The 105,649-nt window shown below is 31.6% G+C and overlaps 8 protein-coding genes across 14 annotated transcripts; 3 read left to right on the top strand and 5 right to left on the bottom strand.

The window, feature by feature from the left end:
* Positions 1-6,360: 6,360 nt before the first annotated feature.
* LOC113517225 (uncharacterized) lies at positions 6,361-13,921 on the top strand. The gene is made up of 5 exons (XM_026901827.3): positions 6,361-6,622; positions 10,525-10,729; positions 11,473-11,734; positions 12,069-12,363; positions 12,695-13,921. Exons 2-5 carry the CDS (start codon positions 10,555-10,557, stop codon positions 13,889-13,891), a joined length of 1,929 nt encoding a protein of 642 aa, XP_026757628.2. The 5' UTR covers positions 6,361-6,622; positions 10,525-10,554; the 3' UTR covers positions 13,892-13,921.
* A 725-nt stretch (positions 13,922-14,646) lies between these two features.
* LOC113517562 (sugar transporter SWEET1) lies at positions 14,647-20,246 on the bottom strand. The gene is made up of 5 exons (XM_026902267.3): positions 19,961-20,246; positions 18,673-18,750; positions 18,338-18,564; positions 17,288-17,463; positions 14,647-16,887 (listed from the first exon to the last, which is right to left on the bottom strand). The coding sequence occupies exons 1-5, from the start codon at positions 20,035-20,037 to the stop codon at positions 16,780-16,782; spliced, it is 666 nt and encodes a 221-aa protein (XP_026758068.1). The 5' UTR covers positions 20,038-20,246; the 3' UTR covers positions 14,647-16,779.
* A 1,809-nt stretch (positions 20,247-22,055) lies between these two features.
* LOC113517414 (GATOR complex protein Iml1) lies at positions 22,056-50,520 on the top strand. 6 transcript variants are annotated; one of them, XM_052894594.1, is made up of 27 exons: positions 22,056-22,401; positions 22,836-22,973; positions 23,809-23,978; positions 24,647-24,913; positions 25,100-25,242; positions 25,796-25,983; positions 26,324-26,801; positions 26,879-27,021; positions 27,958-28,158; positions 28,740-28,886; positions 29,627-29,782; positions 31,399-31,413; positions 32,828-33,045; positions 33,928-34,139; positions 35,002-35,176; positions 35,703-35,900; positions 37,858-37,941; positions 41,209-41,252; positions 42,768-42,839; positions 43,174-43,372; positions 43,930-44,035; positions 44,512-44,739; positions 45,481-45,641; positions 46,250-46,418; positions 47,470-47,704; positions 48,019-48,127; positions 50,269-50,520. In XM_052894594.1, exons 1-27 carry the CDS (start codon positions 22,359-22,361, stop codon positions 50,470-50,472), a joined length of 4,503 nt encoding a protein of 1,500 aa, XP_052750554.1. In that variant the 5' UTR covers positions 22,056-22,358; the 3' UTR covers positions 50,473-50,520. The 6 variants fall into 6 exon arrangements, with proteins under 6 accessions (XP_052750554.1, XP_052750552.1, XP_052750551.1 ...); XM_052894592.1 differs by lacking the exon at positions 41,209-41,252 and adding an exon at positions 40,195-40,280 and having other exon boundaries at positions 44,515-44,739; XM_052894591.1 differs by lacking the exon at positions 41,209-41,252 and adding an exon at positions 40,195-40,280.
* A 2,886-nt stretch (positions 50,521-53,406) lies between these two features.
* Positions 53,407-56,993, bottom strand: LOC113517591 (caspase-1). Its single transcript, XM_026902308.3, has one exon. It carries the CDS (start codon positions 56,781-56,783, stop codon positions 55,902-55,904), a length of 882 nt encoding a protein of 293 aa, XP_026758109.2. The 5' UTR covers positions 56,784-56,993; the 3' UTR covers positions 53,407-55,901.
* A 924-nt stretch (positions 56,994-57,917) lies between these two features.
* On the top strand, positions 57,918-65,850 carry LOC113517590 (protein PTHB1). 2 transcript variants are annotated; one of them, XM_052894622.1, is made up of 11 exons: positions 57,918-58,396; positions 58,858-58,946; positions 59,781-60,045; positions 60,738-60,849; positions 61,302-61,464; positions 61,894-62,214; positions 62,495-62,977; positions 63,299-63,615; positions 64,412-64,587; positions 64,672-64,801; positions 65,475-65,850. In XM_052894622.1, the coding sequence occupies exons 1-11, from the start codon at positions 58,140-58,142 to the stop codon at positions 65,733-65,735; spliced, it is 2,574 nt and encodes an 857-aa protein (XP_052750582.1). In that variant the 5' UTR covers positions 57,918-58,139; the 3' UTR covers positions 65,736-65,850. The 2 variants fall into 2 exon arrangements, with proteins under 2 accessions (XP_052750582.1, XP_026758108.2); XM_026902307.3 differs by having other exon boundaries at positions 57,930-58,396; positions 61,323-61,464.
* A 688-nt stretch (positions 65,851-66,538) lies between these two features.
* Positions 66,539-81,643, bottom strand: LOC113517589 (obg-like ATPase 1). The gene is made up of 11 exons (XM_052894623.1): positions 81,477-81,643; positions 79,943-80,128; positions 71,521-71,577; positions 70,860-70,987; positions 70,331-70,506; positions 69,650-69,727; positions 69,465-69,562; positions 68,883-69,023; positions 68,190-68,286; positions 67,326-67,473; positions 66,539-66,835 (listed from the first exon to the last, which is right to left on the bottom strand). The coding sequence occupies exons 2-11, from the start codon at positions 80,125-80,127 to the stop codon at positions 66,750-66,752; spliced, it is 1,194 nt and encodes a 397-aa protein (XP_052750583.1). The 5' UTR covers position 80,128; positions 81,477-81,643; the 3' UTR covers positions 66,539-66,749.
* On the bottom strand, positions 71,590-79,933 carry LOC116413419 (adenylate kinase 9-like). The gene has a single exon (XM_031912601.2). The coding sequence runs from the start codon at positions 77,911-77,913 to the stop codon at positions 72,064-72,066; it is 5,850 nt and encodes a 1,949-aa protein (XP_031768461.2). The 5' UTR covers positions 77,914-79,933; the 3' UTR covers positions 71,590-72,063.
* A 3,261-nt stretch (positions 81,644-84,904) lies between the features above and the next one.
* On the bottom strand, positions 84,905-86,850 carry LOC113517504 (protein Asterix). Its single transcript, XM_026902189.3, has 4 exons — positions 86,625-86,850; positions 86,265-86,376; positions 85,282-85,397; positions 84,905-85,078 (listed from the first exon to the last, which is right to left on the bottom strand). Exons 2-4 carry the CDS (start codon positions 86,374-86,376, stop codon positions 84,980-84,982), a joined length of 327 nt encoding a protein of 108 aa, XP_026757990.1. The 5' UTR covers positions 86,625-86,850; the 3' UTR covers positions 84,905-84,979.
* Positions 86,851-105,649: the final 18,799 nt, after the last annotated feature.

Here is a 105,649-nt window from a genome sequence, read left to right as displayed (position 1 = left end):
TAGTAGTCATCAATGTCAAATATTTTTTTTAAAGAAGCGTGATAATTTTTAAAAACACTACTAGACACGGCCACTTATCTCAAGGATGCCAGACATAACATCTGCTAACACGGTCTTCAGCCTCTCGCGAAACAGCTGCACTTGTTAGTCCCGTAACGGCGGTTACTTGGTCCGACCATTGACTAGGTGATCGTCCGCGTGGTCCCGTGCGTTTTCCCTTCTATCTTGCCTACAACCATTAGCTTGCCCAGATTATCGGACTGTTGACGACCAATATGATCGAACTAACCAAGAATACTCCGATAGCAGACTGTCGATTGCCTATATTTTATTCGGAGTTGCACCAGGATGAATATGTTCGTGCGCGTTGCTCTCCAGAGAATTTGCAACATCCTTCGCAAGCACGACATCTCGAGAGCGTCAATCTTTTTCCGATCTATTGCTCTTATTGTCCATGACTCGACTCCATACAAAAATATCGACAAAATCTTATATTATTTTATCTGAAATGTATTACATTAATAAAATCTGTTTATTTGCATCTTATTGTTTTTAGCCGTTAAACGATGAAGTTCAACAGCAAAAACCGACTTAGATTCTAACAATACAAAGATACTATAAAATTCAAATATGTTAATTTACAATACAATTTACTACTATATAGATTTTTTTATTTATTTATTATTATTTGACTTTTACTATACATTAATTTTGAATTGTTCTTCTACTACCCCGACACATAAACTTAAATTTTTGCCAAAGTTAGAATCTAACCGACGTCAAACACTGTGTCATTACTGCATATTATTATTGCTATAACGAACGTAATACTCAACATGAGTATTACAACTAGAATCGAAAAATGCGTCTGACTACCCCATTAAAGATCGATTGTAATCTTTTATATCTTTAATGGGGAAGAAAAGAACTTTATTCATTTCATTTTAATCATATAATGTATCTACTCTTATATATACTGCTTAAATAACATTCAATTGTCTTCTTAACATTTTTAGATACTATAAATACCTTATAAATTTGCCTGGATACAAAATACCATTTATAGACGGAAATTAAGATCAGTCTTGTGGTAAACGGCTGATATACATAGAAAAAATATAAAAAAATCCGCTGTTATGAATACATATAGAGATCGGATATATATAGCAAAAAAGACAAAGTAGTAAAGTAAGATGAATAAAATCTTTTATCTCTGTATCTAATCTTTTATTTCAGTAATTCACTTAAACTGTATGTTCAAGTAAATTTAAATAATTAAGATTGTGTTGTGGCAATAATGTGACATATCTTAACTTACAAAAGAAATAATAATTACAAAAGAAATAATTTTGGATTTTTTGGATCAACTCTTACAGTCGCGACTCGAAGCAATGCACTAAAGAATTTTGACAATACACTAAAAGAATTTCTAAAAAAAATAAAAAAAAAAAAAAAGTTTATGAAAAATACGTTTATAATTTTATTTACCGATCACGGAATTAGATTTGGTTCTATTCAAATCTATATGGAGTCGCATTATGAAGAACGATTGCCTATATTATTCATAATCTATAACCTTGAAAAAAACCAACACCGCTTAGTATCGCCTTATGATTTACACTTAACGTTACGGTATATATTGAATAACAATAAACATTCTCCTCATATTCCACTACCAGAGAAATGTCCACGTTGTAAAAGCCTATTCAAACTAATACCTGAAAATAAAACTTGTGAATACTCCAGTATAGCTGATAAGTGGTGTAGTTGCCACACAATGAATCGCTGTATGATTACGGAACGAGATATAGTTTGATTTGTGCAGCTATGCATGTATACAATTTAAGCTTAGAAATTCCAACATTACCATGTACTTATTGGAAAATATTAAAAAACTTATAAGAATACATTCATATACTGACAATGGCTACCAGTACTACGTAATAGCATTTGTAATATCGCCAGGAGACATTGGGTTTGAAGTCACTGTGCGAAAAGATATGAATAATAAATATGAAATTTTACCACCAACTAATACAATAAGCTGGGGGAAAGGGATTGTTAGTAATGGAGACTGAGAATCCCATTGCTAGCAATATACCCAACCAGGTCGACCTCCTCGCGGTTCCCCCTGGAAACTATCATGGTTAATTCCTGATGAATTTACCATGATGGGCTAACTGGCCTGCTTACATTCTCATCTATCACCCTTCACTGGTGCTCCGCCAGCGTATCGCGTTAGCGCAGGCGGGGTTACCATTCCATTTTCACCCATCAATAAAAAAAAATACAATACAGCTATTACAAAAGTAAAGCCTGGTGCACTCAACTTCACAGTGATCGCGGATTTTGTAGATATAAAAAGATCATTGCTATTGCTATGGATCTGGAATAAAGAAACTTAAAAATATATCAAGAACACATCGACTCAAATCTGTGTTCAAAACGGATTTAAACTTTGAAAAAACATCATAGCAGTTATTGAATTTAATACAAATCTATTAGATAATTATTACGTTATAAGTCTCATAAATACTTATTTAAGACCTTCATTTACTGTAAGTCAATACCATAATATAGTTGGTACCTATACTTTGATTGATTTATGTTTTTTATTAATGGAAAAAATAAGTATTGTGTGTAATAAAAATTCGATGCCGTAAACCTACAAAAAATGAGTAGTTATGCATAGAGGTAAACCATTTTACGGAAGCTTCAACACCATACGAATACCACACTGATACTATGTAACATATACTATTTATGTAATACATCCATTGCTCCATTAAATATTTAATTACCCACTTTGTATAAAGATATTTTTCTTTGACGATTCTAAAACAATCATCAATAAAGTTTACTTCCGTGAAATAGAACCCTTATTGATCTCATACTATTATTTTTTTTTTAATACATTCTTATTTCTATTAATATTTATTTTGTTATTTGAGCAAAAACACAATTATAAATTGTACTATAATATAACATCCTTTTCTCTCCTCTTTTTTCCAGTTCTTAACTCACTGTCTAACCAACTCTGTTCTCTCTATCATCTATACGCAAACATTTTGCAAATGTACACTCAGGATTGCATAGGTAAGTTAAATGATGCTATTTCTTTAACAAAACCAAGACTTACAACTTATTAGCTTATGGACTGAAAGTAATTCCTTTAAAAACTCAAGTCTTACTAGCAGATAGTTTTAAACTTATCCAAAAGGTAGAGCAATCAACGTTACCACCAATAAAATTTTTAATGGTGTAGTTATTCCTTTCAGTATATCAGTGAAAGACCTGGGTGTGATCATTGACAATTTTCTAACTTGGCGACCACAAACTGAAACGAACGTTCATTTTCTTAATCTGAAATCGTCTGGGAGCCTCCAGCTTGAAAACACCAGTACATTTTGGAAATTTTTATGATAAATCGTTTACTGTGCAAGCTGTTCGATTATAGAATAGTCTACCAACTTTTATACAGAGTATACAGTACCTACCAAGTTTTCATACAAAAATTAAAAACTTTTATCTGAGCAAATTGTGATATTCGTAATTTGTGTTTTACTAGCATACTTAAATTATTTTTATTTTTGTAATTACATGTATGTATATATATTTATATATTTGTATATATGTATACATTTCTATGTATATGTTTTTATATATTTATATGTATATATAGATCTATTTAAGTATATATTAGTAACTTAAAATATACATTTATATATTCACATTATTACACGTATGCATATCTCTATATGTATTTCAAAATCGAACAGAGTCTTGTGCCTCCAGTCAGACTGTTTATAATTACTCTTATCCATCTAAAGGTTGCCAGGAAGAGATCGCACTTAGCGATAAAGTCGCCCATTGATTTCTTAGTGTAATATTTTCTTGTAATTGTTTGTATTTATAATAAGTTTACTATTGTAATATTATGATGGAAACAATAAATATCTATCTATAATATACTAAAATAAAATCTGTGATTAATATATAATATTTTTATCTTAAAAGTATATATAAATTAATCTTTTGCACGCAATAACTATGTGCATAGGGGAAAACTTAACGTCTGATACCATTTTCCTAGAGTTTTATCTCAATATAATAAAGTAATTGAGATTTAGCTTCACAAAAAAAAATTCAGCGGCTGGAATCGTAACAAAATACAAGTAACATATGATCAATACGAGTATAAACCTTGTCATTGATTGAAAAAATAGCTATTAAAATTGATTCAAAAATTGACACAAACAAATAGAAAAGCTTTCTTTTTGAAATGTTATAACAAAAATAATATTATACGCCTAGATTCTAGACTACTACATATATTAAATTACGTTTTGCTATGGTATATATATATATATATATATATATATATATATATATATATATATATATATATTTATAAATTAAAAAATTAAAATCTTTTAATGATAACAATTTGTCTAATCTGTTACTATTAATGCACCATAAATACTTAACCTGAATTTATGATAAGCACACTCGTAGACAACATTATAATTATTCACTTTAGGTTGGTTAAATTTTAGATTAATAATTTTACATTCATCTATAGTACACTTAATTTATTCTATGACTTTATGTTTTTCTACGATATTTTTTATTCTACTGTGTCCTAAAAATACAATGTAATAATGTACATTGTATCAAATAAAAGAATTAAAGATATTTAAATTATTTCATTGAATCAATTTATTTTGAAATGTAAGCAGAGAGTTTAATAGATAGGTATAGATGAAGAGCCCTTACTCCTAACATTCAGTTTCTGTTTTTAGTGTTACTAATCTCTAAGAACACTAACTGAAAAAAATGAGGGATTTTTAATAATATCATATGGGCAACTATATACTCGTAAAATATGCGCTTCTAGGAATTCTACCGACATCAAAAAGTAGAGATTACCTGTACCACAAAACAGTTAAATTTACAATAAATACAACATATTACAAATTACAAAAATACATTACAAAATATTATCTAAAAGATATTTAAAGTAAAATTTACTATAATAAGACTTTGAAACACAAAAATTACAAATGTTATTATTTCACTAGCTACACAATGTAGTATAATCAATCACTCACAGCCCTTGGTGTCTGCTAAGCAAAGGCCTCCTCAACTGCTTTCATTTCCAACTGCTGCCTACCAATCTTTGTGAAACCGGTCGAGATCGTCTTTCCAACACATAAGAGGTTTTATGCGATATTTTTTTTTTTTGTTTTTTAAAGAGCTAAAATGTTAAGCCCTACTCCAGAATTGCCGCTTTTTATGCTGCGTCAGCAATTTTTATACGAAAATGCAGTACGGTATTTCGAACCTTGTCGACTGATTTTATATCTAACATACTCCTCATACGCTCCTTTATCCTTTAGCAACTTTGAGAGTTTTGTTAAACATCTTCTAGGTAGACAATGTTTAAAATTATATTTTTGTAGTAAAAGTGTACGTATTTATAACGTAAGTAAAATCTGAATACACTAAAAATAAAAATATTTCAATAATACACTAAAAATAAAATATTTCGAATGTTATCGAATGTATTATAACTAACAGCCATTAACTGTCTACTACTAAACATAATGATAACGATGTATTTTAATTTTATACAAAAAAGGGATTTCCAATTTTTTAATTATGTCGTATTAAGTTTCCCATGATTTATTTTATCATTGTGCACTTGTTATCACCAATATACAAATATACCAAAAGGATTAAGTACATTTTAAAATTATATAGGTATATGACTATATTACATTATTAATTACTGGCAAAACAGGAGGAAAAAATATATAAAAAGTTTATTTTATATAAACATTCACAATTACAATTAACAATCTCTTTCCCCCCGCTATATTAGTCTGTTAGCAATGGAGTTTGACAGCCTAATTGCTAGTAATATGCCGTATTAGATCTGTTCACGTGGTTCCCCCTGGAAACCATCGTCACGATGAATGAAAAATGAATTTGTCACGATGGGCTAACTGACCTGCTTCATCCTCACTGCTAAAAATTACAATATTAGCAGTTTAGTTTACATTTTTGCTCCGTAAAAACAGCTAGGTATTTCAATTAAACACGTAAAGAAATATGATAAAAAATATGGAATCAAATCGGGAATAAACACTATCGCTTGGAAAAAGAATCGAATCTGTATCAATGGAAATTGAGGCAGTGTGTTATAGTGCTACACCATAGGATTCATTATCTACTAGGTACGAAAATTTTAAACTGCACACAAATTAGATTAACAGACAAGTACATACGATTCTGCGTTATGGTGTATAAAAATATACTTAGTTTATATAACACGTGTCTGTTAGTAAATTCGTTGTAGTTTTACATCCGTTACCTCAAACAACGCACATAATATCATATTGTATGTAGTGACTGCATAACTATCGCAAGTGCCGGACGGTTCCATCAGTGTTTATATAATTTGAAAAATGATTTCAAAATAGTTATGTAAAACTATTAACAATATACGTAAATAGTATTGGGAAAATATATTGTAAAGTGTATATTTGTTATGTATTTATACTCAGATATTTCATACAGAACAGAGATTTAGTAAATAAAAGTGAAATGTTATAATTTGGTAAGTATTATTGCATTTATTAATGTATTTATTTGAACTTTAATGCACAACGTAAATCCATCCGGTGTTAAAACCATCAAATTATGTATATTTGGCGAATTTAATACCGGATGGTGTTCTCTACCAGTGAACCATCGGGCAAACAGACAAACAGGTACACAATGCATTCATGAATTGAAGAAACATAAATAATACTGAATATTAATCATATATTATAAATATATACTAAATACATACATAAAACGTTACTATATACCATATTAAATAATTAACTGTAGAAATAGAAAAGGAGGCAAAAAAAAATTGTAGTATCAAACTAAAATACTTTCACATTATATTTTTATTCCACAAAGGTGGCAAACAAAATTATGGCCCGTCTGATGGCATAATGTCACTGTAGTTTATGGACACCTGTAACAATTTATAATAATAACTAGGATAAATATTGTACTAGGATTTACTTTTATAATTGAAATAATAATAAAAATTAATCGCACCCATAATAAAATTTAAGGTAAACATACATTCCATATAGACAATTTCGCGATCTTCTTTTTTCTGGTTATTTTAACAATGTATAAAATAAATAGATAAAAACTGTAAATACACTAAACTTACAATGTTGTTAAGCTTTCTGTATTTACCTACACTAAGAGCCACATGGGTAATCATCAATAATACTGTACTATCATAACCACGCCTGTTTATATTTTTATTACATAGGTTCGTATTGATCGGTTAATCCCTTATTAATCCGTTAGTTAACACGTTGCTATATTTAGAATTTAAGGTGTTGGTTATGTTTATATATAAACAAGTCTTTACCCGTGACATTGTCTACATGACCAGAATAATTGACCATAATGAAACATAGCATTTTTTATCCCAAAAATTATGTAAAGGTATGTATAATATATCAAACTTTATGACGATTAATCTATTATGATCTCAGATAACAGAAAAACACATTTATAATCTTAATAAGAATAATTAAGAATTTAAAAGTTGAAAATTTGTAAATTTTTCATTGTCACCACTTTCCACCAGGTAGGCCGTCAGCTTGTTTTCCATTCTAAGTTGTATAAAAAAAAAGTTGCAACCCAATGTACATACATATAAATGTAGTATATAATAATGGAATCGTAACCCAGCCTAAACTATCGGTATATGACGGCGAAGCACCAGTGAGAGATGATAGGTGAAGATAAAAGCAGATCAGTAAGCCCATCATAAAAACTTCCACGAGAATTAACCACTAATGTTTCCAGGAGGAACCGCGTGGAGATCGACTTGATGGGATACATTGCTAGAAATGAGGCTGCTAGACTCCATTATTAACAATCCCTTTTCCTCCAAAAAATAATGTACAATTGAAAGGTTAGATAGATAATATGTAATATGTAACTATAACACGCATAATCATATCAATGAAACTACAGTTAGGAATTTTAATCCTCAGGAGTGGTAAAACGTGCGATTTGGAATATTATGTATATCACTATATATTCGACGATCCTTATTTATAAAAGTTGGCCATCTTTATTCCCGTACTCGTATAGCATAGATAGGAAAACGTAAAATATAAAATAACTTTATATATAGACACAGGTAACACTAAAGGAATCTTAATTGAATTGTCGCAATTACCCCGCACGGAAGACAATGTTATAAAAACATTATTATAAATTGATATTGATGATGTTGCTATCATTTAACAAGACCAATATCGGCATCAACGGGAAAGAACAATCCAGGAAAAGCGGCCGCCAAAATGTGCAAATACAAATAAACATTATATTATTTATAAATAGTACTAAGGCCAGTTTAATTCACACTTATAAATAGTCCTGCCCACTTATGTCCAAAAATAAATAAAAACGTAATACTTACATAGTCCTATTTTTATGAGACTTAGAATGACAAACAAGCTTACTACTCACATAATTGTTATTAAAACGGACGAATTGTTAGTTAATACGGACAACCTGTCCCATTGCTAGCAATCCCGTCAGGTCGACTTACACGTGGTCCCCCTGAAAACCATCGTGGTGGATTCCAGGTATATTCATCACGATGGGTTAACTGACCTGCCTTTTCAGTCTCATCTATCATCCTTCACTAATGCCCCACCAGGGTATACTTACTGTATACGCTGGCACTGGCGGGGTTACCATTCCATTATCATCCATAAAAAAGTGGTAAACGTTACCTATAGACACGAACAGCACCATCGACAATAGAATACACTATGACAACCAAGGCATAATGTGTCATTTGTTACTATTCGAGAGGACCAATTTGTTTACACTTTGTAACTCCATTATCATATTGTTATCACCCTTCATACCGAACCGCAGCTACAGTTATTTTGTTTAGTATAATAAAAGATAAAATAAGTCATTATTTAAATTAGAACTTGAGTAAAGGGAAGATTCATTTCGATTAGGTTTCTCATATCAATATTATATATTGCATAGCCAGTATTTATTATAATCATTATTAGGGCAACAGACGGATGTTATAACTACAATATGTAACCAAAAAGCCACTCCCAATAACGATTAATGAGAATATTAAATCCTCAGCTTTATCATAATTAATAAGCCTTAAACGGTTTTGAATAAACTTTTTTATTTGGTAATTAGGGGTATCTTTTTAGTGTAATCATTAAAAACATTATACAATACTGATGCTGCATATCTAATCTTCTCGAAAAAGTTCTTTTTAGCAATGAAATGAGATATTTTCTGTTTGCACATTTTTGATCACGCAATATTGTTATTGTTGAGGTAATCATACGGTGATATTTTCTTATACACTGGTTCATGAATAATATTAGTATAAACAAATAATATTATTATACTCGTAGGTCACGATGGGTATCCCTATACCAATTGTTGTTAGATTTGTATGTGTGTCAAAGGATGTTTCGTCAATTCTAATATTTATATCTGTTATTTCCTTTTTTGATAACATACCTATTAAATGACAAATTTGATAGGTACATAACAAGTATGACAAAGTGATCTATTAAAGTGCCAAAATTTATTATTAAATTAGTTATTATTGTTAGCTTACCTCCCTCTCCTTCCCCCTCCCCATCCCTTCCCTTCTACGTATCTACGTAGGGAGGAAAGATATATTACCTTAATATATTTATAATAGAGTATATTAAAGTAAAGTCGTTTGCTTGGGTACCTCTGTCACGAATGGGACCCGTAAAGCAGTTGTGTTTGCATGGCTGTTTCGGTTTAAAGGGTACAGAGGAATAACACCTGAGTCCTCAAGAATGGCAACGCATGGGGGGTATCATGGGCGAAACAATATACTTTGTTATGTCCATGGTACTGCTCATGTCTACCACTTTCCATCAGGTGGGCCGTCAGCTTGTTTGCTATTCTAAGTTGTATAAAAAAAAAATATTAAATATACAATTTTGTACAAAGATATATATTACACTCAAAAATATTAAAGAACAAATTAATATTTATAATTTACTCTCATTGAGTAATAATTTTCTCAATAACACAATAAAACCTTTTTTAAATTGGCTCAAATACATAAGAGGTCACTACGGATGAAATACAGTGATACTGCTTGGATACTGTACATCCATAAAATTATAAAAAATAGGAATATTGAGTGTGTATACACATATTATTATATACTAATGCATGAGAAATTCACACAGATATAGGCATGCATTAAGTATAGTACCTTCTATTTCTATGGATAGAGTAACTAAAATTGCAATTTTTCAATTGGCTCAGCCATTCGACATATGTTTTTATTTTGGTCACTTTTTATTTTGGTCAAGCAACATATCCTGAACATGCACACAAATTCACGGGTAAAGATTAGTTGACCTATATATAAAGTTTGTTTTTTTTTTTTTATTTCAGAATCAATACGGTTACAAATGGCTCTACAAAATGCGTTTGTCCAAAACTACTACGACTGCACTCCTTGCATCATGGATAATACTTTCCATTTATTATTACAATATCTTCAACTTAATACCATTCAGTTATAAGTTTAAAACTAAGTTTTATGATGTGCAATTAATTAATAATGTATCTAGTCATCAGTATACAAATTTTGATAACAGTGAGTATAATTGAAATTAATTATTTCTTATAATCATAAATAAATTTATCTTCTCTTCACAGTGCAATACAATGAAACATGCTTATATTAATCAATTTATAAATATAATAGTGAGAGACTGGTGCCTGGGATAGGTATAAGAATACCTGTATTACAGGTCACCAAGGCACCCCGCCGATATCCCGCCAGTATACACTATTAGCGCAGGATAACCAATCTATCATCATCCATTAAAAAAATGGCACAGCTAACAGCAATAGTAATAGCATAAATACTTGTTGTCTTCATATAATTTATTTATATAGATGGGAAAGAAATGTTGGACCATTACTAACAATGTCAGATTCACCTCCACACAGTTCCCTCTGGAAACCGTCATGATCAATGTCCAATTTATTTAATGCGATAGGCTAATTGAACTAACTTCATCCTCATAGATCACTCCTCATTGATACTGCGTATACCAAAATCATAGGCGGGATTACCATCCCATTTTCATATACATTAAAAAAATATTTATTTTTACTTATCAGGGTGAAAACAAAATCATCAAAGTTCTTTTAAAGAAAACTTTTACCAGGAAATCGGGTGACAATGAGTGGATAGAATTCAACAGAACCTGTTAGATACTTTAATATGTTAGGCTCAAAATATTTTATCGTCAACTTTTATCGTCTATCAATTCATATTTCTTTAGTAAAAATATTTACTTTCCAGGACTTTTATTATCATTTTTTCTACAGGCACTGAAGATGTGTTGCTAAATACACCAGGATGTTATATACCCAACTATGAAAGTAAACTAGTTTTTAAAGAAGCAATCAATTATAAAGGCAATTGTGGTCCCAGAGCCGTGTTCATAGAGAAGGTATCTGATGACAAGATTGTATTCCTAATAAATAAAGCCAAACTAGAATCTTACAGGAAGAATAAACAAAACTTCTCTTGTTGTTATCAATTTGTCAGTAGATCTACGGTTCCCACATTTAGAGATGTGAGAATTACGTAAGTATACCTTAATAATTATCTCTAAAGCTAAAATTCATAGTGTAACAATTGTATTACGCTACCAACTACCAAGAACTAAATTTAAAATAAATAGTTATGTAAGTTTAGCTCATATCGAAGTGAAATTTAGAGATAAAAAAATGGCACTTCGATAACGATTCTAAATCTCTAATAAAAATAGAAAATACAAATATACGACTAGTAAATATAAATTTAATTACGCATCAATCTCTCCCTATTCCTATGCCTGTAAACTTACCAAAACTAAAATTTATGTACCTAATTTACTCATACCAAATCAAGTAAGTCGAGTAATTTAAAAATGTTTCAGATATTCACCATGTATTTTATTCTCCGATGGTACAATAACAACATTAAAGGAGGAGGTCATTACAGTGACTTGTGGCTTAAAACCTGACAAAAAGGTCAAAAATATTTATGAAGACGCTTATATGATGATCAAGAAAAAAAAGAACACTAATGAGGGAAACAGTAATGAAAACGCTTGGAATGTACTCTTATTAGGCATGGATACAATGTCACGAGCAAGAGCATACTACAATATGCCTTTCACTATGCGATATTTCCAAAAACTAGGCTGGTTAGACTATAGAGGATATAATAAGGTGCGTAAATAAATATGATGTTTTCCAGTTGTTAGGGTGGCCAGATGCGAATTTTTATTTTTACCCAAACATCAAATATTTTTTTCTCCAAATCGATACGATTTTCAGGGATTTTACCCTATCATAAAGTACATTTTTTTTACTATGTTTTGCCTTGTGCTACAAAATAAATGACGAAAAATAGGTCATTCCTTGTGTTCCTAACTTATCTTAAAGTCTCATGTATTGGAGCTAAGAAATTTAACTTTAAAATTTAGTTTAAGCTACTGTCATGTAGCATTTCCATGAGTAGCCGAAAAAAATCAATACAACGCCAATTTTTTTTTTTCAGGTAGGCTTCAACACATTCCCAAATGTTATGTCTATATTAACTGGGAAAAAATTAGAAAAATTGTACGGTTTGTGTTCACCAAACATGAATCATTGTGAAGATCATATTATTTGGAAAAAATATAAAAATGCTGGTTTCAGGACAGCGTTTGGTGAAGATAATTTATCTCTTCCTGACACATTTTACAATTATGGCGGTTTCGAAATCATACCAACAGACCATTACATGCGTCCTTTATTTTTAACCGGAGAAAAGGCCAGGGGTAATATTATATGCACCAAAAAAATACCTTCTGCTAAACATATTCTACAATACGCGTCTCAGTTTTTGGATACGTATAATGACGAAAATTTCTTCGGATTCTTTTGGATAAATTCTTATAGTCATAACTTAATACACAAACCCAGTCTGTTAGATAAAGATTTAGTCAATTTCTTTGAAAACTTGCCACTGTCGAACAATACATTCATTATCTTCGTAAGTGATCACGGTATAAGGTACGGTAAAATGAGGTACCTAATGGAGTCGTATTACGAAGAACGATTACCTATGTTTTTTATATGGGTGCCATACGATTTTAGAGAACGCTACAAGGAGAAATATAAAAATCTTCAGCTTAATCAGCATCGGCTAACAACGCCGTACGATTTACATGCAACTTTATGGGAAATATTAAAGATATCAAACGACTCTATTGATATTACTGTGCCGGAGGCATGTCCTCACTGCACTAGTCTGTTTAAAGAAAAATCACCGTACCGAACTTGTGCGGACGCAGCAATCGACAAAAAATGGTGCGGCTGCCACAAATTAGTTCCGGTGGACACAAAAGACACGGATGTTTTTAACAGCTTACAATTAACAATTTCACACATACAAAATAAATCACAACATGTAGAAACTAAAAACTGTATGAAATGTAGTGAATTCAAACTAAAAACAGTATTAAGAAGTCATTCATATGTTGATAGTGCTAATAACAAAACCTATTATGTAATAGCGTTTCTACTGTCGCCTGGTGACGTAGGCTACGAAGCTACCGTAGAGAAAGACGGCAATACGCTTAAAGAACTGCAACCTACAACTACAATAACCAAATACAACACCAAGGGAAACTGTGTAGTAAAAACTTTTGACCGGTCGTATTGTGTATGTGAAAGGGTTCCAAAATGTTTTAAAAAACACAAAACAAAATAATTTAATAATAATATTTAATCATAAAGAAAACGCTTTTGTCATTTCGAATCCTGCTTACTTTATACATATCTACTATCACAATAATTAACTATAATATTCATAACAATTCGAGTTGGATATTTAAAATATTTTTATACATAATCATAAATCGACATAAATATAATACATATATAAATACATAAATAAATATAATTACAAGTCAGTAATTACAATATTTTCAGTAAAATGGTAAGTAATAGTTTTGTATAGCATAAGTAAACGTGCAAATTAGTGATAACGTTTTGCTAATGCCCTAGTCAGATTTATTCGACAGAGAACAAGTGTTGTATATATTCTCTTTCTATTTAATCACTGCCTACCGTATTAAACAGTAATAAAATAAAAATAGAATGTAGAACAAAAATTTACCGTTTTAAAATTATTTCGTCAGAAATATTTAAAATAAAACCAAGTACAGTATAAGTAGGTACTTGGTTTTGAATTGCCAAATTGAATTGGACACTAGAATCACGACAACCACTACAAAGCCAAGCGTACCGAGAGTTAAAATATGCTCTTCATTTGTACGTGTACTCTTGGTCAATCTTAGATCTAAGTACTTAATACGTCTATAAATTTGTTTAAAAATGTGAGTTTCCAAAATCATTCGCCAGAGAGTTGTACTAAAAATATAAATGGACTACTATTGCATTATGGGCCTAAACGCTAACACAGTTGCACGTAAATCTATATAAATATAATATCAAACAAAAGACTCAGAACGACACCTTATTTATTCTTATGACGATACAACTATAAATACATATAACACAATTCTGTAAAGTAGTTCTCTAACTTTAGTGCACGTAGACAATATCCGCTTTACAAGCAATTTAAGTATAAAAAGCACCACAAATTCACAGACAGGTAGATCTTAATATAATCATGTTTTTTATTTTTTAATTTAATAATTGAAATCACCGCGCGATACATTGAAAATTAAATTTTACGTATACACAGAAGTCACGTATTTTTTTTTTTATTATATCTATATTTTTTTATTTCATGAATAATATTTTTTCTACTTTACAGTTTATTTAGTCTATTTCGGCTTGCCTGACTTATAAAGAGGAAAGTATTATGTTTGAAATATATGTATTACTATCAAGTCTAATATAGGGTCATAACAACTTTAATTTATGAATTCAGATATTGTTAATGAAATCATGATACAATATCATAAAATCACTTTTCGTTTATAGCTTATACTCAACTTTAAGACATCTATTATAATTAATATTATTATAATTTAAATTAAAATTAAAAATAAATAATAATAATAATATTTTTTTAAATTATAATTTAATTGATAATATAATAATTGAGGCGTAATGCCGAACATAGTATAACCGTTGGGTAGGAAGAAAGAATTGTTAGTAATGGGGACAAGAAACTTCCCAAGCAAATACCCTGCAGATCGACCTCTGCACAATCACACTTAGTAATTATCGTAGTTAATTCCTGATGAATTAATTATGATAGGCCAACTGATCAGCTTTCATCCTCACTCATTATCTGTCTACAGTGTACCGCTGCGTATATCGATAGCGCAGGAAAGTTTACCGGAAAATCTGACCGAACTGACGGTAAATAATAATCTAAGGACCGTAGTTTCTCTGGATCCAAATTTCCATTAGCTAAGCGTTCAGACATTTGTCTAAAGATCTTCATACACTGTCACATTAACAGGTATTGCTAGCTAATAAATATTATTAAAGAATTAGAACGAAAAAATAAAATATATTTAATATCAAATTAATCATAGACAATATTCGTCTAAATATATTAGTTATGACTTATTTTAAATAAGCGTAACCATTTTATAATATACTTAAAGATTAAATTAACAATACTTTTTAAAATACTTATACAACAATTGACTTCAAATAATACATAACATTGCAAAAATAGTATTATTAACAATTCAAGATTTTGATACACCTAAATACTGACATTAGAATTTGTACATAGCTAACTTATAATATGATTTTGTACAATCAATTCCATTTTTACAAATAGATAATTATAAAAACGTGAGATGCCATAAATATAGTGTTTGGGACATTTTATTTGCAAAAGTACTTCTTTAGGTAAACTACTGACAGATCCCAAAATGTCACATAAAACTTTATTAAAAAATATATTATCTATCATCGCGCCAAACCCTTTCATGTGAAGATTTTATTCACTTTAACAATGATAAGCTCAAAATATAAATACCATACCCTGCTTGACTCATCTAGAGAAAACTCAGTAATATTCGATTCGATTTAAACACAAATAAATTTAATTGGTCATAATTAAATTGTCATATTCGATAAAATTATATTACAACCTTATACTAGGTACAAACTAAGTCACATGAAAAACACTTGTACTACAATAATATCATATAATTAAAAAAATCAATAAGTTTATTTCATTTCTCGCGCAAATTAGCTACGAAAGTTAAAACTTTTATGTGTGTCTTTTTGTTACTTCATCGCGAAAGAATTACAGAATACGTTAAAAAAATCATGAACATGTAAGTACTTTATTGTACCAAATTAAAAACTCTGTATACATTTTGATGATTCTTGCAATCGACACGTTTTTTTCAAACCCCAATTGCATTATTATAAAAAAACTAGTATTTTTTAATTAATGTTTCCATGGTAATATTGAGTAACTAATAATTATAAAAATTAAAGTAGTAAAATGTTTAGATAACTATTACATGTAACTGTACCTATTCACATTTAAAATATGTTAAATAAATTAACTAAAATAATGACAAGAGTGAAATGCAACAATTTCTATCAATAGGAACTAAGTTCTTATAAGTACCCTATCATATAAAATATCACACTTTATGCTAGAATACTCTTAGTCAAACTTGGAGACTGCGGCATGCGGGGATACATCAGAAACAGTGACAATTGACAGGCAGCCAACATTGCACCGATAAAATTTGGCAACTATAAAAAGAAATAAACTTGTTTTACTATAATAAATAATTAGTGATATCTCTTTTATTTGCCAAATTGTTTTTATTATTTAGTGATATAACATCCCGATTTATAGACAGAGTCGTAAATATTTTACTAAACTCTTGGTATTATCGTAGATATAATTGCAAATGTCAATATCACTGATTATTTTATAATAATTATTTTGTTTAATAATTAATGTGCCGTAAACATAATGGGTTTCATTAAAACTGAATAAAAATTTTAACAAACAACTAACTGACCCGACCATGGACCAGTCTGATCACCAAAGCAATATAAATTAAAAATAGATTAAATAATTAATTTTTTGGTTTGTTGCTAATTTCATTTCCATAATTTCTAAAGTAATTAGAATACTATTACTTACGATTAAATAGGTATCCTCCTCTATCAGTCCATATAAAAACCATAAAGCAGACACGAAAAACGACATCACAATCATTGGAAATGGTAGACATTCAGTATTCTTCATCTTTATTACATATACAAGCTTACTCATTGGTGCAGCAATGGTAATTAAAGTAAGAGAGCATGCTATCAGACCTGAAATAACACAATTACACAATTACAACCTAATTTCTCATTTTTAATTTTTTTTTTTTTGTTACATGTAGTAGATAGTGTGTGCCTTTGAATGCTATTTCATATTATTATATATATCAGCTACATCAGACTAACAGAGTATTTAATTTATGCATAATATTTAAAAATATAGATGGCTAGTTTTTACTTTCCACTTCATTAATTCTATTCATAACATTTATTTAATAAATATTTATAGATTTGTAAATTAGTTTTTAGTGAAAGTACTAACCTACTGATTTCTATAACATTGTACAACATTCTATAACAATCTTAAACCATACCAAATAATTCAATTTATTAATCGAGGAAAACCACAAAAGTCATATAATTATTTTATTGTTGGTCTTAAGAGCATAATAAAAGTCAGTATAATTTATATTATACAGACTTTTATTTATAACTTCATTCACTTGCAATCAAGGCAGTCCCTTATCTGTTATTTTCATCAAAATCAGTCCAGCAGTTTGAAAACAGTTGATGGCAATGGTGGCAAGTGGTTTAAAAGTCTATTGCACATTTCAAACATGTAATATTACATGTAATATTTACTTTGTATTCATGAGTTATTATTTTTATCTGTCTAGGTTTTTCTATAATTAGCATGTATTTTAAAAGAATATTTAAATAGTTACATCTATCACCTGCCTAGTATCCAAGGTGCAGGATCTGTTTAGTTTAAAACTAGATGATGTTATATATATATATATATATATATATATATATATATATATATATATATATATATATATATATATATATATATATATATATAATAATAAAATATTTTAATTGATTAATTTTTTAAAGATCAAAATTAACAAAATTGACTTACCTAAACGACCTAAAAGCAGTTCATTGTCTTCCTCAATAGACACATAACCAATAAAGAAAATTATTAATGACACTGTCACAAATATTTGTTTAAGTAGAGAGGACTTTTTAAAGGTATATATATAAAACACAACTGTGTATGATACCATCAATGAAACACCAATAGTATTAACTAATACTATTTTGTCATCATGTTTTGTCAAGCCATAAAGTAGCCACAATGCAGATCTAAAAATAAAATTGTTTTTATTTTTAAATATCAATATTATTATTCAGTTTGAAGTTCATTATTCAATTCATAATTTTTGTTGCAAGTTATGTATAATTTTTACTTACGACAATGCACCACACAGAAATGGCAGTGGTGATGATTCAGCTGTTGTTTGATTTTTTACATATTGTTTACAAACAAGCCTGTAAATTGTAAATAATATTTAAAAAAGTGAATGATGTAAACAATGCACATATATAATTATAAAACTAACTTCTTGGAGATCATTCAGAGGCTCTTCATTATCATTCAAAGTTCATTTTACATAAATGCAAATATTTAACCACTGAAAACAGCTAAACAGGCTGAGTGTTTCCAAAATTATAAACCATATATGGCAGTAGTACAAATCATATGAGAAGTAACATTTTTTTACATAATAGATTATTATACAGTAATATGTCAAGTCCATAGGAAGATACATTAAGATAGTTTAATACTATCATGGCATTTTTTTTAAATCTAACATTAAAGGCTTGAAAAGGAATGTAATTTGTATAGGATAACAATGTATAGTAACAATTAAAGTAACACACACTACGTGAACTGGGACAATTTTTGTTATCCAATTTTATATCTTATATATAAAATTCTCGTGTCACGGTGTTTGTTACCAAACTCCTCTGAAACGGCTTTACCGATTTTTATGAAATTTTGTATGCATATTGGGTAGGTCTGAGAATCGGCCAACATCTATTTTTCATACCCCTCAATGATAAGGGTGACCCTCCCCAAAAAAATTTTTTTTATTTTTTTGACAAATTTTTCCATTTTTATTTTATTATGATTTAGCATTAAAAAATACATACAACCTCAAATTTTCACCGTTTTACGGTCAACTCCTGTTTTTTAATCGCGATTTTTATATGCTACAAAGGGGTTGCAAGATGGCAATCCAATATAATAATTGTAGTAGGATAAATTTTCATGTATAGTTCTAAAAATAATGTATATGGTAAAACAATGTTTGCTGAGTCAGCTAGTTTTTTTTATAAAACTCAACAATTCTTAAGGCAATCTACTAACTAATATTTCTATTATAAAAACCTCGGTTAGCCAAACACAATTTTTTTTCTGTGCTAACAGTATACACTGGTGGAGCATCAATGAGTGATGATACGTGAGAATGAAAAGACAGGTCAGTTAGCCAATCGTGATGAATATAAATGGAATTCAGCACGATGGTTTCACGTGGAGGTCTACCAGGTTGGGTATACGGGTAAACACTACTTATACAGATTGTGTTGTAGTTTAAAAATGTGACAAATAGTACAAACATTAAAATATAATCTACGCAAACAAAACAAAATTGGCTTTTCATAATTAATTCCGTAGAAACTATTAAGTACTTACGTGCCAGACAAAAATTGTAATATTGTGGTTGTAACAGCCAAACCGCTAACTAAATTCCTAACATCAGATAAATGCATTTTTTAGGATCTAATTTTTTAAATATAATATTACATCCCTTCCTATACTCTGAATTATTTGAAAAAAAATATGAAATTTTCGCGTTATAAATAAGAAAAACATTTCAAAACAAGATCACAAATTAAATAGACTAAACAAGATTACAGCTGATCACAGATTACAGACTCAATGAGTCTGTAATGAGTTTTCCTTCAACCAAGGAAAACCTACATCTACAGCTAATTGACAAACAGTGTTGCCTGATAAAATGGACCGGAGTTTCCCATAATTAAACCTAAAGTAGCTTAAATTTGCCTAAATTTTTTTATTGTAATATAGACTTAAATTGCCCAAATATACCCCTCCTCCTCTTGCCCTGTAACATGCCTGTAAATATTATAAGTTTGTGCTCAACAAAGCAATCGGTTTATAATAATAAAACCAGTCAAGTGTATGTTAAACTTACACTTGGGGGAAGGGATTGTTACCAATGGAGTTTGACAGCCCCATTGCTAACAATATGCTTTATTAGGTCGACCTCCACGTGGTTTCCCCTGGAAACCATCGTGAACAATTCTTGTTGAATTCGTCACTATGAGCTAACTGACCTACTTCATCCTCACCTGTCATCCTTCACTGGTGCCCCGCCGATATATACCGATAGCGCGGGTGGGGTTACCATTCGAGAAAGTTTTATAAATACTTGGCAATGCATCGCGAGTCGTCCGGACTGATTGCTTAATAATATACATTTCTACTATACATGGTATAAAAATAATGAAAAGATAATGATGGAGTTAGTACCCCAGTTGAACTAGCAGAATTATTTAGAAATTGGAGTACCCCTTTTGGAATCCAATAGTCTAAAAATTTAAAATCATGCCATTTCATATGAATTTAATAAATTTTAATATTGAGAGGTAAGAATAAGGATAATTTGTTTGTCATTATATATGCAGATACTACAGCAAATACTTTTCACAATATCCTATTTTTTCTGATTAGGTTTTCTTAAAGCCACAATAATTAAAAAAAAAATTAAGATAGCGTAAATGACTATTGATCGCCAGACTTAAAAGCCCGACCAACATTCTTCGAGATAGCCCAAAAGACGAAGGACCGTGTAATCTAGCAACACTGAAAAACACACAACAAAAGTTGGCATCGGCTCTATCTATCTATAGAACTTTACAATTAATTTATATGTTACCTTTTTGAAGTAACAACACATTGAATATTGTATAGGATGGGCCACTCCTTCCTTTTCCGTGGGTGTCGTAAGAGGGGACTAAAGAAACTTAATGGTCGAGGGATGGGTTTTAGGGTTTTTTTGTGGGTGAAAATGGCTTGGTAACCGATAGCGCAGTTATCGGTATATACTAGCGGGGTACCAGTGAGAGGTGACATGTGAGAATAAAAAGACAGGCCAGTTAGTTCATTGTGACAAATTCAATGATATATTAGTCACGATAGTTTCCTGAGGAAACCGTATGGAGGTCAACCCGACAAGGTATATTGATGGCAATGGGGACTAACCTCTTCATTACTAATAATCCTTTCCCCTCGATGGTTATATGTAATCGAAGTAATGTTATAATTACAAAAAGAGCTATTCTCTTATATATATAATATAGTACATATATATTTTTTACAAAAGAATACATGTTGTTTTCAGGTGCTGTTTGGCTCGGCTTAATACTTTCAACTATTGTTCAATACGCCAAAGAGAATGTGAATTACTCACTTATTAAAAAAAAGAAATAAAATTGTAGTAGAACAAAATAAAACAACTAAACACGGGTGCTTATTGTCCATGTTTCTCGTACAATTAGAAAATTTATATTGTAAAATAGATTCTTAAAGCAACTATCGATATCGATACTATGGATGGAAGCATGTGATAATATTAAGAATATTCTTTTTTTTTTAATAAATTTCGTTGTGGTGTTACTTTAAAATGGTAACATGCATTACTATTTCCAGGTGCTGTAGATATAAGGTCAGTCCAACTCTTATAACGTAGTGGTTACTTTGTCGCTTTGTGGTGATTACTTGCTCTGTGATGGTCTTTCTAGTCTGTAAAGGATTTAGACATAGTCTCTTTAATCTATGAAAGGATTTCTTGATTTGTTTTGGTCTTTTTAACTAATTACCTAAATTCCTATTTTGATTCATTTTATGGGATACTGTTTTTTAATTGTAAACTATTGAAGTAATATTAACTGTTTATCTTGAAATAAGCCACATAGAATACATAATTATAGTAATCTGATAAAAAATTGTGTAAATTACTAATTAAATTGTGCTAAGATTGTTTAAAATACAATATGACTACTGTAACATGAAGGCCTTCAAGCTTATTGTTCATCAATCTAGTTTCAGTCGTAAGTATTAAAATACTAATACAGTTTTTAAAAATAATTTGGTGTTCATTATTTTGTAATGCTCTTTTGGCTATTTGCAATCAGTGCAGTATGCAGTAATTTGCAATGTAAATTACTGCATAATCTTTATATTTCGTTTCCTACTAGACAAGTCTTTTAAGGAAAGAAATATACTATGATTATACATAGTGCCATCACTATGTAATTTTATTAATTTATTATCAAATGAACATTGATAAACCACATAGGAAAGCCCTATAGAATTGAAAATGTAAATTGGTCAGCATATTGGTTTCCATAACCTGTCATTTGGGCTTTTGTAGAGTTATGAATAACTTAACCAGCCATGTTTCACCTAGAAGTACATGTTCTTTATGATATTTTTGCTATAGAAATTGGATGCAAATGATATTATATATTTTATTCATTTTCAGCTGAGGATTTAATAATAAACCTCAAGGATTACCCAGGACTGAAAGAAAAGGATATTGTGGAAATCTATCATCCTGAAAATGATTATCCAAGGTTGCTGTTACAAGTTACTAAGGTGGATGCACCGGGCCGTGGCAGAGGTAGTTTAAAAATATTTACAGCTATATATGAAATTTTAATATATTATACTGTTAATACTGCTTGATCATTTATCTATATTGACCATCTGTTAAAAAGCAGCCTCTACATATCACAGCAATATCAGAGACGTTACTGAACATTATTAATGCTTATAAGATGATCTAGAGCATAAATACCCAGTATATTATTTTATTAATAACACTACCAATTAAATATTTACTGTATACAGTTGACCTATGTTCAGCAGTGGACAGATAATGGCTGAGATGATAATGTTATACAGTTTATTTTCAATTGATGGAACTGTTCACACAAATAAAAATAACAATATTTTTCACTCAAAATATGCTTTATAAATTAATATATTAACAATCTATTGTCTAATGTGCATCAATTGTTATGATATCTTAGTATATCATAAATGTGATAATTTGTAGACATTTGTATGTTTATTACTTAATTACACTTAAATAGCGAATGAAATTTGGTACAAGGATATATTGTATCTTAACACAAGGAAAATCTTATATACTAAGTTACATGGGCAATGCTGTAGGAAACAACTAGTGTAATATAAAATATGATTGTTTTCTGTACAAATTCTTTAAGATTAGCAATGTATTACATTATTAATGAGTAAAACAATTTGGTCAGACCCTTTGGGGTATTATAGGCCAAAGACTTAGAAAATCTTGATGAATTTTTTGATGACACAGTAACCCCACTTTTATGCACCCATTGGATAGAGTTCTTCTAAACTCTAGAGGATCACTTTAGGTTATGTTATATTTTTCCAGTGTCGCTTGATTGATGATGATTATGATTTTTCTACAGATACGATCAGTGTGGAGCACAGTATAGCAACAACATTCCAGTTAAGAACATTTGCCGATGTCTATGTCAATATTGTCAATGTAGCCGATGTAGCTCTAGACTCTGTTGAACTCACATTTAAGGACTTATACATGGGAAGATCTGAAATGTGGAGGTTGAAGAATCATTTGGTAATATTATCCTTTATTTATGTCACGTGATATTAAATACAATAATGTGCTCTGCATTTTCTAATATTTATATCTAGTATATTCTACTTTCTTATGAAACTTAGAATGTTAAACAAACTGATTGCCCTGTAAACACTCACAGTACCGTGGACATTAATTAAAATTGTGACACTGATGGTATCACTCATATATTATCATTCCTGAGTACTAAGCTATTATGCACCTACTTCCTGTAATTTCATCCCATCTTCAAACTACAGTCATGAAAACATAGCTGATAATCAATAGAAACTGGTTTAAATAGTATATATATTTACTAAGCCATGTAGTAGTAGTCTTGCCATGTGGTCCCAGCATAGAATAGACCAGACTTTCCTTTTTCGTGGGTGTTGTAAGAGGCAACTAAGAGAACTTAATAGTCGATGGATGTGCAGCAGTGTCTTTTATAAAACATCACCAAGGTTTAAATGTGGCTGCCAACCTGCTTGCCAAACATGACAACTACTGGCAAAACCCCCCAATAGGGGGAGGCCTATGTTCAGCAGTGGACAATTAATGGCAAATATGATATATTTACTTAGTACTTGTGTATCTATGATATAATAAAATCATTAAAAAAATATATATATCTTTACAAAATTGACAATTTTGTTTCCATTTTGTCACAGGTAAACACTTGTGTTTATTTAAATAAAAAGATTGAATACTGTGGTGGAGCAATTAGATGCCAAGTATATGAAATGTGGTCCCAAGGAGACAGAGTGGCGTGTGGAGTAATAACAGAAGACACAAAGATTGTGTTTAGATCATCAACTTCTATGGTCTACTTATTTATACAAATGTCATCTGAGATGTGGGACTTTGATATCCATGGGGATTTGTATTTTGAAAAGGCTGTTAATGGGTTCCTTGCTGATCTTTTTGCTAAGTGGAAGGTAATATAAAAGGAAAATAATTCTAATTAATTAATAACAATAAATAATTTCTGTTTGGTATGCTTTATATTGCTCTTGCGCTGCTTTGGATTTAAATGTACATTAGATTAATATCCCAGTAAATCCTTGTTAGAAAACCATACAATATGATTGGTTTAAAGCCTCATATTTTAATTATATTTTCAGAAAAATGGAAGTAATCATGAAGTGACTATAGTTTTATTTTCAAGAACATTTTATAAAGCTAAAACATTAGAAGAATTTCCTCAACACATGAAAGAGTGTTTACAGCAAGATTATAGAGGACGTTTTTATGAAGATTTTTATAGGTAAAGAAAACCTTGCAGTGGAATCCAGTTCCAAATGTTGCTTACTACAATAATTTAATATTTATGAAATATACCTATTAAATACTAGTAATTGAACCCGGTTTCGCACGGGTAGAAAATAGAATTTTTGAAAATAATACGTAGTTATATTACTTGCTGAAAATGTAGCTTTCAGCAAGTAACATAATTACAAATATGTATGTAATAGATAAACGCAAAAACTACTTAATTTTTTTTTTAAATTGGTAAAGTAGTTTTTGAGTTTATCTGTTACAAACAAACAATCAAATATTTCCTCACTATAATATAATATTATAATTATTCTTACTAATATTATAAAAGTGAGAATGAGTTTGTTTATTACCCTTTAGTGCCTTAACGGCTTAATCAATCAGTATTATATTTGGCAAATATGTAGGTATATATAGATTGGAGAAGGACATAGATCACTTTTTATCCCAATATATATAACATATATAGATTACGCGGAAGAAATCGCGGGTATAAGCTAGTTTAGTACTAGCTTGAATATAATTAAATATTATGTTTATAGAGTGGCTGTCCAAAACGAGAGATATGAAGACTGGTCTAATGTACTCCTTCAATTGAGAAGACTGTTTACAGATTACCAAAAGATTGTATTACAATACCATGAGCGACCTAATATGGAGATACCAACCGCCATAAACTCAACTGCAGCCCAAGGCAACTTTCTGGAAGTACTGAATATGAGTTTAAATGGTAACATTTGTTATCTGTTAAAGTATTAGTTACTAAGTGTTTTTTAAATTATCATATAATATATATAAATTGTAGAGACCATTGTGAATATTTTTTGGATTATCAGTTAACACATAATGCCATAAGTACATAGGACAATAAATTATTTTGTTAGTCCCTTTGCATCTTTATATATACTTTTTGTTGGTATAATGATATAAATTATCATTACAAAAAATATACAATTGGACATTGAATACATTTAAGTATTTGCAAGATTGTAAGAGACAGTCCTCCCTCTCCATATATTTTCTTTTATTTTAAAATATTCCTTATTGATACTAAAAATGTTGTGTTGCAGTTTTTGAGAAACATTATTTGGATAGATGTTTTGATAGAACTGGACAATTGAGTGTAGTCATAACCCCTGGAGTGGGCGTATTTGAAGTAGATAGAGAACTGACTAATGTTACCAAACAAAGAATTATAGATAATGGAGTCGGAAGTGACTTGGTCTGTGTTGGTGAGCAACCTTTGCACGCGGTGCCACTATTGAAGTTCCACAATAAAGACAACAATTTGAATTCTATAGATGATTACTCTATGCCACATTGGATAAATTTATCCTTTTATTCCACCAATAAAAAAGTAGCATATTCCAATTTTATACCAAGAATTAAACTGCCACCAAGAAAGAGCCAAGAGCCTCTCAAGAAAATGTATGAAGACGAAAAGAATGGAAAACTCTTGAAAGAGGATGAATATATGCATAACTCAATATTTGATTATGATGCATACGATGCTCAAGTGTTTCAGTTGCCTCCTGCTCATAGTACATGGTTAGTCTTAATCTATTTTTTTGTTAACAATAAATGTTATTTTTACTCAAATTTACTATGTACCATTTTTATTTCAGTGTGCAAAGGGTAGCTCGTACGAAAAAGACGTCTGTAGCAGGATTAGAAGGCATAAATAGGAGAAGTCCCCCTGCTATGCATCATAGAAAAATGTCAGACCCAGATATACATCACAGTTTGGGTGACATATTAAGTGTAGGAAGTATGTATAATATGTATATTACTTTTATGCAGTTCGTATGTTTAACTGACCATGTATTGTAGGTAATACAATATTAATTTAGATAACTAAACTAAGTATTGACTAGGAGTATATTAAACTTATTGAATGAGATTTTTGTTGAAGAGCCATATCAACATCAATTTGTGAGTTCCGATAGTCATCGGCATATGTTGGATTGTAAATTGATCTATAAGTATTAAAGTCCTCATAAATAAGTGTGGTTATTTTATATTAAGCGCTTTATCATATTGTAGTGTTGAGAACAAAAAAATTAAATTGTCCAACAATTTCCATTATTGTTGTATAATCGCTGGTTTGTTATTTTTTTGAGATCTACAAAAGTCTATTGATTTTTAGGGTTCTGTACTTCCAAAGGAAAAAAACGGAATAGGATCACTTTGTTGTCCATCTGTCCGTCCGTCCGTCTGTCAAGATCCTTTTTCTTAGAAATGCGTGGAGGTATCAAGAAGAAATTAATATCATATACTCAGGTCTGCAATCTCTTAAAACAATAAAAAAAAAATCAAGCTTCTGAATCGACGGAATCAAAAGATACTGCTGTTTATGTTCTATTTATAGCGCTTATCTTGGCATTCGCAAAGGGAATCAAAACCTATAGGGTACTTCTCGTTGACCCAGAATCATAAAATTTGGCAAGAAGCGATGTCACGTAGCACAAATAAAAGAAAAAAAATTAAATTTGGAGTATTTCGCAAAAAAATTAAACTTGATGATTTTGTACGGAACCCTCGTTGAACAAGTTCGATTCGCACTTGACCGGCTTGTTAACAATAATAAACTCCAATGAAATGGAGAAAAAAAAACAACAATAAAGTCAGTTTATTTTTATCTAAAGCCAGTTGGGAATATCAAGCGTATATTAGACAATGTGCTAATCAACATTACTTTTTTCAGACAAAACGAACGCATTCGATTCGAACAGCGACGCAACGGATAGCCCCATGTCCAATAAGCGATTATCACCCCGCAGTTCGATCTCTTCTCACAAGCCCGTAATTAGGACTGGCCGCGCCCTCATAAATCCATTTGACCCTTCACATGTCACCGTCAAACTTACCAGTAATAGGCGGAGATGGACGCATATATTTCCAAAAGGTAAGGAAACCATAAAATTTCATATCGAAATCTCTTAACGTTTGCAATATCTATCTACTTATAGTAATGCTAAATTATTTTCTGAATTTTCATAATTTACATTTGTACAACTTGTTTATCATTACTGAAAAATAAACAGTTTATATATTTTTACTGTGTTATAAACCAATATAAAATTATATTCTTATTGCACTTCAGTCTTCAAATTCTTCTCATACTTAATAAATGAAGAATGTACAGTGCCATCTCGTGATGAGTATTAACTTATCGTCATAATCGTAGAATACTGACGGATCTTTATATGTAATCTTTATCAGATCCGTCAGTATTCTACGACTATGACGACATGTATATATATTAAAGTATTAGTATTTTGTATTATTGTCGAATTTTCCGTTAATTTCATTACGATAGGACAACTGAACTGAGTACATACTCACTTATCACATCTCAATGGTACCCCGCCAACGTATACCGTTACCGGGGTGGTTACCGTTCTACTTTTTTTCTTTTTAAATCGCACTGGAAATATCAGACAATGATAGGCGTTCAAAATGATTACAATTCTTATTTAACTTTAGGTCCAACTGGTGTGTTAATACAGCAGCACCACTATCAAGCGCGGCCGGCTGGCGAAGCGACTTCTCGTAGTGACACACAGGACAACAATAAAGAAAATGGTTCCGCCTCTGTAATAAATAATAACCATTCTATATATCAAGTTGATGGTAAGTGTTTTGGTTTTTGTAATATTATGATTACAAGCTTAGTCTAGGTTAATTTTGCAAACTGAATTAGAAACAGTTATTCCTGACCATATTTGCTGAAATTTTAAATATATATTTAGTTCTGCTGATTATACAATACTCAATATATGGGGTGTAAGGGACAAGTTAACCAAAACAAAAACAGCTGATTCAGATCAATGGTCTGAATCAGGTGGTAGATTATTTTTCCATCGAAAATGCATCCTGTATTGTAGTATTTCCAAAATGGCCGCCACCACATGGAGGATGGATTCTATTTGTTCACAAATATATTAACTATCCTGCCAGAGGGAAACAAAGCTGTCTACATATCTACCTTAATTGTATTTCTACCGCCAAACACATGTGGTAACTAGCTGTTACAATAAAGTATGAGATACGGCAGTGAAATCATTGGGCATGAAGACAACACCATTGTTTTCTGAAATGGCATATGGAAGATATATATTGTTGTATATTATTTTTATTTTTAAATGATTCATTGGTTAAATAAATTTCTAAAATATTTACTAAATGTGATATGTATAAAATAAAGGTTATCTTGAGAATCATTACACCAAATTGTTCGAGTATGAGTCTTCTTGTATTTAGGATGTTAAGTATTTATAGTTTTTTTTTTTTTTTTTTTTTTCTAATAATGTAATAACTTTTTTACTGATTGTTCATGTGCGTTGTTACTTATTTTATATTTATAACTTTAGGGAACGTAATGGGTCGTAAGCGTATGATTAGTACGTCAGGTGCTATGGCCATTTTGGGAGCAACCTTAGGTCCCCTGTCCGCCACCAATAATGCTTCCTTGGCGTTGCTGTGGGGCGCCACTGGAGAACAGGAATGGACACCAGCCCTTACAACAGGTTTGGATATATTTTTTACATTTTAATTACAGTGTGCGTGTGACAGTCATTTGGTAGGCTTTCGTCAGTTTGAATAAAGTATATCTATCTCGCTTTACTTTGCCCATTCTATTTCTCTCTGGATCATAACTAAAAAAAAAAAAAAAACACAAAAATACTTTATTCAAATAGTATTTTTCTTTGAGCATTTACAATAGAAGGCGTCATTAGCGTATTTTATTTTTTGTCAAAATACTAAGAGCATGTTCCTACGACTACGAAGTATAAAAATTACTTCATAATATCTGCATAGAGCACATTTACAAATAGGTTAAAATAACATGCAAATACGGGGGGGTTAGCAATATTTTATATATGACTGTATTACACTTCATCTGTGATCCATTCATAAAGTGAAGTTATATCAGTTTATGTGTAGAATCAATCGAGTATTAAGTATATTTATAAATGAGTTTATGTGATGTATTATTAATGAAATATTTTTGATTTGTTATTTTTTGTAGTATTTTTAATGTAGAATTATCATTGTACAAAATATGTATAACTTATATATCTACAGGTTAAACTGTAATAGGAAGCGCCATCGCTTCCTATTGTAAATGCTAATCGATATAAAATATCTGTGACAAAAAGATCTCGTCATTGGTAAAGTCTATTCATAAATCTTCAATTGCTTTAACATTGGGAACGATTCTAAGTCATTTATCTAAACCTATTTCTTAATAAGTAAGCTTAAAAGTTATGTAAATTTACTGTTTAATGGACCATTATATACTAAATTTATAATAATTTTGTCTTATATTTATTAGAAATTAAGTTCATATTGGTACTTAAAATAAAGATTTTGCTGTGATATTAAATTAAAATTTTAAAATTAGAGATAGGTTTGGAAGTACCTCAATAACGATTATGGATTGTCAAAGATAGGTATACCCTTATAAGATGCTTACCTTTCACGATAAGTGACTTGGTGATTTCTTATAAAGATAGTTTCGCGAACTCAAATTTATCAATAAATAAATCATTCTTGTTTTGACACAGATGTACATTATTTATTAAACTAAGTTCCTAAGCTTATATACATAGGCTTGCAGCACAAGGTATCTAGTTTAATAAAGAAAATAAACATGACAAGTTTATTTAATGTATCATTAATTTAATAAAAATGTCATTCGAATATATCATTCTAACTATATCATCATTTCAAGGGGGCCCACATCAAGGATTGATTATGTTCAATATTCATAAGGGTATTCGCAGATAAGTTGTAAACTGTATTAATGTTATCTAGACAGGCCGAAAACAATAAGAAATTAATGACCATATAAAAAGGAACTCGTATACTCATAGGGGTGGTGGTATTAAAAGTTTTACTTGCGAGTTCTCGAATTTCGAACCGAAGTCTTTTAAAACAATAATGAATATAGAATAGACGATTTGTAACTTTGTTTTATTTGAGTTTTTTTTTGTTAAAAAAAAACTAGTGCATTTGAATCTCCGAATTTTAATATTATTAAAAACAATTCTGCGAATGCCCTTGTCTACAGTTGAATTTTTAATGTTTCATGATGCCTATCGTCGCATTGAAAACGCGTTGGGATGATCACCGCGCAAAGCGAACCGAGCAATAGGTTTGATATCATTATTGGATTTACATCGAGTAGTTAATGCCTTAAAGTGATTAATTGCCACGCTGAAGGGGATTTTATTATACTAAAACGAGCAAGAATGCTTCTTAGTATTTCATTATTAGCGCAAATCCAGTACCTCTTATCACAGTATGAAACACATTTATTCGTTATTAATGAAAATGCTACCTGTGCATTTTTGTCAATAATTTGACATAAGCTCGGCTTTACTATTTCACCTTTGCATGCATCACCCTATAACTCGCATGTTTCATTCTTAATCTTTTCTGCACTGACTGCCTTTATTAGTTTTAATTATTATCACTTTAAATAGTGTCATTATGTTATCATTTATATTTGTATCCTGTTTCACGATTGTAATAAGCGTTATACAAATATTTTGTATTTTGAAACAATGCCGTTTTATCGCATGACCCCAAACTTTTTTGTCATGCCGTAGGCACTACGACTACTAGCCTTAGTTAGCTGAATTACTATGATACCATACACAGTAATAAAACGTAGATAGCTATTTAATATATTCAAATATTTATTATTTATTAATTGTTATTGCGTAATTAAAATAATCAAATCAATTGACTATCATTATATATTTGTCACATTGGATGCATTTTGTGATTCGGTAAAAGCGAGAGCAGCGTATATTGTAGCATGTATGATTTGCCTTGAATGGTTGAGCAGTCTGGGCAATACGAATAGTGCAAGCAGCTACTATCTTGCATTTTATTACTTGTAACATTGGTGATCTGTTCAACTGCTCGCAGTTTTTTCACATTCCTTCTTCTCGTATGCCCGAATTGTAACCGTAGTGGCGGCGCAACAAATCGAAAAAGAACGCAAATTGCACTCAATGCATGTGACAAATGCATTAAATGCAGTAGTTGTCTTAAATACATGTAATAATACATAATTTATTGCATAGAATGTAACTAATATATTTGACTAGTTTCTTGAGCGCTACTTCGTACGCGTAGATTTCAGAATTAGGATAAATTAAATAGACTACTTCTAGATGGGGTATCAATATAAAGTAGATATATGTTATTATTTAAGTTAGACCCTCAGGAATACAACTGTGTAAATCCCATCTAATTTGGTGCAGTAGCGTGATGCCGTAACAAACATACAGACAGACAAAATTGCAAAAATAATTATTTTTTCCATATATTGGTCTTATTAAGACATTTTGTGTTTTTTTTTATCTTAATTCATGTACAGACATCATCCAGATACAATTTTATTATATTAGTAAGATTACAAGTGCATAGTGACATGTAAATTATATATATATATATATATATTTAATACAATTGTATGATAATTAAAAAAGGCCTTAATAGTTTAATAATTATAGCTAAAAGTTCAGGCACAATAACAGGACTTAACGTTTATACAGGTGTGGATTGGAAATCACTAACGATCCCTGCGTGTCTGCCAATAACCACAGACTATTTTCCCGATAAGCGATCTCTTCAAAACGACTATCTGGTGTCGGATTACAACTTGCTACCAGACGATGTGAACGCAGACTTTGCACAGAATCGTGCTATTTATAAAGAACCGTTAACGACCATGGAGGTGTTTAAAGAATTGGTATCACAGAGATTAGCGCAGGTTAGTAGTTATATTCAGTCAATTATGGTAAATAAGTACTTACGACATATTGTTATATTAAGTGGCAGATGACAAGCCTACCACTGTTTCACTGAATAATTATGTTTCTTGGTTATTCATCAAACTCACCTGCTACATGATATGGCAATTTATGTTTCATCATCACTAACGACAAACCATGAATTGACACGGTGAAGTATGTTCTTTACTGCATATTAATATATAGTTGAATAAAAAATTGTAAGTGAACCATTATAACATTAGTTGCTTTATCTCAAAAGTTACATTTTTATGCAATTTATACTGGTAAACAAGTTGACGGCCCACCTGATGGAAAGTGGTAACCGTCACCTATAGATATGAACAGTACCAAGGGCATAGTATACGTGCCGCTCATGATGCCCTTCAGGGATTGCCATTCCTGAGGACTAGGGTGTTATGCCTCTGGCCCTGTAATGTCCTTGTCATATCCTACCTTTCAAACCTAAACACAGGCACTAAAGACTTGAGAGATGAAATTTTGCAGGTAAATTCCTTTAGGATGTAAACATCCCCTAAGAAAAGATTTTTAAGAAGTATATTTTGCTCCAAAGTAAACACCCGGTTGCAAGTATATATATCAAAATCATAAACAACAAAAACATAGTCACAAAAATAAAGACGAATTGATTTCTAAACATGTTTGATCTTTTTTTTAGAAGTCATTTAAATATATCCAGAATATTGGGAATTGCAGGCGTTGCCTGGTGTTGCAGGTGTCTGTAGGCTACAATGACTGTTTATCATAAAACGAGTTGTATGCACGTTTGCCACCATTGTGGTATAAAAAAAGATCGAGAAAACTGCGGCAAATAGCGAATTAAGTTATAAATAATGTTTTAGGGATTCCAATTAATAGTGGGTGTGAACGAGAACGACATGATCGAGGCGCACTGTCCGTCCACGCCGGCGCCGCCACCTTCTAAGGTCGCACCGCAGTGCAGCAAGCCTGCCAACGCCGCGCCTACCAAACGCTATCTACTCTCCATTGGTAGAATATTCCACAAGTTGACGCTAGTTGGTTCCACTATTACTGTTACTAGATACAGACCCAGGTGAGTATTGGCAATGATTTTTTTTTATTAATTTCTACGGCCCTTTGGCCTACTGTAGATTATAAAAAAATATTGTATAATTATTTATAATACACGTTTACGAGTACATTGTCAAGCTCTAATTTCAAACTTTATAGTTCATCTCATTTACGAATCTAACACCCGACCAATTTTATATTTTAGTAACGATTTGAAATAGCTATAAATTACGCAACGGTTATTACTACCACGTTACGCGAAGGCGATTAGAGACCAATTAAATCTTTGGTGCTCTCTGCAAATCAATTTAAGAACTAAAAATTCATTTATGACTATTGTATGAAGTTAAGCCGAAAACAGCCATTTTGATGAAATATCTATAAGAAATGGTTATTTTCTGCATATGTAAGCTCCATGTGTTAGTTTTATCTATTGCTATTCGATCAGTATGATGACCTATGGAACAGCAATAGCTTCAAATTACTCAGCTATGGAGAGAGCCCTCTCCATTCTCATAGCTCGAAGTTTCTTTGCGTAACAAAATCCGAAATGAGGATATCCTTAAAAGAACCAAAATCGCCGACTCAACTCAAAGGATAAGCAAGTTGAACTGGCAATGGGCTAGTCACACGGCTCGAAGAGCTGACAACCGATGGGAAAGAAAAGTTTTTGAGTGGCGGCCCCGTACAGACAAACGCAGTGTAGGACGACCTCATTCCTTATGGCAGGACCATTCCTTATGGCAGTCTATGGTGGAGGCCTATAGAGGAGTTCAGCAGTGAACAGATAACGGCTGTTATGATGACTCGATCAGTAGTGACTCTATTTGTATTTAGTCATTCAGCAATTAGAGCCCATAATAAAACCTATTTAATGATTCCAGGCATCCATATCCACCATTCAATATACACTACCGTTATCGATTCCACGCACCCAATCACGATACATACGAAGTTTCTTGGGTGTCTTTTACTACGGAAAAGTTAGAAACATACAACTGGAATTACATGGACCACTACATATGCACCAGGGGCGATACGGACTTCGCCCTTGTGGAGGTAGGGAGACTAAATATTATATTGTTTTCTTGATGGATGAAAATGGAATGGTAACCCCGCCTGCGCTAACGGGATACGCTGGCGGAGCACCAGTGAAGGTGATAGATGAGAATGAAAACAGACCAGTTAGCCCATCATGATGAATTCATTAGGAATTAACCGTGATAGTTTCTATGGGGAACCACGAGGAGGTCGACCTGGTTGGGTATATTGCTAGCAATGCGATTTTTAGTCTCCATTACTAACAATCCCTTCCCCCCCTCCATTATATTGTTGAAATAAATCTTACTACCCTTTCCACTGTGTGTCTTAAGAGGGGACTAATGGAACATAATGGTCGTGGAATGGGCAGCAGCGTCCCTTTTAAAATATCATCAAAGCCTAACTGTGGTTACCAACCCGCCTGCCAAGTGCGACAACTACAGGCATTTAATAGTTGTAGCCCAAAGTTTTACTCTTTGAGACGGGAGATAAGCTATGTAATATATAAAGTACCCTTTTTTAAAAAATAATTTCTTATTAAAAGGCCCTAAAATACTGGCGGTTCCGTACGTTACTCCTGCCGCTTCCGTGTCCCGCCACCAAACAAATACTAGAGGATGAGACCACTCATTGTGATATCTACCCAACGTCGACCCGCCAAGACCTCGATCAGCTCACCGATGGATTTTTAAAAATGACTGAACTATACTTCAATAAGGTCAAAAGACCCAATAAACAGAGGGTTAGTATACACATTCTAAAAGATGAGATATTATTTAAAAGTATGGATTTCATTTATATTGTACTACATTGGCGTCTCATGTTCTATGGGTATAGTAGTAGTAGCATTTTGAAGTACTTAGCCAATCGTAAAATGCTAGTCTATCCATAGCGAAGTCATTGTTTCTTACGAGGCGATTATTAGTAGAGTCAAATTATAAAATTTTATTAAAAGCTGATGTTTTCGCCTCCATTTTTTATTATATTTCATCGTGTTATTTTTCATGGATAGACTATCTTTATTATTTTTTTGGGAATCAGGCATTTGGTTTTAGTATCTAACATTTATAGTATCATTATTATTATTTTATAAAAAATATAGTTAATGCTGTTTAAGAACAAAATCCTGATTAACTAATATAACGGTTATGTTTGAGATAATCATTGCACTGAATGTTTAAATTATACTCGTATTCATCCAAACAAGAAAATTCTCGGTAGTTTTTTTTTTGTTTTTAATTTTCAGAAACGGTCTTAAATCTGTAAATTTCCGGCTTGTTTTATGAATGCCTAGTCGATTCATTTTAAATATATAATAATACCATTTTATAGGTACACCTCACTCAGACATCTCATTTTTATTTTCTAAACATTTGTAGACGTCTATCACCTATAATTTGTCAGATTTTAAAAGGCAAATTTGCATTGAGTCAGTTACAGAAGTACCTACAGTTTTTAAGTATTTTTGAATAAATTATTAAGATTTTTTTCTATCTACTGTTAAATAATAAATGAAATATTAAATACTACAGAAAAAAAAACACAGCCTCATTACTGTTTATTTCCTACAGTCCAAGGAAGTGACTAATTTAACAATTTTAGTTTTTAAACAAGTCAGTGCTAGTATATATGCGGAGGAATTTACTGCTAAAATATTCAACCTGTTCAGACAAGTCTGTTCTAACGTAACAGCGTTGTACATACTTGAAATAAATTTACAGTATGAAGAATACTGACTAAGAAGTTAACACTGACCCGTGGCAGAAACTGATGTAATGTAAATTTGCACTTACATTTTTTTTATTTCTAAACTCTTCTATTTTCTTTATAAATGAAATCCAGACTTTATTTGATACATTTAATCAAATTACCTTATTTATAAGGTAATTTTAATTTCTCAAAACACAACTGCAATATTTCCTGTTACTATTGATAATGATTCTGTACATATTTGTTATAAATATTATTATAATATTAACTATTACCTAATATATAATGAGCATGATATTTATAGATTGCACTTAGAATGTTGGACACGTAGTTGCTGTAACACTGCATGATCTCTGTAAAGCACTACTTTATTAAAATTTCTATCTAATACATAACTGTATAACCTAATATACAGGTTGCAACCCAAATTGCTTGCAAAACTTGAACAAATTTACTAAATTTACGCTCAAACATGAAATTCGATTCCTTTAATGTTAAGAGCATGATTTTATGAATATCACCATACCAAATCCTGCAACCGAGTTAATGAAGAATAAAATAAAAAAATATTTAAATCCACATAGCACATGTATATTTGTGTAATGCGCATGTACGTCGTACAATTATGAATTTTACTTTTATGTTGCATTATTTGTTATACGTAATTTCCTGTTTGGGTCCAAACGCATGAGAATAACTCAGTAATAATTTATCTCAAAGGTAGAAAACCCCAAGTAGGTTTACCTTTTTCGCCACTAGGCGAGACTCGCTGTCGTGACGAATAAAGTTATGTAAGTTCGGCTATTAAATGCCTCAAAAGATTGCGAACGCTCAGTATTGTTATTGAGCGGCTAATCTAAAAGAGGCGACATGACCGGGTACGATCGAGTGCGACTGAATGCGAACTCGCGCGACCGGGCGCGTTCTCACGCGACCGGATGCGAACTCACACGACCGGATGCGACCGGCTGTACGTTCGCGTGCTGCAGATGGCGGTGGGCGTGGGCGGTGCTGCCGACTCGGCGCTTACGCGGCGGCGCCACTCTACCTCCATCCTCACTAGGAGCGCCCAGGTATTACCTGTCTGCTGAATAATAACTGCACGCCTCTACTATCAGCAACTGTCGATGATTACCTATTCTATCTATCTGTTGATTTCATTTCAGAAATGAGAACTGCCATTTATAATGAAGTTGCAATAGTACGCGAGCGTGTCACGTAACCTTGATACAGTATTTGATTTATAAAATTGTAGTAGGATATTGTTCAAGTCTGCCTTTCAATTTCATATAGATATTAAGAATCCATTTCAAAATGGTACCTTCAGGCTGTGACTTCGTTGTCAAAGCTGTTTTTCTCATTGACTACAAACGCTACTATTTGTAATTTGGTAAAAAAACTGTCAGAATGGATAACTTGACATGACGTGATGCAAAAGGCAGTCTTAGTGCTAAGTAATCTCTTCCAGGCTACCTTTGGGTAGAGAACATTCAGAAAAGAAGACAAATATTAATAAACAAATATATATATAGGATGGAAAGGGCAGGTTGGCCAAAAATAAATAAATATATACCAATTGAAATACACACAAACATACATATATTAAAAACACACATACAAAAGTAGACAATGAAGAAAGAGACAATACAGGGAAACAGTACTTAAAAGGAGAGATAGCAGGACTTAACATTATAATAACTTTAAAGTAACAATTCTATGAAATTATGATTTTTGACATTATTATACGATAGCATATAAATCACCTTATTGTGTCAAGGTTTACGTAGTTATTATTTAGTGTCATAAGACCGCGACCACTCCCCGCCTCCACATTCTTTCCCAACCAATAAAGCACCAATCCAATTGGACACTACCGATTAGGTATTAGCCATATGTTTGGATGATTGAATTTATTGGTTTTACGTAATATCACATACATGACATGATATGGAGTGAAATGTAAAAAATGAGTTCAGTACCATATGTCGATATTCCTCACAAAATATTATCATAAAAAGCATGGCAAGTGGTGCATGGTTGTCCACGCCATTAAGTCTTATATTTATTATGTGGCATCACGTAAGTCAAAATGTTTGTCTAGTCCCAACGAAACCGTTTCATATATTGACAAAATATAATTGCAGTATAGAATATGTTCCAACACACACTTCACTGTAAGTATTACATTTATCTTAAGCCGTATATAAATTCATTGAATAGCAAATGACATAAAATTTTTCTATTTCCATATATTTGGAGATACGGAAACAAATATTAATATATTCATTAGGTACTTAAAATAATTGGAAGGACATCAGTGGGGTTAGTAAAACTACACAACTAAAATTGGAGTGGCGTTCAGCAGTTTAATCTTTAAACCTCAATACAGAGGTCTAATGCCAATAAGTAACAATTTAGATAATTACAGTACTAATACACTATTTACCTATACCTTCAGCCGTAATTTTATACATAACAGTGCATATGCTGGGTTTTTGCGAGGTGGTTGAGCCTTCTTTGCAAATAGTAGCACTGTTTCATTTGCAACTATTTGTTTATTACACCACAGAATGCCTAATAGTATACGACGTTCACTTTATTTGGATAAAATTGTTTCTCATTTATTTGCAATTTGCAATAATCTATATTAATTGGCATATTATTTAATAAATTCATTATCAATCATATTTATTCTTTACCTCTGTATATTTTATCATAGTATTATTTTAATAAAACGTCGAGGACGTAAATTCAGGTCCTTACATGATGTTGTGAATAGAATCATTCACAGTGTACATGTGAAATGCATATTTATCTGCACTGCTTATTATAAAATTATGCAAATATAATGCACGGAATGCACTGATACTGTGAGTTATATTGTTTGCTGGCTTTTTTTTATTTATATTATAGTTTTAATTAATAAAGGTCAGTTTGATTGCTTGAACAGGTACAAAAATGAACTTTATTATTTACTTAATTTATTTAAATTAATTACCCGGCCATATTGTGATGAGCACCACTATCCAGCATTAAATCGTACCAGAAAGTTACGTGACACAAAATATATTTCCGTATCACAGTTATATTAAAGAATTCTCTAACCTCAATATTATATCTTCCATTAGTTTGTATATCATAATATTAAAAATATTAGTCATTATTAACAATATAGATTATTTTATCAAATATAAATATTCGATTTAATGCGCGGTATTACCATTTATATCTTACGAAGTAAGTACAATACCTAAATGCAGTATGTCCAATATGGCCGGAGCATAGACAGGTATTCCCGTGAGCTAACATAACACGTGTGTGGTCAGGGTGGGGGCGTGTCAAACTCTCCCTTCAGGGAGCGTGTGGGCAGCACCCGCTTGCCAGACCGCCCGCGGCTCCGGATCGAAGCTGTGTCAGTACCACGTGATTACACAATTACACCATATTCTTCTTTAAATCGCTTTCCTAAATACTCAGATCTTTCCTTGATAGACTTCATCTAATAAACCACTCTAAGTCTGACCCTTATTTATATTAATGTGGATTAATATGGGCACAGATAATATAATACTATGGTACTGGTCTACATATGGTTAGTTTGTGATATACACATATGTACATCCTTAACATAGTGTCCTGTAAATAATTTTCACAAACACATTTTAATACTTCGACTAGCTCTTGGATTAGATACAGACGTCATATCTACTTTTGGAAAATGTGAACACCTTGACATCCTCATTATATTTTTTAGAGTAGAGTAGAATTTATAGTATATATATATATAATATAATTAGATTATAATATCCATATCATACACATTACAAAACATATACATTTACTCATGGATTGGTGTTTATGTTTAGCACATAAGCTACGCTTAAGCTTACATCATTGTTATTTAGTTATATCATATATGTATACGTTATATATATTTTCTACGAATTAATTTTTATGTTAGTATGAAAAACTTTATAAGTAGTTGTTTGCTTTTAGAACATTTTACATCAGTTTTGAAATATAAATATAAAAATACAGCATGATGAAAGCAATTAGAAAATAAATGTATGTGTGAGAATGGCAATAATTAAAAATGTATTTACATATACATATTATTATTATTATAGTAGTACTTAAGCTGCTATACATTTGCTGACTTAGAATTATGTTTATGCATATAATTATAATTTTGGTTTATCCTATCTTATTTACTTGATACTAAATTTTTCTATTTTTTTTTTCCAGAACCTTTTAATATTATCGCTATTTCAATGTTATTCTCGTCTTTGGAATGTCTTTTTGCTTGCTATTCTTATCCTTATGTGAATGTTTCATTGCAGCAAATATCACCTACTAAGTCACTAAACACTATCCAATTAAACAAGTAAGTCGCTTTCATCATCCATTCTATATTATATACTCTTTCTGTTAATGAATTAAATTTTATTTATAAAATAATATATTTCTCAATAAAGCTATATTAACTGAGGAATATATATCCGATTATAATGTATAAACTTCAAGGCTGTTAGCTCAAGGCTCTAGGTTTCGGTCTGACTAAACATAAAAAAATATATTAAACTAAATAAACATTTTTTAAATACACAATCGGGATTAAACGCTACGACTAAAGGACTCCTGGGGATCTCCATGAAATGAAATTCCAAATTTTCGGACTCAATTTCATATTTTAACATTTCGTTTGTCATAAATCCTAGCATAACAGTCCAAAGGAACGATATTTTAACATTTTTAAACATTATGTAATTTTAAAATCAAATTTGTGTTTCATTTGGCCCCGAACTTTCGGAAAATAATTCATGGTAGGCCCTCTGTTCTGTCCTGTCGATCCTGCAATCCACATTGAAATGCCGGCAATAAAGAAGCAGATATTATCTACATACTATTTACCTGTTAAAGCTTTTACATTGTGTCAAGTCCCGATTGTTTAATTAAAATATGTGTAAACAACGCGAAAGTTTAAAATTAACTAAATAAACATTTCACCGACTAAACAATGCTTAATAACTTTTTTGCTAACCACTATTTATTAGTACCTAAGACCACAAGAGTTTAACTCTCCTATTTGAACAAGCTCTAGTTAAATTGTTTGTTATTCGCAATATTTATATTCGTGTCTATTGAATTTGGTTTGAAATTATCATCATTGAGTTCTTTTTGTTCCATTATTTAATATCAGTGTAATAAATAGAAATGTCCCTGTATTTTCCTTACACACTCATTCAAAAACGGAATCTATGTATTAATTTGTTAAATCCAATATTCATATATCTATCCATTCCGTGAACGATACATGACGTGATGATATATATTACTATGATTACCACAACCTCAAGATTTAGCATCAGGAAAATTTTGTCGAAAAATATTTGGTTCTCCCATAGTTTTGCTTCCCATGATCCATCCTTTATATTACAACTGCAATTTATGAGTACATGGTAGAAAAACGTTCACTATCATTGATATAAACCCAGGGCCGTGCCTGGGTATATGGCCGCCTGCGTGCCAGTCTGTATGGCCGCCCCCAGGATAACATTAAAAAAAACTACTTTAATTTTTAATGTTTATTATTATACACAGGGCATCAAACCGGGAAAAAAAATCAGTTTTTGGTTAACCGAAATAGGCCCAGTAAACAACTTGTAACATTGATATAAATGAACGCATGTATAAACCATCACATTATGCACAAGTCCTCACTTGCGACTAGTTGGAACTTATAGTTTATATAACATACATTAATTTAGTGTGAATATATGTTTAGAACGCTTAACAGCTTTGGCAATTGCTTTGTTTTCGCAATTATTGTGATTCAGTGTATCGTAATATTATATATATATATTTTTAAGAACGCTAATAATTATATAAAAAATTTCAGGGCCGCTGCGAAAACGGTACTTGAAAGAACGCACTCACAATCTGGCGAATGTGAAGACACTTATGACGACGGGTATAATTTTATTATATATTTGTTTTTTATTTAGTACTAGTTCCCCGCTCGATTCCGTACGGGTATACAAAATTATTCACTTTTCCGTACGATTTTTTTGAACATACCAGAAGGAGGCTTTGTACAAAAGTTGTTTGCTTGGGTACTTCTATCCCATTCGTGTTTCAACTGTGAAGTTCTGTTGTGTCCATGGTACTGCTCATGTCTATAGGCGACGGTTACCACTTTCCATCAGGTGGGCCGTCAGTTTATTTGTTATTCTATGTTGCATAAAAAGAAAAAAATATTTCTTTTCTATACTATCGAATACTAATTGTCTTTCCGCCGTTTTCAGAGTAATAGAACCAAAATTAAAATCGAACGCATCCCTCTCCGAGATCATCGATCGCATGCGCCACCCGACACTCGGCGTGGGCTTTCTACAGCAGACTGTTAGCTTGCCTTCGCACACCTTCGTCTCCATATATGCGATACATTGGTTGCAAGCTAATATGGATGGTATGACGTATGAAAAGGCTACTGCGATTATGGAGGTAAGGGGTGTAATGAAAAGAATGATTGAAACCACCGTTCACTGTTAACGACACTTCAGTTTAACGCAAATAGATGGAGTGACGACCTGAAATGCATTGCAGGGAGTCAGTGGATGCAGGTGGCTCAGGACAATTCTTTATGGCAGTTTATGGGGGAGGCTTATGTCCAGCAGTGGACGGATAATGGCTGAAATGATGATAAACATGATAAACATAGCGTTCGAGCCATGTAAAATATAAATCATTTTTCATTATACCTATGTTTATGAAAATAAATTATTGATTTCCACTTTAGACTAAAGAATTGCCAATGTTTGTGATTTTTGCCATTTAATTTATAAGAGTAACATAAATAGGTAAAGGTATACTAAGGGTATACTAAGACTTTCTAACATTTGTGTTGTAAATAATGTACGCCTTTACATTTTTTTTTTTTTTTACAAATCCAAAATGGAGTTTCTAATATCTCAAAGCAAAATGATAGTTAGTTCTTACAAAAAATATATACAAATTTGTATACTTCTGTGCTTATGTTATGCTAATATTTTTTATTACAGAAGTTACTTCAAGAGAAAATGATATGTCATGCGTCAGGCGATACGACGAAACGATTTGTTGTCGGCTACTACATGTACCACATTCTTCCTCAGAAGAAAGAAAAAGGTGAGAACTTTTATTAATTTACAATAGGGATGCATTAAAGTGAAGGGAAGCTTGTAGCCATGAAATAATCTTATTAACATACATTATAAAATTGTAACAAATCGATGTTTGTATATTTGAGATATTTAAGAAAAAAAATTTATAAGAGGTCATAATAAGAGCAATAGAAGCCAAAACAAATATAAAAATAAAATTGTCTGTCTGTATGTTTGACAATTTTATTTGATATCTATCTTAATGTTTATCAGCATTACGCAAAAAGTACTGCTCGAAATTGGATGCAATTTTTATAGTTGTTTTCCTAAGGTGTTACTCAAAATCTGGTATATGTTTTATTAACATATACCATTTAGAAATTTCATTGATTTTTCTACTTGTCAAATCCACGCGTACAAAAAAGCGAATAAAATGTAGTCTCTTATAATAATCAGCTGTAATTTTTATTTAATATCCACTGTGTGATTTGTTACATGAAGAAGCGACGGACTACGTGAAACCCCTTGGCGACTTGCAAAGCTTTGAGAACGAGTGGATGGAGGTGCAAGTCCTGGGCCCGCGGTCCCCTCTGCTGCCAGTTGACACCGCCAGCGGCGCTATAGACATCGCCGGCTCGTCCCCACTCACCAACGAGGTCGGCGTGCCCGCCTTCCTTTGCGACAACATAGACCCCAATTATATGCAATTGGAAAGCGATGGCGATTGTAGTATGTATACCTATTTTATTGTTATTACAACCCTACAAATCAACTTACTATTGACAGTTGCTTGGGAACGTATTTTTTAGATTTTATGAGACTGCGTAGTAAAAGAACTCATGTAGACTGCTTACCTAATCGACATAATCCTATCCAAAATCGTCAAATATTAATGTTTTCTTTCAATCAGTCCATCTGACTCTTTTAGATTTTCCTTTTCTACCTTCAAACTCATAATTCTTTTAGTAATATGATCCCCATTCTTTATAAAACATATCCATATTAAGTTAACTTTCATTTCATCTAATCTTATTGGTACTACTAGTATGCTTTCTTGTAAGTGTTCATTCTATAATATCTCTACTCTCCTTGCCTTATACCATATTGAGACTGTACAAAAGTCATCTGCTTGGATACCTCTGTCTCATTAGTATTTCTGCCGTGAAGCGGTTGTTTTCACATGGCTGTATTTCGGATATTGCAATGAAATTACAGGGTACAGCATACAGTGTAACAATTTAAAAAATGGCAACACAGTATAGTCTGTTTATTTATAGTACTGTTCATGTCTTTAGGTTACCACTTTCCATCTGGTGGGCTGTCAGCTTATCTACATAAAAAATCCATCTTATCATTCTTAGTTCTGCTGGATGCACACGTTTTTCATCCTCCACTGTTTCTGCTCAGCAAATAATGGATTTTTGAATGTATCCTTATTAGTACCTACTTATTTAAAGTTTTTCGTCACAGTACCGCTATACAAAAATACTCATCTGGACATCGACGTGAACAACAAAAGCGACCGGATCGAATGGGGTCACGCGCGCTACCAGGCCACCTTCCGACCCGACCAGGCCTACGAGATGTGCATACAGTGGACCATCGCCAGTGGGAATATTGTAGCCGAACTGGTCAGTTATTTTTTTATTACGGGCATGATTTTGTCGATGAGGTATGCCTTAGGGAAATTTTGTACAAAAGTCGTTTACTTGAGCACCTCTGTCCCATTCGTGTTTCTACCGTGAAGCAGTTGTGTTTGTATGGCTGTGTTTCGGTTTGAAGGGTGGGATATGACAGTGAATTTACAGGCTACAGAGGAATAACACCTAACTCCATAGGAATGGCAACACATGCAGGGTATCATGGGATAAACAGTATTCTCTGTTATGTCCATGGTACTACTCATGTCTATAGGCGACGGTTACCACTTTCTATCAGATGGACCGTCAGCTTATTTGCCATTCTAAGTTGCTTAAAAGAAAACATTAAAATACTTTTTCGGGGTATCAGTAAGGGATGATAAGTGACGATAGAATGGTCAATTGATCTATTACGAGTTTACAAGAATTTAATCACGAATGTTTCGTATATTGATAGCAATGCGTCTGTCTACTAGTTACAATGATTTCCTCCTCACTGCTCATCAAAGTAGAATACTCAAAACGACTCCTGAACTAAAGTGACATGTCTTATTAAATCTATTACGAAATTATAATAAGGGCATTTATTTATTATTTAGATATTTGGTTGGGCAAGAAAAGCTCAGAATTGTCGACTCCAAATGGTGCCAATTCCTGCGGATCCACTAGCGTTGCCGTTTACATTGAAGTCGGATCCACTACGGGGGCCCATATATATACCCCTCAATGAGGAACCGTTACTACGCCACAGGAGCGGCTTGTTTGAAGGTAAATATACAGTACAATGTACCACTATTACTAATCATATTATGCTAGTGCCCTCTGCTATCAAATTTCTCGGCTGTTTACATTGTTCCCCAAGAATAATAAGATAGGTACAGAGGAATCTGCTCTAAAATCCAAGTGGTTTCTTATCTTGTTTTATCTTATTTTTCGCATATGGGGTCAGCTAAGCCGATGCACGTCGACCCATACGGATCGTTTGTGCTTTCCCCTGCCTTATACCATCATTTCATAGATCCTATATGTTACCCTAACGATATCCCGCGGTTTAAGATATCTGTAGCCCCTGACTCTGGATAAGCCGTTCCCAGTAAACACATACGCAAAAAAAAATCCAAATGATAGTGAGTATATTAATAAAATTGAACAATTTCTAATCTTTAGTTATTAATTTGGAATAAAACATTAATAAATTAAAGTGTATACATAGTTCTTTAAAAGGAGTTGTTACAGTTTCTTGAATATGCTAAGTAAGCAAAAGGAATCCATGAGGACAGTCACTTATTATATTTGAAAGTGGAAGAATTCGTCAGCTCCACCGCATGTTTTTTTTTATCTGAAGTTATGAGAAATCAAACTATGAACATCTGCAAGCACAATCTAATACACTTAGATAATTAGAAAAATACATCGCTGCAACTGATGTCGAACCCGATCTCATTTAAATAATGTACCTTTTATTGCGCCATAGAGAAACAAACTTGTTCGCCCAAGTAATAACGATTAATAGCAACTTGGTTACTTATATATCAAGTACCCTGTCAAGTTGACTTGTAACGCCACTGGATACCATCAGGATTAATTCCTGACAATTTCGTCACGATGTACCAAATGACCTGACTTGGTCGTTATTTAATATCCCCCACTAGGACTATGCCTGTATATACTGATAGTGTAGGCAGATTACCATTCCATTTTTATTCTATTAAAAAACTTTACTTAGTTCTCATTTATCATTTCCCACTCACATCCTCGCTAATGTATAGCAATAATGCAAGCGAAGTTAGCATTCCATTTTCTACTAATAAATTTACAGGCTTTCCGGAAGACACTTGGCTCGAACGCTTGTTCCTGTTCCAAGAAGCGATAGTTGGCCGTTTCGGGTTCATCAAATGTACAGTAGAGAGTACGTCGCACGAGGCCGGCGTGGGTGATCACCTGTACGTGCATGTCACCGGAAATATGTTTATATTAATACCCACTACTGTCAAGTCAGAACAGAGGTCATTGCCCGTGAAACCGGCGGCTAAACAGGTCAATAGTGATAACAGGTGAGTGGAACTGGAAACAAAAAAAAATCAAATTACCTATTTATGTAATTACAAGATTTAAAATTAGACATTTTCATTGGTAAGCACAAAACTAATTTTTGTTTCTTTGTATGACCAAGAAATGAAAGAAAGGATTTAGGATTGAGCCCGCAGAATCAAGACCGAGAACGATAAAATTAAATCCACCTCTATATTAAACTAGTCAGCGAGAATTCATTATTAAAACAATAGTTTCTCTTACTACTTCTGCTAGGTATATAAAATCTTATAAAACAATAGTTGTCAAATAAAGAAAATGTGTTATACATTTATAGGTATCCAATTCATATGGATGCAGTGCCGAGTCCTCACGAAGGTTATATAACTCGGCATGTTGTCCCACAGAGTGGTAAAAATAAGGATGACTACGATATCAGCCGACGAGTAAGTAACGTCATAATAAATTATTGTATTACAAATATAATATAATACTATTACACTCATATAAACGCATTGAGAGTTATGGAATAGAGAAGTTTATTATATGTTGTAAATATAGTCCAAAATAGCAACCCTGCTAACATGGCTATGTAAGTGAAAAATTTTGTTCCTATAAATGGAGATACAGAAAGTGATTTGGACATCACAGTGTATTCTATGATTCCCATCTGAACCGGTGTTCGTGTTTAAAGGTAATAGCTACCATTTCACCAAGTTGCTGTCTGTTTGTATGTCATTTTAATTTGTATAAAAATCAATGTTTATAATTAATAATCTTGATATTTTACATACATATTATACATTTTATATACAATATACTGTTATGCCCATGGTACTCTTCATATGTATAGGCGACGGTTACCAATTTACATCAGGTGGGGCATCAGCTTGTTTGCCATTCTAAGTTGCATAAAAAAAATTATCATATGAATAGTACTTTTTTACTAAGTATACTTGTTAACAAAATATATTTCAAAATTAAGATTTATGGCTCCCTCCACTGTTCAGTAGAAAATAGATAGATAATTTATTTACATTACTTACAGCACACAAATTATAATACAAACATACACATAATACACAGTAAAAGAGATAAAAGAATGATAAACAAAAAAGCAACAAAAAAAAAAACAAAATGCAAAATATATAAAACAACAATTTTCTTTTTTTTCATGCGTGTGCCATAGTATAATACAAAATGTCCAAACTCAGTTTATTCCTTTGCCCTCAAAAAAGTAAAACATTAATATTCTGTTGTGACCAAGAGTGAGTCGCGAAATTCCTTATTAAAAATAATAATAAAAAGAAATATGAATAAAATGCATTGTGTGTGTCCATTACATTTGCCTCCATTTGATATTATATTCTAAATAAATACATAACAGATACCATTAGATAAGGGGTAGTCAGAGGTCATTTTCTCTCACATATACAACATATCACAAATAAAAGAAATTATCATATATAGTCTTATCATTTCAATTACGCATATATAATAAAATTATTAGAACGCAATTTATCGTTGCTATTATCAACAGTGACCCAATTTTGTTGAACGGAAATATTTTTGTACCTACTGAAATAAAAAAAGTAAAGCATACTTAGTAGTCACATCTATGAATATTGTGACTTTTAGAAAAAATACAAAGTTATCTGTACATATCAGATTTAGCAAAATCAGTAAAAATTGTTTAATCTTATCATTCAACTTATAATAATTTAGACGAATTGTGACGCGGTCGTGATGAACAAAAGCAATTTCATAAACAAAAGATATAGGTACTATAGTTAGGTCTACTACATTGTATTCTCTATTGTATTTTGACTTCTAGTAAGAACAAATATGACAAAGTTTATGCGCAATTCAAATCAGATAATACCAATAGAAAATAGCCTAATCTTATTCATCTCTTACATAGATAATTGTGACGCGATCGTCTTAAAATGGAATAGTTTTAAAAACAACGATATACAACAACGGTATAGGTACCTAATTAGATTTTTATACGACTTTGGGAATTAGTAACCTTTGCTTATGTAGTCATGAACATCACAGAGTACATTATAATGTACGTGATACGCTCTTGTATTCCTACTTCTGATAACGGAGCATTTTGAGACACTGATTAGCATAAAATAGGGAGAGGAATCCAGAAAGATCTCTATTTTAATTTGATAATTTCACCACATTATTATTTGATGATACATACTTATTTTAAAGATTCGCTCTGATATCAAATCGAAGTTTTAATTTCAATTTAATATAAATTTGTAATTATCAATTTTAATTTTAGAGAAATGGCTCTTCAGAATCAGCCTCAGTGCAACTTATGCGTTTAGTGGAACTAAGTACAAACAAAAAAAAACTACTACAGGACAAATTTTGGTAAAATCGATAAAAAATCGTAATGGAAATAATCTTTGTATCTGCAAACTTGTGACAAACAGACAAACATTATAATTGATATTAGGTAGGAATAACAAAGTACCCAATTTCATCACGGGCTATTACGTTATTTCGGCTTCAGGCAAGACTCATCTGCCGCGACACTGTATCTGTTCTAACTAATCTATTTATATTTCAGATGGGCTTCCTTTGGTCTTGGAATCACATGATATCTAAGAAATGGAAGTCATCTCAGTTCCCTGCCACGGGTGATGATACCTTCCAAACCAGAATGTTAAGAGATTTCAAACACTTTTGTGCAAATCAAGAACAGAGATTAAGCCAGTTTTGGGATCAATGCTGGGAGCTTAAAGAATCTGCGCGTGGATTGGAGTCTTGTTAAATTATTTAAAGAAATGTTGACTATTGTTAATAAATAAATTTTATAGAAGTTTTTTATTCTTACTTCCATCATAAGAAAACTGCTTTCAGGCAAAAATGTTTTTACATGCAATATGCTAAATTTGTTTTTGATCGAGATTCTGTCGTTGAAACCAAATTAACTTAGTCGCACAGTAAATTACGTAGTCATTTTGTGCATGTAAATTGCATATGCATTTCCTCCTTACAAATATAATATGGGGCATTTCAAACAACGTACCTACAAACAAAGGTGTGTGTGTGTGTGTGTGTGCCTTTTTTAGGGTTGGCAACGCTTGCGTAATAGCAGGGCTATTGCAGGCGTTTATAGTCGACGGCAACTGCTTACCATCAGGTGGATTGTATCCTTGTATACCACCTCAGTGGTATAAAATATTCAAAAAGACGGCAACACACAAGCAACTCCTCTCTTGTTGCAAGTATTCATGGACGACGGTAGCCGCTTCCCATCATTTATTATATTATATATATTTTTTTTTTTGCGAATTAAATTATTATCGAACTTTCTAACTATAATATAAAATCTAAAATTTATATTCGATTAAACTCAAAGCTCGAGCTTTTGCGACTCGATTCGACCAAATCAGTAAGTCAGTTTAATTAATTTCGTTAAGTAGAGTGTCCATTCCAGTCGCAATTTTGTATTAATATGTGGCTAAATTTGATTAGTCTATTCAAGTTTGACCAAGTTTAGCCCAATTTGGCTAAGTTTGGCCAAATAGAGGTAAAGATCTAGCCGGTTAATTATACGAAAACTGCACTGGCGTCTGATGAAGGGTTCTAACCTTGTTTGTATTGTTCTTTATCTAAAATAGCCTAATCTCACACCCCTAACCCTTACAGTAAGTGAATAACCGGAGTGACAACCCTTAACGAAAAAAGTGTGTATTCGAAACTTTTGCAAAATACTTAACAAAAGTTTTATTAACACAATGTTCTTTTGTCTTAATCTACGTGATCTGCCAGTTATGTTTTGACTTGCTAGTAAATTTTTTTATAACTTGTCAAAACTTGCATGAAAATGGAAGAGTTGGGGGAACCGGTCACTACATGCTTATTATAGCGCATTATAAGATAATATTGTACCGAATCCGGCACTTTAAAATCGACCATTCTACAATCGATAGGGTTGAGATCCAGCGATTGAGGGGGCTAACTTAGAAGCTCTACACCATTTTTTTCAAACCAACTCAGTGGTTTTGGACTTGTCATGGGACACTGTCCTGTTGGAAATAGACGTCATCTGGGGAGAAAGGGATTGTTAACAATGGAGTTTGACAGCCCCATTGCTAGCAATATGCCTTATTAGATCGACCTCCACGTGGTTTCCCCTGGAAACCATCGTAAACAATTCTTGTTGAATTCGTCACGATGGGCCAACTGACCTGCTTCATCCTCACCTATCATCCTTCAATGGTACCCCGCCAGCGTATCCCGATAGCGCAGGCGGGGTTACCATTCCATTATCACCCATTAAAAAAAAATAGACGTCATCTAGGTTCGTATCACCAAACATCATAACCAATGTGGGTTTCAGCGCTGTTTTTAGCGACTCGATATATTTTTTCGAATCAATTAGGCCTACACACGATTATTTTCCCAGTTTCTGAGGCAGAAATGCAGCCCCAGACCATAACACTGCCTCCGCCGTGTTGTACAGGTGGAACCACACACTCCAGTATGAATTCTTCACCAATTCTACGTCTCACATGGATGGCATCTGCGGTACCAAATACCTGAAATTTTGGTAAAATAATAAGTTTTTTGAAAATACGTCTGTTATTAAACCATTAACTTCAATATATCTCAAACGTCTTTAATTAATGTTTAATCGTTTTAATTGAAATAACTCAAAATTGGATTCATCTGATCAAACGATCAAACTTTTTGCCTTGCAACCTTTAAGCCCAGCATTCTAGAGCCTTCTAGCAGTTCTAACAGAAATCTTTCGGCAGCCGATTCAGATATTTTTTCACGATTTTTCAAAGTTCAAATTAACTGTGTTAATTAATAATTAATATTGGCAATTTTACTTCCTTACGCCTTCTTCAGACGACAACTGGATTTTTAATCGTTCCTCGATACTTAATTCGCGGCGCTTAGACATTTTTCTAGTTTTTTTAAGAACTGCCTCACGCAAAACAACCAATTTACAATAATTTATTAACAGTTCTTTAAACATTTCCCTAAAATTTGGCAAACCTGGAAATGAGTGTTGTGTTTATAGTTTTATGAGATGGTGTGTTGTTATGCGACAATAGACCCAGTACCTACAGGTCAATAGATAAGAAATTTCTAAGAATTTTATGGAGGACAAATACTTTTGATAAAGGCTGTATATACACTATTCATACAATGCAATATAAAAAAAAGATAAACAAAATTCGATGACCAAAAATGTCTAAAATAATAAATTAGTAAATAATAAAATTCAAAAGTATTAGTGCATGCGTTTTTATAATAAATGATAATGGAATAGTGTGCCCCGCCTGTGCTATCGGTATAAACTAGCGGAGCACCGTAGATAGATGATAAATGAGGATAAAAGGTCAGTTGGCCCATAGTGACAAATTTATAAAGAATTAACCAACATGGTTTCCAGGGGAAACTGCGAGTTAGATCTGTTTTTTTTATGGGTGAAAATGGAATGGGAACCCCGCCTGCGCTAACGGGATACACTGACAGAGCACCAGTAAAGGGTAATCGATAAGAATGAAACAGGCCAGTTAGCTCATCATGATCATCAGGAATTAACCATGATAGTTTACAGGGGGAACCACGAGGAGGTCAACCTTGTTGGGTATATTGCTAACAATAGGAATCTTAGTCTCCATTACTGACAATCTCTTTCCCCCTGAGTTAAAAACATAAACATAAACGAATAAAAAGGCAATAATATACAATGGAATTTTATTGCTCAATTAAGCATTAAAGTAGATTTAAAAAGAGAAGTTTTTAAAAAAATATTTCACTCTTTCAAATATCCATGAGATTTGATTTTAAACATGTAGTTGTTTTAAATTTTATTGTTAAATGTCAATCAAGGCACTATTTTTGACAAGCCAAATACAGATATTTTTGTGGTGGTTGTTAGTCAACAGTCTATAGAACTAAATGTACTAAATATAACTTCATACACTTTCTCATGGATATTTTAAATCACTATCATATCCTAATAAAAATCAGTCCACATCATTATCACATTCATCTAAATATTTTCTATTTTAGCCAGATTAAATATAAAATGCATTATCCAAGAAAACCTAAAATATAAAGCAGGTATTTAGTACACCTAACTTGCGAAAAAAATTTTGTTTTGTATAGTTGTAAATTCACATCAACATAATTTATGCCTGTGTAGGCACTGAAAAGAAAAAGGGCACTTAATGAAATAACATAAACAGTATCTGAAATAATGACAGCATTTTGTTGTGATATGATGATTAATCCATTTTTTCTTAATTTACTTATTGCATTATAAAAAGTGACAATTAAAGCTAAAATAATACATTGTCCAAGTAGATCTTCACTAAATTTTATAGCAAACTAAACCTGATTTAAACAAAAATTTAGAAAAGTTTTTGTGTACTTATTATTATACAATAATAATAATGTAATGTAAATAAAAAGTATATAATAATAAAATAGATATAAAAGTTGAGTATTTTAATATCATTCTATATTTGTGACAACTATTTTATCTACCATGATACTTTTAGTTATGCAACTATAGCATACCTATTTCTTCTTAAGTAGGTAATTATCAGGAAGCATGGCAGTGTGCCTGCTGAGTCTATATAAAGTATTTTATATAGTAATCAGCATATATAAATACAAGGTAAAAAGAGATTAAGGTATGTGGATACATCACAAATCCTAAGAGAATTTAATAATATAAATTTAATTATTTGTGTATGTACCACTAATTAAAATTATTTTGCCTAACCATGACAAGTATGCATCATTTTACAAATAATTAAAAAAAGTATGTTTCCAGCACATATCTAAATACATTCATGATATGTACTATGTTTTTTTGATAAATATGACATGAAATTGAATTACATATACTACAATGATATATATTAGTATCTTATAGAAATAATGGTAGAAATATCTAATATTTAAGTACAATCAGAAAATGCATACAATTGATATCAATAATCCTTAACACAGAATGATATCTATGCGACAATGTCTGGCAATAATTATTGCACAATCTTTACCTTTAATTATAATTGTCAATAACACTAGGACAATAACTATGCTTACATACCTATGAAATTACAAATACAAAATGTAGAAAATTATTTTAAAAATATAAAATTTTTATATTTGGGAATGAACAGTATGTAAAGCTTTCTAAAATTTTGTGCTTCACTTAATCTTACTAACATAATGAATGGCACGGCCAATTGCTAGTCTTTTTTGTTTTTTTAATTATAACAGTGCAAATTATGCTCTTAATTTATGTAATTGAGCTTACATATTCTATAAAATTACAATTTATTTTGTGCATTATTATCTTATTTCTTGTTTTTCATACATTTTTGAATTATTATATAGTGGTATTGTTATTCTTTTTATTTCATTGTGTAATTATTTTAAAGCATCAAAAAAATAATAATTTAGTAAACTTATACAATAAATACATTTCTGAATTATAAAATACAGGTTTAGTGTATATAGTTTAGTATATATAGTTTAAAGTATCTTTATTTTTTTATAACAGGGTAACTATTTTACTATTGTTTAATGTAATAGTAATGAATTAATAGTTTTTTTTTTCAGCTTGTATACAACTTTCAGCACACTGGATCATAGTTATACAATTGGCTTATGACTTAGGTATAATGCTAAAACGTAACAATAAAAAAGATCTTAAATGCTTTGACATATCTTTGTGAAAAAAATCTAACATTTTCTTATTCAACAATGGCAATCCAATTACTTTTATTTTATGCAGAATATTGTTCTATTACTACTATGTTATTACATAGTAGTAGTATTTTGTTATTACAGAAGATTAATTAGTAGAGTAGTGATAAAGTGGCTAATATAAAAGCTATTTAAAATAGTGGGTACACCTTTTTGTCATACTTGAGCATTTCTAAAATTATGCAAAGTTCTACTTTTTTCTCATACATCTACAGAGTATATACCATTTACAATTACAAAGTAAAATTTTTAGACAAATAGCATACAACAATAGAAATTGCATATAATACTTTCTTGTTTTTATTTTACAAGGCAAGGAAGGTTTAACACAAATTGTTGAATTTAGGAACAATTTCCTTGTGTATGGCAATCTAACAAAATGTACTTACTGATTAATATAAACCAAACTAATAAATTGATAACTAGAACTAATAATGAGCAATAAAGTAACACCTATTTCTTCCCAAATATAAGGAGACGTGTCAACATGCTAGTAATACATGGAACTTGTTTTTGTTGATGCATCGATGGCACATCAGGTGTGTTTGATTCATAATCAAGAGCTACTTTTTGATTTACAAATGTCAAAAGTTGTAAGATATCTCTCTCAGTTCCATAAAAACGTAGCTCTTCACAAAGAGCTTGCATGAACCAGGATCCACGTGTGGTGTTTCTCCAAGAAAAATAACCAGGAACTGTAGAAAAGGCAATCAAGAAATCCGCATGGACTGGAATTCGATATTGTGTGCTTGAAGATCCATCTGTCTCTGTTGTAGTTAATGTAATACCTCCATCAAGCCTATCACCTTGACAAGCTTGTATAAAGAAGAGTTTTGGTTTCCCTGCTAATGTTGGACATCTATCTGCAGTGAAGTGATACCAAAGGTTTTCAGCTTTGTAATGAGTGTCTCTAGCATAAAGAATTCCCATTTCGCCATGAGTTAGCACCGCCATCAATAAACAGTCGTCGTCGGAGTAGTCCATTTCGGCAATTTCTTGTACACGAGCATTGAGTTCATGGAATCTCAGATTGTTGAATATAGTAACACGAAAGCCCAAATTTTTTAGAACTCTAGCTAAATTGTCACTATCTACATTTGTTCCAGTGCGTGGTTTTAAACTGTGAACATCAAAAAACTCGTGATTGAATATAACAGCAACTCCGCGTCGTTTGTGGTCCATTTTATAATATGGAGAATTTCTGTTTACTGGCATTTTTGCGTATCGTGGTTTATTCACAGATCCATGACTACCCCATGCGTCACCTTCATCATCTCCACCATTGGCTCTTTGTTCATCATTTCCATTGTTTGATTGATTAGCTTCTTGCGACATTTTCAAGGATGTAATTGAATTTCAGACTTAGAAATTATCACTTATTGCTTTTTAAATATTTAAAAATTAAAAAAAAAACACGTTAACTATTACACTGAGATGAGCATAAAGGGCGCTAGACAACAACACAAGACGTTATGGTTGATTTTATTATCCTTTACTTTTATCCACCATAAAAAACTATACTTCACAAACTTCACATCACACATCAATTGTCAAATTAACTAAATGTTGCAATTACTAAAAATAATTACCTCAAATCTCAACTTGAAATTAGATCAAACTTTTTGGTTTTAGTTTATACTTTTTTATTAATGTTATACATAAATGTGATAATGTGTTGGTTTGATTGTTACCTTTTGGTACTTTTAGGTATTAATAATCTACTTCCATCCACGGTCAAATTAAGACATAAAACAATGAGACTCAAATATCTAAGTTGGCAACACTGATATGAAATCTTCTTCCGTATCCACCTCATTTTTAAAATAGGAGTGCTATTTATATATGCTAGGGATATTATTTAATTTATTGATTAGGTACATATAAAATTAAAATAGACTATTAATCAACGACGCAATTGATTATAATCAATTTGTGCTACAGTAGTATAATTTTTATTATTTATTAAGCAAAATATCTGTATGGGTCGACGTGCAACGGCTTAGCTGACCCCCCATATGCGAAAATAAGATAAGAGGGCTCGTAATGCAATACTGGCGTTGGTAGTTTGGAGATCTAGATTGATTTCTTTGTTTTCACAGTTGAAGAAATAACATGTTGCGCTAATTGGTCAATGCCAAGTGCGACTGGTTACTGGATCGACATATGAAAAAGAAGCAGTAAATGGAGAAGGTGCAATAGATGATGATGATATGGCAGTGACCGGAGGGGGGGGGGGACCACTGAGAGGTGTAGAAGGGGAAACTAGTTAGAATATAGTTCGCTAAATCGGTCCATGCAAAAAACGAACCCGGGCTTTATTTATAGTTTGTATATAGAGCAACGTGCCTGCCACGGCGCCATGGAGATGGTCAATGATGCAACAAGGAAACAGATAGAGAGATAGTCGCACGAAATAACAAAATAGAATTTTTATATATTATTTAGAACATGCATAAGCAGTATGGATGTTACTATAATAACGCATGTAATAATCTAACAATATATTTTTGTTTTGTTAGCCTATTACGTTTCTATGGTTACGTACTAGGTTCGTCCTCTTATTTTACAAAAATGTAAGTGATAAGTAAGTACTATAAGTGGAAACAAAAACACTTTTTATACTTTTGGTAAATTATCTGTGTGAATGTAATGAACGATCAAACTGAAAAGTAAACTTGTATTATTGCAATAATGTCAATATTTAAAGTAAAGCAATGGTGGACTAATGACAAACTACAATTAGATGAGACAATATCAGGTGTACAAAATGCGACCTGCCTTAAAGTGGAAAAATTTAATTCACACAGTGATAGCGATTGCATAGTAATTAGTGAAGAATACTTGCTGAAAATATATAAACCCTATCCAAATCAAGAAACATCAAATGTTGTATTGGAAACTCATCTAGGCGATGTTGCATTACAAATAGAAACAGGGAAATTTTTGACGTAAGTTTACTCAGTAATAGGAATTTTATTATGATTTGATGAAAATGGTACCTTCCCACGTGGTACGTCCCAATTCTCTAGTAAGTAGAATGAGCTTCGAGAGACCAGGGCAAGGAACAAGTACCTATCAATCTAGTTGAATCAGTAAATGTTGCTTTGGCCCTTATAAGGTCCATTTATTTTATCAGGATGAAATCTAACCTATTTCTCAAGTTGGAGCAATAGACAATTATAAAATTCGGAAATTAGTATGACTGAACATCGTTAAAATTTCTGTTACATTTAAAAAAAATAAAGACAATATAAATTTTGTGTGTAATTTGAACTAATTTTAATACGTTTTTTTTTTTTTTTCAAATTAACATATAAACATATGTATACATACTCTATATATAAAATTGTATTTAGGTAAATAGGTAATTATGTTACGATACAACTGAAAAAAAAAACATTTATTTTAGGGGTTCTGTGGATCGACAAATTCTTGTATTGCATCCACAAAGCTACGCAATTTATCAGTTGGAGAGAAAGGAGGGGCACACAGATGCTGGTAAATAAAATATTTCAGTAGTAAGCAGATAGATAGATATTTATATTTACCTTATAATCATAAACACCTTAGTAGGTTAATAAATAGATAAAGCATGATATGAACCTATTCACTTCTAGCTTTCGAGTTGAATGGTTTATAAGAGAGGGAAATTAACGTAATCATTTAGATAAACTACACCAGAGGAAAAATTAAGGGATCAAAAAAATTCAAAATTTTTGTGATTTTTCAAGTAGCTTTATTTCCCTTAACAATGGAATTTACTGTCACACTCATTGTTCCACATCATAAAAATTTATTGTCACTATTCCAAGGATTTCCGCACACAATATTGACTGTGTTTTTATTCACGACTCGTTAAGGAAAGGTTAGTGTTATGTACAGAAAGCAACTACAATAATTTTTAGAAATTTTGTCTGTCTGTATGTGTTCCGGCATCACGCAAAAATTACTGCATTAAATTGAATCGAGTTTTCACAGTTGTATTTCTGAAAAATTAACTTAAAAACTAGTGTATATTTCATCTTAAACGTCATCTAGGAGTGGTTTATTTAATTGATGTTCCTACTTTTGAAATTCACGTGTACGTATAAACGACTAGCTCTTTGTCCGTTACTTCGGACAAAGAGCTAGTCGTTTATATAACTAGACAAAGAGAATTTTTTTTTATTTTTATTCTTTTGTCTCTTGCTTTGTATTATGTGTATGTTTTTTTTTATTCTAATTTGTGTGCTGTAAGTAATGTAAATAAATTATCTATCTATCTAATTTAAGTAAGTAAGTTCATTGAATTCCGATATGTCCAGTTAATTAAAATTATGAAAAATATTTTAGGCGAACAAAATGTACTGAAATTGATGATAAAACATTCGTTTACGAGGAGGGCCGATAGTTTAGTCCATGGATCTTTTGGTAATGTAAAGTCAAGGGATTTTATATGCATACAAGGAATAGACGGAAGCTTAAGCTTCTTCGATCAAGACACTTTTCTATTTATGTGCATTCTAAATGATGTTATAATTCCCGGACCGGTTTGTTACATAGCGAGTTGCGACTCATTTGTAATTTGCAAGTCAACGTGGATACTAGAAATATACAGGTAAATTTCAAGATAAATACTTAGGTAAGTATTTAAGTATAGTAAGTGATTAAGGTTTATTTCTATTTCAAATGCTTCTTCGCGTCATCTGTATAATAATATAAATCATCATTGTCTTGCTTTTTATTTGGGGTAAGCGCAGTTTGTTTTCTTCTTCCACAAATCCATGTCAACTATTAATTTCTAGGTTCACTTCTCTTGTATGCATATCATCTTTCATACAGACTATCCACCATTTTTTCGGTTGCTTCCTATACATCTATCCATTTTCATTCTTAACATTTTCTTTAAAACGTAGCACATTTTTGTGCATGATATGACCACACCAAGACATTCTATTACTTCGCAACTTCTCGGTTATTAATGCAACTTTTAGACTTCCCTATTTACTATAAATATAAATATTATAGACAAATATGAGAGTTTATAGCGTTGTAGGGATATTTGTTACGCATTCACACTTAAACTACAGAACTGATTGGGATTATTATTAATTTTAAAACCAATAAGTTACAATAATAGAGTAAAATGGGTTTTTGATATGTTAACGCTGCTTTAATAATCTTGGTCCCATGTCTATGTTATACCTACTTATAACATAACCAGAATTAAAGCGAAACAAAAACACTTTATTTTATCCATAATTAGATAAAAAAAATATATAAATAATATCGTTTAGTACTATGTTACAGTTATCAACAGTTACGGGAATTTAGTGAATTGAATGTAAGACAAAATAAGAAGAACATACCGCAATGGATATATAACGCTGGAGAGGAAGTAACATCGGTTCAAGTAATTCAGGTTCGCATTTTAGTAATAGCGTATATGTATATAGTTTATTTATATAATAAATGTTAATATCGATATAAATATACTACCTATATTAACAATTTTGTCTAATTATTTTAAACTATGATGATAATACTATCTGTATAATATTAAATATTTTATGAATCTGTTTCGATGAAAATAAAAATGTATCAAAATAATAATTGGCCCGACCACAAAACAAGACTAGTATAGTAGTAGTCTATTGGATATCAGCAGAACACATAAAAAATACATTAATTAATAAAATGTTTCTGTGCGTGTAATTTGTTATTAATTTTAAGTGTTGGATTAAAACTTGTTCACCTTTTTATTAAGTTTTATTGAAACAACATCGTCCGTCGTAATATGACAATAAAGCGTCTTGCTGCAATTATTTACTTCATTAATTATTACACAATTGCAAGACAATAAATTTAAATTAGTGTGGGACTTGTATTTTTCAGACAAGCAACAACTTTTCCAGCATAATTGCTTTAGGCGAAAGACATTTGTACTGTTTCCAAGATAACGGACTTATGAAATTTATGATAAAGTTTGATTACATGCCGACATGCTTTCATGCATACCTCATCGGTTGGTACTATGGTAAGAAAAATAAAATTTGCTATTGCAAAGCACCAATTAATTCTTATATTTTATAGATACGAATTTAAATTTGTTTTAATGGGTGATAATGGAATGGTATCCCCGCCTGCGCTATCGGGATACGCAGGCGGGCCACCAGTGAAGGATGACAGGTGAGGATTAAAAGGCAGGTCAGTTAGCTCATCGTGACAAATTCCACTAGAATTAACTACGATAGTTTTCAAGGGGAACCGTGTGTATAGATCTGATAGTGTGTATTGCTAGCAATGGGCCAATTAGACCCCATTACTAACTATCCCTACCCAATTATTTTAGGTCTTATACTGTAAGATTTCTCAAGATTATGACATTTAAGAACTTTTCTCAAAATATACCCCTATAATATATATAAGATATTGCAAAACTATGAATTACTTATTAACCTTTCAGAACCTGGAGCGCGTTTGCTTGTTATGTTAGCATCTGATGATGCCAAGTTATATGTGTACGAGAATACATCATTGCTATGGTCATGTGATTTGTTTAATACTGCAATATCGATATCTCGCTGCTTTCTGAAGTCACTACCTGGGGGTATTGTAACGCTCTCTAATACTGGCGTAGTTACTGTATGTTACTTGGGCACTGAACCTGATTTGAATTCCAACGCTGCGCCGATGATTAATGAAGAAGTTGATCCTGAACAGATTCAGGCAGAACTAGAAAAAGTTGAACAGGCGCTGCAGGCTATAACAGAAAATAAAGAGCAGGGTAGGTAGCACCTATGATACCTATATAATTTCTATAAAAATAATTATTATGCACTTTGAAAGCATGTCACATAAAAATCTATCCAAAGTTAATCAGTATGTCCGGTGTATACATAAACAATTACCTAGATTTTACCTATTTTGAAATGATTTTCTATTCTATAGTTTTCTAGTTTTTGTACAAATGTTGTTAAATGATTAGTTAAATAATTTAGATAATTGACAAATAAGAAATGTATTACAAATCATATTGATATTTTTACTCAGTTTTTAATTTCCAGAAATTACCAATGAGGCAACAATTGACGAAATTATAAAAATAAAAGCTGACGTCGGTAAACCGGTACAAAACCTTACACATGATTTCACCAATGATAGCAGTGAAGGATTACATTTACTTATGTGTCCAATAATAATAATACTGACTTGCAAAGATCCAAAACTTATTCAAAACGTGCAAATTACTTATGCATGCTGCCCACCATTTGCTTTTTCTGAGAGCACTATATGCTTAGACAATATCAATGGCACAGAAATAATAGAAACACAAGTGTTCATAGAAAGTAAAGGGGATGTATCAGAAACTGCAGTGGACATCTTATTCACAATAACGGATTCTGTAGGAAAAATTATAGTGCTTTCCCGGAAAATTACGCTGCCAATAACTCTCTATTGTCTGCCTGTTGACGTGGTATTGGAGAATGAAATAAAGCTATTCATTAATTCAAACCAATCTTGTGTAGACTTCAGTGAAATATTTGCAGGTAAATACATTAGGTATTTGTATAGATAGGTAATCTTTCCTTAACAGCCTATTAACGTCCCACTGTTGGGCATTGGTTTCTCCTAAAAGAGGATAGAGTATAGTATACTACCATGTATGCTGGTTGGTTTGGTCTATACCAATTGTAACACCCTATAGTTTTATTTCGAGCATTCTTTCTTTTGCACTAGTGTATTGTTTTGTTCTCTATCACCTTGCACATTTCCACATCTTGGGAATGACAAAGAATGGTAACAAATGTTCTTATTCCTTCAATAGGCAGATATAATTGGAAGATTTTAAAAATATCTTTCTGTTTTAGATTTTTCTGAACAAGAATTATTACAGTACGGGGGATCACCCGAAATTGTTACATTTTCATATAGAGCAAATAAAAAAACAGTTACATTAAAAAGTTCCGGAGAACAATATTCTATAGAAGCGGATGATTTTCCTGAAATTGCATCCATCTTAGATTATTTCATATTCAAGTTAATGGATCATTTTGCGCGTATGGGTATCAGTGATTTTCGTTTTTATATAAAATGTGACAAGGAGTTTATAAAGCAAATTACTCACAAGTTTTTGAAGAGCATCGAGGCTCACGCAAAAGAGAGAATAAAACTTAAAACTTTTGAGGTTAGCCTAATTTAAAAGTAATAGACTATCAAGTTTTTTTTTTTTCTCTTGCATTCGGGGTTCTGATTGGCTAATGTAAGTTGTACAAAAATTTCTGTTATGAAAATTAAATATGAGAATCTAAATTTCTGATATTATCCGCTAGAGGCACAGTTAAAATTTCAACAATTTACCGACATAAGTTTTTGTACAGCTCACACTATGCACTTCATTTTTCTAGTTGCCTTTATTATTATTATATCAATCGTTTACTGTCCACTGATGAACATAGGTCTTCCTCATAAGGAAGGTTTTGCCAGTATTTATCATGCTTGGTAGGCGGGTTGGCAACCGCCGTTAGGCATTGGTGATATTTTAAGAGGGACGCTGCTGTCCATACCTCGACCATTAAGTTCTCTTAGTCGCCTCTTACGACATCCACGGAAAAGGGATGGCCTATTCTATGCCGGGACCGAGCGGCTAGTATTCTTACTCTGTCAGTATACAAAATCTTAATAAGAATAAAATTGATTGAATATATCATATTCTGGATTTTTACACGTGCTTGATGGACCTCAATAGAATAAAATTAATTGAGAAAATGTAGGGCACTCACAATTAATACGAATGTACGTGAAAAATATGAATGAGGTCATAAAATAAATATGATTGCCATAAACTGTCAAATAGTCATTATACATTAATAGTTTTTTTTTATGATTTAGTCATAAATATTGAGTTCATTAGATAGTACAAGAATATGTTTATAATATGCTTCAAAAATAATAGTAATTCCCATTATTTTTATCCATTACAGGATGATTTAAATGTACTCCAGAAGCAATTTACACTGATACAAAAACGTTTGCTGGTACAATACGGCTCGCTGCCTCCTGGTGACTGCGATCAGCTCGAGTTTCTCATGAAGGATACGCATAAACGTCTAGTGGATTCAGTTCATGAAATTATAATTTGCAGAGAAAATGTTTGTCGGTAGGTACCAATAATTTTAATATAACTATTAACGATATTGTTATAATTAACGTAGATATGTATTATATAGCAATTTTTTTTTAGATCGAGTACAACTCTCATGGCAATTGGCCATCTCATAATACATATTTTAAAGCAAACTACACCCGACGATTTCAAATTGAAACTAATCGAGGAAATGTTATCTTTGAACACTATTTACGAACTCTATCAAGTAAGTGAAAACATTCGCTTTAGAAATTTATTTTCTTGATAGAACCAGACAATCAGTATTATTTCTGACTCAAAATATTAGTCCCCTCGAGTGAAAAGGCACGACGAATGTCATACGATAGACGATAGAAAAAAATATTGTGTTATTTTTCTCCGACTTCAAAAAGAAGGAGGTTCTCAATACGGATGTATTTTTTTATGTTTGTTACCTCATAACTCCGTCCGTACAAAACCGATTTGGAAAAGTCTTTTTTATCTGGAAGGATATACTTACAGATTAGTTCCATAGAAATTCTATTGAAATGAGTTCAGTAGTTTAATTTTTAACCCAAAATCATTGGTTTTGTCACAATTGAACTCGGTGTTTTTATTGTGGACATAATCTTTAATTATTTTTAGATGGGTCTACACCATGAGTTTGTCTGCCATTTTCAAAATCCAATTAAAAGGTTGAAGTAGTTTTCTTGCCTACAATCGACATGTTTAAACCACGTTATTTGATTGTCAATAAGTGGCGTGTGGTCACTTTAATCAACTACTATAAAAGAATCTGAGATTCAAAATTAATATATAAATATATATAAAATTTTATCGCTAAGTTATTATTGAGTCGTTACTCAATTTACAAAAATGTTATAATTAATACAAAAAACTTAATATTGTTTACTTTATAGGAATGGGAAGAAGCTGTAACACAAGCACTGTCATACATAGTGAATAACGTGTTACAAAAGTCTGAGAAGGACAAAGAGAAATTGGCACCAGTAACGGAACAAGGAATATTATCGCATATCAATTTGAAAAGATTTCTCAAGCAAATCCGTATGGTGCTGGACAAAATGTTTTCAGATGCTTGGACTGATGATACAGAAGCGACCACTCATAAACCAAAGGAAAAAATTACACGCATTGAAGAATTTGTAGAAGTTATATAATATCTGCTATAATATTCTGTTTACTATTTTCTTAAGCTCACACAATCATTTATCAAGCGCATGGTCCTCAAATTAGGATACGCTATGTTTCGAGGAACCAGGCAACAAACGACTTCAGAAAAGTTAAATCCTAAATTGACCTGACCGCAAAGCAATACGTAAAGCAATGTGAGCATATTGTATGTATGTGTCTCACAAATTTTGATCAACCAATTTGAAAAAGGAGATTCTAAATTCAAATGTCTTTTTTAATGGTTATTCCCTAATAACTCTGCCAGTTCTAAACTTATTTGGAATATTATTTTTTTTTTCTGAAAGGATATACTCACGAATTGGTTTCATAAAACTTTTATCAAAATCGGTTCAATAGTTTAGTTTCTGAATCGAAATAACTGGTTTTGGTACAATTCAAATCGGTTTCTTTTGTGAATTACAATCTTGAATAATTATCACAGTCTTAACAAAAGTTGGACATTTAGAGCAATTTATTTATTGTCATTTATAATAAATTAATAAACCTTATTTTTAACTGGATTCATGAATTTATGGTTGTAATTATGATTCGACCTAACTACAATTTTAAGGAATTCATTTTTCCATTCCATTGAATATTTATTATTGTAATACTCCTAACATCTAAATATACTTACGCCTAATAAAAACTTCGAAGTGGCCACTGTAGCAATGTTAGCAATATAGTCAACCCTTATTCGATATTATTAATGCAGGATATGTTTTTATTTAATTTAATTTTTAATCTATAATTAAAATAATGTTACCATTAGACAACTAAAATAAACTGGTATCTTTACATATTTTATTCCAGCGATTTCTTTAAAGATTTCACAAATAAACTTCCTTGTACAAACATTAACAAGCTTTATTCCATTGGAGTTGAAATATAAATAGTTAATTTATTAAAAAACAGTTCTTAGCTTAAGCGACGTGTAGTAATGTATAGAGTACGAGGTTCAAGTACAACATGTGTACTAACAGCAGCAGCACCTTATCACGTCATTTCTTCTTGGCGTCCTTCAGTCCCGCGCCAGCGTTGAATTTGAAGAATATTATGTCTCCATCTTCAACCACATAGTTTCGGCCTGCAAATAGGAATATTAAATTTTCATTTAGGTTGTTTACCAATATACAAAATTATCTAAATTACACTAGTTCGTTTGATATGAGTCTGAATGAATAGATATTTTGCAATTTATCTAATAGGATATGACTGTGAGAGCAAGATCACTGCATTTAGGGGGTCTATTATGAAATGACAATTTTGAAAATTCTGCGGTAAATTTAGATATTTTCTACTATAAATTTTGATTCAGTTAGTAAGCATGGATAAGCTCACGTTATGAAATATTAAACGCCGAACATACTGTTCTTTCTTACGTAAACTTTTGTTTAAAATATTAATAATCTTATTCCCTAGCACATTTCAGTCATTAAGGATTAGTATGAGTCAGTCGAATGTGACGTTCATCACAATGGCATACAGAAACAAAATCTATCACAACATACACAAATAAGAATATGGTATTTATAAGATTTTTGTATTATGATTTAAAAAAAATAAACAAAACGTACCTTGTTGCCGATATTTGCCGGCTGCTTTGCACGCCGCTTCGCTGCCCTCCTCCTTGAAATCTTTGTAATGCATTACTTCAGCCATAATGAAGCCTTTTTCGAAGTCTGTATGAATCCTGCCTGCAGCTTGTGGCGCTTTTGTACCTTTCTGTTAAACATTTCAAATATTTTAATATGCAGGTAAGTATTTTTGTATATTACGAATGTGATTAAAAAGCCCACGTAACCTGAATAACTAAGAATGTTTGCAACAAATGTGCTACACACATTTGGACAGCACAAAATCCAAAAACATAAAGGGACTACAGAGATTTTTTTACGGTGATATTCATTTGAGTAACTTTATTATTTTTATTGACCAAATAAAAATATGGTACAAAAGGTGGGTTTAATGCTTGTAATATTCTCTAACAGTCAACCTTTGAGATGAACAGTGAAACACGAACGCCATTCTACACATGAAAAATTGTAATAACAATGATTATAACATATATACATAAGTATATTGTTTGATCATATTGTCTGATCAGTTAATATGTGGGCTTCTTTACCAGAGAACGAGAGAAGAAAATAATTTATAATGAATAGGTATTATTTTCTGGTTATCCGGAGGGATAACTACAAAATAATGCCTATATATACTACACTATAAAGTGTGTGTATTAGAGGATTTATACATAAAGGATGTCATCACTTAACAATAGGTGAGACTGGTCAAATTAAAGTCAAATTAAAAAACATTGAAATAAAAAAAGAAGAAAAATAAAGGTACAATTTTTGGTAGGTATAATTCCTCTCAGGTACATTGACTGGAAAAAATCTAGTATGGATGTAAACCTATATAATATAAAAATATTCCCTTACCTGAATTGTCCAAGCTTTAACTTCATCGGGACCAGCCGTAAAGAAGTATTCTAATTGCAATGCCTTGTAACCTTGCACTATAATTTTATCCAGTGCACTGAAAATTTTATTATCATTATATTATTGAACATATGTAAATGAACAGAAGGTAATTTCATTATCGATAACATGTATAGTTAGAAATTAAACAAGTGTGATCATTTATTGACTCCATCCATTATTTGATTGGCATTAATATTTGATAGTGTAATAAGCCCAAATAAAGTCATTTATACATTCGTATACCAGATAATTAATATTGTGTTTCAGAAAAAAAAAAAAGATTTCAATTGTGGCAAAATCAGTTGTTTTGAAACAGGTTCAGTAGAACCGATGTTGATAAAATTTCTATGAGACTAATTTGTACTCGTAAGTAACTAAACTAAATTAAACTAAATTGTACTCCTTTCAAATAAAAAAAGAATTTGATAGAGTTAGGAGGTAAGAATAAAAAAAATATAATCGAATTGAGAAACTCCTATTTTTTTTAAATCAGTCGAAAATGAAAGGTAATGAATGTGACTTAAATGTACAAAATACCCTGATAGATTTTATTTCTATGACCGAGAGCGATTCAAACTACTATGATGTAAACTACTATAATGTAATACAAAAAAGGCTGCATAATATGTTGTTATAAAGAAAATACTACACCTTGTAATGTTGTGTTCTTTTAAAAATGCTTGTCTTTCAACAGGCTCCATATCTAATAGTTTTGTTTCTAAAACTCCAGAGAACGGTATTAATGGCGCTCCAGGATCATTCTTGTCGATCCATTCTTTGAGTTTTGGTAACCTAAAATGGATAGATGTGGTAAAACATTACTGTGAATTAATATAATACTTAATCCATTTATAGCCCCCATTCATATTACAGCTAGCAGCCATAAATTGTAATTGACTTCAACTTCTTTATAGCTGATGGTAAATAATCATTAATCGAGAGACAATGTAACAACATACAAAACGCCACTGCCAAATCCATTATTAAGGAAAGAAGGGATTTTTAGTAGTGGAGGCTAACGGCTTCATTACTAGCAATATAGGGTATATAATGCTTCTCTCTAAAAACATCGTTTTTATTTCTTATGAATTCGTTACGATGGGCCAACAGGATTGATTTCATTCCTCATTGATGCCCCGCCAACGTAAACCAAGCGTAGGCGGCGCTACCAATAAGGCATTAAAAACAAGGAATTAGCAAATATTGTCGGGATTATATATATTTTTTACATACCATTTGTTCTTTTTCCGAATGTAGTCCTTTTCAGATAAGTTCACGAGGTATAACGCCGGTTTTGAAGTTAGGAATAAGTATTTATTGAGTACCTCTACCTGAAAATTGTTATAACAATTCAATATTAAGGTTTGACATTATCCCATTAAATACATATAATGTGGATACAAAAATAAATAACTTACATCTGCAGCACTCCAATCGCCGAATCTGATGTGTTTCTTTTCATCTACTAAAATGGCTTTAATCCTCAGCAATGAATCCTGAAAATATTATGTAAAACGTTAAATGTAAAAAACCGAAACATGGTTTGTATAAATTTATATTTAAATAAATAAATTTATTTATTTACCAAAGGGAGGCTTTGTACAAAAGTAGTCTCCTCGAGTACCTCTATTGTTTAACCCACGTTTTAAAGGGTAGGATATGACATGCTATCTTAATCCTCAGGAATGGCAATGCATGAAGAGAATCATGGGCAATACAATATACTCTGTTATGTTCATTATTCATACTGTTCATATCTATAGATAATGGTTACCATTTTCCATTAGATGGACAGTCAGTTTGTCATTTTAAATTGCACAAAAAAAATATATATAACTTGCTTATTATATACTGCTCTTAGACATCGAAGCCAGTTTTCATCGGATGGACAGACAGTTTATTCTCCTAACAAAAATCTCAAGAGTAGGTTTTTGTATCAATTAGTCAACTATACATTATTGTACAATATTATTTTTCGTCAAGTTATTTCTAAGTTGTGATATGATTTTGTTACAATCGTCAACACAGTGGTATATAAAAAATATTAAATACTAATAACAAAAAATTATATGGCAAAACTGTTAAATAATTATACATACATATTCCGGCTTGAGTTTCTTATCATTGCCGCGGTTAACGACACGATCCAACTTTTCCAAGTTCTGCAATAGCTGCTCTTCATCCTTGAGTCTGAGCTCCTCACCAATGGTTTCCAGATCTCTTATAGGATTTACATCACCGTCCACATGAATTACGTCTTCGTCGTCGAATGCTCCTGTAATTGAAACAACATTTATATTATCATTGAATATAATGTTACCATTACTTCTGAACCTTGCAACATGCAAGGTAAACTAAGATTACAAAAAAAAATACACCAGTGCAAAATTTTGCTAGCAACAAAATATATTTTACAAAAATATAACGAAATAAAATAAGTTAACAATTGACGCTATCTAATGTCTTGATATAGAAAAGTATTGTTGTGATGATGTCCGTACTCCAAACAAGACATCGCTCCGTGTACTTAATATTTATTTTACTTTTCAATGGTGTAATTTGACTAGGACGCTATTAGATCTGTTTATTATACTTAATTAGAATTATTATCAGTATGTATATATTTACGGCACAAGTTGAAGATGGCATCACAAGCTTTAATATGTGATAAGAAGGCATTGCCCAATCCTTGGCCTTCTGCGGCTCCGCGCACCAACCCCGCAATGTCGACCACGTTCAGAAACGCTGGCACCTTACTAAAAAATTCAAATAAAAGGGAATTAGAACTAAAATCTATAATTACGTATCTAGAAAATACCTTTTTGGACTTGGAAATCAAAGAAAATTGTTATATGGTATCTTTTGTAATTCTTGCAAATTTCTGCTTGTAATTTATAGGGTGGTCCTCTACTATTCGCAACTTCGTCTGCGCGACCGGGATAAAAAGTAGCCTATGACATTGTCCATTTATATCCAAACATGTAAATCAAATGTAATTAGTTAAGCAGTTACGGTGTTAAGAGGTAACAAAGTCACTTCATATTTATAATATTAGTGATAAGGTTATTACCGTGTTACTTCATATATCGTCATAGTCGTAGAATACTGACGGATCTATATAGGTATGTAATCTTTGTCAGATCCGTCAGTATTCTACGATTACGACGATATAATATACAAAAATCAAAATGAGAATTCTCCATTTATTCAAAGTCGATTAAAAAATGTACTATTTGAAGAGTATTTAAGTAATATACAATTCACATAACAACAATATACATATATTTACCTAGCGGGTTTGTGATACTCGCAAAGATAGTCATATCTCTCATCTGGTACTGGTACCCTACTTGCTGAAACAAATCATATGATTAAATTTCTTGTAAAAGAAGTTGTTCCAGAAATATCCGGCAAACTATATCTACAATTTTCTCTAAAATATATACAAAAAATATATAAAAACTGTATTCAATAAGCGAGCTTTCTTTAACAAACAATATTACTAATATTATAAATGTGAAAGTCTATAAAAATATTTGGATGTTTGTTACTCAATCTTACACTTACGGTTGAATAGATTTGAATGAAATTTAGTACAGGGATAGTTTATACGCATACTTTATATATTGATGCGTGCAGGAAACATAGCGAGAAATAGCCATTTAATAAATAATATTTTTATGTAGCCAATTACCGACATACAAATGACAAGAATTCTAGAGGAAATTAAAATACTGATAGTCATGTTGTTGTATTTATTTATTGATTTATTCTTTTAACATAGGTATATGAGAATGAAAATTATATCTCCATATTAAGTATATTAAAATGTTCAGTCTATAAACTCTGAGATACTTGTAGAGTTTTGTTCAAGTGTAGATGGTTTGCGTACAGTTCCGGAATCATAATTCTTTAAACCACAACATTTAGGATATTGTATAAAGGGGTTATCCATAACTCTTAAACGTAATCCGATATCTATCATCAATTTACATCGAGTCTGATATTTTTTGAAAATTTTCTCATATATATCTATAACAGATTTATTGAAAAAAGGGTTATGAACTTTCAAATACAAAGCTATATACAATAATGCAGATGTCTTAACATCGAGTCCTGGATATTTTGGCCTAAATACATTAACTGAGCAACACGCATCTGTTATAATATTTCCAACAGTTTGTTCTAAATAGCCTAAATTTGGTAATTTTTTTAATTCAACTTTTGGGAACAATTCGGTTTCTTTAAATACGAAAATATCAGAGTATAATTGAGGTCTAGCCATGAATTTATTCAGACATTCAGAGCTGCAAAATAAATATATTTTTCCACGAAAATTTGCTGCATATTTTTTATAACCCCTTTTAATTTTTTGAGCAGGTAGATTTTCAGCATATGTTACTATGCAAATCCCGTTCTCGTAAACAAATGAAAAATTAATTGTTTTTATCGCAGCAGGGATTTCGGGTATATCGACTCTCCGGTTGGTTAAATACAAATGCGGATTTTTCAAAACTACATCCATATGCTCTTTACAAATCCAGTAAAACATATTTCTATACTGTACTACACCTTTTTTATCTATTGGAAAATCACTATGTTTTAAAATATTTTTTTGCAAACAGAGTGGACAAATATTTTTAAAATTGGACATTTGTTTCTGAAAAAGTTCATTAGAAATACACATGACATCTGCCGGCACAATTTTTAAATTTACGTTATTGACATAAAAGTGTACTTTGTTCATTATTTTATCGATAACAATATTAGCGTTTCGTAAACATTGCCACTTCGATTGGTTTCCATCTATAACATAAATATTTTGATAATCGTTCTCAATCCAATCTCTAATTTGGTAACAAGTTTCTGCCCATTTAGTAAATCGGTGCTCAATAAATGAAAATGAATAAGGTGGTTTTATTTTTAGTATATTAAAATGGACTTCATTTTGAGAATACTCCAAAATTCTCTGTTTTTTCAGAGAAATATCAAGCATAATAAGTGGATAGAGACCTATTTTAGATAGTTCCATTGCTTCCGAAGATGATTCAGGAAAACCATCCATTATAAACCCGTTGGTTACAACGCGATGATCTATGGCGATAGTTTGTACAGCTTTTATTATAAGGTCAGTATTAACACGTTGTCCTTCGCGCAGCTTCACTATAATTCTAGATGCTAATTCAGTCCAGTGCATATTTTTTAATATGTATCTAAGAGCAATTCCTTTCGAAAGACACAATAGTCCATATTTATTTGATAACTTTTCTGCTAATGTACTTTTTCCAGACTTTGGTGGCCCAATAATTCCAATTCTAAGAGGGTATTCAATATAATATTTGATAACATTTTTATGTATATATTTCAAAGGATTCTGCCGGAATTTAAGAACGTATTCTTCACTAATAATAAAATAAATATAAGATCGATGTATTACTGGAAATATTTTCCTTTTGTTTTTGTTTACTTTGTAAGGATTCAGTAAAGAATTTGGATTTTCATAAATGTATACAGGACAAATGCGGTTAAATTTACTTAAAAAATAAAATCCCTCTAACAACAACATTTCTGCAATATCGCAATCAATTATAAAAGTTTGTTCAAAAAATGATTCGCTGCGATTTCTTAGACTTGATAATTTGGATAGGGTAACCCTCAACACTTCGTGTAATGGTTTTGTACTATCGACCGACACAAATTTAATTTTTTGTTCTGGCAACATATCTTTTAATGATTGAATATTTTCATCATCTGTTTCAAAAATGCCTTCAAGTCTAGAATCTAATCTTTCACGAGCTTTGTCTGGTTTCTCCCATTCACTTTGATTAATAGGTTCTGGATATTCTTGAATCATGTCATTGAAAGTGTTAAATAGATTTGCGTCAACATTCGAGGACCCTGATGGATTAGCATCCATTATAACACTTTCTTTAGAAAAATGTTGAGCAAACATTTTTTCAGGAAAGAATATATTTTCTATAATTTCATCACAAATAAGTTTGATAACGATATTTTTTGTGATAAAATCTATCCAATGTTTTTTGTCGATATCCAATTTTTTATTATTTATGTGTTTCGCATCATTTAGTTGAGTATTCCATCTACTAAACATTTTAGAAGACATTCTTTGCAACATTGTTTCTGAATTACTTTCCAATTCAATGATTAAATTTGGTATGCAAAAACATGCAATCATATCTTCTATATCCGCCGGTAATCTAGGATAACCATCTAATACAAAACCTGTCGTTTTAAATGGATCATCAAACCATATTTTTTTTAATATTTTATGCATTAAGGCAGATATTATAGGTGTACCTCTTTCAAAATAATTATGTACCATACGGTGCAATTCAGTCTCGTTTGATAATATACTTGACATAAAATTTTCACTTTCTTCATCAATTTGGAATTCCATGACACCTTCTTCATCAATTGGCACATCAGTGAAAATATTTTCAAATTGTCGTCCCACTTTTTTGAAATGTTTGGGTATTAAATATTCGTGTATGATCTCTGAGAAATCTAAATGAATCAAACCCAATTCTTTGGCTATTAATTTTGAAATAGTAGTTCTACCACTACCAATGCAACCAATAATGCAAATTCTTATTGGAGGTAGACTTTTAAAAGGATTATTATAATATTGATATTTGGTTATGTCTTTCTGAAATAATTCTGAACATTCGTTATTACAAAAATAATAAATTTTATTGTTATATTTAATACTAAATTCTGATTTACCTTCCCACAAAATACCATATTCATAGTAAGCAATTGGACAATATATATTAGTTTCACATAAATTTTGCGAATCATTATACGTAAGAATATCTTTTGGTGGTTCATGATCATCGTCTTCTGGTTTATGTACCTCATCTTCATCATTGGTCTTAGTAAAATAGTAACTCTTACGTAATTTTAGTAAAACTTCTTCAAGTATTTCGATATCTGTTTTCATATCAAGTTCAACTTCAATAAATGACATAGTTTGCTCTTCTAATTTCAATTTTACAGTATCCCAATTTTCACGGAATCTATTAAAAGATTCTGAAAAATTAATGTATAAATCGTATTCTGGATTAACTTCAGTATTTTCTACATTTGATGGTGTAATAGAAGTTGCATTAAAAACAGTGTTTACTAAATCGTGAATAATTATTTGTACATCTATTACTTTTGTATCTATCATTTTATTTGTCAATAATTTAGTTTTAATTAGTGGATCATTTGCTAAGATAAACCTTTCTTGATAATTCTTGAAGTGCTTTTCAATTTCTAAATAACGTTGTAGAAGTTCTGGTTCGACATCTTTGTTTTCAATTAGTGCAATAGTATTATCAGGTAACATATTTAATTCACTGAAATAATCCCAATATTCTGGATCAGAGGGAAATCCATCTATTATATATTTAGCATAACATTCTTCAGAATTTGTATTTTTTTGGTGTTCTTTATCCATATTTGATAGTATATTAACTATTTCGTTTACTAATTCTTCGATGGTAGGTTCAATTTCCTGTTGCAATTCATTAAGTGCAATATAAGCTGAAATAGCCTCCGTTACATCATTGTCTCCCAAAACAGGTAACATAGGTATTTTTGTAGCAGTGATTAATTCAAGAGGGGCAAACTGCATTAAGTTCATATCTTCAATAGCTGCATTACATAATTCAATATTATCTAAAAATGGAAGGAAAGATAACTGTTCCTTTAAAGATTTTAATTTGTTTAAATAATTTATATCGTGCATTTTATTTTGTTCATCTTTTTTTTGGTGCGTGGAATTTAAATAATCGGATAACAATGATGTATATTTTTTTAAAAGCGACCTATTTAAATTATACCATAAATCTAATTTTGAAAGTCTCTCAGTTTCCATAAGTTGCCATGTTTCATGTCTGGTATCTTCTATTGTAGCTATTATTTCCGATAAAATAGTTTTTGCAAAATTGTTATACTTTTTTCGTTTTACCTGATGTAAAAAATTATCGTAATTTATGATAGGAGCGTCAAAAATCCAAGAGAGACATTTTGAAACCATAGTTTTTCCTGATGATTTAGTTCCTATCACGATGATTCTACACGTGGGTTCTAGATAATTAAGTTTTAAATACGGACGAGGGTTTCTACAAAAATTTATCATGGAATCTAAGGAAGATAAAAGATAAATATGTTTAAAAAAACTAACAGCAAATTTAGGGTTTCCTATAACAGATTTCCTTTTCTTTAATTCTACAGGACATCTGTTAAACCAAGGAGATGCATAACGATTAAATTTAATACTTCCATTGTGTATGACATTTAAATCATTAACTAATTTCCAAAACTCTTGCATATCTTCTGGAGGTTCTTCAAGATAGAGTGGTTCTGGTATAATAATGGGTTTTATAGGCAATGTAAAAAATATCTCATTGATAATATGCATCATTTGATCAATTGATGTACGCGCATCTAACTTTATAACACGTTTAGGATTGTAGTCTTGAAATTTTTTTTCTATAAATGGTAAAATAAACTGTTTATAATTACATAATTGTTCTATAGAATTTTCGATAAAATTGATTGGTTGCCTGCAACTATATTTAGGATTAAAGCTACAAGAATCGTAAGGCGTAAAATAGTCACTAATAGAATATTTTTCTGGCCATTTGGTGTTAAATTCCTGTTTTACAAAAAATGGATCAACAGTATGTAACCCATTTGCATAATTTAAATATTTATGACATTTCTTAGTTACCAAATCTATATCAGTGCAAGTTAAGTAAACTATAAGATCTGGTGTCATTGATAAATTGAATAATTCATTTAACTGCAGAAGCAATACGGTTTGCTTAGTGACACAAGAAGTCTTTTTCGGTAAAATAACGTTAAAACAAGATTGAAGCAAAAATTTAGGCAAAACAGATGATTGTTCCTCAACTTCTTCTTGAATTTCTTCTATTTCTTGTTCCTCTTCAGGTTCCTCCTCTTCATCTATTATTACTTCACTACTTAAAGAAGTATGTGGCGATACTTTTAAATTTTTTAGACTTTTTTTCTTTAGATTGCAAATTAAATCAAACAATAAACTCTTCACTACTTCTACTGCTTCTTCTGAGTGTAAAGTATTTACAAGATACAGTAAATTTCTATTTGATGTCACTAAAGGAAGTCCCGATAAAACGTAGCCACGATGCTTCACTGCAGGCGATTCTAGTTTCTTTTTTATTATTGTTAATATATAATCAAATTTCAGTACATTATTAAGTTTAAAATTATAGTCTAAACATTTTCCTGTAGAACTTGCTTGTTCTATTTCATCATTAATAACGTTTTTTGGACACAAATGTATGCAATTATATTTCTTTGAAATTGCTTCACCAATAGAGTATGCTGCAGCTCCAGGTTTATTAAGAATTAAGTAGCATGTTGGTTTTGAATTTAGATATAATTCTTGTGTATCAATATCTGTCCAGCAATCATAGAATTCTGAATTGTCTGGAAGTGGTGCAGCTGTATTATTTACACCTAGTACAGCTGAAGCTAATGGCCGATGTTTATTATCCTTAATAACAGGGGCCTTTTTTTCAATAACATGAATAGGACCATTATATATCATAGTTTTGTCAGTAGCAACATTTAGCACACTAAATTTGTCATCAATATCTACATTACTTTTATAGTTCTCCAATTTGAACATTTTTTTCGATATAAAAATATTTTTCTTCACTTTTAGTTATCACAATTATAATACAACTATAACAATTATAACATTCATGTATCTTTTAAAAACTGTCATTGTCAAAATTCCAGAAAGGTTTGAATTTATTTTAATCTAAAATTACATTATAATTATATTGGCCAACTATTGGTTCAGTTTTGTGTAACCTATATCCTATCTATTCTTCTATGTCTATATTGCATACTATAAAGGACATGACCTATCTGAGCATAAAATTTTAATACAATCTATTCAGAGATTTGCAGGAGATTGAAATGGCTCTCAAACAGCTTAAAAACGGCAAGACACCGGGAGAGGACAGAATTACAGCAGAGCTTCTAAAAGCTAGTGGAAACCTGATACTTGTAGATCTTCAGAGATTAAATAACGGTGTTACGCCCGAGGCGTGTAGCAGAAGTGCGGTGTTCCTGTTCGTCATGAAGGGTGATAATACCGTATTGAAGAACCATAGACCGATATCCCTTCTGAATCACGTCCACTCGATGACTTCCACATCTTTACCTTTACTTTAACATCCTAGACCACATACATCCGTCACGGTAGATTATACAGAAGACGGAAAAATAAATACTACCACTATGCCTGGCGTTTGTGGACTATGAGAAAGCCTTTAATTCGGTCCAAACATGGGCAGTACTACAGATTCTCCAGCTATGCCTGATTGATTATAGGTATATAGAAGTGTTGAAGTGTACAGTAAGGCTATGATATCTATCCGAGTACAGAACTAGGTACAAAACCCGCCCCATTGTAGAAAGGTGTAAGACAGGGTGACGTCATATCCCCGAAATTCTTTACTGCAATGGAAGATGTTTTCAAACTTTTGGACTGGAAAAGGTATGGTGTAAACATCAATGGCGAATACATCACTCACCTTTGATTTGTTAATGACATAACAATCATGGCAGAATTCCGAGGATTGGAATACTATGCTCAATAGTGCTTTTCCCACAGATATGTCTTAAGATGAATATGACAAGAGTATGTGTATACCTGGGACAACTTAACCAACTACGTAAGCCCAACTACGATCGAATTCAAGTTGGCTGGACAGCGTTCGAGAAAACATCCCACATTTTCTTATCCAGAACACCTCAAAGTTAAAAGACGAAGGTCTTTAACCAGTTCATGTTGCCAGTGATGATTTATGGAACCGAAACATGACCATACATAATTGCTTAAACGTAAAAGTTTCAAATTACTCAGTGAGGTATGGAGAGGGTTTTTTTTTAATGGGTGATAATGGAACGGTAACCCCACCTGCGCTATCGGTATACGCTGGTGGGGCACCAGTGAGTGATGATAGATGAGGATGAAAGCAGGTCAGTTAGCCCATCGTGATGAATTCCACTAGAATTAACCACGATGGTTTCCAGGGGGAACCGCGTGGAGGTCGACCTGATAAGGTATATTATTAGCAATGGGTTCATTAGACTCCATTATTAACAATCCCTTCCCCCTGGTATGGAGAGGGTTATGTGCGGAGTTTCTTTACATGACAGAATCCGAAATGAAGATATCCCCACAAGAACCAAAATCATTGACATAGGCAGAAGGTTAAGCAAGCTGAAGTGCCAATGAGCTGGTCACATAGCTCCCGACAACCAATGGGGAAGAAAGGTTCTTACGTGGCGACCCCGTATCTACAAACTCAGTGTAGGGCGACTTCCCACTAGGTGGAGTGAGGTATATCTCAAATACATAGAGGTGGCTCAGAACTGTTCTTTATGGCAGTCTATGGGGGAGGACTATGTTCAGCAGTGGATAAATAATGGCCGAAATGAATGAAATTAGGCATTTTAGCATGATTAGTTGAGAAAATTTTTAGCTTTCACATTTATAATAATAATAATATAAATTCATAATTTTAATCATCATTAATATTATTTTAATAAAAGAGAAATATTTAATTTATTGAATATTGTATATAGAATTCTTATAATGTTATTTAAAACAATTTTAAACAATTAAATAGGAAATAAAATACTTATTTTCATTAGGATCAATGGTGCAGAAGGGAAAATTTTCAGCTGCTGCCTGGCTTTTAGTTAACACATTGAAAAATGTAGACTTTCCTACATTAGGCACACCAACAATGCCAACTTTTAGATTAGTTCCCACTCTTCCAATAAGGGGTTTCTTTTCAGGCTCTTCTACCTTTTTAGGAGGCATCCTGGAAATTAAAAAGTATGTTTACAGCAAGCCCTTTAACTACTCTTTTACACTTATTATTAGTATATATATATATATATATATATATATATATATATAATGTTATTTACAGACCAATCTGGATATTTAGAAGATTGCTAAAAAAAATGAGTCTGTACTTCAAATTATTACTTCAAAGATCACTACACATCCACGAATAAAGTATATTTTTTTAAGAATATTTTATTTGTCTGTCATTGTAACAAAATTTGGAGTTTTTATAACCAATGAATCCACTACACATTTAAATTTCAAACTTCAAACTCAAAGAACACAGAAGATCTCATTAAATTTCCTCTCCTCAAAAACAAGCTCATGAATATCAATCCACGTCTTGAGTGCTTGTAAAAACATTAAAATAATATTATAATATATATATTCACTCTACACTTGCCTATGATATGGACATACTGGGTGCATTTATAATATTAGAATAGATAATCTCTTTTACAATCAAATAAGCATACCGATAAAGCTTCTCTTTCTTTCTTTCATATCATGCTTATAATAATATCCAGACTGCTAGTGTTATGTTATATGGAGGCAGTTTTTGTAATGTGATAAAAATATAATAGTTAATCCACTTGCGGTATTAGTATATGCTAGTTGGGATGATAAATGAAGATGAAATCAGGTCTGTTGACCTAACTTAACAAATTAATAATAATCAAGAGGGTTTTCATGAGAAACTGAATGAAAATTAACTTCACAGTTTACTAGTAATGAGGATTAACAACCACATAAATACATATTAATAACATATTTACAATCCTTTTCTACTTGAGGTGTGATTTTGTTAGGCACCCTATAATATGGTTGAACAGAATAACGGTATCTATCATACTTGTAAACTGGTGCTACTCGTACAGGTTGATATATTAAAGAATGCTGCGATTGATTGTAAGTCATTATTAATAAATTATTTGTGATAGCTATTGCAATTAAAATGTATAATTTTTTTTAAAGAAAAAGCAACACCTATGTTTCCTGCAGAAATTACATGGTAATTTGAACAGTAGAATTATAAAAATTAATAACAATGTTTATAAGAATAAAAATTATTGATATTCTATTAATGAAAGTTGTATTAGAAAAAAAAATAAAAAATCTTGTACATAATTATTAGTATTAGAACGTTTCATTTTTATAGTGTAATGGTATAAATTTAAAAATTCTTTTTAAAACGATTTATAAAGTATTAAAGTGAATATTTACATTTAATAGCTTTATTAATGTAAATAAACAAAAAACGTAAAAATCTTATTGCACTACTTGGTTAATAACCTCTGGAAGTTAAAACAAAAACTTACTCGGTTAATATATACTATCAGGTACCACTTTGAAATTTATAATGATTATAATTTCACTGAGAAATGTATAATTTATTATGTAAATAATTATCAAATTTATAAAATGCGGTAATTTTATAAAGACACAACTACCCACGACACGACACGAGTATAAAAAAAATCAATGAGGTCGATTCTGAGGTGCCATTTTTCTAAACTTGTTCGTTCTTTTCGTGAATTTACTATTTATGGACTAAAACAAACTAAATTTATAATAATATTTTTTAATTGGCTCTAGTTTATTTTAATTTTTGTTCTACGTTATACTCTATATAATTGTTTTGCTGTGATATGAAATTGAAAATTTAATTTTATATATTGTATTGCAAAAATGGTGCCTCAGAATCTACCCCAATGTTACCAATTGCTCAATTAGGTAGGCATGTAGGTAAATTATCTTTTATAACCAGCGTTGCTAGATTGGGTATTTTTTTCGCAATATTGGGTAAATTTTTTTATGATCGCTATTTTTTTATTTTGAAGGAATTAAATTCTTGTCGAAATTTTTGGATAAAAGTAAAATGGGTTTGAAGAAATTAGAAAAGAAAAACAATAAAGAAATAAATTACTGTTAAGGAAATTATAGTTACTATTTACGAACTTTGTGTGTATGTGTGTTTGTATGTGCTTGTGTTATATAATGTAGGTTTATAGCATAATTTGTTACTGTAGTAACAATTCTGGTTCCTCGTAGCTGAGTGTCTAAAGCCACTCAGACGTTTAAATAACTGCATGGGATAAATATTTAGTTTTGTTAATTTTATCATATAAACGAGCTGAGCAAGGTACTGTTTTTTTCTGCAAATATTTACTTAATGAGTATCTGACAGACAATATTCGTACTTCTTCTACGTATTAATAAAGAGGGATTAATTGTAAGAATTTTGCAAACCAGTATGTATAGTTTTCTCTCAGTATTTCTCCAATAGAATAAAACTTATGTGTTGGGAACTTATGGTTTAAATAAATAACTTTTAACAAACATCTCTGATTTCTTTCCACTTCCAAAAGCTTAGTTTTTGGTGTAATGTAGTTCTACATCCCTGCTTAGGGAGGCTAAGCAGGGATGTACGAGTAGAACTACATTACCTATTGCACAATCACTACATATAAACGATGTAGAAGTGTTTTTTCAGTAACCTATTTTAAAGTTTTAAATATCCATATAAGTTTTTTAATCTGATTGATATTATAATCAATATGTGTGTGTCATGATAAGCATTTATTTTATAATTTCTAGATATCTAGTGAAGGAGGCTTTTTCTAATTCTTTACAACTGCAAGATGTGTTGTTAGTTAGTGAGGTTACAACTTTGTATAGTTTAAGCTTGAGATGTCGATGATGTTATGTAGTAGTATGCATATTTTGTGAAGAAAATAAATTTAGTTTTTGTAATGTTAAGTTTGAGCACGTTTGATTTGAATCATGAAGAGATTACATGTAGACCTTTTTCAGTTTGATTAAAAGTATTTGTCCATGTTTTCCCGCAAAAAACTATAGCCATGTCATCTGGATAAGAGAATATATGTCTATCTTTAAGCCCTTCGCCAGTACTTTTCGTCATGAGAAAAAACAAAGAGATTATTCTCGGTAGATCTACTCTGTCTAAAGTTATATTGTGAGTAAAAAACAAGATTATTTTTTTCTAATTGCGTCATCAAAAGAGAATTCATAAGTTTTTATATGATTTTAAATACGACAGAAAGCACCGAGATGGGCTTAGTTATTCGGGTGATCTCTCTTTCTATCCTTAAATTCCAGCGTAATTAACGACTTTTTTAAGGGAGCAGGGAAAACAGCCTGTTTAATACATATATATGCCAGGTGACGTAAGATCAGAACGAGGGCTTGCCTTGTTTAAGAATCTGATGGAGATACCATCCCAATCGGGTAAGCTGTCAGATTTTAAACAGTGCCATATAGTACAAATGAAGAGAGAAATGATCTTCGTTGGTGTGAAGTATTTTTAAATGAGATAATACTGTCTGACATTACAATATTATTCGCAAGTGTCATATATCTACCAAGAAGTTATTGATATAGTTGGCTGATTCTGCAGGTGTAGCTTTATAGTTTAAGAATTATATATTTTGAGATTTGGATGATTTTGATGCAAAAAATTCGATATGTAGTAAAAAAAAATTTTTTTGGGTATAAATTAAGGAAATTGTATCGATTTGGAGAAAACATAATTTTTGTCAATACAGTAAAATTCAAAAGTAACATCTGGCAACTTTGTCTATAACATCAAACATCGAGCAGTCGATTGCTAAATGTCAAAAATAGTTTTTTTTTAATAGATCATCTATTGGAATGGTAGAGGCAGCTTAGAATGTAGAATATATATATATATAATTTTTTAACTATTATAAACCATTCAATTTGAAAAATTCTTGGTTTAAGTATTGGACAAAAACTTAGAATTGTCATATTATTTTAGTAAAATACTTATTTGTGATGTCCTCAGGAAAATTATATTGCATCATTGATAAAATTGCAGTTTTTTTCCAACTTTAACATTGGCAAAATCATTAGAAACTTGATGGAGCAATAATTAAAAAAAAAAACTTTCCTCATAAAAGCATGTAGAATTTTATTTCTATGGTATGCTATTACAGAGAAAGTAATCTAGTATGACGATTATTTCTCAATCCTTAGATTTCTTAAATGCATATTTCATCGAAAAACAACCATTTAGTAAGTACGTGTCAAAAGATGGTTTTTGTTGCAGAACCACTAGAGCTCTGAACGAGTCTAAACGATAATCGTTTATACTTAGAGGGTAATATAAAATTTGTCAAAAAATAATATCTATTGACAGGAAATGCTTATGCAATTTACAGCCGCAACACACATATTATCAGAGGGAGACTTTGTACAAAAGTCGTTTGCTTGGGTACCTGTCCCATTCATGTTTCAACCGTAAAGCAGTTGTTTTGGTTTGAAGGGTGGGATATGGCATGAATTTACAGGGTACAGAGGAATAATACCCGAGTCCTCAGGAATGGCAACGCACTGGGGTATCATGGGCAAAACAGTATATTCTGTAATGTCCATGGTATTGCTCATGTCTATAGGCTTCCACTTCCCATCAGGTGGGCCGTCAGCTTGTTTGCCGTTCTAAGTTGTATAAAAAAAACAGTTCACAATGTATGTAGGTATATTCCAGAGTATATTAAATGTACGGAAATCATATAAATCTTTATAAACTGTTCACCGCTAAATATAAACTTCCCCTTGGGTAGCATTATCAGTAGTTGCCACGGTTGGCAAGCGCAGCTAGGGTTGGGAAATGTTTTAAGAGGGATGCTGCTGTGCATATCCGTTATGCATTTCTAATCTTTCAATTGTATAACCTTTATATTGTAGAACAAAAATAATAAAAGTATTAAATGAAAGAAATTTGTTGTATAACAATAGTTAATAATTTAGAAAAAACCGATTCAATATGGATATTGTTATTCTATGTTGTGAGAGCAGCCCATGGCGGAGACATTGGTGCAGGATTTTGAAGGTATGACATGACTACAGCTGATATTGACAGCATGAAGGAGCTCACAATCTGGAAAGAAGAATATAATAATATGATATAAGGTAGAACAGAGCAATATTGCTAAGTTATACTAGTAAGCAAATACTAATAACCACTGCAAACAAGGAAACTTAATGTTCCTATATAGTATTTATGGAATTTAAGAAATATTTGTATTAATATATGTATGTATGCATGTGTACCATTAAACATAATAGTTTAGATAAACTTACCTGTTTTGTATCATCTGATACTCTTGAATTAGCAAAACTGATACTAGAGCAAAATACAGCTGTCCAAGCGCACCATTTAAGACGCATCATAAGTCCACACATAGAAAACACCATACCTGAAAGAAAAAGTCAAAATGCTGTTTAATTAAAATGTAATAATAATAAAAAAAAAAAATATTATAAATAAATTTCATTAACCAAGTGTAATACTTTAGAATAGTTGTACTTAGGCTAATTTTATTTTGTAATGTTTCTAATTGTTAGGACAAAGTTCGAATGAAAGAGAATGTTTGATATATCATATGGAAATTAAAAAATTTGTTTAAAAAACCTGCATATAAGAAGTGAGTGAAAGAGCAAAACAGAAGAGATCTTTATAAAAGACCTATGTTAAGCTGGGATAGACACCTAGTATTTAATACAAACAAAAATTTTACTCATACATTTTTTATTATGTAATTATAATTAAATAAATCTAGATTTTATTATATCGTAAAAAAAATATTTTTAATATAGTAAAGAAATTGTCACTTGAAATTGTTCCTATAAGGAAATTAGAAGATTACAATTTTATTTTAAATAGGTATAATTGTAAGCGAAAGCTTACAACTGTAATATCACAAATTCTGATTAAGTAGTATTTGATAAATTTCTAAGTAGTCACATCATACAAGTTGGTAGTGTGTGCATTTAAATACCTCATGTTTCGAAATAAATGAATAAAATTATCTTCAATTTATTGCCAACAATATATTTTATTAATGGTCGATGTTCTTAGGCTTCCATTGATCAGTTCGTATATTTCTTTATGTAAATTTTATCTTATGTGTATTTTTGATGGATCAATTTGTAATAAACAATTTGTCTATAGAAATCTGAATATATTACTATAAATAATTAATTATTGTTCGATTTTAGAATATAATTACTATGTATATGTGGACTTTGATGAGAAAGATTTAAATTAAATAAATAAATTGTACCAAGAATGTTCATATAGTCAGTTGTAAGATCTTCAGCTGGAGCTGATGTAGGTGGTGGTGGCTTGTAACGACGTTCTCTATCAGCACGTCGTGGATCTGAGTTGAGCTGCATCTAGCATTAAGTAAATATATATCATTAATATAATTTAAGTTATTAAGTATACGATTATAAATTAACACAATCGACCACTACTTTGGAAGGCAGGAGAAATTCCTCCCTTCCAAAGTTGGTCGATTGATTTAATAAAGAGTTCATTAGATACCTTCGTGTGCGTATATCAAGTAAAACTAATTTGCTAGTATTGCAAACAGTAATAGGTTAGGGATATTGTGATAAAATGAAAATAAGTATGAACTTACTTTGTTCGTTTTTAGTATTGGCCCACAAATAATTGAAACTTTCTATTTCTATGTAGACACAAAAATTTTACACAGTCCAGCTGTGTATAAATTCACTTATTTTGTCACGAAGTAGATAAAACAAATTAGTAATGTAGTAATTAGTTATGATTAAAATAAACTAAATGATCTAAAAACTTGAGCAATTTTCTTTATCATTGACAGACTATGTATTTGCTAGTTGACGTTGACAGTTTGATATATTTCAAAAATGTTACGTCACAGTTTTTATAGGTAGGAACCAAAAAAAAAAAAATTAAATTCCGTAAACGGTCATGTTCTGCGATTAAATGACGTGACACATACAACAGTTTTTTTAATCAATGGTTATGACATAGACTTAGTATATCAGAATGAAAACAGATCGATCAGCCCATGGAATAAATATTTTTCTCAGTCACGTTTCAATCAGTCTCGAACTGTTTCTACCTACTGACCATATCGAAAGAGAAGCGAATGCATATTGAGAGTGCCACTGGAGCATCCGGCCTATATTATATACGTCTCTAAAACCTGGACATGGAACTAGAGTCTGACCATTGATTAGGGTCCCCTTAAAACCGCGGCAAATTTAAAAAAAATATGTGATGGTAATACTGAAAATACTGCGAAATACTTTTTTGATACTTGTATCATTATTTTCAAAGGAATATATTTATTTCTTATAGTTATATCTTTATTCTGTTAACTAAAAACTTTATGAAATAAAAAAGGAAATAAAAACATGTAATTATTTAAAAATAATATATTTATGCATATTCACAATTAAAATCAGAATCAATTTTCAATTTTTTTCTATTCAAAAAATTCAATGCATAAATCGTCATAAGCTCTACCATCACTTTGAGTTACACACACATACACACACACACCTTTGTTGACAGTGTTGAAGTATAGTTTATTGTGAACTTTATATAGCAACCCTAACTTTGTTTATGGTATTATAAAATAAAAAAAAAAAAAAACTTCTTGTGTGTCAATGACAGAACTGAAAAAGGTTGTTTTTTATTTCTCTTCTCCATCGTTAATAATCCATTTAGTTGACTTGTAATAACATATTTATTTGACGTGTAATAACAATAATAATCATAACAGGTTATGGCCCAGCCTGATTTTCCATTTATATGGTATTGTAATTATTCGTACAAAACTAGAACAATTTCCACAAGTCACAGCCGCCATTTTTTTTTCCGGTTGAAAGTTTTTTGTTCAGAACTTCTTGAGGTACTTGTCAATAATGTCTGTGCGATTAGATAAAATCACAGTGGACAAGTTGGAGGGTGAAGGTAATTGGATTTCATGGAAATTCGATATCAACTTACAAATAACCCTACATGGAGTTGAGGACCATGTGACCGGTGTAGCGCAACAACCAAAAGATGGAGAAGAACCAAAGTCTTTCAAATTATACCATGAAAAGGAATCAATTGCAAGGTATTTAATAGGTTCAACAGTAGGCAGAGAGCCGAAACAGCACATTTTAACCTGCAAAAGTGCGAAAGAAATGTGGGATACTCTTCATGCTGTGTATGAACAGAAAAATGAAAGAAGACTGGATCTTTTGTACTGCGAGCTATTTACGTATAAAAAGTTACCAGAGGACAGTATAGCTACGCATGTCTCTAAGTTACAAAGACTGTATACTCAATTAAACTTAGAATTGAAAAATGAAGGCAGTACTTTGCCTCAGTCCTTACTTTTAAACAGAATACTGAATACATTGCCTGTTAACTATCTTGAGTTCAAAAATGCATGGGAATCTGTCCCTGCATCGGATAGAAATGTAACCACATTAATGGAACGTCTTCGCTTACATGAGCAAAGATTGAATGAAAGCAAACCTGAAAGTGAAGTCGCTCTAGTTGCAAAGACTGAAAAGCGTATATATAATAAAGGTCAGTTTGTAATTATTGTAAAAGAAAAGGACATATCAAAAAACATTGTTTTAAATTTAAAAATAAACAAAAATCTGATTCTACAAATGGACATGCTTTTGTTGCACATAGTACCGTGATAACTAAAGAGGACTGGATAATAGATTCTGGTGCGTCACACCATATTACTTCACATAGAGAGTATTTTGCTTCATATGAACAATTTGATAACCCAATTCCAGTTTATCTCGGAGATGGTAGTCAAATGATGGCTGTAGGATTTGGCATCATAGACATAAAAATGTTGGTTAATGGAAAATGGGAGAAAGGTCATTTAAAAGATGCTTGGTTTGTTCCTACCTGTAAACAGAATTTATTCTCTTCAGGGTCAGCTTTAAAAAATAATTTAATTGAAATAGGTGATAAAAATAAAAGAATATTTAAAAATGGCAATAACATAAAAGCAGTTGCAATAAGAAATAAGGGAAATATGTACAGATTGGAGATGAGGGTGATATTACCTGAAAATTATTGTATGCTTAGTAGTCATACGGCAGACTTAAATATCTGGCATGAACGCCTATGTCACCAGAATATTAGACATGTTGAAAAATTCTTAAAACTGAATAATATTCCATTCCAGCCAGCAGAAAAAATTGTTTGCGATGGGTGCATGTTTGGTAAAATGTCTCGCTTGCCTTTTCATACAAGAAATATCAGAGCACAGGTACCAGGACAAATTATTCATGCTGATGTCTGTGGCCCCATTGCTGAAGTATCTGTTGGAGGTAGTAGATATTGTATTGCATTCAAAGACGATTACTCCAAATACAGAAAAGTATATTTTATAAAAGAAAAGACAGCAGTTTCAGAAGTAACAAAGAACTTTATTTTGGAAGCTAAGACAATAGGTCATACAATAAAAGAATTAATAACTGATGGAGGTAAAGAATTTATAAACAAGGAAATGCAAGCCATATTGTCATCATTTGGAATTAATCATCGCATGACCATTCCATATAGCCCACAGCAGAATGGAGCTGCGGAGCGTGAAAACAGAATATTAATGGAAGCAGCTCGGAGTATGCTACATGCAAATAATTTTGATAAGCAGCTATGGGCAGAAGCTGTTAACACTGCTGCATATGTTCTGAATAGGACTGGTCCAACAGGTGTTGATGACTCATCTACACCATACAGTTTATGGTTTGGCAAAAAAGCTGATATAAGTCATCTGAAGATATTTGGCACAAAATGTTTTATTCATGTACCTGACCAAAAGCGCAGAAAGCTAGATAAAAAGGCAATAAAGGGAAACTTAGTTGGATATTGTGGAGACAAAGATGGGTATAGAATATGGACAGAGGACAGAAAGATAGTTTTATCTAGAGATGTTAAATTCCTACCAGAACAAGTATGTGTTGATATTTTTAAACAGGATTTAACAGAGCAGCAGTCTAAACATCAGAAGGAATCTTCGAAAAATCATGATTTTGTGATATCCTTAATTCCTGATGCTGATGAAGTCAACAGCAGCAAAGTTCAGAAAGTGACAAGAGGACATGCATCATCGTCTATGGCCCCAAGGGCTGTCACCGCTGATCCAGCTCAAGCATGTGACCAGGTTCCAAGTTCAGGTAAAGATTTTATACATAATTCATGTGATAGTGATCCTGTGTTCTTAGACTGTGATAATTTATCAGAAAGTGAAAGTGAGTCAGTGATAAATGTGGATCCATTGTGTAGTGGTAACAGTAATGGAAATGTCGAAAGTGAAAATTCTCAACGATATCCATTGCGTAATAGAAAGATAAAGGAGTTTCCAGACTATCATGTGTATATGTGCATGGAATCTGATGATGAATGTTTACATTTTGATGATTTTGATAATTTACCAGCTTGTTGGAAAGATGCTATTAATGCTGAACTTTCATCATTGGATATTAATAATACTTGGTCTATTGTAGATTTACCAAAGGGTGTAACCCCTATAGATAGCAAATGGGTATTTAAAATAAAGAAAGACAGTGACAACAATATTGTCAAATATAAGGCTAGGTTAGTTGCACGTGGGTATAATCAAAGATTTGGTATTGATTATCATGATACATATTCACCAGTTGTTCGTTCTAGTGCACTTAGAATTCTTTTTTTCTTTGGCAATTCAGTTTGATTGGTTTATAGACCATTGGGATGTTGTTACTGCTTTTCTTCATGGAACATTAAATGAAGATGTTTTTATGTATATGCCAAAGGGCTTGTTAATTGATAAAGGTAAAAATGATAATGTGCCTAAGGTATGCAAACTAAACAAAGCTATGTATGGACTGAAGCAGGCAGCCTCAAGTTGGAATAAAGAGTTGCATAATGCTTTGATTAATATTGGTTTTAAGCAGTCTGTTCATGAACCATGTATTTATATTCTCAAACAAGATAACCTTTATTTAATTTTAGCAATTTATGTGGATGACATTTTTGCATTTGGTAATAATCAAAAGAAAAAGCATGATATATTTTCTCTACTAGATAGTAAATTTAAATTAAAGAATTTAGGTCCCATAGAACATGCCCTAAGTTTGAGAATAAGAAGAGTAGGTTCAGAATTAATTGTTGATCAGAAAAGGTATATAGAAAATATATTAAGTGTGTATGGAATGCAAGATTGCAAACCTGTAAATTCACCAATTCTACCAGGTTTGAGGATGAGTAAAAGTGACACCGTTGATCCAAAAATTCCATATCAAAATTTAATTGGAAGCTTGATGTATATTGCTCTAAATACCAGACCAGACATATTACATGCAGTTTGTGTATTATCTCAATATAATAATTGTTATACAAAAGAACATTTTGTACAGGTAAAAAGGATTGTAAGGTATCTGAAAGGTACAATTAATTATTGTTTAGTATATAAGAAGTCAAAGAACTTCAGTTTATATGGATATGTTGATGCCGATTGGGCAAATTCAGAAGACAGGAGATCATATTCCGGATTAGTGTTTAAACTTGGTGATAATCTTATTGCCTTTGAAAGTAAAAAGCAAACTTGTGTTTCATTATCATCAACTGAAGCGGAATATGTTGCCCTGGCTCAGGGTGCCAAGGAGGCTATTTTCTTAAAGAATATTATTAAAGAACTATATGTAGAGATGATAGATAAACCTATTATTTTGTATAATGACAACCAGTCATGTCATAAGATAGCTGCTAACAAGGTAAATAGTAATAGGACTAAGCACATAGACATTAAATTTCATTTTATTAGAGAAGCAGTTGAGAGTAACAAAATAGAGATTAAGTATTTGTCTACTCAGTGTATGGTGGCTGATATGTTCACCAAGCCTCTGAGTTCTGTAAAAATAAGTAATTTTATGAAAGATATTTCACTGTATCAGAAATTATAAGTTTATTTTTTGTATTGTGCTGTTTGTGCTTATGGTATTTTTTTTTATGTTTGAAACAAAGTTTGGTTTGAGGGGTAGTGTTGAAGTATAGTTTATTGTGAACTTTATATAGCAACCCTAACTTTGTTTATGGTATTATAAAATAAAAAAAAAAAAAAAACTTCTTGTGTGTCAATGACAGAACTGAAAAAGGTTGTTTTTTATTTCTCTTCTCCATCGTTAATAATCCATTTAGTTGACTTGTAATAACATATTTATTTGACGTGTAATAACAATAATAATTATAACAGACAGCACCCTCTTTTTTATTCTTTTTAAAGTTCTTATAGATACTTCTGGAAAACAAGAAAAAAATTATATTGAATTTTACAAGAATTGTTTGTCATAAAACATTTGTTTTGTAATAGTTAATGTGTGGGCACCTGTCATATTAGAGATTTTTTCCAGATATACTTTTTCATGGTGGATGAAATCATCATTGTCAATCCTTTTCAGATCTTAAATTAAATCCTTAATCTTTTGTTTAGTTTCATCGTGTAAACCATCTGGAACAAATAAATAAAATGCGAATTGAAATCGTCTAAAGACTGTTACATTTCACACATAAATATTCTTATGACCGCTAAAAAGCCAGTAAAGTATCAAAATCAAGAGTTTCATACCTGCTAACTAAAACAATTTCTTCGAAAATTCGTTGCTTTTCCACAAGTACTTTCTCCATGTTACTTTTTAACCGATCATAATTCCTAATCATGGTAAATAACATGCCACGAATACTATTTTTAATAGGTTTAGCCATTTTAAATCCAAAATTAGGAAGAAAAATAAGGGACGATATATAAAAAGGGAATCAGTGACACTTAGATTGGCAGATTAATAATATTGAACAACATGAAAGTTTCCAAAAATAATAAGCGACACGACTGGCTGGCCAAACTATATACGTGAAGGTTAAAAAGATAGATTAGAAATGTGTAGGCGCAGAAAGTTGAAAATTTCATAGACGAAGCGCCTCATCAATGTACCTATCTATATTGGAATAATTGAAAATTAAAATAAATCCGCTTAACAACATTTAGTTACCAATTCCTACAAACTAACATTTAGGTATTAAATAATTGTAGAATGTTTACTAATTTATATATCTCGTTACCTATCTTATACTTAAGACTTGCCTCAGATATTTTTTTATAATAAAACCCACATTTTTTGCTTTCATTTTAATTAGAATAAATTCAGATTTAGAATGTTTTCTCTCTCCTGTATAGTCTGTGTCATTTAGTCTGTGTTAATTAAACTTATACAATGTACTACATACTAATGTTAAAAATAGCGTAATTATTACTAAGGAAATATTGGTGGTTATCCGTCGTTATGAACCTACTGTATGCCTAAGATCAGGCTGTATGACTTCGTTCCCTTGCATTTCCTATTATAGATAAATTATTTTATTTATTTATTTATTCATTAGTACAAATATGTGTACATGGCGGACTTAATGCTAAAAGCAGAGTCAACCATAGGGAAGTGTCAGAATACTCGAATGCGGTACTACTAATTATTGATATACATACATACTAAAATTACATATATAAACGAATAAATATATATGAAAAATATACTTACACATATATGATATATACTATATTATACACGAATTTGGGAATAATATAAAGCACTTATTGCTCGGATAAAAATAAAAAGTGAGCGTGAACGCTTTTTTTGAAAGACGGTTTAGTCGGTAGTCTCTTAATGGCATCAGGAAGCGCGTTCCAGAGTCGTGAAGAATGTAGGAGAAAAGAGTTTGAAGCGTAACCAGTACGGTGAGAGGGGAAAGATAATTGGAGAGTATTACTGGAACGAAGGTTACGTTCGTGAGTTTCTTAAAGATAATGGAATTTACTCCTTAAGTAGTTAGGAGACTGGGGGTTTCGGAGAAGAGTGTAGAGGGTACAAAGAGTTCTAACGTTTCTGTGTTGACGAATGGAAAGCCACTTGAGCTGAGACCGATATAAAGAAATGTGATCGAATTTGCGGAGGTTGAAGATAAAGCGTATGGCTTGGTTGAGGAGACGGTCCAGCTTATCGAGAAGATCTTCATTAAGATCTGGATAACAAACATCAGCATAATCAATAATCGGAAAAATAAGTGCGTGAACAAGATTAATTTTTGTATGTCCGATATTTGGGTTTCTATAAAAGGTTATCGCCCATTTCGGTGTCGTCCGTATCGAGTTCAGAATCGCCCACGCTGGTTTCACTGGGTCCGATAACTATAGGTATGGCAGCTTCCTAAAAAAGATCATGAAAGCAACAGCTACATTTTTTACTGTATTTATACTTACAACTGAACAATTTCATCCTGATCTATTGTCTTTTACTGGAGAGACAGCGTATATTTATAGCGTGGGTGGGATTATCTTGTCGTTATCATCCATTCAGAAAACATATGATATACCTCTGCACACCATAATTTCACGCACCACTTGTGATTTTGAAAATCGAAATATAGCCAGGCAAGAAATACAAATGGAGTAGGTAGAGATAAGACAATAGAGGTAAATTCAGTTATCTCTGTATTAATTTATTTAATTTCTAGTTAGATAACCTTTCACACTCTAAGCATTTATTTTCATTACCCAGAGTAGTAATTTTGTCACTTCCATCGTCAGCATGTTGTAAGAAACAATTTTGAAACCTGTGCAAGAAAAGGAAAAATTAAAACAGATAGGTATCCTAAATGGTACATGGAACAGTGTGGTAATAGTGGGTTAACGTCTTCATAGGGATCCGTATTCTTGGTGTACTCGGTAGTGGGACGTAAATGGGTTGAGATGAACAGATGAAAGTTATCTACCTACAAATAACAAAACTTAATTCTCATGTGGGTAAGTGGAGACGTTTACATAAACATCTGCAGTGCATATTCCATCTTGTACCTATACCTAATGGTCAAAATATGCAAATGTGATCAATTAGTGTAACTGCTTCGTGTATCAAAAAAACGGAAAATATTCGGTGTTTTAGCCAAGGTTTGTATGGTGTGGACGTGGTGCGGCTCGCTATTGGCCGGTGACTTGCACGCCCACCTCCCGTGGCATGCACGAACACCGCCTCGTACTCATTGGACCGTTTATATGTGAAATCTAAAATAACGCGTTTTTACCTACACGTGTGTAAAGGTGGGCTTAAGATCGTTTCAGTTCATATTTACAACTCAGGTACTTATGTACAGATTCTTATAATTAATTATAGGAATCTGTAGGATACATAGATCATTAGATAGGTACTAGCAAGTTACTATGCCTAAGGAAAGGACTCTTAAATCCAAAATTTAATGAAGTTAATATTTTAATTCGAATCTGTGGGTATATAGCTAGTACCTATAGATACCGTTAGTTATTAGATGCCGTATATATCAATGGTACCTACAGAGAGATATTTTTTTAAATTGTTGATATGGATTTCGATTGTAGTAAAAATGATAGTTGAACTTTGGTCATCGTAATGAATTTATAAGATTTATGCTGGCGAGGTAAGTGATGAGAGGTGAGGATAATTGTTTTTACGAATGACAATGAAACGGTAACCTGTAAGCACTATTGGTATGTACTGGCGGGGCACCAGTGATTAAGATAGGAGAAGATGAAGCTGGTTAATTGGTCCATCGTGACGTATTCAACAATAAATCAATCACGGTGATTTCCAGGGGAACTGCGAAGAAGTCGACCTGATATATTGCTAGCAATGGGGTAGCTAATCACCATTACAAACAATTCCTTTTCATTCTTTATGTAAGGATGAAGTTAGATCAGTTGATATATCGTCACCAATTCATCAAAAAATAATCGCTATGGTTCCAACTACGATAGGGTATATTGTTAGTAAGGGAGATACTAATGATGAGGACTGATTACTAACAACCCTTTCCCCTCACGTAGGTTCATTCTTAGGTAATTATGCGTAAATAATAATAAAGTTATTATTAAAAAATATATTTCATGGAAACCGATGATTGTTAAAAAACATAATAGTATAACGGAAACTGAATGTGCAATTATATCTAAGTATGATAGCGAGCGAAGCGTATCGGGCGGGGACAATTAACTAATATGGCGGGATTAATTAGTAGTCTCACTGCGGGTTCGTTATTAGTTCACTACTACTGTATTATCTGCACATGTAATTGCTTGATGCACGACTAGATACAGTCAACACCATAGATGAAGAATTTTATTAAAATGTAGATATAATGGGATGAATATGAAATGGTAATTTGCGTTATTGGTATACCCTGGCCTTGGTTATCAGTGAGATTCACCTGTACATGAAAACAGAGGAGTTACCTTAAAAAAGTCAGGCTGAACTTCGTAGCCAAAACAAATCAAAATAAATACATGATAGAAATAAGTAATGTAAAGCGACCATGAAGTTTCTTTGAATTTACCACAGATATGTTTTTTCTTTTGAGCTGTAATTGCTTTTGGCCGCAAATGGTCTTTACAGATTCACAGGGCGCGTGCAGGGGCAGAAAGTACTCCAAGTCTCCAAGCTCGCGAAAAAAGAGCGACGAAGTATCGACTTTTACTGATGGATTGCACACACATATGTCTGTGCTCTTCACTCACTTCGATCCATAGAGTATATTCGGGAACGAAAAAGATGAGAGATATTTTATCATGCGCTTATAAATTTATAGAAAAACAAAGTTATATTAAACCAATTGCACAAAAACTTTAAAACAATAGATTTTTTATCAATTGTATAAAATTATAAACTATTGAAATTAGTTGAATAATAAGACTGGTCATAACTAAAATAAAAGATTCTAATGTGCTGTATAGTTTTTAAGCTACAGTATTTTTGTAGATAGATAATTTCCTAATTAATTTATCATGAAGGTGAAAGATAGAGCAATAAATATAGAAGATAGGGTGAAATGATATGACATTTACTTGTAAATATATTTCATATTTAGATAAACATAAAAAATAATTACTATTCTTATTATTAAATACGAATCACAAACACTTTCCAATATATTTTTAACCTTTAAAGTAATTACTTTGAGGATTACTATAATAGCTATAGTAGTATTTCATTAATGTATTAAGTTTTTTTTCAAAATGCATGAAAACTAAAACCTATATGTTTTATAAAAATATTTCATAATATTTACCTACTTTTATGATTGTGAGTGTTCTTTAAAAAAAAAACAAATGAAAAATAAAACATCTAAATACTTTAAAATTTATTTATATGTCAGGAAAAAAAATTAATACACAAATAATTAAACAAGGATGTATCATCCCAAAACAATTAATTTCCTTTTTAACGTTTCACTTCAAAAAACACATCTGAAAGTTACCTTTTGAATTTTCGTGTAATTTGAGGTTAATATCGTGAAAAATGTGCTGTCAGCTTCGTTTGTTTGGGCGCTTTATAGTTGCCATTATAACGAAATAAACGCGGAGGGAGGGAGGATTGTTAGTAATGAGTGTATTACTAAAAATGGAATTGTATACAATTTCATTATTAGTAATCTATCAGGTCAACCTCCATATAACTCCCCCTAGAAACCATTATGATTACCTCTTGTTGAATATGGCAAAAAAAAAGGGAAAAAAATATATACAAACCAAGGGGAAAGAGCAAGGTACCCATCATACAAAAATTGCCACTAAAAAGAGCAAGAAGAACAAAAACGCCACGCCGACGTACACATAACACCTAGTGCATACTGGTTAAAACCACGTAACCCGGAGGTGGTAGCCTCCGGGGAGTTGAATCTGGGGTAATGGGGTACGCCCCGAAGCCCCCACCTCGCCTGCCCATACTATCTGGCGGGCCCAGAGATGACCTGTGATGATGATGATGAATTTGGCATGATGGGCTAACTGACCTGTTTTTATTCTCATCTATCATCTCTCATGGTACACCCGCTAGCGTATACTGATAGTACAGGTGAAGCTACCATTCTATCATCACTCAATAAAAAAAAACGAAATAAACGTTACATCCCTTCATCTTCCCATCGTTTTCAAGCGTGTGTTCAGAAATGGACAGCGAATGACCGATATGAATTCAAACCGAAATAGAGTTTTACAAATACAGCTACTAGTGGCAAAAATACAAGTGGGTTTATAGGTCTGAGCTGACTTGTAGTTTTCCTTTGGTTATTAATATTATTGTATGTAGCAGTAAATTCATTCAAAAAGTAAGATGTGTACTATGTAGGTATTATACATTTGTATTATTATATAATATGAAGACAATTAAACAGCTGCTAAAATTGTTTTCACATAGTTAATGTAATAAACTATAACGTGACAGTTTAATGCAAATAAATTTTCATTTTCTTTCACTAATTATATCATTTGCTTAATCTAAGAAGCGTTACATCTCAGGTGTGGTAACATTTTTTTTTTGAGGTATGTATTATGAAATCACAAATCTGTTGTACAAAACACCATTACTTAATTTTATTCCGATAAATTGATAAATATTTATTTACATATATGGTCCTAAAACATATACTAATCTTTCTTCATTTATGTCTTGATCGCGCAAATTAATAGTGTAGACGGAGTTACCGTTTTATCTCAATTCATAAAAGAGTATGATATTTTATATAAACTTACATTTAGGTATAACAGCCTATATTTATATATTTTATATAAACTTACATATGTATATGGCTATATGTAGATTTCGAGAAATACGGGCTGCCTTTAGGGATAAATTTCAGTTTTTTTTTTGTATGTGGAAAGGAAGCAAAGCAAGACAAGCATGTGTTTCACCAGAAGGTAAGTATCACCAAAAGGCACGGACACTAGCAACAACAACTAGATTTTTTATTTTAAAGAATTAATTATATGTCATGATTATTTATATAATATTTAAAAATCCGTTAAAGACTTAATATAGGGTTTATTTTGAATTTTCTTTCTATTGCACTAGTCTCTTGCAATACTCATATTCTACTGTTGATGTTTTAATACTGTGTCACCACACGGATAGGTACATTACATTCAATACGAATGTATTTCTTGCAAAAATAATTAAATAGCCACTACAAATTAATGAAGACATATTATTTTATATGCAGATACGCAGGTATCATCATTATTAAAGAGATTGGTTGATGCCTATTTAAAATCGTGTTTAAATTGATGAACTATAATAGTATACATATACCTAAACTAATAACATATCACACAACATTGCCGATTAGTCGATACGGTTCTCGAAATTTAATAATTCAGCTACAATTTGTATTTATAATTCGCCAGTTTGAATCAGACGCGACTCTGGCAAAATTAAGTCAAATTACGCGGCGGGCCTAATTTTATTAGCGGTGTGAGTTAATGTACGTCATTACCTTGTGATCGTCGAGGGCAAAACAATGCTTGGGTGTTATTTAGATAAGATATTTATTATTTAAATCGACCCGGTAAGTATAGGCGAGGGCGGTTGGTAATTCGGTAATCAACGGTTGTAAGTTCATGGCTGGGAAGGTCACCGGACAGACTCAACAAGATAATTTTTCGTCTAACTATAGATGATGTCTTTGTGTCGGTTGGTCTGTGGGTAAGTAGGTTGGTATGTAGGCACATAATATAGAAGTTATATATGTATAATTATGTAGCTTTTATTAATCTTTTTAATAGGTAGATATATTATTCATAATAACATTTATCTTCTTCGATTAAGTATTTTGATCGATGTCTAAAGATAGATTTGAAATTAGTTTTATGAATCATTGAAATAGGTAATTATTTTATTTAACAGATGTAGGTGTAATTTATAAATATATACCTAATACCTGTTACACGTTATTTTTATTTACATTAGATGTGGAAAAATAATAAGTAATTTATATTTATAAATCCATGACATTGCTCGCAACACTGAAACAATATGCATCAGCCAAAAGTTAGTTGATTGTTTTTAAAGATATTTTTTGTTATTCCATGATCTTGATATATCTATATAGTGATTTCAATTTGTTCTTAAGCTTACGGTTCATAACAGAATCTACTTAACATTTGCCTGTTATGTTATCGTTAGATACACTCAGCGATAAGTTTTTGGAACCCTAAAACGTACTGTAATCTCAGAATTATCTGTTTGCTCCAATGATGTTAAAATATCAGTTCATTAAGAAGATATATTTATGCATGCATAGTCGTCAGTCATCTGTTATAACGGTCCAACTTAGTTTTTATTCGTTGTTGAAATTTTAAAAGAACCGTTTTGTTAAGGAATTTAAAAATAACCCGAAACGGGTGTCACGTGCTGACATTCCACTAAAATCTTGCGGGGCGGAGTCCCACAACAATATAAGTCCTGGAGAGTCTAAGGACTCTAATTCCAGGGCGAGAGCTCCACTTCCGGAGCCTGCTGTTCAGCAAATTGTCGAAGAAAGGGTACCGCGGGCCGCCATTGTCGACCGATTCCATCGAATAAAACATATTTAACAGAATGTAGCCGATCGTCCTTTGTGCCGTTGCGCACTCCTTAATTATGTGGAACAGTGAAAGGGTCATATTTTCTATTAAATTTGTACAATAGCCTATACATGGTGTTTTATTTTTGTGTCAATATTAAGTATTTTAAAAAGCATTATTATACTTTTTTTTTTATAAGAGTGTGTTCCACAAAAAACGTACTTCAATTGTAGCAAAACTAATTGTTTTAAATTTAAAAACTAAACTACTAAACCGATTTTGATAAAAAATCTATAAACCAATCATATAAGTAGGTATATGTGTTCAGATAAAAAAAAGAATTTTCCAAATCGGTTTACAACTAACGGAGTTATGAGATACCTAACCGACATAAAAAATACAACCGAATTGAGAATCTCCTTATTTTTAAAGCCATTTGAAAAGTTCTTTTCTAGCGAACATGTCGAATTATTTTCTAAAAAATTGTGATAATGTAGGAGAGAGTTTGTATAAATTAATTGATATACTTTACAATTAATATTATAATACTATCTTACTAAATATTTAAGTTACAGCCTACTAAATATTTAAGTTATGCATATAAATATTTAGATATTTGTTGCCAAATCACACGCAAAGGGCTGAATAAAGGGTGTAATATTGCGCACAGATAAATAATGCCTAAGATATATTTGCTCGTGTGAGGGTGTATAGAGTTTATATGCTGCCTTCGTTGTACACAAATAAAAGTTTCTAGCATAGAGGGTATGCAAAGTATGGTAAAGTATGATATTTTTACCAGAGGGAGACTTTGTACAAAAGTCGATTGCCTGGGTACCTCTGTTCCATTCGTGTTTCATCATCATGAAGCAGTTGTGTTTGCATAGCTGTGTTTCAGTTTGAAGGGTGGGATATGAATTTACTGGGTACAGAGGAATAACACCTGAGTCCTCAGGAAAGGCAACACATGGGGGGTATCATGGGCGAAACAGTATGCTCTGTTATATCCATAGTACTGCTCATGTTTATAGGCGACGGTTATCACTTTCCATTAGGTGGCCCGTCAGCTTGTTTGCCATTCTAAGTTGTATAAAACGAAACATTTATACAAAGCTAGTAATAATATCCGTGTGGTCCTGGTGTAGAATAGCCCATCCCTTCTATTTCTTCGAGTGTCATAAGAGACAATTAGAGGAACTTAATGGTAGAGAGATGGGTAGCAGCATCCTTTTTAAAACATCTCTAAAAGCCTAACTGCGGTTGCTAATCCGCCAGCCAAGGGTGGCAACTACTGGCAAAGCTCCTCGTATGGAGAAGGCTTATGTTCAGCAGTGAACACTTAACGGTTTAAATTATGAAGTGATAATAATTTTTAAATAATTCAAATACGAATTTTAATAATTAGATTATTTACTTAGGTTGAGAATTGACTTGGGGATCGACGGACCACAGTTAAGCTTAACCAAAATGATCTATCACTTTAATAATAATAATTATTAAAATTTATTCTCGTATTCGAGTAATATATTTTTTTAGATTGAAACATAAACGAATAACTTAATCTCTACGTATTGTGAACCAATAATTTCATTTTACAAATTATTATGCATATTTTACAAAAACTTAGTTTTTTTTTTTTAGTTTTATATTGTTCATATTATACATAAAATTAAACACTATTACAATATTAAATGTGAACAGCCTGTAGATATAAAAAGGCGCATGTAGTGGCAAGGCATTGCTATTGTTCCCTCATGAGTAGATTACTATAATCATTGCGAACGTAACATGGTAAATGATAAGGTGTGCTCTAGTGCTCAAAACATATGCTTTCGTAACTTGTTCGTTGAAGCGAGCACTATAGCGGATCCTGTTTTGGTTAAATAACCCTCAAATTGACATTGTGTAAACTGTCTATTTATTATGAGTTACGATAATGTTTATTTTGATTGCGAGTAGTATCCAGACCTGACTTTCTGATGGAAAGTGGTAACCGTTGCTTATAGACATGAATCTCTATGTTAAACCGATATTATGTCATGGATAATGATGTACGCACACTATCTCTATATTCTCTATTCTCTATATTTTGTGTAGGTAGATATGTGTTTAGTATGTACAAAATTTTAAATATGTACAAATATAAATATTAATCTGATATTAAAATGTAATTGGTTAGGTTCCTATTAAATAAATTGTCCATATACTTAGGTAACTGCTTCCTGTTTCGATCTCATTATGTCATAGTCTTCTAGTTGTTGCTTAGCAACACATCGTAAATATCAGTAAGTACTTACGCTATTTTTTCCCATCCATAGATATTAGTGCAAGCTAGATGCCTTCCATCGGCACATTGGCTCATTATGCAGCATCCATGAGCAGACACGCGGCCTGTCATTACGGCAAATGGAGGCAAATTGCGTACATCTAACGCACTGCCGATGTAGGCACTGCCGCGTCGTGTTCAATAACACCGACTCCCGGTGAAAAGCGTGAGCTTGGAGCTATCAGTATTAGCGTATTGTAATGAGGAACAGTTGAACCTATTGATAATAACGGTTACATGACGGAAAATTTCGAATTCTCAGTGTCAATGCAATGTGAACGAACGACCAAATTTGTCAGTCGATGTGTTCACGATTTCATTTAGGTACAGTTAGACAGTCCGACGGGCATTGTCGTCTATCACGTTTGTGATGAATGTAAGATAACGAATTCACTACCTTTTTGTTGGTTATTCTATGTGTAAATATGGCCATGACCGGTCATTAGCACTTCAACTGACTGATCTTTTAGACTGTATTGCTTATATTTATTGAAACGTTTTTAAGTATGCACTTTCGGGAATAGATATGTTTTTTGTCATATTGATTTTTTAGCGTTGAATGAATGAGCCTTTAAGCCTTTTATGAATGAAACTAACATTATAACTCTATTCTGGTTTGGTGAGCAACTTGGAGCCTCATTTACTTTTCGGTTGTTCAGGTTTATAACGGGTACGGTTTTGACGGGTATACAGATGACAATATTATCTCTCTTAGTTACCCTGATAAAGCGATTACGTCACATATATGTAAAGGTCATATGCATTTGCTTTTGCGTGTTTGTACCTACTAATATAGGTGAAGGCACATTGAACGCACATATTCATTAAAGAACATCACCTAATTGTCGTGGCTCTATTATTTGCTGTAATTTGCGTAATAGCCGCCGCCTCCGTGGTACCTTTTGACTAATTGAAGAACAAATGTTACCGATCATACATATGAAATACATAAATACGAAAATGCATAGCTTTAAACTTTTTTTATTATTATTAATTATTCCATGATTTTAACTGAATCTTATAATAAACTAAATATGGTAAGCGGAGGAAGTTAATCTACCTTTATTAAGCTAATTCAGTGTAATATTAAAATACAATAAGTTCAGTATTACCTCGAATTTTCTCTTTTTGCAGCGGTGCATGATTTCTTGTGTCTTCTTACAATATCCTTAACATGAAAATAAGTGGTGAGACATTGTAGATATTATTTCTCATCATAACTACACTTTTATTACTATTTATCAATTAAACATTTAATGTTCGGTATATCTCTTTTATTATTTTTTTACTTGCAGTTAAATAAATATTTTCTTAAAAAATACGAAATAAACATATGTGATTTAATGCCAACCTATAATAAAACTATAAGCGTCACTAATGACATCAGTAAGTAGTAATATAGATAAGTCCGTATTATTATAATACCTATACTATGTTTAATCCGCGGCTTAATCCACGTGACCAGAATATATTCATCGAACGGGATAAAAAGTAGCCTACGTCATCCACCTACCCATCGCCGCCCTATACATATAGTACGCGTAGGTATATGAAATTTCATAGTGGTTAGTTAAGCCATTAGAGCGCTAATAGGGATCTAATAGAAAAATAAATTCGCTCTTATATTTTATATTAGTAAGGATTATTTTAATCCTATTTTTAACTTATGACAATTTTTAGGCATATATATATATATATATATATATATATATATATATATATATATATATATATATATATATATATATATATATATATATATATATATATTTATTTTGAATTTAAAAAGTAAAATACTTTATTACCATATTGACAAAAATATAAATAGAGGTACGTTATTTTAAATTAAAATACATGCTATTTGAGACTATCCTTGTCTAATCTAAAAAAAAAATATCTTTTTTACTGTAGTTTAGTTGTTATAATCTATCTATCTCTAGTAGTATCTAGAGTTCTGTTATGGTGATATGGAAGTAGGTACACGTTTCAATCAAATTTGTATTTATTAAATTATAATGTTGTTAGATGTCACAAATCTAACTATGACTTGTTTATTACTCTGTCTACTGCCAAGCCGTAACATAAAGAATTACCCGCATCACAGCGTACGTTAACGAGCGAAATGACATCAAAAATGAAAATTATTTTTAATCGTGTCCAATTGGCGTGCTGGACGATGTAACCTCTAACTACTAGTCCGCGTGTAGCCAACCGTGGCTTTAATTAAACGGTACAGACCAGCAATGCCTGATGTCCGGACTCAGGACCAACGACATTTAGACATAAATGCTGAGTACTTACCTAGATCACATTAGGGTTGGTGAGCGGTTTATTGTAAATAAAATATACCTGCGTACGTCACATCGCGCGGTCACTCGCAATTGTCCAATTTTGTTTAAACAGCTGTGCTTAAATGACTGTTTCAGTTTGAAGGGATACGACAGTGAAATTATTGGGTACGGACCCACGAATACATGAAACCGCAGGATTGATTACGCATTAGGAGTACCAAGATATCATAGAGTATTCTATGATATCCATGATGCTTTTCAAGTTTACTGGCAACAGTAATGACTTTCCAATAGGTGGATTCAGGTTATTCCGAATTCCTTCCGAATCGTATTTATACACTTTACTTGCTAACAAAAACCTAGCCGGAACTAGAATTTCTGGTACCTATCGTGGTGTGTTGTTGATGGTGGTAGAGTTCTTAATTTTTTCGAATAAGAATTTTAGACTTTATGATCGGAAAGTTATTTTAGTGTGTGGTCAAGACCAAATATATTATCGCTGAATTTGAATCGAAGTAAATTACTAATTTACTGATTTTATTTAATAGATGACAATGGAATAGTTACCCCACCTGCGTTATTGATATGCTGGAGGGGCACTAGTGTGAAATGATTGGTGAGTATGAAAATAGGTCAGTCAA

Source organism: Galleria mellonella, unplaced genomic scaffold, assembly GCF_026898425.1.
Source record: "Galleria mellonella isolate WM207_F2 unplaced genomic scaffold, CSIRO_AGI_GalMel_v1 utg223, whole genome shotgun sequence".
NCBI lineage: Eukaryota > Metazoa > Arthropoda > Insecta > Lepidoptera > Pyralidae > Galleria > Galleria mellonella.
This window is presented reverse-complemented; position numbering and strand designations above follow the sequence as displayed.

What these genes read in the sequence shown, in the direction of transcription:
- LOC113517225 (XM_026901827.3), top strand. Translation starts at nt 10,555, where the DNA reads ATGCGTTTGTCCAAAACTACTACGACTGCACTCCTTGCATCATGGATA. An exon ending in GTATACAAATTTTGATAACA is followed by an intron (nt 10,730 to 11,472) that starts GTGAGTATAATT and finishes TTTTTTCTACAG; the next exon opens with GCACTGAAGATGTGTTGCTA. An exon ending in ACTATAGAGGATATAATAAG is followed by an intron (nt 12,364 to 12,694) that starts GTGCGTAAATAA and finishes TTTTTTTTTCAG; the next exon opens with GTAGGCTTCAACACATTCCC.
- LOC113517562 (XM_026902267.3), bottom strand. Translation starts at nt 20,037, where the DNA reads ATGCATTTATCTGATGTTAGGAATTTAGTTAGCGGTTTGGCTGTTACA. An exon ending in TTACAATTTTTGTCTGGCAC is followed by an intron (nt 18,751 to 19,960) that starts GTAAGTACTTAA and finishes TACAATTTACAG; the next exon opens with GCTTGTTTGTAAACAATATG. An exon ending in AGGAGGATACCTATTTAATC is followed by an intron (nt 16,888 to 17,287) that starts GTAAGTAATAGT and finishes TTCTTTTTATAG; the next exon opens with TTGCCAAATTTTATCGGTGC.
- LOC113517414 (XM_052894591.1), top strand. Translation starts at nt 22,359, where the DNA reads ATGAAGGCCTTCAAGCTTATTGTTCATCAATCTAGTTTCAGTC. An exon ending in TGCACCGGGCCGTGGCAGAG is followed by an intron (nt 22,974 to 23,808) that starts GTAGTTTAAAAA and finishes ATTTTTCTACAG; the next exon opens with ATACGATCAGTGTGGAGCAC. An exon ending in CAGGTCAATAGTGATAACAG is followed by an intron (nt 47,705 to 48,018) that starts GTGAGTGGAACT and finishes ATACATTTATAG; the next exon opens with GTATCCAATTCATATGGATG.
- LOC113517591 (XM_026902308.3), bottom strand. Translation starts at nt 56,783, where the DNA reads ATGTCGCAAGAAGCTAATCAATCAAACAATGGAAATGATGAACAAAGA.
- LOC113517590 (XM_052894622.1), top strand. Translation starts at nt 58,140, where the DNA reads ATGTCAATATTTAAAGTAAAGCAATGGTGGACTAATGACAAACTACAA. An exon ending in TGGATACTAGAAATATACAG is followed by an intron (nt 60,046 to 60,737) that starts GTAAATTTCAAG and finishes ACTATGTTACAG; the next exon opens with TTATCAACAGTTACGGGAAT. An exon ending in CCTCATCGGTTGGTACTATG is followed by an intron (nt 61,465 to 61,893) that starts GTAAGAAAAATA and finishes TTAACCTTTCAG; the next exon opens with AACCTGGAGCGCGTTTGCTT.
- LOC116413419 (XM_031912601.2), bottom strand. Translation starts at nt 77,913, where the DNA reads ATGTTCAAATTGGAGAACTATAAAAGTAATGTAGATATTGATGACAAA.
- LOC113517589 (XM_052894623.1), bottom strand. Translation starts at nt 80,127, where the DNA reads ATGCCTCCTAAAAAGGTAGAAGAGCCTGAAAAGAAACCCCTTATTGGA. An exon ending in TGCCATCTTCAACTTGTGCC is followed by an intron (nt 70,507 to 70,859) that starts GTAAATATATAC and finishes TTTCAATTACAG; the next exon opens with GAGCATTCGACGACGAAGAC. An exon ending in GCGATTGGAGTGCTGCAGAT is followed by an intron (nt 69,563 to 69,649) that starts GTAAGTTATTTA and finishes AACAATTTTCAG; the next exon opens with GTAGAGGTACTCAATAAATA.
- LOC113517504 (XM_026902189.3), bottom strand. Translation starts at nt 86,376, where the DNA reads ATGCAGCTCAACTCAGATCCACGACGTGCTGATAGAGAACGTCGTTAC. An exon ending in TGACTATATGAACATTCTTG is followed by an intron (nt 85,398 to 86,264) that starts GTACAATTTATT and finishes TTTTTCTTTCAG; the next exon opens with GTATGGTGTTTTCTATGTGT. An exon ending in TATCAGATGATACAAAACAG is followed by an intron (nt 85,079 to 85,281) that starts GTAAGTTTATCT and finishes TCTTCTTTCCAG; the next exon opens with ATTGTGAGCTCCTTCATGCT.